General features: G+C 45.5%; 2 protein-coding genes across 8 annotated transcripts; both read right to left on the reverse strand.

Annotated features, from left to right (window-relative positions):
• Positions 1-255: 255 nt before the first annotated feature.
• Positions 256-65,354, reverse strand: LOC121291463 (acetyl-coenzyme A synthetase 2-like, mitochondrial). 7 transcript variants are annotated; one of them, XM_041212699.1, is made up of 15 exons: positions 64,808-65,354; positions 57,916-58,012; positions 56,699-56,898; positions 49,890-50,065; positions 45,199-45,351; positions 44,247-44,394; positions 28,684-28,821; positions 27,518-27,610; positions 22,460-22,572; positions 18,167-18,293; positions 16,611-16,738; positions 13,772-13,835; positions 10,682-10,773; positions 5,340-5,434; positions 1,702-1,840 (listed from the first exon to the last, which is right to left on the reverse strand). In XM_041212699.1, the coding sequence occupies exons 1-14, from the start codon at positions 65,181-65,183 to the stop codon at positions 5,369-5,371; spliced, it is 1,971 nt and encodes a 656-aa protein (XP_041068633.1). In that variant the 5' UTR covers positions 65,184-65,354; the 3' UTR covers positions 1,702-1,840; positions 5,340-5,368. The 7 variants fall into 7 exon arrangements, 4 of the variants coding, with proteins under 4 accessions (XP_041068624.1, XP_041068614.1, XP_041068633.1 ...); XR_005946010.1 differs by having other exon boundaries at positions 1,786-1,840; positions 5,340-5,461; XM_041212690.1 differs by lacking the exon at positions 10,682-10,773 and having other exon boundaries at positions 256-1,840; positions 64,808-65,353.
• Positions 65,355-113,861: 48,507 nt separating this feature from the next.
• Positions 113,862-122,700, reverse strand: LOC121288250 (visual system homeobox 1-like). Its single transcript, XM_041206741.1, has 5 exons — positions 122,325-122,700; positions 119,550-119,721; positions 117,277-117,400; positions 116,155-116,335; positions 113,862-114,127 (listed from the first exon to the last, which is right to left on the reverse strand). The coding sequence occupies exons 1-5, from the start codon at positions 122,698-122,700 to the stop codon at positions 113,862-113,864; spliced, it is 1,119 nt and encodes a 372-aa protein (XP_041062675.1).
• Between the last annotated feature and the right edge of the window lie 21,479 nt (positions 122,701-144,179).

The following is a 144,179-nucleotide window of genomic DNA, read 5'->3' on the forward strand; positions in this document are numbered from 1 at the left end:
TCTCATGCCCCTGTAAGCAACATCCCCTGTGACATATTAATTCTCATGGCACCAGCCCATAACGGTGGCTACGACATCCACATACCATTCAGAAACCGCTCTCTTTCTCGCCTGGTTTTACCAGGTTAGAACATGCAGGTACCTATATTGTTTTGCATTCTGAGTGCGCTGTAGCTCTACTGTTTGAGGGTCTGGCTAGAGAGAAATGGGGGAAGAAAATACATTATGATTTATATCTCGGGTTGCTCACAGCAGTGCCTGGGAGATTAATCTTTAATTCTCGGATGCTCCAGAACAATCCAGGATGGTTGGTAACTCTAAAAAGAACAAGGTCAGTCCTCTACACAGTAATGCAATAACAACAAGTTACATTTAAATAGCATCTTTAAGGTATTGAAACATTCCAAGATGCTTCAGAGGAGTGTGAGAAAACAAATTATGACACCAAACCACAGAAACAGGTATTAAGACAGATGAGCAAAAGTTAGTCAAAGAAGTATGTTTTAAGGAGTATCTTAAAAGAGGAAAGCAAGGTAGAGAAAGATGGCGAGATGTAGGAAGGGTATTTCAGAGCTTAGGGCCAGTCAACTGAAGGTTCAATCACCAATGGTGAGACAATTATAATTGGGAATGTACAAGAGGTGAGAATTAGAGGAGCACAGATATCTCAGAGGGTTGTGAGGCTGCAGGAGATTACCGAGATAGAGAGGGGCAAGATTATGGCGGGATTTGAAAACAAAGATGAGAATTTTAAAATCAAGACATTGCTTAACAAGCAGCCAATTTAGGTCAACGAGCAGAGGGGTGATAGTGGAATGGGACTTGCTGCAAATTAAGACACAGGCAATAGAGTTCAGGATGTCCAGTATGATCAAGACACCGGTTTAAACGAAACCTGCTGAAATACAATAATCTTGAGCATTAGTTAGGACTGACCACTTCTGCACTTGCCAGCCCATAATAAGCAGAAAACTGCTGACCTGAGAGAGAACAAGGGCAGAAAATCATTGCTGTTGTTCTTTGTAGAACAAATTCTTATGCAAGTTTGTTTTTTAAAAAGTAATCAGAAATTTATTCACAGGGTTTCTTTGAATTAAACAGAATTCAAGTGCTTTTCAACAGCTTAGATACTAAATGCAATATCTGGCATGGAAATAGACAGGGCCAGGAAAATCCCAAGTCTGATCCCTTATCCATCCCCTGGGAGGGAAATGGCACAGGTCTCATAAGTAGACTTAATATCTTGTGTTATAATGAGAATTAAAAAAAGAGAAACCAGCAAGGCTTCCTAATCATTATCCAGTGAATAATATCTGCTGGAATGTGCGAATGCAGACGGCCAGTTCAGAGCAAGGAATAGACTTGGCTGATGGAAATGGTCTGAACACTGATAACCGGAATCAGGGACCTGACAATAATAATAAAAATATAATAAAAGACACTATAATACAGTTGCAATTGTGTGTCTCCTGGAGAAGGGCCAAGGGGAAAAATTAGGGATGGGAAGGAGTCAGTTCTGCATTTAGAACAAATTCAAAAATACTATTAATCAAAGTTAGCGTTATTAGTTTGTAAATGCAATACAGGAACAATAAACGGCAACAGTATGCAACCAATTGGTGCTGTGTGTGTCAAATTATGGCCTGCTTTATGATTTAAGAGGTCCTAATATTGGTTATTGGTCTTTATATTTTTTGTAGGCTGCAATAATCTCTGCGATGACTTGAGGGTCGTCTAATGTGCTGAGGTCACCCAGATTAGAAGTTTCATTGGTGGCTATTTTCTTCAACACTCGCCTCAGGATCTTCCCGGATCGGGTTTTGGGAAGTCGCTTCACAACCTGAGAATTGGAAACAATAATTACACACAGTCTAAATATAAACAAGAAGCAGGGGGGAGGGGAGAGGCCTTTGGTGACCATAATTGCTTGTTCTGACTAGGTGCATGTGACAGTATGTAATATCAGCAGGCATTCCAGATACAGACAGAAATTAGTACATAGCCTCTCGTGTACCTGATGTGTCGTCATTTGGAAAATGAAGTACTTTCTATTTCCACTGCATTCCCGTTTCATGTAATCATATAGCCAAAAGGAAGCCATTCAGCCCATTGTGCCTGTGTTGGCTTTTTGAAGGAGCTATCCGATTAGTCCCATTCACCCCTGCTCTTTTTCCATAGCCTTGCAAATTTTTCCTTTTCAGGTACACAACCGATTCCCATTAGAAAGTTACTGTTTAATCTGCTTCCTTTTCAGGGTATTGGATTCCAGGTGGCAACAACTCACTTCCCCTTTTGGGGCAGATTTTCCAGGCTGATAGCTTTGGGACCACACTGTCACGATCCAATGGAGTCAGAAGCCCGCACTATGGGTGGAGTCTTCTGCTCTCCTGGTTGTGAGCTTGGAGATGGGAAGGGCATGTAATTAGCCAGATTGATGGTGTACCAGACACCACCACCTTCCTGCCCCGGTGCCTGTTGAGACCATTAAGTGGCCAATTAATGATCACTTAAGGGCATCATCCCACTGCCACTGGTATTAACCAAGCTGCAGGTAGGACTATCACCATGTGGCATGCATTCAGCTAAAACCATGCAGCCAGCTTTTCATCTCTGGGGTAGGGTTCCCTCAAACAAAGGCACTCAGTGCCTGATCAAGGGACTGGACATAAAGAAGCTGGGGAAACAGGGCCACTGAGACTCACCCCCCCCCGCACCCCTCTTCACCACCCACCCCCCCAATTATTACTTACCTGTGGCTTGATCCGCTCTGCAATCCTGGTACTCCAGGGGTGTCCTTCCGGCAGCAGGCACAATCTCTCCAGTGGTGCTGCTGAGCATCAGAGCTGCCGGCCCCTGTTTGGCGAGACATCCGCCCCCAGGATCTTGTTTCCAGGCCTGCCACTGCCTCACCACTGCCTGACTGGCTTGTGGTTTGGCTGGCCTTCCCAAAAAAAGGCACCATGGACCTCTTGCCAGCTTTCCAGTCGGCAGGCGAGAACCCCAACACCTCAACAAGATTCTGCCCCAGGTGATTTTTCCCTGAATTGGCTAATTAATGGCCAGAAGGTGGACGGACCATCTAACTAAGGATGCCAGGTGGGCTCTCCATCCTGGAGAGCCAATAGGAGGCCCTCCAGTACTGAAGTAGCAGCAGACTGCATTTTCAGATCAGTGAGAGAGAGGACACTCCAACTTTTTTAACTTTAAATTTTAAAAAATGGCCTCAGCAGCCAGACCAGAAAGGGGAACCTTCTGAGCATGCCTGGAGCATTAGTATCCCTCAGCCTGCGCTGTGAGGCCACCTTCAGGCAGCTACACTGTTCCCCAACCTCTGGGGGCTCAGAGGCCAACTGGAAAATTCCTGCCAGTGTCTGACAAAAGGCTCTGATAGGCTTTTAACAAAGCTAATTGGCTAACCACTACTTGAGAGTGGCTATCCTTTGCTGACACCCTCCGGCTCCACCCACCCCCAATCATCCCACCTCAACGAAAATGGCCCAGGAATGGGATAAAGGCCGTGCTCTTCCCCAATGGGGCCGAAAGGTTCAGCCCTTAATCTTGTGCCAATTACCTTAAATCTGTGTCCCTGGATTACCCACACACTCCCACCAATTGAAACAGTTTCTCCTTCCTTACTGCATTAAAACCCCTCACAATTTTGAAAGGAAATTTCTGAGGAATGGTGGACTGGGTCAGACACTTCCTGGGGCTATTTCAGCTACTACTGTGCTCCCAGGTAATCTACTACCAACAGACTGTTCAAAACTGATGGGAAATTTCTCCAGCTTCTTGGTATCTTATGTTAAGGGAGGGGTTGGGAAGATATTCAACTGCAGGTTGCCCATTTCTCAGCCAGCAGTTAAAATCGGTGGTGATTGGTGAGGGGAAGAAATTTAAGAAGATTAGAATGTGCTGTTGAGGTCACATTAACTTGCGGTGAACCAGCTCAAACTTTTAAAGTGTGCATCATTATTTCACAGCATGCTTATGGCTGATATATACGATATATTTTAAATTAAAAAGTAAGGGTTGTGCAAATATTGTCTTTGGTGGAATGGTATATGGGAGCTTAGCCCTATTGTTATGGATGACTAGGAACTAGGGTTACGGACCCTCCAGGATTGGCCTGGAGTCTCCAGGAATTGAAGATCAGTCTCCAGGACACTGCTGTGTGCAATCCTGGAGAAAATTCAAAGGGACATTGAAAAATATAGTTTTTTTAAAAATTTCTTTGAACATTTCTCTTTACCAGATATAAAATCATTGAAAATGGAGAAAAAAGGCTGTTTGCTGACAGTCAAGAATCATTCAATTGGGTAACGAGTCTTCTAGTTTTCCAAGTGGCATAGGAAGGCAGTGCATAACAAGGACGGATGTGTCAGCTGACAAGTAGCTGGAGCTTGGGGGCAAGTCATGTAATGAAACCTCTAGGAATGTATTTAATCATAGTTGGCAACCTATGAGGAATACTTCCACTTTTGCTTGTTTCAAATACAAATAATTGTGTATATACACAAGTATACTCCACAAATACTTCATAGATGACAACAGGACAAATGCAAAAGCAGAAAAAATAGATCTGTGACTTGTTGCAGAAAGAAACTGAAGATGAGGGAGTTCCCATGCACCTCCTACTTTTGCCTTTCTGGCGATAGAAGTTACAGATTTGGAAGGTGCTTCACCACACATACAGCAGACACACACTTGTTAAATACAAGTTTTGTGCCCCTCATATTCCCAAAGGAGATGCCAACAAGGAAGGGAGTATTAGCTCATGGTAGATGGTTGCAAAATGGGATATAACAGGTTTTGACTAGTGGAGTGTTGCAAGAATCAATGCTGGGGTCAGCTACTTACAATATATATTAATGACTTAGACAAAGGGACTGAGAATAACGTATCTAAGTTTGCTGATGATACAAAGCAAGGGCAGGGGGATGCTCCCAGCAGACCCCTCACTTATCCTGTGCTGGGTCCCTCGGTCAGGCATTGGGTGCTTTTGAACAAGTAATCAGCCGCCAGCCCTGCTCAGAAGCATACAGGGGAGTGCTGCCGCTGGGTTAATAATGATTCAATTGGCAGCGGGACATGAAGGTCATCCATGGGCTTTGCCATCACAGGATGGCAGAGGCAGGCTCAAAAGGCCATTCAGTCTACTCCTGCTCCTATTCCTTATGTTCTTAAGTTCGCAGAAACAAGAACAAAAACTAGCCTGGCATTGTAGCTCAAGTTCACTCCTTATTTTGCATCAATACTTCACTACTGGAGTCAATGTGTATACCTAGTGCAGTTGCTGTTCATTGACTTGAAAACTTGAAGGAGCAAGGGAAGCCACTCACCAGGATATGATCAGGAACAGCATATTTTGCTATTTTAGATGCAACAGTTGATTTGAGATCTTTAATGATGACCAGTTCAGAAATGATGCAAGTATCTTTCAAAACAACAAAGGCAAATGCAGCTAAAACAAAGCACAAAAAAAATGAGGAAATGCCACATTACATGAATTTGCATTCCAGCATCAAACTTGCATTTAGTTGAAACAACTCGTCATTAACATCGACAACTCAGAAGACATGCTGGCTCAGTCATCAAAAGATGAGGGCCCAGAGTGTGCGTTCAGTCAAGCAAGGGCACTCACCACTAAGCACAAAGTATGCCTCAGTGAATGACAGAGATCTCTCTGGTGAGAAATTCAGGTCAATCACGGAGCAGTGATACTGCAGCTGATTGCAGCATTCTTTACTGGGGTTTCCTAACTGTCCCAGCAGCCAATCATATTAAAGGTTTTTCACAGATACACAAACAAGAAACTAACAGTACTAAAATAAAATGACATTGCAAAATATTTTCATCGAACAAACTAAAGATTGGGGCATACACATGGGGTGAATGTGGAAGCTAAAATATTCTGAGAAAACATTTTTAAGAAATTATTTTTTAAAATTAGCTTTAAAAATCTACTAATTAATAACAACACCACTCCACGATTAAAAAATTATATTTTCTGGGCCAATTTTGTTGTTTATCAAATTTCATTGATCACATGATTTTTTCAATTTAATTAGCAAATACAAATCTCCGAAGCCAAGCGATAGCCTCCTTATTTGCTGAGTTTAAGATGATTAGTCCGCCACTTAGTCCGTAAAGGGGACACTCCTCTGTAATGTACAGCATTGCCTGTGTCTCTCCACACGTGCATAAGGAGTTTATACTGAGGCCCCAGCAGTGGAGGTTGGCTGCACAGGAGCCGTGGCCTGTCCTGAACCTATTTAACAAGGATCACCCTCACTCTGGTAGTTCAAAACCTGCCATTCAACAGATGGGGGTTTGTCACAAGGAATTTATTAGTGGCTTCCTATGTTTCCCATTCATTAATCCAAAGGATGTCTGCTGCTAGATCTTGCTCAGGAACGTTGTTCTATATGGGGCACCGGGATGGAAGGCAGGCAGTAGATGGGTTGAACAGATTATTATGGAGTGGTAAGTGAGGTGCAGCATGGATGGTTTCAACCGGCTTGTGGGCTTTCGTCAATTGGTGGATGTGTGGGGGACCAATGTTTGCGAGGATAGGATAGGTGGGGTATTGAGCGGAGAGTTCCAATTGTTATGTGCATTTTTGCATTCCATTGAATGTCCACAAGATGTGTGTGTGCTGGCTTTTGCCAGACAGTGCACAATAGTCTACTGTAGAGTATGATAGGGCAAGTGCCGTGGTCCAGAGTGTTGTTGGAGCAGCGCCCCATGTAGATCCAGCAAGTTTGATTCGTAGATTGTTTCTAGTTTTGACCTTTGTCTTCTTGGGACATCTGAAGAAAACAGCAACAAAGTCCTATCTAGAGTCACTCGCAAATATGTTGGGTTGGGATCATGCTTTAGTATTTGGCCATCCACGTAGATATGCCATTCTCTTTTGGCCCTGATATTGCGGAGGCAGATATGGTTTTAGAGGGATTCAGTGTGAGACGCCATGTGCTGCAGTAGTCTGTCAACTTTGTAAAGCCTTCATTAAGGGTCTGGTCCAGAGTGCAGAAGGATGGAGCTTGGGTGGCAGAACAGATGTCATCAGCATAGATGAACTTGCAGCATGTGATTGTTGACAGGTCATGAATTCTGAATCGTCTGTTGTGAAGGGGTTTTTCGACAATTACCATAGCCCAGGTTGGAAGCACCCTGGACAGCTTTAGGAGCAGGTCAGTGTGCCACACTGTATTGTAGGCAACTGTGAAGTCAAGTAGCACTATGCCTGTCTTCAGGTTCCTCTGGAAGCCATTTTCGACGTAGATGATGAGTGCCAGAACTTGATCACATGTGCTCCAGACCTTACAGAAACCAGTTTGGTTGACATTAAGGCATGGTCTCTGCTTCCAGAGATATGTATTGCAGGATAATACGGTCAAAAACCTTAAAGCACAGAGAAAGTAATGAAATTGGGCGATAGCCGGCTGCCAAGGTGAGAAAACCAAGTTTCACCTGATAGAAGAAGGTAGAGTTGTAGAGCACTGAGTGCCAGACTACAACTTCAAAATTTCTGCGTTAGCCAGCACATGCCCAACATCCAGAAGTTGGGGTCATTTGGAGAGGGGTAGTGACAGCAAACAGTGATGGTTTGTCATCAACTGTGCACCATCTCCTGCAGCAAAATCTGGACCTAGTAAATAGTTCTAATCATCTTTCCTGATCAGGAATTGTGTAATCAGGGTTTTTTTTTTAATGAGGTGACTATAGCCGTGTTTTAACACAGTAATTCTTTTTTATTCATTCTTAAGATATAGGTGTTGCTGTTAAGGCCTGTATTTTTATTGCCCATCTCTAGTTTCTCCTGAAAAGTAGTGCTGGTGGCCCTCCTTCTTGAACTGCTGCAGTCCTTGTGATTTGTGATGGTTTTGGTACAAATGAGTGGCTTGCTACATCACTTCAGGGGGCAGTTAAAGATCAGCCACATTGGTACGGGACTAGAATCACATATTATAGGCCAGACATGCTAAAGGTGATAAGTTCCCTTCCTTTAAGGACACTGGTGAACTAGACAGGGGGTTTGGGTACTTTACTGAACTCATAACCGACAGCACACTGTCTGTATTGTGGCTCAATCTTCAAGGATTTTAGTCAATCAAGGTATCGTCCAATAAAATAACTTTCAGAGGAACAACTACCTCATTCATAAAAAGCATTCAGGTTAAACGTAATTGAGGTAAGCAGCTTTTTCTCATGAATACAGTCCATGGATGATCCACCATCATCTGGTTTTCTAGATACCATTTTTTTTAAGAGGATAACAATATTGTTTCACTGTTTATCATTAGTTGTGGCTATGGAAGGTGACATGGGAGGGCAAATGATTTGTTTGAAGTCAAGAAATAAAAGCAAGCATCATGCCAGATTGCACAGAAGCACAATATAAATGGATGGGAAGATCCCCTGAAGCAGACTAAGTGTAATAGATACAGCATTAGTTCTCAAGCAGAGTGAAATTCCTCAATTGTGCCCCAACAATGTTCTTCAAACCTATCCTCAGAATTCACGCCATGTATGTTTACTACAACAAATTCAAATGTTGGGATTGACTTCCCAGAGTGTGGAAGGTGCCAGCTACTTGGAAGAAAGATAACTCAAAAATGGCAAAAATAACTCTGAGATAAAAACAAAAAACTGCGGATGCTGGAAATCCAAAACAAAAACAGAATTACCTGGAAAAACTCAGCAGGTCTGGCAGCATCGGCGAGAAGAAAAGAGTTGACGTTTCGAGTCCTCACGACCTGTGGAAGGGTCATGAAGTCTCTATGAAGCTGCTTGTGAACAGACACAAATAAGAAGACCTTACTATTGTTCTTAACCTTGTTCCTTCTGATAGCCTGAAAATGTAGGCACGGCTATCTTCAGGTGTTTTTCTCAGTACCAAGGATCACTTTTTACTCGCTATGATTGAAAAACATCTATCTGTCCATAATATCTGTATGTGGAATTCAACACTAACAAACCCCTACAATTCTAACTGCTTCAAACTTTTTCTTATTTTCTCAGCTCTAAAGCAGAGTCATACAGACTCAAAACATTAACTCTGTTTTTCTCTCTCCATGATGCTGTCAAACCGCTGAGTTTTTCCAGCATTTTCTGTTGTTATTCCTATTTTCCTAATTGGATAATGAAGGGAGGGGTGAATACTGTCAGAGACTGAGAGAGGGGGTGAGCACTGTCGGGGGTGAGGGAAGGGTGAACACTGTTGGGGGGTTGATGGAGGGCCTGAACACTGTCAGGGGGCTGAAGAAAGGGGTGAATACTGTCGGGAGGTTGAGGAAGAGGGCAAATACTGTTGGGGGGTGAGGAAGTGGGTGAATACTGTCAGGGGGAGGGAGGGGTTAAACACTATCAGGGGGTTGAGAGAGGAGCTGAAAACTGGGTGAGGGAGGGGCTGAACACTGTCAGGGGGGAGGGAGGTGGTGAACACTGTCAGGGTGTGAGGGATTGTGTGAACACTGTTGGCGGTTGAGAAAGGGACTGAATACTGTCAGGGGGTGAGGAAGGGGGTGAATACTGTCAAGGGGAGGGAGGGGTTAAACACTATCAGGGGGTTGAGAGAAGGGCTGAACACTGGGTGAGGGAGGGTCTGAACACTGTCAGGGGTGAGGGATTGGGGTGAACACTGTCGGGGGCTGAGAAAGGGGGTGAGGCAGGGGTGAACATTGTCGGGGGTGAATACTGTCAGTCAGTGAGGGTGAAGAGGGGTGAACACTCTTGAAGGGGCTGGACACTATCAGTGGGGAGGGCCAGGGTGAACCCTGTCATGGAGATGGGGTATGTGGTGATCACTGTCGGGGCTGAGGGAGGGGGTGAACACTGTCAGTCAGTGAGGGTGAAGAGGGGTGAATTCTCTTGGGCTGAACGCTGTCATGGGGGTGGGTCGGGGTGGGTTGGGTAGGGGTTGAACACAGTTGGGGGTGAGGGAGGAGTTGAAAACTATCAGGAGGTGAGAGAGGGGTTGAACATTATTTGGATTGGGGGATGGGGTGAAAACCCCCCCTAGACAGATCTTCACCCCATCCCCACCCCTCTGACGGTATCCAATCCCTCCCTCACTCCCCGGCAGTGTTCAACCCCCCACCCCAAACAGTGTTCACCCCCCCCATGACAGGGTTCACCCTGTCCCTCCCCACTGAATAGTGTTAGTGGGGATGAAGAGGGGCAAACACTCTCAGGGTGGCTGAACACTGTCAGTGGAGAGGGACAGGGTGAACACTGTCATGGGAGTGGGGTAGGGGGTGATCACTGTCAGTGGGTGAGGGAGGAATTGAACACTGTCAGGGGTCGAGGATGGGGGTGAATACTGTCGGGGGCTGGGGAGGGAGTGAACACTTAGGGGGTGAGGAAGGGGATGAACACTGTCAGGGGGTGAGGAAGGGGGTTAATACTGTCAGTGGGGGTGAAGAGGAGCGAACACTCTTCGGGGGGCTGAACACTGTCGGGGTGAGGGAGGGGTAAACACTCGGGGGTGAGAGAAGGGGTGAATACTGTCAGGGGGATGAGGGAGGGGGTGAACACTGTCAGGGGGGGTAAACACTGTCAGGGGTTGAACACTGTCAGGGGGGTGAGGGAGGGGTAGCACTGTCAGTGTGGGGAGATTGTGCAGTATCAGGGTTGACAAATACATTTAAAACACTGAGTCAGTGAACTGAAGACAGACCTTAAGGCAGTTAATGGCTGCACAGGAATCACATTCAACAATTGGCTGTCCGACCTCTCGCCCTGCATCCGTGCTGCAGCCAGCATTGAAAGCTGCAAATGATAAATGCGCGGATTAAATTTCAGTCAGCGTCAGGCACACTGACCGAAAGACCTGGGCTAAGATTTTAAACAATCATTTTCAGGACTCAGAGATTATAACATTAGACAGTGCAGAGCAATATGTCAGTGACCTACAATCAGTTCATGAAACAGGCATGGGAAATTTTGGAAGCAGATCGTATTGAGTCATTCAAATGCAAATGAGATTAATTTCTTTCAGGAAATGTCAATTTTTGATATAGTTTGTGTAATTTGCGACATGTGGTGAATGTAACAGGTCTGGGAGCAACTGGTGACCTTGGACCTTTGGCTCCCAAAGTTCTCCAATAGGGGTTTTCCTCACCTTACGTCATAGAGGTCTACAGCACAGAAAAAGGCCCTTCGGCTCATCGAGTCTGTGCCGGTCAAACAAGTACCTAACCTAATCCCATTTTGCAGCAGTAGGCTCATAGCCTTGTATGCCATGGCATCGCAAATGCACATCCAAATACTTCTTAAATGCCTCTACCACCCTTTCAGGTAGTGAGTTCCAGATTCCCACCACCCTCTGGGTGAAAAAATTCTTCCTCCCATCCCCTCCAAACCTCCTCCCCTTACCTTAAATCTATGCCCCCTGGTTATTGATCCCTCCACCAAGGGGAAAAGTTCCTTCCTGTCCACCCTATCTATGCCCTTCATGATTTTATACACCTCAATCTTGTCCCCCCTCAATCTCCTCTGCTCCAGGGAAAATAACCCCAGTCTATCCAATCTCTCTTCATAACTAAAACTCTCCAGCCCAGGCAACATTCTGGTAAATCTCCTCTGCACTCTCTCTAGTGCAATCACATCCTTCCTAAAATTGAAATTTCACCATCTGCCATGGTGGGATCCAAACCCAGGTCCCCAGAGCATTACCCTGGGTCTCTGGAATACCTGTACAGTGACAATGCCACTATGTCAACACCTCCCTGCTTATGTCTGGGTCTGTTATAGATTGCTGATAGAGATTGATTGCTATGATCAGTCAATGACACTACGTAGAACTTGTCTTTTTTCCTGCTAGTTTCTATGTTCTAGTCACTGGACCTGTTTCTGTAACATATGCAAATCACAGGTTATCTGAATAATATTGTACATAAAAGTTCTGCACTGTTATCCGATCTCCACAAACCCCACACTTTCCAAGCTCTTGGTATCAAATAGTCACGTACTGCAATGCTTGTCTCTTCTCTTGTGTATTAAGGAAATAATGTTCATGCCAACAGGTCCTAGTGAAGTTCCATAAGAGAGTTCATTAGGTCAATCTTGTAGTCGTGTCACAACATGTTGCTATTTTCTTTTGAAGCTCTGTCAAAGTTTTATTCCCAGGAATCACATGGATAAAAACCATCCATTCCCATGCTTTGGTTAGTAGATTGTTCATTTGAACAAAAGCCACATTCTTCACCAATTATTCAAGAAATTAGCCCCTTGATTGATTCCACCCAGCTCAGATATGTCATAAAGGCTCATGGTTAATGATGGACACTCTAATATATTTTATAGCAGAATATGGAAGAACATCTGATTTAAGAGTAGGAAGTATAAACATATTTGTTGCAATCCTCTGTGTTGAAAAATTGGTCCTGTTCCTCTTTCATATGCAGTGGATAGGCAGAGGCCATGTTTCAGGTTTGGTTGGATAGGCATTTCGGGGTTCTTAACATAGACAACTCCCTCCAAAAGACATTTTTAAAAATGTTATACAAGATAACAAAGGGAAGGGCTAAAGAACAATTTTGTAAAACACTTTCTGCACTCATTATTGCACCTTGGCAAGAAATAGCAAGAATTTGGGGAAATATTATTTTCTGTATGTAAATATATAATATATGGATAAATGTACTCCTTTACTTACAATATTCAACTGCACTCTTCAGAGAACAGGGACAACACTGTCATGCTGTAAAGAATGTCATTCACCAGAGTACCTAACATTAACACTCCTAATTGAACCAAGCAAAGAGAATGAATTGACTGGTTCTTTAGGACTGTGATTATAAATGTATCACATGAGTATTACCAACTGTTTTATTTAATAGTAGGACAAGTGGAAAAGTATAATTGTACCTCAATGCTAGCACTGTCATCTCTGAGTCAAAGGTTGTGGATTCAAGTCCCACTCCAGCGACACTCTTTAGTACATAATCTAAGCTTCACTTGAGTGCTGAGGGAGTGCTGTACTATCAAAGACTCTCTCTTTTTGATAGGGCTTTAAACTGAGTCCTTTCTGCCATTTCAGGTGGATGTAAAAGATTCCATGGCACTATTTGAAGAAGAGCAATGGAAGATCTCCCTGGTGGCCTGACCATCATTTATCACTCCATCAACATCAGTAAAAAGAGATTATCTGATGATTATCTTAAGTGATGTATGTAGGACTTTATTGAGCACAAATTTGTTGTTCTGTTTCCCACATTACAACAATGACCACACTTCAAAAGTATTTCATTGGCTATGAGTTGTCCTGAGGTTGAGAAAGGTTCTTAAGAAAAAAAGCAAGGCCTTTTTTTCTTTATTTCACAAAGAGGGATAGCAACATACCGTCAACATGCATTCCTTATGTTGCCTAAGGTTCACTGTAAGGCATTAAATGCTTCCAAATAATTAAGGATCCATTTATAAGCAACTAATTCCAGGATACTTTGGCATCGGAATTCTGGAAGGATATCAGGGAAGCAATGGCACCAGAAGCAAAAGTGTTCATATTTTGCACTGAGACCAAATATATTTCCATCACAAGACATAGTTGCAGTTTTCACTTTTGGTCCAAAACAAACTAATTAAAAACTTCCCCAATTTGAAAGTGAGGCAGAGGTAAAACTAAGGTGCTCAATTTAACCTCCTGAGAATTCCACATCACACTAAATAAAATAAAACACTTTACAAATTGTGGATTTTGTTAATTACATTTTGTGTGCCAGACCTGCATCAAGTCAGTTATGTGATTACTGTATATCTCACCTACCTTCCCCTTTCAGATCATGAGGAAAGCCAATCACTGCAGATTCTGGCACATCAGGGTGTTCAGCCTAAAGACCATTTGGACAGAGAAACACCATCTCAATCAATTAACAGGTTCCTTTCCGTCTCCAGTTATTTCTTCTCACAAAGGTGCTGAATAATACCAAGATAACGCTTTACAAGTGGAAATCTTGTGACTCAGTGGGTAGCGTCCCTGCCTCTAAGCCATAAGCTCCAGGACTTGGTTGCAAAGGAAGGTACATTTATCATGTGGCCAAATAGGTTGAGTATCAACCTGCAAATCCTTCCCACACACGCCAATGGCAAGTGGTGAGAGCAGGGAGAGATTCATGGTCAGCCATGTGATGGAAAGAAATTGGAGCCTCTACCATCAATATCCATAGCTCCAGATTACAACATGAATGTGAAAGTGTTGGCACAGAAACTCGGACTCCCTGAGTGAACTGTAACATACCACCACCTCCACTCTTTTATGAGTGCCCCATCCCACCTCATCCAAATTAGCAGATTTTATAGCTCTTTTGAAGCCAACCAAATTAACAAAATGAGGGATAAAGTAAACACAGCTCCTAAGTCAGGTTAGCTATAAAACCAAAGACAAAGTTTAAAGAAAACTTACAAACATCAAATCAAAATGTAATTAAGAGGTCAATAAAACGTCCCAGACCCCACGGTGCCCACCGGGCACGAAAGGCCTCAACGATGCCGGCAGACACCGTGTGCTCCCTTTCCAGGGACACCTGGCCGCGAACGTAGCCACGGAAGAGGGGAAAACAGTCGGATGGGACGACCCCCTCGATTGCCCGCTGCCTGGACCTGTTAATGGCTAACTTGGCCAGGCCCAGGAGCAGGTTCACGAGGAGGTCCTCCTCCTTCCCGGCCCCCCTCCACATCGGGTGCCCGTAAATCAGGAGGGTGAGACTGAAGCACAAACCAGCTTTTATACATGAACCAATACATAAACCTAGACGGTGAGTGTTATATACAGAGACTCTGCAGTACAGAAACAGGCCTTTCAGCCCAACTGATCAAACAACTCCACACAAACTCCCTTCCGCTTCCTTCCAATCCTGTCACAAAGCCCATCTATTCTGTCCTCCCTCACGTACAAATCAAGCCACACCTGAAATGCATCAATGCCATCTACTTCAACCAATCCATATGGCACATTTTCATCACTCTGTATGTAAAGAAATTCCTCCTAAATGTTTTATTTAACCTGTTAGCGGCTATCTTATATTTATATTCCTGGTTCCAGACCTGGTTTGTCCAACCCGTGGCCGCCCGGATTGATTGGTGAAAATGTTGGTAAGAAGGGTCAGTGAGTTTGAAGATTTCTGCAGGGGACTGCTCCTCCAATCACAGCCTGTTTCTCTCCTGCGTTTGCTCAACAGTGAGCCTATCAGCAACAGAAATGGGAGACAAACTGGCTGTGATTGGAGGAGCAGCGAACACCGGGAACTGCGAGTATGTGATGATAGAGAGACTTTGGAGCGCTTTGGGCCTCCATTCACCATGTTTTTCCCTGGCTCTGGCCGCTTCCCTCCCAGATCCCTCCCGGCTCCAGCACCATCCCGGGCAAGTTTGAGAGTACAGGCGGGAGGACAGGGGATGTGTGAATGCGGGCAAGGGAATGTGTGGTTGAGTGTATGTTTCTTTTCACATATCAGCTTTTTTTTTTTTGAAAATTCATGTTTAATATTGTTCCAGACCTTATCTTTCCGAAATTTGCCCATTCACCCCACTGCCCCCGACCCCAACCCCAGTGTGAGAAAAATTTGAAATCTGCTCCCCCATTCAAAAAGGTCGGACAGGCCTGTCCTAGATTTAGCTAAACGTGGAAACCATTTCTCCATATCCATATCCACCCTATTAAACTTTCATAATATTAAAAACCTCTATCAGGCCTGCTCTTTGTCTGCATTCACATTCGCCCAGTTAGTGGATAGCATCAGGAGCAGATAGCCAGAATAATTTTCTCCTACTTAACACTGGTGTCCTGAAGCCAACTGCAATATCCTAACTGTCGCAGTTGAGATCAGCAATGCTGAGAATGGATAGGGATCAAACCTGGGGCCTTATCAATATGTGTAGCCCTGCTACACTTTGTATAAATTAGTGGGTTATCATAGGAGCCCAAAGTTTCATTTTCAAATGTTGATGTTGCAAATCTGTTAGGTTTGAGCAAAGTGCTGTCTTCATTTGTGTGACGCTAATATGGTTCCATACACATGCTCAGGTCACATTTATTTTCCTAATTTTCTACCCTGTCCTGATGCTGGAGAACAGTATCATACCATCTGGAACATGGAAGTGCTTTGTCACAAATCGAGAAGCAGAGCCGATCCAGTACTGGATCCACGGGGACAGCCGATCCAGTACTGGATCCACGGGGACTGCCGATCCAGTACTGCGTGCATTGAGATAGGCCAGCAACTCCATGAATCCAGTGGTTAATCAGTTAGACCTGTATATCACATACCCAATCTACTCAGCCCATGAACTCATAACTTCATTAACTACACCAATAAAAGTAGATCATGACTGACTTGCACTTCAAGTTAATTTACCCCCTATTTGCTTATATTCTTTGATAACCTTGTCTTTCTTTGATAACCTTGCCTATTAAAAGTCTTTAGATATCATCAAGGCCTGACTGCAACTTTAGTCCAAGGCCCAAACAAGTGAGGAGGCTGACTTATTTCTAATGAATCTGTGCTGTACCATTTCTATCCAGAGGTTCAGTTCCCAACACATGGATATCCAAGTCAGTGATATATATTCTGTGCACTCACATTTGGTCATTTATGCCAGGTTCTTACCAGAGCATCCTCTATCTCAGCTGTACCCAGCCTGTGCCCGCTGATGTTAATTATGTCATCCATTCGGCCAGTGATCTGGTAATAGCCTTCCTCTGACCTGTATGCACCATCGCCAGTGAAGTAACAGCCTGAAAAGAGATGGATAATAGACATGTAAGGTGTATGTGCATTCAGTAATCTGCTGCTTGGAGCAGAGACTTCACAGTTGTGCTCCTTCTCAATGTGTCTCAAGGTCATTGCTATCTTCCAGGAATGTGGATATACAAAATGGATTGTGACAAAGATTTTTAAAGGAGTAGCATTGTATAGTTTTTTTCACAATATCATTGTGTTCAAAGTACTAACTTAATAGCAAGATCTACTGCTGTTTAGAAAGTACTGGAATTTTACTTGTGATTTATTGCATTACCAGAGCTATTGAACTCATGCTTTACAGCAGTAGGAGTGGCAAATTCATAAGAAGATCAATGTGGCCTCCAATCCTGCATGGTTCAAAGATCAGGAACAGGAACCTCTCCCAGATAGACTCAGTTTATTGACTTGGCCCAGATTTTTATACTTTATTGAAAACTAACCACCTGATTTACAACTTCTGCCAACAGAGATTTTGGATTAATAATGAGGCATGAATCTTTCAGTTAACCATTGTGTGAAAGTATAATTCAATTTGATATTTGATGAAAACAGCATATCTAGTACCAGTGTAAGGGGTGTAGGGTTTTAGCTTCTGAGTTTCTGATCTCAGCCGCAGGAGTGAGAGTTTTCTTACAAGGTAGATGTAATCTAGATGGCCTCATCCCTCCCCTTCTCTGTAATCTCCTCCAACCCTTCAATGTTTTGAAAACTCTGCATCCCTCCATTTCTTGCCGCCTGTGCATTGCAAACTTCCTTCACTTTTGCATTAATAGCCATGCCTTCAGCTATCTAGCTAAGCTCTGGAATTCTCTTCCTAAACCTCTCAATCTCTTTACCTCTCCTCCTTTATGTCGCTTCTTAAACTCTCCCTCTTTGACGAAGCTTTTGGTTGCTTGTCTCTGTTTCAATTTTTATTTGATGACACTTCTGTTTTTACTACGTTAATGATGCTACATAACTGCAAATAGTTGTAAGCTATAAAAAGATCACATTTTCCCTCTAGTTCTTTTGGCAAGTACCATAAATCTCTGGTTACTGAGTCTGCTGCCAGTGGAAACAGTTTTTCTTTATTTACTCTTTCAAAACCTCAGACAGTATTGAATGCCTCTGCTGAATCTCCCCTTATCCTTTTCTGCTCGAAGGAGAACAATCCTAGCTTCTCTACAAAACTGAATTCCCTCATCTCTGGTTTCACTCTGGTAAATCTCCTCTGCATCCTCTTAATGTTATACTTTTCCACCTGAAGATTTTGCTGAAATAGCCAATGAAAGAGGTAAAGGTTCCTTTCAAACCCAATAATGTGGAAAAGGGAGATTGGCAATCTATAGTGCATATCAGTTACCTTAGTGGCAAATAACTGAGAAGTGTATGTCTGTAAAAGTATATAAGGATGATTTTCTCCGAAAATATTGATGTCTTACCTGGATATTTTTTGAAATATGAATTCAAGAATCTTGGATGATCCCCATAGATAGTTCTGGCAATGCTAGGCCAAGGTTTTGTGATACAGAGGGCACCAGTAACATCCTTTCCCTCCAGACGATTACCCTGTATATAGGTACATAAGTATTCATTATTAATCAAGGATGATAGCAAAACTCAGAGGGCACATCAATCAGGAAAGATGGTACAGGTTGGAGCTCTTTTCTTTAGAAAACAGGAGTTTGAGAGGTGACCTGAAAGGGGTCTTTAAAATTATGACAGATTTACATAGAATTTTACAGCACAGAAACAGGCCATTCAGCCCAAATGATCAAAGTTGTATTTACACTCCACAAGAGCCTCCTCACACCATAATTCATTTAACTCTGTCATCACATTGTTTGATTGTTTTCTCCCTCAACTACTTACCTCTAGCTTCCCATTAAATGCATATATGCTATTCAGCTCAACCACTCTTTGTGGCAACGCGAACCACCTTCTAAACATGCTTTAGATAAAGAAGTTTCTACTGAACTCCTTATTAGATTTATTAGTGACTATCTTGCATTTACACCCCCTAGTTTTTGATTCCCCCCCACAAGTGAAAGCAACACAAAGGACATCTACTCTATCAAGCCTCCTTCATAATTCAAAAGACCTCTTAGGCAACTCCACAGTTTATTGTTTTCTAGTGAAATGTGCCACAGCTTTTTCAGCCTTTTCTGATAGTTAAAACCTCTTAGTTCTGGTTTCATCCTTGTAAATCTTTTTTGCGTTTTGCCCAGGGTTGACATAGAGAAGATGTTTCCACTTCTCAGTGATTGCAAAACTAGGGACAATCAATATAACTAGGTGCCATCGCTAATAAATCCAATCAAAATTAAGAAGAAACAAAGGGGTGAAAGGTTATCATGGTAGGCGGGAGGTTACAATCAGATCAGCCATGATCTCACTGAATGGCGGAGCAGGCTTGAGAGGCCAAATGGCCTATTCCTGCTCCTAATTCGTATGTACTTTATTCTGAGAGTGGTGAGAATGTGGAACTCACTACCAAAAGGTGTGGTTGAGTTGAATAGCATATATACTTTTAAGGGGAAGCTAGAGGTAAGCACTTGAGGGAGAAAGCAATCGAATGATGTGCTCATGGAATTAGATGAATTATGGTGGGAGGTGGCTCTTGTGGAGTATAAATACCAGCATAGATCAGTTGGGCCAAATGGCCTGTTCCTGTGCTGTAAAGTTGGATGTAATTCTATATTCAGAGCTTCTTTCAGGAAAGGGTCTGTGTACAGGCATAGAATTACACAATGTTTCTCTTGTGCCTTAAAGGAAAGAAAGGCTTGCATTTATATCGCACCTTTCACAACCTCAGGACATCCCAAACCACTTTACAGCTAAAGGAATACTTTTTAACTCTAATCATTTTTGTAAAGTGGGAAAAATGGAGCTAATTTGTGTACAGCAAGGAATTCACTCTGCTGTTCTTCAAAATAGTGCCGTGGGGTCTTTTACACCCACATGAGAGGCTGGGAGGGGGCTCTTGGTTTAACATTTTATCTGAAAGATGGCTCCTCTAATAGTGAAGAACACCCTCAGTACTGTACTGAGATGTCACCCTAGATCTTGTGCTCAAATCACTGGAGTGGGCTTGAACCCCAGCCTTCTGACTCAGGCGAAACTGCTGAGTCATGGCTGAGTTTAACCATGAGTATCTGAATTCCACTGGCCAAGGATTCCCTACTTCAAGAAACTTCAGTTCCCTTGTGGAATATCAGCCAGGTTTGCCATTCATGATTGTCATCCAATGACACTTGCTGAAAGTGTACAAGTGGTGTCAGGACTGGGCATTGCTGTCGATGCTGCTCGTTATCAAATAACCAACTAAAGCTTCATATCAAGGCCACATTATGAATGAATGTTTGGGGAAAGCAAGGCTCCCAGTAAATATAGTAATTACCCCAATAGAGATTCAGTTTTCTCCCATAATGCTGTTGGGGCAACTCACAAAGTTCATTTCGACAGCTTCTCCTAGCCCCGTAAACTCCTAACTTGAACCAATAACGCCTTGCCTTCACCATCTCTAGAATTCCCTACCTAATTTCATAATAAAAGCACCATCAGCAGATGGACTACAATGGTTTCACAAGAAGGTCCACCACTATCACTTTCTCAGAGCAACCAGGGATGGGCCTTTCCACCGATGTCCACATTCTGAGTATAGATTTTTTGAAAGTGCTTGACTGAAAGCTGCATGTCAACAATTATTTTCAGTCTAGGAACTTAGCTGAGAAGCTAGACCTTAACTAGCAGTATACATGTCTGACAGCATCTGTGGAGAGAGAAGAACAAAGAAGGGTCATATGGACTCAAAACATTAACTTTGTTTCTCTCTCTCCACAGATGCTGTCAGACCTGCTGAATTTTTCCAGCATTTTCTGTTTTTGTTTCAGATTTCCATCATCCACAGTATTTTGCTTTTAGCTATATAACATACCTGGTTGATGGGGGGTCAAATATTCGACTATTAATGCCTTGTGATGTAACATACAGGATCACAACATTAAAGAGTAAACTTTCATCTTCACCACCTGGTAACAGCATAGTGAAGTAGAACTCTCACCCACTGTAAAACAGGCTCAACTTTCATCCAATTGAAATCAGCACATATATGATAGTCCTAACAGAAATATAATTGGTAAAATAACAATGCGATAAGACATTGAGTACTTGATTATAAGTTGTTGAACACTGAGCTTATTCCTGTTATGACTGGGATCTGCACAACTCTCTCAGTCCCAGAGTGTCACAATGAGAAAGGGCTGCTTCTTCTAATAAAGTCACTACGATTTGCACTTGCAATATTTGTGCTTTATTTTACCCACATCTCGTTGTATAATTAAGCTGCATTCATCAGCCTGATGCTGGTCATCTTCTAACATGCATGCTCATAGGCAGTATATTTTTCTGCAGGCCTTTCTATATTAGTAGCCCACTCCCTCCATGTTCACATTATCCTCCTCAATTAGAGAAGGAGGTTTCTTCACTACCACAATCAATGCTATTCTTGCTTGCATTTCAAAGGGTGCTTTTTTTTTTACAACAAAGAATAGAATTTTACCCAGTCAACCTTCTCTCCCTTTGATCCAGCGAAGAATTGCTGACATTTCTACAGGGGAAAGCTTACTGGCACTGTGTGTTATGTTACAGACAGGAGAGGGGTTAATTTAGACAACACTAATTTCTCCTCTCATCTCCCACCCATAAACAGAAAGGTGTTTTGATTTACATCCACCTTTATAAGCAGTGGCGTATTTTTGGTGTGATCCAATTTCTATTAACAACCCCACAGCAAACTCAAGATAGGATGAACTCAAAGGGTTAGTTTATTTGCACACACTCAAATGCGGGGTGGGAGGGGGTCGCAATGTTTCCCCTTTTGTAGTCCTAGAATAAAAGAGGAATAGATAAAAGAAAGATTTACAGTGCAGGGACCACAGAGAAAAGAAATGGTGTTTCACATGAATTCCAGAGTCCAGAATCAAATGAGGTATTCCTTCACAGAGATTGGCAGGTTGAAACCCGATGCTGTATAATTCACTTTACCAGTGGTGTTGACTTCACATGATGAGATGGGCATGCAGGGATGAATCAGTCTTGTAGGTGATAGTACAGAATTCCAAGTAATAGCAGTGTAGATGGGTGCCAAGTATCCAAATCTGGGCAGAGCCCTTTTTCTGTGAGGCTGCTTGTAGGATGGTAAATTGCAGCCTGAGATTTTGCAGTACAGCATGACAAAATACTGGTTACACAAGCTAGCGGTCCATGTCACATGACTCCCTCTCCATGCTATCTTTGACAAGGGATGTGTATTCCTTGTCTGGGTCCCCAAGATTGTTAAATGTCCTAGCCATTAAGAATTGAAAGGAAAGTTGCGGAGGTCTTTATCCTAGCAGACAAGTAGACTCCGGTTGGCTAGTCTGGGTTCTGAAATGCAGATAGCCTTTGTATAGTTCTCTTTGAATGTGGTCTGTGCAGCCCACTGTCAGGTGGCTCCTTTTGTTCGAGGGTCACAGATAGACCTGGCTCCAGCCATTTTAAAAAGGCCTTTGTCCAGTTTTTAAGTTTTTAGAAATATAGCCATGAGGTTATTTCTGAATCAGTCTTGTAGGCAATGGTACAGAATTTCCAGTAGTAGCAGTGTAGATTAGGGGTGAGATCTTAGTCCCCTCACAGTAAATTTCCTGCATTACACTAGAATCACTCATGTTATTAAACTTTAACTGAAGACTTACCTTCTCATCCATTAGAGCAAGTTGGATCCCAAACAATGGTCTCATAGCCATAGAAGGCAAAATCTCTGCTCCTTCCTCTGAAGGCCGTGGAGAGATACATACTCCACCTGTTTCTGTTCATAAATGAAAGGAAATATATTGAGATTCAAACCTAAATGATCTCAATATGCCAGATCACTGAAACATGATAGAAAGTGATGACAATATTCAATCTCCTTGACAAGAGCTGTCAGCTTTTTGGACCAGATTTTACTATAAAATTTAGTTTACTGATGATCTCTTTAACCAACTAATAAAACATTGGCCTGGATTTTTACAGAGTCATGGAGATTCAGGGGACTTCCAAAATGGCAGGCAGGACCAGGATCCAGAAATCCCTTCCCAATTTCTGACAGACTCTATTTTTGCCAGAGGTGGGGTATGGAGCAGGGGCAGAATGTGACCCCATGTGGGAATCCCGACTTAGCAGAGCCATTTGAGCTTAGTACTAAGTTCCAAATGTGAAAGTTATGAATCTTTAGAGAAATCATAAATGCTCCTGAAGGGTGAATATGGTCTGTAGAGCTATCAAGTTATTTGAATCCCTAGCCCTTTAAGAATTAAAATAAAGTACTGCCTGCTTGTGTTTGACAGTGTTAAAAAATCTGTTCTATCTGTTTCAATGCTATTTGTTGACATAACCTTATAGCTATCATTACAGAATTATTAATGTTTGGCAGATTTCCACAAACTATCATTATCACAGTTGGGGTGGGCGTTGCAAGTTGACAGTTTGATTGACAGCTCAAAGAAGTTATTAAATGATTAGTTGTTTTTGATGTGGGATTGTGCATACAAGTTTGTTTGTTTTGATAAGGTAAGTCTTTAGTTAAAGTTCAATAACATGAGTAATTCTAGTGTAATGCAGGAACTATATTGTGAGGGGACTAAGACCTCACCCCCATCTACACTGTTACTACTGGGAATTCTGTACCAGCAACTACAAGACTGATTCAGAAATAGCCTCATGGCTTTTTCTAAAATTTTAAAAACTGGACAAAGACCTTTCAAAATGGCTGAACCTATGTCTGTCTGTGACCCTAAAAAAAAAGAGACACCTGACAGCATCAAAGAAACTAACACCTCATTATCTTTGAAGAGATACTAACGACCTCTCTGTGGGCTGCACAGACCAAATCCAAAGAGAACTATATAAAGGCCATCTACATTTCACAATCCAGGCTGGCCAACTGGAGTCTACTTGTCTGCTAGGATACAGGGCCCCACAATCTTCCTTTCATTTCTTAATGGCTGGGACATTTAACAAGTACTTGAGGGGATTTAAATGTTTTGAATGGGCTTTCATGAATGGGAGTATTTTTTATGTACCTAGCTCTGTAATAGATATTTTAAACTTTATTTTATTTCATCTCAGCATGGCTCCTGAGGTTTGCCCATGGCGCATACTAGATAAGTTGGCATGGAGTATGTCAAGGCAAAGGTTGGTGGGTGTCACTTGGCACTAAGTCAGCATGGAGCAATAAAGGAATATGGAGTGGGTGGGGGCATGGGTTGGCATGGAGGGCATGGGTTGGCATGGAGGACATGGTTTGGCAGGAGTTGGCAGGTATGGGCATGGGGAGTGCATGGGGCGGCTGAGGGATTATGAGCAGTGAGGACTGGAGGTCCCAGAGAACCAAGGCAGGCCTTTTAAACAGCCCGCACCAGCACTTAGCAGCCCCCATAACCGCCTTCAATCCCTGACTCTATCTGCATCTGCTTTCCCCTGGAAAGAAGATTCTGCCTTTAAGGACATTTTTTCCTGAGGCATGTGCAGAGAGCCAGGAAATTTCCCCAAGTCCCACTACCCAACTTGGGAGCAAAAATCCAGGCCATTGAACTCTCCTTAGCTTTCTCTGCTCAGTGAAAATAGTTCCAATCTCTCAAGCTTCTCTTCATGACAATAGTTTAAAACTTCCATCATACTTCTTTTTCTTTGCTGAATTATCTGGGGATAGTTGGAGCACTACAAGTAGCATAAGCACTTATAAGTTAAGGAAGGGAAAATCCGTCTCCTATTTCATATCCCTGCTCATAGTGCACAAATACAGAATCATTGCATAGTAAGCACAAAAGGAGACTATTCAACCCATCTAATCTGTGCCAGCTCCTTTGAAGAGTGATCCAGTTCGTCTCATGCCTCACAATTTTTCCATATCTCTAAGTTTTCCCTCCATCAAGTGTTTATTAAATTTCCTTCTGAAGGTTGCTATTGAATCTGCAACCACCACCCTATCAGGTAATGCAATCCAAATCTTAATGGCTTATTACACAGAAAAATAAACTCTTCCTCATGTCAACTCTGGTTCTTTTGCCAATCACCTTGAATCCATGTCTTCTGGTTATTGACCCTCCAACCAATAGAAACAGTTTCTCTTTATTTACTGTATTTAAAAACTTTATGATTTGAAACTCCAATATCAAATCTCCTCTTAGCATTCTCCGTTCTAAGGAGAAAAAGCCAACTCTAGTAAATCTCTTCTGTGGTATTTTATCCAACCCCTTTTGAAAACCCCATTAATTTTCTCCGGGAGTATTGTTTCTAAATGTTTCCCCAGCACTGGTGTTGAACTGACTGCCATGTAATTGCCAATGTATCCTTCTCTCCTTTTTGAATAAGGGTGTAAAATTTGCAAATTGCCAGTTCTTTGGCACTAGCCCTGTAGCTAAGGAGAATTGGAATAGAGTAAATAAAGAGAAACTATTTCTATTGGCTAGAGGGTCAATAACCAGGAGACATGGATTCAAGGTGATTGGCAAAAGAACCAGAATTGACATGAGGAAAAGTTTTTTTTGATGTAATGAGCGGTTAAGATTTGGATTGCATTGTTGTTGCCAACACCTCAACATTTTCCACCCTTTCATCAGCAACTTAGGATGCATCCAATCTGGATCTGGTGACTTATCTACTATAAATACTGCCAGCCTCCCTAGTACCTCCTCTTTATCTAATTTTATCTCACCCAGTATCCCGGCATCCTCCTCATTTACTATAACTTTGCAAATCTTCTCTTCCTTGGTAAACATTGATGCAAAGTACTCATTTAGTACTTCAACCACGCCTCTGCTTCCACCAATAGCTCTCCATTTTGGTCCATAATTAGCCCACTATTCCTCTGATAGTCTTTTTACTATTAATACGCCTATAGAATACCTTTGGATTCCTTTCAGGTTATCTGCCAACCTATTCTCATTCTGTTTCTTTGCCCTTCGCTTGTCCTCTGTACTCCTTATAATCCACCTGGTTCTCCCTTGTGTTCCTTGGACAGAACTAGGCTCAACTATCATTCTTGGCTGTCCTAAAACTTGGCAAACACTCACCCGTCAAGATCCAGAGGGTGACTGACATTTGTGGAATATATCCCTGGCAAAGAGTCACATTTTTTCAGGAGTGCAGGAGGGCAAATGGATGAGAAGAGTAAAGAACAAAAAAATCCATTTACATTATAATGAAACAATTAATTCACCTAGAAGAGGGACCAAAGCCTATAACACAGGACACAACAGAGTTGAAAAGAATAAGCAGCTGAGAGGTAAATCAAGAAACAGTGAAAAGATACCACCAAGCTTGTCTTTTAAAGGCCAGTAGCAGAAAGAGAGAGCTAAGGGAGTTAGGAGTTCCGCAGTTCCATGATCCTGGGAATGAAAAAGCTAAAGTTAGATTAGGTTACTCATTTTGTACTATCAAAACCATCACAGTGATACATGTTTACTGGGCTTTGTGAATACCACATTATTTAGGTAACCCACAGAATCTCCTACCCTCAGACTACAAGGATAATTATAAAGCATTCTGTCAGTTTAACCCTCTTAGTAGTAATCTCTGAATCAGAGGACATGCTTCATGTTTCAGTTCAGCAGCACTGTCCCCAGGCACCATATTTACATATGTAATCTGTGCAAAGGGTCACATTTTTCAAGGCAGCAGTGCAGGAGGGCAAATGAATTGGAATAGAGTAAATAAAGAGAAACTATTTCTGTAGGCTGGACGGTCAATAACCAGAAGACATGGATTCAAGGTGATTGGCAAAAGAACCAGAGTTGACATGAGGAAAGTTTTTTTTAATGTAATGAGCAGTTAAGATTTGGATTGCATTGTTGTTGCCAACACCTCAACATTTTCCACCCTTTCATCAGCAATTTAGGATGCATCCAATCTGGATCTGGAGTAGAAAAAAGAACTATTTACATCAGAATGAAACAATTAATTAAGAACACAGAAGAGGGACCAAAGCCCATAGTACAGGACACTATCGGAATTAAAAGGCTAGGCAACTGAGAGGTAAAATAACCCTGATTTCCATATTCAAATAGTCCTTTAACCTGAATCAGATGGGTGCTTTAGACACCCAGGGCAGTAGGCCCCTTTCTGCATCGGCAGTGTTAACTTGAAGACATTACTGTCCTTCTAAAACCAGGCGAAGGCAGTCAAAATCAACTCCTTTCATGGTTTGAATGTTCAGCAACCGTTCTAACCAAATCAGAACTGAAATCCTCTTACAACAACAAAGTGCATTTATTCGGCACCTGGACTATCATAAAAAATAGGATAAAGACATTTCACAGGACAAAATCTGACAAACATTTGCACAAAGGGTGGGGTTTTCTGGCCCCACCCACTGCCGAGATCAACTGGTCCCACCAAAAGTGAATGGACTTTTGGCTGGGCTGCTGCATCCTGCATGGAGGGTCCTGCCATGGCGGGCCGGAAAATCCTGGTCCAAACTAAGGAGGAGATACTAGAATCGGTGTCCAAAAGCTTGGTCAACGATATAGATTTTAAGAAGTGTATTAAAGGAGAGGTGGAGAGGACAGGGATTTACACAGGAATTCTAGAGTTTCAAGCTCGAACAACTGCCCAGCAGTAATCAGTGATATATGAAGGAAATGTGGCATGCACAGGAAGCCAGATTTGGAGGTGTGCTTAGAACTAATTTTGGCGCCAGATGCTTTGGTGGACAATATTCTTAGCATACTTCGCTGAGTGTCCGAATATTCACACATCCGAGTAGTGCTCACCTGTCTGCCACCAAGTATCTACAAGGGTACAACGGCCTTCTCCAACAACCTTCCAGAACCAATGCCAGGCCTCATGGTTAATAGGTTCCCCTACTGCAAGAGAAAAATGAGCAGCTAAACAATACAATGTAGATCGAGGGAGCTACTTCACAAAATTGCAGTTGGGGTGTTAATCCCAGTGAAGACTCATCCTAGAATCCATGAACTGAATGCATACCACACAGTCGTTTTAGTTAATCAGTCCTGCTTATTTTCACCATTCCACTCTTAGAATATCCACCCCTTGTGTTCCCCCATCCCCCCACAGCAGTGCTAATATACTGAATTAGGAGGAAGGGAAGTTTGCTTAATTCAATGGCTTATTGCTATATTTGTTTAATATAACAGAAAATGCTGGAAAAACTCAGCAGGTCTGGCAGCATCTGTGGCGAGAGAAACAGAGTTAATGTTTCGAGACGGTATGACTTCTTCTGAAGTAGAGTCATACGGACTTGAAACATTAACTCCACTCCTCTCTCCATAGATGCTGCCAGACCTGTTGAGTTTTTTCAGCAGTTTCTGTTTTTATTTCAGATTTCCAGCATCCTCAGTATTTTGTTTTTATGCTATATTTGTTTGACCTACCAAGCAGGAACTTTTCCCTCCCTGTCCTGAAAATTTGGTCAAAAGTGACCTCTGCTAAAGGGCAGAGTACAAGTGTCAGTCAAGACGAGGTCTAGGTTTAACCTTGAAACTCGGAATTGGAACTCTAGAGTGCTAGTGACCAGTTTCTCTGAGCCCATGTAAAAGAGAGGGAAACTGTATGGGTAAGCACTTAATGGGAGATCATTCCCATAAGGAAGAAAATATCTTAAAATATTTGTACAAGTATTTGCTAAAATATAGAAGGGTTCCAACAGGCCTTCACTGAGACCAATTTCACCCCAAGAAATTAAGGCATTATGGCACTATCAGAGCACTCACATGGAAATTCCACTCAGTAGTTTACCACAAACTAATGGCGCGTAATAAAAACACAAAATGCTGGAAATACTCAGCAGATCAGACATTATTAGTGGAGAGAAACTAGTGGTCTATAGTTCCCCAGCTTATCTCAGTCTCCTTTATTGAATTGGAGAGTGACATGCTGGCCTCTCTCCAAAGTGAATTGTTAATCTGAGGTTTACCTGTGCCTAGTGTTTTCAAAGATGATCGATCATACTTGGACACCCAGCTATCTCCATATTTCAGCAGCAGGCGAATGGCTGTTGGAGCCCCATAAAACTGATTGATACGTAATCGCTGCACAGTTTCCCAGTATCTTCCTGATAAACAAAGCACAGTGAGAGTTAATAATCACACAATTTAGCTTCCCTGAACTGGGAACAAAATGCATCTAAACTAATCAAATTGACTACCTGAAATTGTTCGGTGTCAATATATTGGAGAATTAGATGTTCTACTTCATTAATTAATGAATTTGAACTAATTTGAGTTTAGTAGCATAGTTTCAGATCAACTTATGTCATTCTTTCACATTGAGGTCAAGAGTAATATACTTAAATCCAAGCTTGGAATACCCAACTTAAATAAAACCAATTAAGTTTGAGAGGGTGAGTTGGCTAAGGTAGATTGGAAAATTAGGTTAAAAGGTATGATGGCAGATAAGCAATGGAAAACTCTTGAAGAAATATTTCATAATTTCAATGAATATACATTCCATAAACAAATAAAAACTCCATGAAAAAACATATCCATCTGTGGCTAAATAAAGAGGTTAAGAATTGTTAGATTAAAAGTACAGGCTTATGATATTGCCAAGAAGAGCAGCAAGCTTGAGGATTGGGAGAGCTTTAGAAAGCAAAGAATGACCAAATAATTGATAAAGAGGGAGATATTAGAATATGATGATAAACTAGCAAGAAATATAAAAAACAGATTCTGTTTTGCAATACAATTGATGGGGCATCACAGGCTCAAAGAGGGCACTGGGTCCAGTGCCTGGACTGGTCAGGTAATGCTTTGCAAAACCCTCCTGCAATGATCACTGTGATTGTGATAGCCTGCTGCGCTCTCCATAATATGGCCCTCCAGAGAGGTGTAGACCTTAAGAACTGTGAGGCCCTGGAAGGAGACAGCTCAGTGCAGAGGAGCAGGAGGTGTGAGAGGAGGAGGAATTAGAGGGAGAGGACACCAAATATGCAGAGAAGTGCCCTGCTACATCTTCCTGTCACCCACCAGGAAGAGGACCTCCCTTTTCTCTTTCTTATGGGGTCAGGCGTACAGCTCCCCTGTGACATCTTCCTTCCCTATGATGTAGTGGAAGCTTTGACACAAACTCTGTCCCTCAGGACAACCAGCAACTTCAGTCATGACTGCCTTGGGTGCCTGAAAGCCGCCTTCATTCCTGCTCCCACTAGCTTTAATTGGACAGGAAACTGTCTCTGTATCGATGAAGGACTCACGCCCACAAGAATCTGAACTTCAGTCAGTTTCGCAATGGAGTCAAGTTTCTGATATAAAAACAGACCCAGTTTCTGTTTCCTGTATCCATGGTGAAACTCTGGCCCAAATGACAGAATTTAATTCCTTGCCCTGCAGCAAGTTTGATGGCGAGAGGCATTTAATCAGGTGGGAGGGTGCGGACACCTTCCTGCCTCTGCCCCAATTAAGTCTGTGGTGAAAAAGCTCATGGACAGCCTACCCTTCCCACTCCCAGCCAACTGAGGCCCTTAAAACAAAGACCAATATCACTTCAATTCAATCAACTTTGTCTGTTCTCTGCTCCCATATGATCTATCATAACCTGATAGTTCCTTTACTAATTCTCCATCCTGTTTAATCTATTTTATTATATTTGCTCTCTTCCACTCTTCATTTTTTTGGCTGGCTTCCATTCTGTTACGTGATCCTCATTTCTTTGAGTCATCAAAGTTTCTCACACTTCACTGTACCAGTTTTCACAGTTGAGCTTCTGCTTAGCAGAAATCTCTTTCCCATTATCCCCTTTGATCATTCATCTCATGGTCTGTTTCCGGCTAACTCTCATTTGACAATGGCTGCTTCCTTACTTTACCACAGTGGCCCAACCACAATGAAATTTGAGATATAAGGTGGATGCCTTGGTATAAATAGTCTCATTATTTCACTGACTATTCCACAGAATGCTGCACCATCTGTCTCTCTGGTTTATTTGCAGCTTAATAAAAAGAGTGAAATATTTCTCTGAATGAAAGACTTGATTATGGACAGAATTTTCCCATTGGCATGCGGGGGTGGGCCCCGCACGTCCACACATAAAATTACGTGCGGTGATGTCAGGCGAGCGTCCCGATGCCATTTCGATATTTCATTGGGTGGGCGCACGATGATATCCGCTGCGTGCCCATCATTAGTTAACAGGCCACTTAAGGCCTTTGACTCACCAAACAACAACGATTTTTCGGCACCCGTATAATCTTTGGGTCAACGCAACGGGCAGGTGGGTAGGACATATTTAATTGAACCTCATCCACGGGTGGGATAAGAGGGCTCAATGTGGTCGCGAGCGTGTTCTTTCAAGTATTGATTTTTCAAAGTTATTGAAACTTGCCTGTGTGATCTGCAATACTTCAAAACACATACCAGCTGCTTTGTCTGGACTCTTAACCTTCAGGTCAGCACTCTGCAGTGAAGAATCTTTCTTGGGCCTGCAGGTTTCAGGAAGCCTTCCCATAGCCTGGGAATGGGAGCTGAACTGTCCACTGGAGGTATCTCCTCTGAGGAGGAAGGGAGGGGGAGAAGGCCAGGAGTGCACATTCAGCCTCCAGGGGAGCCACCTTTGGGAAGACAGGCACAGGCACAAGGGGCGCAGGGCCAAGAGGTAGACCAAGGTGGAAGGGGCCACAGAAGACGCCACTATCCTGCTGCCAGGGTATACAGACGGCGAAGCAGCTACCTCAATATGTCTGAGGTGCAGTGCCGAAGGAGGCTCCGTCTCTCAAGGGAGACAGTCAACTATGTCTGGCAGATGATTGGGCCTGAGATCTCCGCTAACTGTGAGAGTGGACACCCCATGCCAGTGGCTCTGAAGGTCACAGCTGCCTTCAACTTCTATGCCCCTGGCTGCTTCCAGGGGTCGGTGGGTGATCTTTGCGGTGTCTCCCAATCAGCTGTCCACACTTGTGTCAAGCAGATTACAGACACTCTGTTTAGGCATTCATTGACCTTCATCCACTACCTTCGGGACCAGGCAAGTCAGACAGAGCGAGCCAGAGGCTTTGCGGCCATTGCTGTGTTCCCCCACGTTCAGGGTGCAATAGGCTGTCCACATGGCCATCAAGGTGCCAGTAGGTGAGCCCGTCAACAGGAATGGCTTCCACTCGATGGACGTGCAGATAGTGTGTGATCACAGGATGTGGATTTTACAAGTCTGTGCAAGGTACCCAGGCAGCTCATAGGATGCCTACACCCTCAGACACTCCCAGATGCTGCGGCTCTTCAGTGCTCCAGCCCAGTTTGATGGATGACTGCTGGGTGACAAGTGCTATCCCCTCATAAGGTGGCTCATGACGCCTCTCCGCCATCCAAGAACAGAAGCTGAGCAGCGGTACAATAGGAGCCATGCCTCAACAAGGGCTGTGGTGGAGAGAACCATCGGTCTTCTCAAGATGCACTTCCGATACCTGGATCGCTCAGGGGGTGCACTCCAGTACCCCCCAGATCGTTTGACAGTGGTTGCATGCTGCGCTTTCTACAATCTACACTGGAAAGAGGAGACACAGTGGATGATGAAGACATCAACGCAGTGGCTGTGGCTGCACATGATGAGTCCAGCAGTGAGTCTGAGAATGAGCATGCACAGGGAAATGCTGAGGGGGTAGGCGCTGACCCGGGCATACTCCAGGGAGGCAGGGACACCCGGGAGGCTTTAATCCAACGAAACTTCAGCTAGCAAACCACAGATGGACCTCCAGGACAAGCCTGGCTGTAGGCTCCAAACTCGATACCTAAGTGCCAAATCTTCCAGTTTAGGAACAGTAACAAAGGACCTTGTTAATAAAGCTGAATGTCCCACAAAGCACTCCTAACATTTTTGGAAACCATTCACATGTAAAAGAAAAGAGGCACCTTCAGCCATGGTCACATATCTGAATTTAATATCACAGGCAAAGAAACTTAATGAAACAAAATGACAAGGGTGTTCCAAATCAAAGCAAATCATAAAGACCTCATCTCGGGCCAACACAAAAGCACCAGTGATAAACACACAGTGTGTCTAAGGTGCCTTATGTTTACGTTTCTGGGTGCTACGTCTTGGTGCTGCCCCAGCACTGGGAGTGGCATCTGAGACAGCCTGCTGACTCTGCTGTCCTGTTGGCCTCGATGACTTTGGTGGCCATCCTCTGGGCCGTGAAGCCAGTGCTGGGCCCGCCTGGGATGGAGCTGTCAGTTCCACAGCTGGCATCTCCCCAGTCGTCGCAGCCTCACCAGATGCGACGGTCACAGGGAGAGGGGCAGAGGAGCTGCCGTCCTCATCCGGAGCGCTCTGAGAGATGCCCGCGGAGATGACAGGCAGCTGCTGCGCCAACATAAGGTCGCTTCGAACCTCCCTGCTCACCGTGGATGGATGGGCACCAAGCTGGGAAACTTGGTTCCCACACCATCTCCCACACTGGCACTAACCAGCTGAGGTCAATGCTGATGTGAGGGCTTGCTGGGCAGAGCGCATCCCCAGGAAGCCCTAAAGGGTCTCCCTGGAGGAGGCTCTCCACGAGAGTCGCCATTCTCTCCATGGAGGACGCACGGTGTTCGGACATGTGGCTCATTGCTTCGGCAATCATCTGCATAGACTCCTCCACCACAGAGACCAAACCAAGCATAGCCTCATGTATCTCCCCCAGATGCTTCCACACACCCAGCCGCTTTCCTGCATCTGCTGTGTTGTGGACGACTCCAGAGACACATCGTCAGGCACCGACTGAGCATGTGCCTGGTCCCCTGCAGTCCTCCAACTGCCGGCACCCTGGGCACTCTCTGTCTCTGCCAGCTCCTCCAGTGCCTGTGAAATGCCCTCACCATTGTGCCCTGGGACACTAGTCGATGATCTAATTCCCATCGAGGTGCTAGTATCTGCGCTGATGCCTGCCTGGCAGAGATGGTGTGACACTGGTGAGACTTCAGAGCCCTCAGGTGTGAGAGGGGCCTCAGCTGCTCCTCCTCCCGGCCCTGCTCCGCTGATGCTGAAAGGAAGAACAAGGACATTGGCTCAGTTAACATGGAGACAATCACAATGTGCATCCCTGTCTCCCGGATCATTATGCACTCATCTTTCCATGAGCAATGGTCAAGCCATGTTTCAAAATTAAATCACTTAACAGTCAGCATAGCTATGGCTGTCGGGAGAACAATGCTGACCTCACTGCTGGGCATACATACCTGGCCGTGGCACCCCAGCCTCACCGACACCAGTGGACCTGGGAAATGGCGCCTCTCCAAATCCAGGGCCTCCTGCTCAAACTGGCTGAGAATGGCTAACTGCGCCTGGCCACCGCCAATCCTCACATGCCCTGCAGCATTATGAACACTCTTCTCCTGAAAATGAGAGAAGAGCATTGATTTGTGCAAATTGTACATGGACTCTCTTCACGCACGGCCCACCCCAACCAAAGTGGGACATATCAGTCCACCAGTGCCTCCTCAACCCCCTGCTGCCGAACACTCTCATAAGGATGTTAGGCCTGTTCCCCAACCCCACCCCCCGTCATGGCCACATGCTGCCTACATAACATTAGGCACCACACGGTATATCCTTCCATAGCAAGGAGGCACAAGCATATGGAGCACAGAGGGCAGAAGATGGTTCGTTGCCACACCACCTTGAAGCTCCCCTCCCAGCATGTCATCACCCTGACTTGGACATGTCCTGCAGTTCAAGCACAGTGCCTAGGTGCAGCTCCTCCAGGTTGTCCCCAAAACAGTCATGTGGGTCTCTCATGCTGCAGGCGCAGAACCCATCTCTTCACCACCCTCTCAGGCTGACCTTGGCATGGGGAATATCTGCTGGCCCACCCAGCAAAGGACACATGTCATCAATGATTCAATGCAGTCACTACACTCAGACTTGGGCAGGGGGTGCAGCAGGGGGGGAAAGCCAACCTGTTGGGTTAAGTGACCAATGCCAACACTGTCCTCACCCTTCCAGAGCGCAACAAGTCGTTAAAGCGCTTGCAACACTAGATCCAGGTGCTCCGCGCCACATCGAGGGAGCTCACCACCTCTGCCACTTCCTCCCAGGCATGTTTCATCATGTGGGGGAGGGGCCTCCTCCTGCCCAGGGGAACCAGCACTCCTGCCATGCTGCCACCCCTCGAGGATGACAGCAAGGCAGTCATCAAAAAAACGAGGGGCACACTGGCCTGCTGCCATACCCTATGGTCTGGCCTGCCCCGATGGCCTACCCTCTGGACTTGCATAACCTCCATTGCCCTTCTGCAGAGCCCTTTGCCCAGCCATTGTGAGCAGCCTTTCCAAGGCTGTCAGGCCTTCCTTAATACAGGCCGCCGGGTCGCCACTGAACCAGCAGCTGAGTGTGTCCGCTGCCGCCTGCCCATTCCCACTATGCACGGGAGTCGTGAAGTACACTGGGCGAGCCTTAATTGGCCCGCCCGCGTAAAATGGCGGTGCTCCCACTCTGCCATCCCACTATGAGAAAATTCTGCCCTACGTGGAGAGACTAGGGTAGCCAGGATTGTTCTCCTTATAGCAGAGAAGGTGAGGTGAAGATTTCATATAAGTGTTCAAAATTATGAAGCATTTGGATGGAATAAATAGAGACGACATGAAAACATTTTATGCAGCAAGTTGTTGTGAACTACAATGCATCAGCTTAAATTTTTAATAATAACTTTTGAAAGGGAATTGGATAAATACTTGAAAGGCAAAAAAAAACTACAGGGCTGTGGGGATAGAGTTAAGGAGTGGAACAAATGGATAGCTCTTTCCAAAGAGCCAGGCACATTGGAGCAAAGGGCCTCCTTATGTGTTGTGTCATTCCATGAAACTGTTTCTCCTGGTAAATGAGTCAGTAACAAATGGATACATTTAAGATAAATGGAAAAAGAACCAGAGGTGAGCAGATGAAGAGAATGGGCAGGATCTTAGGCTTGGTGAGCAGGGGCAGGGCCCGCTTGCCGAAGCGTAAAATGACACGTGGTGACATCGGGCATGCATTCCGACATCACCGTGCGTCGTTCAGATTTTCAGTTCGGCGGGTGTGCAATTGAGTCAGCCTATTAAGATCTGTTAACTACCAATTGAATCAATTTACTGAGCTTATCCACGGCCGGATGAGGTTTCATGAAGGGTTTTAAAGTCTTGTAAAAAATTTTAATAAAATTAATAGACATGTCCCAGCTCATGTGACAGTTTCACATGAGGGGACAGGTCTTAAAAATTTTTTTTTTCCTTTATTAAATTGTTTTGAACTTAAACTAATCTCCCCAAGGCAGCTTTATGCCTCGGAGATTTCTGAGCTCTTTCATGCACAAGCTTGAAAGAGCACAGGCCCCGACTCAGGCAACAACCCTCCCCCGCACAGGGAGCGCTCAGTGCTTCCGGGTGCGCACCATGCCGAGCAGGCCTTAATTAATCAGCTGCATGCACGCCCACACCCACTCCCGCCCAAGCCCGCCGATGGGGAGAAAATCCCAAATGTTTTTAACGCAGCAAGTCCTTACGATCTGGAATGCACTGCCTGAAAGAGTGCTGGAAGCAGATTCAATAGTAGCTTTCTAAAGGGAACTGGGTATATGTTTGCAAAGAAAAAAAATTTGCACAGCTGTGGAAAGAGAGCCAGGGGAGTGGAACTAATTGGATGGCTCTTTTAAAAGCTGACACAGGCACAATGGACCAAATGGCCTCCTTTTGTGCCGCAAGATGCTAGATTTTATTGAGCAGTTGTGTATTGGTTATAATACTAGTAATCGAAGGCCACAGCAAATGAATTCCAACTCCCATCAAGACAGTGTGAGAAGTTGAATTCAGTTTAAAATAATTTGCATAATTTGCAGATAAAATGCTGAAATCGTTCCTACCACTTATGGCAGGTGTACTGTGCTAATGGGATTTGCCTGTTATACACAGTAGATAGTTTACCTCCTCCATCTGCAACACTTGTGACATTCAGTAGACATTACTGAAATATCAATGAAATGTCGACAGTTACGTAGAAAAATGCATTATTCGAGATTAAGCCGTTGCTTTTTAGAAGACTGTAATGCCTTTGGGTATTTTAGATCATCTTTTAATTAGAAAGGTGTCTTTCTGCCACAGTGCACCAAGGGACTGGGAACTGTTTAAATCCCCTCGGACTGTACAGCTCAAAATGAATGTCTGCTAATGATTGTAATATTCATTGTTTGTACTGATGCACCTTGTGACACATGTTGTAAAAGTTGATCCTGATTGTATTTTTGTGATGGTGATTTTGAAATGGTTTAAAATGTTGTTGAAGATTTTTTATGAATAAAGTATATTTTTGCAAAAAAAAAGGTGTCATCAGAAAGCTGAAAGCTAAACAGTGTTAAGAGGGGTACAATTGTAATATGGCTGTTGTATTACACAGAGAAAAGAATAAAGAACTTGCCTTTTATATAGCACCTCTCATTATCTCAAGTCCCAAAGTACTTTACAGCCAATGTAGTACTTTTTGAAGGGTAGACACTGTTGTAGTGAAAGAAATGAGGCAGCTAATTTACGAACAGAAAGGTCCCACAAACGGCAATGAGATAATGACCAGATAATCTGTTTTAAATTGTTTAGGGGATAAATGTGAGACAGGAGAGAGTTAGTCATTAGAGAGAACATCCCAGCACTTCTTCAAAATAGCACCTTGGAATCTTTTATGCTCAACTGAGAGGGCAGATGGGGCCTTGGTTTAACGCCTCCTCTGAAAGATATCAATTCTGACAATGAAGTACTCCCTCAGTACTGCACTGGAGCATCAGTCGAGATTTTGTGCTGGTCTCTGGAGTGAGTTTTGACCCCACAACCTTCTAGCTCAGAGGCAAGAGTGCTACCACTGAGCTTGCCACTTAAGTATACAAGAGAATTGCACCTTAATGAAGTGTGCGTGTGCACTGTAATGATCTCTCTGAATACCTGTCTCTCCCAAGTAGCCAGCATGTTTATCAGACTGTAAACAGGAACTTTGTAATTGACTATAATGGAAAATGTTTTGCTCTATGACAAATAGATGCTTGACTTAAATGTGGGCATTTTAAGCGCTGGAGATTTTATCAGTAAATGTGACCATAAAGCTGTCAGGTTGTCAGTAAAATCCCAGCTGGTTTTGCTAATGTCTGTTCAGAAGAAAGCTACCGCCTTCTCGGAGCAACTGGGGATGGGTGGATAATTAATGTCAGCTTTGCCAACGATTCATGCATCCCAAGCATGAATTTTTAAAAATGTAGACTATCCAAAGAGCAAAAACAAAAAAACTTAAATGTAAATATGAAAAATCAATAGGATGACCTGATGTCCCGGTTTGGCTGGGATAGTCCGGGCTTCTCGGTGAACATCCCAGTATCCCAACAGTTTTTTCCAGAATGCTCAAACGTTTGGGTTTTCAACTCCACTGAGGGCCCTCCCCTTTAATCTGCTCCTTGCATTCCATTTACTATCAGCAAACCCAAAAAACCCCTCATCTTCCTATTTGGCACTTTACAGCCTCCCAGACGTAACAGAGTTCAACAACTTCAGACTATGAACTCTCTTCTCTATCTCTACTCCTTTTTTAATTTTAATTTTTATTCTTACTTATTTTCATTTTCTTCATTTGTTTTTTATCCTCTTTCCGCAACCCCCTCCCCCAACCCCACAGGGCCATTGTCACTTATTTCTATGTTGTGCTTTCATAGACCGCTCACCCTTGTTCTGCTATTAACACATTCAGCACCTCCTTTAGTCCTTACCGCTACCATTAACACTTCCTTTGTCCTGTGTCCATGACCACCTTTGTCAAATTTCTCCTTAACTCCCATCTATCCCTGATCTTTCTATTTTGCTTCACCTGCTCCACCCCGCTTAAACAGTATAAAATCCATCACATTTCTACTTCTCTTTAGCTCTGAAGAAGAGTCATACGGACTTGCAAAGTTGGCCAGGATTTTCCCCTCGGCGATTTGGGGGCGGGGCCCGCTCGCCGAAGGGTAAATTTCCTGAAAAACGCAAAGGCCACTTGGGCTCTTCGCCTGCCCACCAACCTTAAGGTCGGATGGGCAGCCCAGTCAATTACCTAAATTAGTTAATTAATTTCCTTTAACAGGCCTTTGACAGTTTGGCAGGTGTGCAGCCATCTCCAGCATGCACCCACCAAGAGAAAAATCGGAATGATATGTGGTGACATCGGGAGCATGCCTCACGTCACCGCGCATCATTTTATACATCAGCGAGCGGGGGCGGTAAAAATTCTCCCCACTGAGTCACAAAATGGCCCTGTAACTATAGCCAGCACCTCAGACTCTGCACCAGCTTGCTGTTCCTCTCCAGAATCTGGCTCTGGGTTATATCCAGCTGGGCTGGATGGATCTGAAATTGCGCTGAGAGGAACCCAGCTCAACCATGCCTTGTCCTACCATCTCGGCTCATTCCTCCTGGGATATCAGAGATCTGAGTAGAAACAGCCCATTGGATACAAAGCCCGCTAACAGAGTTCCCTCAGGCTTATTCCCAAGCCTGTACAGTCCAGAATTAAAAGCACCTCTTCGTAAAATGCAGCCTCAAGGCTCAATAGCTACAATTATAGTGATTGGGAAGGTAACAGCCGCAAATTGCATTGCTGCCTTCCTGAATATCTCTGTGCATAGAACTGCCACTCCCTCCATATGTGTCGCAGTTTTCCAAATGCCCCAAGTATTGCTGAGGCCATGTCTGAGCTGCACTTTTGCAGAGTTTTTAGCGTATCATATAGTCTACTCTCAAAAGACCTGGTCATTAATGAGTTCCCCTTCTGTAGGGTAAGAACACAGAACCCATCAACTGCTGACTCCTCTGCTACTTCCTCAAGACAATTGGTACATGTACTGTTCAACCACATATGCATTGCTGGCAATAATTCAGCTTTAGCCGTCTTGATTTGATTCTCTCAGAGGTTATCAAACTCATCACATACTGCAGCTGTGGAAGAGTCTATTGGTTTTATAAATACAAGATATCATTCATCTGAAAGTCTGAAGTCTTGCATCAGGCGGATGGGCATAGGGCAAAAAGTATGTTCTAAATAAGAACTTTGTAGCATTTCCAGTATATTAGAATCTATCATGAACATAAGACCATAAGATCATAAGACACAGAAGCAGAAATTAGGCCATTCGGCCCATCAAGTCAGCTCCACCATGCAATCATGGCTGATAAGTTTGTCAACCCCATTCTCCCGCCTTCTCCCCGTAACCTTTAATCCCCTTATCAATCAAGCACCTATCTATCTCGGTCTTAAATACACTCAATGACCTGGCCTCCACAGCCTTCTGTGGCAATGAATTCCATAGATTCACCATTCTCTGGCTAAAGAAGTTTCTCCTCATCTCTGTTCTAAAAGGTCTTCCATTTACTCTGAGGCTGTGCCCTCAGGTCCTAGTCTCTCCTATTAATGGAAACATCTTCCCCACGTCCACTCTATCCAGGCCTTTCAGTATTCTGTAAGTTTCAATCAAATCCCCCCTCATCCTTCTAAACTCCATCGAGTATAGGCCAGAGTCCTCAAACATTCCTCATATGTTAAGCCTTTCATTCCTGGGATCGTTCTCGTGAACCTCCTCTGGACCCTCTCCAGGGCCAGCATATCCTTCCTGAGATACGGGGCCCAAAATTGCTCACAATATTCTAAATGTGGTCTGACCAGACCCTTATAAAGCTTCAGCAGCACATCCCTGTTTTTATATTCTAGTCCTCCAACATTGCATTTGCCTTCCTAATTACCAACTCAACCTGCAAGTTAACCTTAAGAGAATCCTAGACTAGGACTGCCAAGTCCCTTTGCACTCCAGATTTCTGAATTCTCTCCCCATTTATAAAATAGTCTATGCCTCTATTCTTCCTACCAAAGTGCATGACCTCACACGCCCCCACATTGTATTCCATCTGCTACTTCTTTGACCATTCTCCTAACCTGTCCAAATCCTTCTGCAGCCTCCCCGCCACCTCAATACTACCTGTTCCTCCACCTATCTTTGTATCATCTGCAAATGTAGCCAGGATGCCCTCAGTTCCTTCATCTAGATCGCTAATGTATAAAGTGAAAAGTTGCGGTCCCAACACTGACCCCTGCAGAACTCTACTAGTCACCAGCCGCCATCCTGAGAAGGACCCCCTTATCCCCACTCTCTGCCTTCTGCCAGACAGCCAATCTTGTATCCATGCTAGTACCTTGCCTCTAACACCATGGGCTCTTATCTTACTGAGCAGCCTCCTGTGTGGCACCTTGTCAAAAGGCCTTCTGGAAGTCCAAGTAGACAACATCCATTGGCTCTCCTTTGTCTAACCTACTCATTGCCTCCTCAAAGATTTGTCAAGCATGACCTCCCCTTGATGAAATAATGCTGACTTTGCCCTATTTTACCATGCACTTCCAAGTATTCTGAAATCTAATCCTTAATAATGGACTCTAAAATCTTACCAATGACCGAGGTCAAGCTAATTGGCCTGTAATTTCCCATCTTTTGCCTCACTCCCTTCATAAACAGGGGGGTTACATTAGCAATTTTCCAGTCCTCTAGGACCCTGCCTGACTCCAGTGATTCCTGAAAGATCATCACTAACGCCTCCACTATCTCCTCAGCTATCTCCTTCAGAACTCTGGGGTGTAATCCATCTGGTCCAGGTGATTTATCCACCTTCAGACCTTTCAGTTTTCCTAGCACCTTCTCCTTGTTAATGGCCACCATTCTCACCTCTGCCCCCCAACTCTCTTGAACTTTGGGGATGTTATTCATGTTTTCCACCGTGAAGACTGACGCAAAGTACCTATTCAGTTCCTCCGCCATTTCTTTGTTCCCCACTACTATTTCTCCAGCGTTATTTTCCAGTGGCCCAATGTCCACTTTTGCCTCTCTCTTACCCTTTATATATCTAAAAAAAACTCTTGCAATCTTCTTTTATATTACTGGCTAGTTTACCCTCATATTTAATCTTCTCCCTCCTTATTTCTTTTGTAGTTATCCTCTGTTGGTCTTTGTAGGCTTCCCAATCCCCTGGCTTCCCACTGCTCTTCACCACATTGTATGCTTTCTCTTTAGCTTTTACGCTGTCCCTGACTTCCCCTATCAGCCATGGTTGCCTCATCCTCCCTTTAGTATGCTTCTTCTTCCTAGGGATGAATTTTTGCTGTGTTTCCCAAATTACTCCCAGAAACTCCTGCCATTGCTGTTCCACTGTCTTTCCTGCTAGGCTCATCTCCCAGTCAATTCTGGCCAGCTCCTCCCTCATGCCTCTGTAGTTGCCTTTATTCAGCTGTAATACTGTTACAAAACATAGGCTTAAATGCTTTGGTTTTACCAAAACACATTGTTTTCACTTTGTTTTTGGATGGCAACTGTTCACTATTTTGCCATTCAACCTCCCCTAGACACATCTTTTGTTTCCATTACTACTCGCTTTGGCTTTGCTCCAACAACTCTTTTCTCATTTAATCTCTCCTGTCTTATACCTGATCACAGACATTCCCTTTTGTTCCTTTTTCAACCCTTCTCCCCTTTCACTTGCTTAAGACCTATTACATCTCTAATTTTTCCTAGTTCTGATGAAAGGTCACCACTCTGAAATGTTAACTCTGTTTCTCGCCCCACTTTGCTGCCTGACGTGATGAGTATTTCTAGCGTTTTCATTTTTTCCTTCAGATTTCCAGCATCCACAGTATTTTGCTTTTGTATTCGTGTTTAATTCACAGCCACTTCTCTTCCAGGAATGCCCAGCTTGAAGCAGTTCTACCCTTCTCTCCAAAAGGATTTCTGTTTGCCTCTTCTACCTTGTTCACCTTCATTGCTTTCTATTCCCCTTTTCATGTTTGATAGGGTATCTATCAAAACTCAGTTTCACAGCCACATCTCCTTCTTCAGCAAATGTCTCTGGCTCTGACATATTTCACATGGATTCTAGCCTTTGTGTCTTGGATCCGCCCACATTTGCAGATATCTCCTAGATATTTGGTGCTCCTCAAACCATTGATCTTGCTGCATCCTAAGATCCACAATCAATGCCGTGCACCACCACAAGCATGCTGCCAATCTCTCTCTCTCTTCAGCAGTACAAGCTCACTATCTCAAAGCTGTTCTAGTCCACAGTTTCCTGTCATCCTTCATCTTGTCTGATGCTTTAACAAAAATCTTTTTTTCTACCTTTCAGGACTTAAGAATTGTAAGCTTCAACAATTCCTGGGTCCCAACACCCCTCTGATCTTCCTTCCCCTAAACTTCCCTCTGACCCCATCTCTTCTTCCAATTTCACCCCTGAGTATTTACAAGCCCTCAGATTTCCAGCATTTTGCTTTTGTATAAACATAATTGAGCATGTGATATATATTTATATACATATGTATATATACCTGAAGAAGATTGCCATCTTGGATTTTTCAGAATCCACTGAAATTGAGCCATCCTTGGAATCTCTTTCTGCCACTTTCCCCTGCACCCCTTTCTCCCCGCCCCAGCCTGCACTCTCCCTCAGTCCATGAGATTGGATTCTGTACGCTGTGGCCATTGATTCCTGGTCCCGCCGTTGTATTTGTTGCCACAGGAAGACCCAGCCTACAGAGTCCATTGCAGCATTTGTTTCCTCTGGAGCTGCATTACTGTCGGGTAGAAGCCAGCAGGAGTGGTGAAGCAGGGAGGTGGGAGCAGGAGGAGAGAGAGTGGCAGCGCCAGGTGAACTGGGAGGGCATGGGAGAATGGCATGAACTGGGGTGAACTGGAATAAGGGGAGAAAAGGTCTCTAATGAACTGGAGATGGGGCAATGGTGCTAGTGTGAACTGGAAGATGTGTTTAAGCAATCCAGTAGGAACTGGGGAGTGTAAGTGATTCAGAAATAATATTAAACAGTTTAACAATCAGATGTAGTAAGAGAACAAATATATATCCACAATACCCCCCATTTTTTCTGCAATAGATGAGGGAAAATCTCTGCATTGATTGACACAATCTTCCACAATATCCCATAAACTCCTAAATGTATCTGAAACATTGAACAGTCACTCCCTGAGAAGGCAGGAGTGTGGTCTAATCTCACAGCTTTAGGCCATTGAACATTTTAGAGGTGGGTGTTTAGAGATGGTGTCCAAGAAGCACCGTAGGGTTCATTTTAACTCAACCTGCCCAGTAGAAATCAGCAAGGCAGAGTGAGCATGTAAATCAATCAGGTGACTTGCCTGCCAATGCCTAGCCTGGATCCTGCTGTTTTCCATTTAAATCTGCTGCTTGAAACAGGCAACAAAGGCGCCCGCCTGGTGAGGGCGAGGTCCTATTTTAAATAATCAGATCAGGGTTTTATGCGGTTATCAGACCCTGAATATTTTAACTCCAAACTGAATGGCAAAGTTGCAAGAATCCAACTGAAACCTAGCTTCTTGGCAGACACCAGTTGGCAGTTAAAATCACCACCGCCTCTTGCCCCCACCACCCCAAGTTCCCTTTTATTTCCCTTCAGTGTACCACCAATCATATGGAGCGCTAACAGGCTTATGAAATGTAATTTTTTGATGATAGTCATTGACATGCTTACCTGGGTTTGGGTAGGTAGGTGTGCTCTCAAACAGCACAGTAGTGGCACCATTGCAGAGTGGGCCATAGACCACATAACTGTGCCCTGTAATCCAGCCAATATCTGCCATACAGCCGTGAATATCACCTTCTTGATAATCAAAGACGCACTAAAAGATAACATTTGTATGTTATATATTACACATTAGAACCTCGAACAGCAACAACATTACAGTACTTAAAAATTCACTTTACAAATAACAAATAACAGCAAGGCCTTGAAAATACACCCTGGGGTACTGACTTACAAACAGTTAATACATATGCCTGAAACCTTCCCTCTGCTGAATGGGTAACAACATCTATTAAATGAATTGAGCAAGAAAGTTCATTGAATGAGGAAGAGTTACTTGGGTTTTGGTTGCAGAAATCCCGAAAAAAAATGCGAGCACATCAGGAAACTGGCTCCAACCTGCCAACTTCTGCATTTAACTGCAATGCATTAGGCCACATGCGAGCAACAACCTCAGGAGAGGGGAAAGGGGAGGGGGGGAGTTCAATTCCAATGGGCTGAATCTTACCTATGTCAGTCAGGCTGGGCAGGAGCAGGTGGGGCAGGCAGGGAGCCCTGCGATCAGCTGCATGCCGCCATAATACGCATTCCGTAGCACTCAGCACTACCTGTGCTGGCGAGGGGGGTGGAGTGAGAGTTGGGGCCTGCGCTCTTTCGCATGCAGCAATCTCCCTGAGGCATGGAGCTGCCTTAGGGAGATTAAGTACATAATGAAAGTTTTTTATAAATAAATTGGAAAAATTATTTAGACATGTCCCCTCATTTGACACTGATAAATATTATCTGCGAGATTAGCTTTTATGCCAGTTATACATCTACAGAAATTTCTCTCTAAGTTAATATTAGTCGATAGAAGGTACTAGCGGAAAACAATGAGCTTACTCTCCTATTCTACTCATACCTTGTGGGTGAGAGATGTATACAGCAGATAACCAGCCTGTGTATGGACTAGGCCCTTGGGTTTTCCTGTACTTCCAGAGGTATACAACAAGAAGAGAAAGTCCTCACTGTCCATGGACTCAGGATCACACACTGGTTCCTCTTTCTCCATCTCCTAAAGAAAAAAAAGGTCAGATCTTCCTTCTCAGCTGATGCATTATTCTAGGGCAAAATGTTTTAACAACCATTTAGTGTCATCAATATATTTAAGCATGACAAATATGTGAAACACACTTATATTCTGAGGGTAGATACACAAATCTCTTACTTCTGTAATTGCTCAGTTCTTTAATCTCACTAAGGGAGAGGGGAAGGGGTAAGAACTATAAATGGAAATGATGCAAACTACAGGAAATTAAACATTTTATGTTAATTAATTCTGGGAAAGTGGGTATCACTGGCAAGGTCACCATCCCGAGTTATCCTGGGAAGATGGTGGTGGGCTGCCTTTTTGAAACCTCTGGTGAATGATTTGATATAACTGAGTTGTTTACTAGACAACTTCAGAGGGAAGTTAGGAGTCAATTGGGTTTCATTCCCAAAAGGACATGAGGGAACCAGCTGGATTTTTTAACAACTGCTCAGTGTCACTTTTACTTTTCTCCTGGCTCATTCATGAAATGTGGGTATCCCTGGCAAGGCCAGAATTTATTGCCCATTCTTAATTATCGTTGAGAAAGTGGTGGTGAGCCACCTTCTTAAACCACAGCACTCCCTGTGATGTAGGAACACCCTCAGTGCTATTAGGGAAGGGATTCGCGATTTTGGCCCAGTGAGTTAGGAATGGCAATATAGTCCTAAGTCAGAATGGTGTGTGACTTGGAGGGGAACTTGCAGGCGGTGATGTTTCCTTGCCTATGCTGACCTTGTTCTTGCTGACTTTGTGGTAGAGGCCGCAGGTTTGGAAGGGACTGTCAAAACAGCCTTGGAGAGATGCTGCAGTACATCTTGTAAACTGCTGCCACTGTGTGTCAGTGGTGAAGGAAATGAGTGTTTAAGGTGGTGCATAGGATGTCAATCAAGCAAACTGGATTGTCCTGGATAGTGTCAAACTCCATGGGTGTTAGAGCTGCACTCATCCCAGCAAGTATGGACAATGTGAAAACCTTCAACCTGGAAGCAGTGCAGGAAGGAAAATTTGTAATTTCTTTAAAAGGTCTGTGGAATCTGTAATTGTTTTCAAGAATGTTTGTAAAGGACTTTTAAGAGTTTGCATCAATTGTAAAAGTGATCAATTTAATTTTCTCGGATAATAAGAAATACTGGTCCATTTGACCTAGCCACCCTTGACTGGAAACAGTACCAACAGGAATGAAATTAAGAAAGAAGTCACGTGACTGGCAGACACAAAGGAGGGCTATAAGCAGAGGAGCTAGAAGATGAAAGCACAGATACAGGCACAAAGAGAAAGCAGACAAGAGACAGAAAGAGGAACTCACCAAATTCTTGTGAGGAAAAGAAGCAAATCTCTCTCAGGCCAGGCTGTTTGGCAGAAAAGGAGACAAGAATTCTTGGAGGCACTATGTGAGCTGGCTAAAAAGTTGTAAAAACTGGAAAGTTGAGTGAATGGCTTGGAGAATATAAAGAGCTGGGTGTTTTTCTCAGAACCATGAATGGGGGTGTTATTAGTTGGTCGGTTGAAAAGGAACTCTAGAGAGCTACACCATCAGGGCTGTTGTGACCTGAGGGAGAGATTAATAGAAGTGTGTCTTGCTGATAATAATTGTACCCCTGAAACTTGAAAGTGAAAGCAGTAGTCAGATAGGGCTCTGACCTACTTTGTGTAGAGCAGTAGCTACGTGGGGCCACATTTGTGAATGCTTGTGGTTGGTAAGCCATTCCTTCATTGGATCGACTATTGAAGGAGAAATTTACCTTTTTATTTGAAGTATCATTTGCCTGTTAATTCGTGCATAATTTGCATTGGTTCTGATTCATGTTAAGGTAAAAGCTACGAAAAGTGGAATCTTGTTGGTAAATTATTATTTGGGGGTCATTCAGTAAATTTAGTTATTTTCCTCAATCATAAGGTCAGAAGTGCAGATGTTCGCTGATGATTATACAATGTCTAGCACTATTCGTGACTCCTCAGATGCTGAAGCAATACATGTCCATATGCAGCAAAACCTGGACAACATTCAGGCTTGGGCTGATAAGTGACAAGTAACATTTGTGCCACGCAATGACCATCTCCAACAAGTGAGAATCTAACCATCTCCCCCTGACATGCAATGGCATTACTTCTGCAGAATCCGCCACTATCAACATCATAGGGACTACCATTGACCAGAAACCAAAATGGACTAGCCATATAAATATTCTGGCTACAAGAGCAGGTCAGCGGCTGGGAATTCTGCGCCAAGTAACTCACCTCCTGACTCCCCAAAGCCTGTTGACTATCTACAAGGAACAAGTCAGGAGTGTGATGGAATACGCTGCTCTTGCCTGGATGAGTGCAGCTGCAACAACACTCAAGAAGCAGGACAATGCAGCCCTCTTAACTGGCACCTCATCCACCACCTTAAAAATTCACTACCTCCACCATCAATGCACAGTGGCAGCAGCGTGTATCATCTACAAGATGCACTGCTGCAACTCACCAAGACTCCTTCAACAGCATCTTCCAAACCCGCAATCACTACCACCTTGAAGGACAAGGGCATCAGATACATGGGAACACCATCACCTGCAAGTTCCCCTCCAGGCCACATACAATCCTGACTTGGAACTACATCACCATTCCTTCAATGTGGCTGTGTCAAAATCCTGGACATCCCTCCCTAACAGCATTGTAGATGTACCTACACCACAAGGACTGCAAGAGGTTCAGGAAGGCAGCTCACCACCACCTTCTCAAGGGCAATTAAGGATGGGCAATAAATGCTGGCCTAGCCAGCAATGCTCACATCCCATGAACTAATATTTTAAAAATGTGGGAGACCTCAGGAGGAGATGTTGCATACGTTTCATCCTTGGCCAGCATTTTCTGGCCCCGCCGCAGTGGATTTCCCCAAGACAGATGTGGTGGGCCATTCAAATCCCCTTTGACTTCGGTGGGACTGAAAGGTCCCTCCAGCAGGAGGGGCCGGAAAATCCCGCCCCTTGTCTTTTGCATTGACATGCTGGGCTCTGTCACCATTGATGATAGGGATGTCTGTGGAGCCCATTCCTCCAGTTGTTTAATTGTCCACCACTGTTCATGACTGGATGTAGCTGGATTGCAGAGCTTAGATCTGCTCCGTTGGTCATGGAATCATTTAGCTTTGTCTGTAGTATGCTGCTTTCTAGTATACGCATGGTCTTGTGTTGTAGTTCCACCAGTTATGGGGGTGGCTGCTGCGAGAGCTGTGGGGAGTAGGGTGGGGGGAAGCTACCAGAGCTCTTCAGGCTGCCGGAGAGAAGATCGAAGAAGTGTGTACTGCACATGCACAAAGCTCTGACATCTCAAATATGTGAAAAGCAGCATCCCAACCTCAAGCAACACAGGACAACCGGCCCAACTACGGGACAATCCCATAAAATCTGGGATGATTGGTTACCCTGTCTCCTACATTCCTCATTGAACCAGGGTTAGGCCTCTGGGTTAATGATAATGGAAGAGCGATGGCTATGCTGGGCCATGAGGTTATAGATTGCATTTGAATAATTAATAATTCTGCTGTTGTTGATGCCCCACAACAATTCATGGATGCCTAGTTTGTAGCTGCTGGATCTGGTCTGAATCTATCCCAGTTAGCACAGCGGTAGTGCCACACAACACGATGGAGGGTGCCCTCAGTGGGAAGATAGGATTTTGTCTCCACAAGGACGGGTACTGACTTTTTATTGCCACTGGTCTGGCAAGATTTGAGCTTACATTTTCAGGATTGTTAATCAAGTTTTCTGGATTACCGGTTTCTGAGATATGATATGTGGTACAGATAGCATGCTCTGGGAGGGCCAGGTGAATTTGGAGCAACACTTTCCACCACTGGGGTTTTCCTCACCCCATGGTCTAGTTCTGCTTGAAACTAATTAATAGGCACTGTTTGCCATGATTCATGCCTGTCACTCATTTTTATTTACTAAGCAGAAATGCAATTAGCCACATTGGGCCACATTCGCTGACAATAATGTGATACTGAGTGAACACCATCAGAAGTGCCTTTTTTTGGATGTGGCATTAAACTGAGACCCCATCTACCCTTTCGTGCATGTAAAAGATCCCATGGTATTATTTGAAGAGCAGGAAAGTTTTCCCCACCGTCCTGCTCAATATTTATCATTCAAAGCACTTCACTCAAACAGATGATCATGACAAGGTTGTTTGAAGGACCTTGCTGTGAGCAGATTGGCTGTTGTGCTATCAGCAACAGTGGCTACACTTCAAAGTACTTGATTGACTATAAAGTGCTTTGGGATGTTCTGAGGTCATAAAAGGCACTGTATAAATACAAGAGCTTCTTTCTAAGTATTACTGTGCTTTTCTGCTTTGATTGGATTTTATAGTGGACATCTGTACTGTTCCTCTAATAACAGTTGATATTACACGTAACAGATTTTACAAAGTAGCAACTTTTACTCATCTCAACTTTACATATAACAAAGGTAAACCTTTCAAGTACCAAAAGAGGCTCATTTAAGTTCAAACGCATTGCTTTCATGATGACTTACTTCTTCAAGTGGTATGTCGATGTTACTCATAGCAACCTTATTGTCCGTTCTCTGTGTTACAAAGACATGCTTTACGGTGGGACATGTCTTTACTGCCTCGTCCACCATCTTCTTCAGCTCAATAACACAACCACCACGGACTCCTTGATTGCAGGTGATGACGACTTTGCATTGGGCTAGTTAGTGAAAGACAAACACCCTCATGAGGCACTGTTTCTTTTAAATGATGCTAATGATATGCAATTATACAATGTGACACATCCCAAGGTCAACTGTAATACAGCTGACACCATTGTGGCCTTAAATAACATTCAGTATCTCCAGGCAGCCACCCAAACCAGGTACTAGGCCCCTTGTGTTTGTTAACACTCCTTCCAGCTATTGGGCAACAGCGAGTGGAGTCAGTGTCGGACCTACCTCAGGCTTTCTAGAGTTTGCTATGGCCTCTCTTTTCTCCACTCGAGATGAATTTTTAGCCCAAAATCTTGTTATCAGAACATGTTTCTTACGTTGTCCAGTAATCTGGAAGACTTTCCGCAAGCCTCTCGCAGAGTTTAGAATATAATGTTTGTAGGTGGATTCAGCAGTATTCTTGCTGATTGCACTGGTAGCCATATCCCAGTTACATAAAACACTACCTGCTACTGTCAGTCCAGCCTTCTCATCCCCTCATACTTATGCCAGCATCCCATCCGGCTTCTATTCTCGAGGTCAAAGCGTGGCAATCTGCATCTGGAGGCCCCTTTTAGTGTCCACAGCTTGCTTGCCCCAAATTCAAATGAGGCCAGGACAAACAAATCACAGGGGCTTCTTTGTCATCTCGAACAGTTACTGATCAGCACATCTTTCGACTAGTCCACGTGAACATTCCAAAGAAGGATCTGCTACAGAATAAACTTGCTCTCATTATTCATGTAACAGTCGCTATTCAGAAATTAGTGGAAGACAAGTGATCCTTTGGAAACAGTGTTGAACAGTGTTGTGTATTAGCTACTTCCCTGGCCTAGAGATAATGGAGGCAATTCAAAGCCAAATATAATTCAAGATGACTACGTAACATAATATAAGTTGTATTAGCAAAATGTTCCTTACTTCCCCTGTGTAAACTCTATTTTCATCACACAAAAAAGCATATACATTTCCTTAAATAAAAACAGAAAATGCTGGAAATACTCAGCAGTGATCATGAACCGAAATGTTAACTCCGTTCTTCTCTCCCCAGAGCTGCCAGACCTGTTCATTATTTCCAGCATTTTTTGTTTTTATTTCCAATTTCCAGCAGCCATAATATTTTGCTTTTGAATGTATATTCCTCAATGGGCCTATACATTCTTTCCATTACTTTGGTTGTCCATTATATCACAGACAGAATGGGACATTCTTGTAACTCTTTCAAGTACAAACACGTTTCCATCTGTTCCTATTCAGATGAAGTTACATTGTTTCATAGTTTGCCATTGTGAGATTTGAACTCTTGATCTTGGGGTTACAAGCCCAGTACCATAACCACTTGGCTATTAAGGCCAAGCCCTGGGACATTCTTGTACATTAATTAAATATGTTGATCGGATAAACTGATGTTAATTAAGCAAATACCAATCAGATGGTCTCATGTGGATGGCCCAGGTACATGACTTTTTAATATTCTTTCATGGGATATGGGCATCGCAGGCAAGTGTTGACCCTTGACAACTCAGCGGCTTGCTAGGCTATTTCAGAATGACAGTTCAGAGTCAATCACATTACTGTGGATCTAGAGTGACATGTAGACCAGATTGGGTAAAACGGCAGATTGCCTTCCCTAAAGGACACTTGTGAACCAGATGGGTTTTATGACAATCAATGAGAGTTTCATCATTACCACTGCAGAGACGAGCTTTCAATTCCAGAGCTTTTATTAATTAATTCAATTTAAATTCTACCAGCTGCCATGGTGGGATTTGAACCCATGACACCAGAGCAGTAGACTGGGTCTCTGCATTACTTAACAAAAACAGAATTACCTGGAAAAACTCAGCAGGTCTGGCAGCATCGGCGGAGAAGAAAAGATCTGACGTTTCAAGTCCTCATGACCCTTCGACCGAACTGAGTGAATCCAAGAAAGGGGTGAAATATAAGCTGGTTTAAGGGGGGTTTGGGTGGGGGGGAGAAGTGGAGGGGGTTGGTGTGGTTGTAGGGACAAGCAAGCATTGGTAGAAGCAGATCATCAAAAGATGTCACAGACAACAGAACAAAAGAACACATAGGTGTTAAAGTTGGTGATATTATCTAAACGAATGTGCTAATTAAGAATGGATGGTAGGGCACTCAAGGTATAGCTCTAGTGGGGGTGGGGGGAGCATAAAAGATTTAAAAATATTTAAAAATAATGGAAATAAGTGGGAAAAGAAAAATCTATATAATTTATTGGAAAAAACAAAAGGAAGGGGGAAGAAACAGAAAGGGGGTGGGGATGGAGGAGGGAGCTCAAGACCTAAAGTTGTTGAATTCAATATTCAGTCCGGAAGGCTGTTAAGTGCCTAGTCGGAAGATGAGGTGTTGTTCCTCCAGTTTGCGTTGGGCTTCACTGGAACAATGCAACCAGCCAAGGACAGACATGTGGGCAAGAGAGCAGGGTGGAGTGTTAAAATGGCAAGCGACAGGGAGGTTTGGGTCATTCTTGCGGACAGACCACAGGTGTTCTGCAAAGCGGTCGCCCAGTTTACGTTTGGTCTCTCCAATGTAGAGGAGACCACATTGGGAGCAACGAATGCAGTAGACTAAGTTGGGGGAAATGCAAGTGAAATGCTGCTTCACTTGAAAGGAGTGTTTGGGCCCTTGGACAGTGAGGAGAGAGGAAGTGAAGGGGCAGGTATTACATCTTTTGCGTGGGCATGGGGTGGTGCCATAGGAGGGGGTTGAGGAGTAGGGGGTGATGGAGGAGTGGACCAGGGTGTCCCGGAGGAAACGATCCCTACGGAATGCCAATAGGGGGGGAGGTGAAGGGAAGATGTGTTTGGTGGTGGCATCATGCTGGAATTGGCGGAAATGGCAGAGGATGATCCTTTGAATGCGGAGGCTGGTGGGGTGATAAGTGAGGACAAGGGGGACTCTATCATGTTTCTGGGAGGGAGGAGAAGGCGTGAGGGCGGATGTGCGGGAGATGGGCTGGACACGGTTGAGGGCCCTGTCAACGACCGTGGGTGGAAAACCTCGGTTAAGGAAGAAGGAGGACATGTCAGAGGAACGGTTTTTGAAGGTAGCATCATCGGAACAGATGCGACGGAGGCGAAGGAACTGAGAGAATAGGATGGAGTTCTTACAGGAAGCGGGGGTGTGAGGAGCTGTAGTCGAAATAGCTGTGGGAGTCAGTAGGTTTGTAATGGATATTGGTGGACAGTCTATCACCAGAGATTGAGACAGAGAGGTCAAGGAAGGGAAGGGACGTGTCAGAGATGGACCACGTGAAAATGATGGAGGGGTGGAGATTGGAAGCCTTGCTCACCTTCATTGCTTTCCATTTCTCTCCTGGTGTTTGACAAGGTGTTTACTAAAACCCGCTTTCATAGTCATATCTCCTTTCTCAATGACTGTCTCCGTCTCAGACTTACCCCACGTGGATTTCAACTGAAATTCCAGCGCTCATGTTTCGAACCCACCCAGGATTACAGGTATCTCCGGAACATAAAACATTTCTCGGACTGCTGTTCCTGTCACATTCTGAGATCCACACTCAGTGCCATGCACCGCCATATGAACACACTCGACCTCTCCCTCCAGCAGCACCGCTGTACACTTTTTCAAAGCTGCGCGTGCCCCCAGTTTCATTTTATTCTTCGTCTCATCCGACGCCTCAACAAGAAACTTTTTCTCTTTCTCTCAAGTGCTAAGGAACGCAAGCTCCAACAACTCATCGACACCAACACCCATCTAGGACCCTCCACCCCTGCCTGTCCCTCCGTCCACACCCCATCTTCCAATCCCAGCCCCAGCCGTGTATTCACTATACCCCCTGACCTTCCCCTCTCCGATGCTGAACGTTCAGTGCTCAGCAAAGGACTTAGTTTCATAGCCTTACACCCTCACCTCAATGAATTTCGGGCTCGGCATGATGCTGAACTCTTCTTTCGCCGTCTTCGTCTCCGGGCTCACTTCTTTGGGCAGGAGTCCTCTCCCCGTTCAATGGATCCTTTCACCCACCTCCAATATTCTCCCTCCACCTGGACCCCTCCCTCTGGATTCTTACCTTCTCTTGATCTTTTCATTGAGAACTGTCGGCGCGACATTAGTCGTCTCAATTTCTCTGCTCTTCTCACCCATTCTAATCTCTCTCTCTCTGAACTTACTGCACTCCATTCTCTCAGGTCCAACCCTGACATTGTCATCAAACCCGCTGACAAGGGTGGTACTGTTGTTGTCTGGCGCACTGACCTCTACCTCGCGGAGGCTGAGCGTCAACTCGCAGACACTTCCTCTTACCTCTCCCTGGACCATGACCCCACCACTGAACATCAAGCCATTGTTCCCAGGACTGTCACTGACCTCATCTCCTCTGGGGATCTTCCTCCCACAGCTTCCAACCTGATAGTCGCTCAACCTCGGACGGCCCGCTTCTATCTCCTACCCAAAATCCACAAACAGAACTGTCCCGGTAGACCGATCATGTCAGCTTGCTCCTGCCCCACAGAACTCATTTCTCGTTATCTTGACTCCCTTCTCTCTCCCCTTGTCCAGTCCCTTCCCACCTACATCCGTGATTCCTCTGACACCTTACATCACATCAACAATTTCCAGTTCCCTGGCCCCAACCGCTTCCTCTTCACCATAGACCTCTACACCTCCATCCCCCACCAGGATGGTCTGAGGGCCCTTAGCTTCTTCCTCGAACAGAGGCCCGAACAATCCCCATCCACCACAACTCTCCTCCGTCTGGCTGAACTTGTTCTCACACTGAACAATTTCTCCTTCAACTCCTCTCACTTCCAAATAAAAGGTGTGGTTATGGGTACCCGCATGGGCCCCAGCTATGCCTGTCTCTTTATGGGGTATGTGGAACATTCCTTGTTCCAGTCCTACTCCGGCCCCCTTCCACAACTCTTTCTCCAGTACATCGATGATTATTTCGGTGCTGCTTCATGCTCTCGTCGGGACTTGGAAAAATTTATTAATTTTGCTTCCAATCTCCACCCCTCCATCATTTTCACGTGGTCCATCTCTGACACTTCCCTTCCCTTCCTTGACATCTCTGTCACAATCTCTGGTGATAGACTGTCCACCAATATCCATTACAAACCTACCGACTCCCACAGCTATCTCGACTACAGCTCCTCACACCCCGCTTCCTGTAAGGACTCCATCCCATTCTCTCAGTTCCTTTGCCTCCGTCGCATTTGTTCTGATGATGCTACCTTCAAAAACAGTTCCTCTGACATGTCCTCCTTCTTCCTTAACCGAGGTTTTCCACCCACGGTCGTTGACAGGGCCCTCAACCGTGTCCGGCCCATCTCACGCACATCCGCCCTCACGCCTTCTCCTCCCTCCCAGAAACATGATAGGGTCCCCCTTGTCCTCACTTATCACCCCACCAGCCTCCGCATTCAAAGGATCATCCTCCGCCATTTCTGCCAACTCCAGCATGATGCCACCACCAAACACATCTTCCCTTCACCCCCCACTATCGGCATTCCGTAGGGATCGTTCCCTCCGGGACACCCTGGTCCACTCCTCCATCACCCCCTACTCCTCAACCCCCTCCTATGGCATCACCCCATGCCCACGCAAAAGATGTAACACCTGCCCCTTCACTTCCTCTCTCCTCACCGTCCAAGGGCCCAAACACTCCTTTCAAGTGAAGCAGCATTTCACTTGCATTTCCCCCAACTTAGTCTACTGCATTCGTTGCTCCCAATGCGGTCTCCTCTACACTGGAGAGACCAAATGTAAACTGGGCGACCGCTTTGCAGAACACCTGTGGTCTGTCCACAAGAATGACCCAAACCTCCCTGTCGCTTGCCATTTTAACACTCCACCCTGCTCTCTTGCCCACATGTCTGTCCTTGGCTTGCTGCATTGTTCCAGTGAAGCCCAACGCAAACTGGAGGAACAATACCTCATCTTCCGACTAGGCACTTTACAGCCTTCCGGACTGAATATTGAATTCAACAACTTTAGGTCTTGAGCTCCCTCCTCCATCCCCACCCCCTTTCTGTTTCTTCCCCCTTCCTTTTGTTTTTTCCAATAAATTATATAGATTTTTCTTTTCCCACCTATTTCCATTATTTTTAAATATTTTTAAATCTTTTATGCTCCCCCACCCCTACTAGAGCTATACCTTGAGTGCCCTACCATCCATTCTTAATTAGCACATTCGTTTAGATAATATCACCAACTTTAACACCTATGTGTTCTTTTGTTCTGTTGTCTGTGACATCTTTTGATGATCTGCTTCTATCACTGCTTATTTGTCCCTACAACCACACCAACCCCCTCCACTTCTTCCCACACACCCCCCCCCCCCCCCAAAAAACCTTAAACCAGCTTATATTTCACCTCTTTCTTGGATTCACTCAGTTCGGTCGAAGGGTCATGAGAACTCGAAACATCAACTCTTTTCTTCTCTGCCGATGCTGCCAGACCTGCTGAGTTTTTCCAGGCAATTCTGTTTTTGTTTTGGATTTCCAGCATCCGCAGTTTTTTTGTTTTTATCTCTGGATTACTTGTCCAGTGGCATTACCACTACACCACTATCTCCCTGCTTGTATTGAAAACTAATGTAACTCTTAAACAAATTAATAAACAGCAAAAGATGTGAAAGATCTTTGTTCACCTACCATCACGGATCCTTCCACTCAGTGCTTGACTACTGAACCCTGCAAAGACCACAGTGTGCACAGCACCAATCCTCGCACAAGCCAACATTGCAGCTATGCCTATGGGAGATACTGGCAGATAGATGGCAACTCTGTCCCCTTTCTGCACCCCATGACGCTTTAAAGTGTTGGCCAGCTTGCATGTCATCTCCAAAAGTTCCCTGTAACATAAAATATCCATTTACTAATTAGTGTGTTGGGGAGGGTGGTGGGGGAGAGGGAGACGGCGGGGGTGGGGGGGGGGGGGTGGGGGGGGTGCAGTGGGAGAAGGGGGTGAGAGGATGGGGGGGGAGGGAGGAGTGAGGGGTGAGAGGGAGGGACGGGGTGGGGGGGGAGGGGGAGGGGGGAGGTGGGGTGGGAGGGGGGGGTGGAAATTTGGGAGGGTGGGGTGGGGGTGATTGTCGGCAATCACCCAGCTTCCACCAGGGAGCAGGGTGGCAATTAAAATGGAGTGGGTTAACAACCTAAACAACCGCTCTGTTCCAATTTAAAAATAGCTCATTTTACAGGCATATGAGGCATCTGCCTGGATCAGACAGGGGACTCATATACTTATGCACGTTGGGGTTCCGTTATGTCACTTAATCCAGTAAAGAGCTGCCCTGGCACTAATAAGCAGGATTGGAGTTTGGGAAGGCCTTTCCAGCTAAGTGTAAAATTTTGCTTTGTTTTAAATTTTCCTGGAAGTAAGTTTATTTATTTCCAGGAATGCACTTCTCGGCCCCACAAGGGAAATGTAGGCCTTCCCTGTCCTGGACTCTAACTTCCCTACTGAAGCATAGAAAGTAGTAAACAATTTTTAAAATTTCTTATGAAGATTCCATATTCAGTCATAATGTGAAGCTAACGCTTTAAACCAGATGGATATTGTTAGTTTCCATTTTGTTTTATTTGTTTGTGGGAAACGCTGGCAAGGTCATATTTATTACTCATTTTTATATGCCCTGAGAGGATTAGTAATCAGGAGCGTGGGATTGGACTCACATGTAGGCCTGACAATTTCAGGTTCTCTTTGTGGAAGAACATTAACAAAACATTTTTTTTGTCTTGATAATCCAGCAGGCCCAAATTAATGAATGAATTAACTAATTCAATTTCACAACTTTCTACAAACATGACCACATTTAAGATTGTCCATTAAACTGCTTTAAAGAACTATTGTGTACTAAAGGTTGTACCTGTATGTAATCCTTAATTCAGTGCCTGGCTCATCCCTCTCCCAGATCAAAGCCACCTTGTTGGGGGAATGCTTGGCATGGCGATCTAAACAATTCACTGAGAATAAATCAAAATTATTAATGTAAGCTAAATGATAACTTAGAGGTGACAATTTAATGCAAAGTACCAACAACCACAAGTTGTATTTATATAGTGTGTTTAACAAAAACCATCAACACTGCAAAATATCCCAAGATGCTTCACAGGAATATTGCCAAACAAAAGCTTGGTCAAAGTGGTAGGTTTTAAAGAGGGTATTAAAAGAGGCAAGAGGGTAGAGTGGCAGAGATGTTTTGGGTTATACCACTGCATACTACAAGAAATGTTGTTAACAAGAAATGTGAATAACATTCAGAGCTCTCTCCTTGGAGGGTTGTAGAAACGATTATAGATTCATGATAAACATAGAGGGGGTCATATAAATATTAAAAATTCCTTTCCAAAAATCCTGCAGAAGCACTAAACATGTTAATGTATTTGCTTGACACAGATTATGCTGGTGCTTATCTTAGAATCTTACATCACAGGATGAGGCCATTTGGCCCTTCATTCACGTGTTAGCTTTTGAAAGAGCTACCCAACTAATTCTACGCCCTCGTTCTTTCCCCCCTAGCCCTGAAAATATTTCCTTTTCATGTATATATCCTTTTCCTTTTGAAATTCACTATTCAATCTAATTTCACCATCCATTCAGGCACTGTCACTATCGATCTCCTGTGCAAAAAAAGTATGTGCTGCATTGAAATTTGGGCATGGCACCTTGGAGAAGATATATTAGCTTTGGTGGTGGGACCGCTTATTCACCAGAATGATACTGATTTTAAAGGGTTAGATCATGAGGGCAGTTGCATAAATTTGGCTTGTATTCCCTTAGGGGAGAATTTTACAGCACACAACTGGCATATTCGCTGGTGGGGGGGCACATAAAATAAAACAGGTGGCCAGCCTACCACCTTCCCACCCACCCCCAAGCTGCTCCCCACATTACGGTAGGCATGCAAAGGCATCAGCCAGCCTGACTTCCCTTCAGCATATTGAGGTCCTTACCTGGCCAATTAATAGCCAGTTCATGAACTTGTTCCGCCTCAGCCACAATAATACTTGTGACTGGGGAAGATGGAATGAAGGAGGCCAGGCCCTTACTATTGCAATAATAAAAACAAAAAAACTGCGGATGCTGGAAATCCAAAACAAAAACAGAATTACCTGGAAAAACTCAGCAGGTCTGGCAGCATCGGCGGAGAAGAAAAGAGTTGACGTTTCGAGTCCTCATGACCCTTCGACAGAACTTACTATTGCAACTCTGGTTAAAAGGCGAAAAGAAGAAGGGCGGGGGTTGGGTGGGTGGGTGGAGTGGGGGGGGGTGGGTGGAGGGGGGGGGTTGGTGTACCTCCTTTGGGGTTCCTCTGTGCCCATCTGAAGCACCTCCAAGATTATACCCCTGCCCTCCCTTTGTGCCTCCTCCACCTGGCCTCCAAAACCCAATCCCCACCCCGCAAGAACCTAACCCCCTGTGTCCCCAAGCCCTCCCTGACCAAAATCCCCAGACTTACCTGTAAGTCCAGTATCCACGGATCTTCTTCTTGGGACTGCTTGTAATCCCAGCAGCAGCCACTGCTGTATTTTAGTACTGCTGGGACTACTGAGCTGATTGGCCAGCAGCTCTTCAGGGTGGTACTTCCTTTCCCTGAGAGGTAGAAGTCCCACTCTTGCCTTGTTAAGGTAGCCCCCAGCCTATCCTTACTGCAGGGCAGCTCTTTTGACCATCAGCAGACTCAAGACTTTTCTATCCCCTAAAATTCGCCCCTTTGAGTTTAGCAAATTGAGGGTTGATCATATAGGGTGTTTAAAATGATCAAATAATTTGATAGGATGGGTATGGGGAAACTATTTCCTTGAGTGGGGAAATCTGAACATTATCTTAAAATTCAAGCAAGGTTATTCAGGAGTGAAATCAGGAAGCAGATTTTCACACAAAGTATAAAGGCTGTGGATGCTGGGGCAATTTAAAATTTCAAGAATGAGATTAATAGTTTTTTTTTAGATAAGGGCATCACTCATGGTGTCATGAAGCTATTAATGTATTTAACATTATTGGAATTTTTTTTAAAATAGAGGGTTAGTCTGTGGGTGCATCTTAATTGGATTAAAGCCAGTTAGTCTGGATGCTTTGATGTATATTATTAGTTTTGAGATGTAAGAGAGGTAGAATGCATTTGCATTTTGTTGAATAGAGCATTCAAGAAGGGGAGTGAAATCTGGCACCTAGCTGGCAGAGACCAAGCAATGTTTATATTACTAATAAAATTGGTACTATGAATAGGGTTTTATTGTTAGAAGAGGTAGAGTTCAAAGAGGCCGGTGATACAATGAGAATTTACATTCAATGAGATGTGCTAGGTATAACAGATATCAGTTTTGTGTGTTGGGCAGAGGCAATGTAAAACCAAAGCCTGTAAGCCTACCACTGTGCCCGCAAAGGAACCAATGTAAAAGGAACCTCATTTGGAATTTGTAAGGTGAAAATGCTTTGCCTGGTGTCCACTTCAAATCTATAGGTTGCTGTTGCCTTAATGGAGATTAGTTTGGGAATTTGTTAAAAGTTATGATAGTAGTAATTTGTAGCCATATTTAACTTGTGTAAATTAATAAATGTCTCACGTAGTTTGATATAAAACCTCTGGAGAACTGGTGGTCTGGTTCCTGAATTTAGAGCTGCATCTCAAACATACCACTTAAAATATAGGTTATGACAGTTGTTTAAAGTTTCGGTCTGGAATTTTTAAATAACTCAGCTTTACCAACTGTGTCATAACACATGGCAGAGAAAGAACTTGCATTTATATAGCATCTTTCGCAACCTCAGGACATCCCAAAGCACATTACAGTCAATTAAGTAATTAAGAAGCGTAGTCACTGTTGAAATGTAAGAAATTCAGCAGGTGATTTTGCATCACAGGATTCCCACAAACAGCAATGAGAAAAGACCAATTTGTTTTTAACGATGTTGGTCGAAGAATATATGTTGGCCAGGATACAGGGAGAACATCCCTGTTCTTCTTTGAAATTGTGCCATGGGATCTTTTACACCCACCTGAGAGGGCCGAAGGGGTCTTGATTTAACATCTCATCTGAAACATGACAACTCACACATTGCCACAATCCCTCAGTGCTACATTGGAGTATCAGCCAGGATTTTCTGCTCTTGTCTCTGGAGCGAGACTTGAACCCTCAGCCTTCTGATTCTGAGGCAAGAGTGCTATCAGCTGAGCCAAGGCTAACATAATAAACCAATTTAGAATGCAAATGGGAGTTGGTCCAATTACATGCATAAAAAGCTGATTACTATTCCAAAAAACAGTTATGGCAGAATCCTCTGCTCTCACTGGTGGTGAGCTTGGAAACAAGAAGGGCATGCACTAAGGTAGGATGATAGTGTACCGGAAGCCCACTGCCTTCCCACCTCCACTCAAATTAACTCCTAGGCAGGAACGCCCATGTTTGACTTTCCCACCCCACCACCAATTGAGGCCCATAAGTGACCAATTAATGACCATTCAAGATGACAGGTGAAATCCCTGATGCCTCAACAAGACTCCTCCCCTAGATTTACTGGGTGCTCCAGCAAGAAATGCCCAAAATGGTAATGTTTAAAATACTTTTCTGTGGCGACTTGAGAACGTGAGTAGCAGTAACACTCCATGGCCTCACATGCATAATATGAGCTGCTGCCACCCTGAGCACTTCCTTCCAATCCATGATCCCCTCCATTCCCCACCAAGGTCCTACCTTCTTATGGCCATGTTTGCCTTTAGTCCACCCACCTGGCCCATAGGTGGTGAGCTGCAGCAGGATGGCCATTTTATGCTCACTAGTAGCACAGTACTGAGGTCAGGCAAATAGAGTCATCAGGGTAGCTTAAACCTTAGGATGGGTATGACAATAGAGGCGGTTGTTAAAAATTCAAAAATTGGTAACTTGACCTCAATTCCTCCCCCTCAAAAGGTTCCACTTCCATTTTTAACCTGCTGTCCAGAGGCGAGTCAACTATTTAAATATACTGAAAAGACCATATGCTTCAAATTTAAGCAGAGTTTTACTTTTAACATCCAGGGCGTAGGAAATCCAGCAGCTGAAGGAAAGCAGGAAAAACTGGATTCAACTGGTAACTTTACAGCACTGCTTGTGGGCCAGGGGGAGAAAAAGTGCTAACCCCAGCCCCTTAAGCTAACCTGCTTCCCTCGCGTGATTGAACCTCCCCCTCTAATCTACTGACAATCCACCCGCAATGTCCTCTCCAGCCCTCCTGATCTAACCATGACTTCTCCTCCTGCCCCATGATGTCCTTTCTGGCTCCCCAACATAATCAAAGCCCCTCTGATATACCCTCAAGCTCCCCCAAGCTAATTACAGCCACTCTAATGATGTAGCCTTTGGCCCAACCCAATCTAATCACAGCCCCAATGTCCTCTCCAGTCCCCCAATCTACTCACAGCCTCTCTGACATCCTCACTGGCCCCTCCCCACTCTCTTCCAACCTACTCACATGCCTGATGAGAGCTGACAGGAAATGTAGGAAAATATGAAGAAGAGCAAGAACCTTCTAGCAACCTTGATTAAACCTGGGTTGCACATTGGACAGTCCGCGAACACTTCCCAGAATGTTAAGGGCTTTGTAAAGATCTGTTGGACTCTAAAATTGAACCATAAGAATTCACAGTTTTCATTCAGATCTCCCAATGTCCTCCCTAGCCCCGACACAGATTAATCACAGATTAAGCCACTCCAATTGTCCTCTCTGCTCCCTCCAAACTAACAACGGACCCCGCAATGCACTCCCTGACCTCCCTAATCTAGTTACGGACCCCATCCATGTCCTTTCAGGACTCCTCCAATCCAATTATGGGCCCCACCAATGTCCTGTCCAGCCTCCCTTATCCAACCACAGCCTCTCCAATATTTAACAAATGATGAGCTTCAGTGGGCTAAATGGTTCTTTTTTTGTACCACAGGCTGTCCTTTCATGCCTGCCCCCTTTCCTCACCCCCACTTATGACCCTTTGGGGTTATCAATAGAGCAGCAGTTTGGTTAGGTTGCAGTTACAACACTGTCAGTTTTGAGAAAGATTTCAAGGTCATAGGGAGAGTGCAGGAATGGATCACGAAGATGATGCCCAGGCAAGAGGCTTCAAATATGAGACAAGATTAAAGAGAATAAACCTGCATTGGTATACTGCATTCATGACCACAGGACATCTCAGAGTGCTTTGGAGCTAATTAAGTACTGTGAAGTGTAGTCACTGTTGTAATGAAAGAAATGCAGCAGCTTATTTGCACACAGTAAGACCCCACAAACTGCAATGAGGTAATAGCCAGGTCGCATGGCTGGGAAATAGTAACTGACTAGGACTGCAATGTCAGCTTAGATTTCACTGTGCATGATAGATTAGCTACCGCGTTTCCGACATTGCAACAATGACTACCATTCAAAAGTGCTGGATTGTCTGTAAAATACCATAGGGAATCCTGCGGTTGGTAAAAGGCGCTAATTAAAAGTTATTTTTCCTGTTCATCGGTTGAACTGTTATGGATCCTGAAATCTTAAAATACTGCAGTTTACTATTTTAAAGTTGTAATTTAAACATAGATGAGATTGGCCTGAATCTTTCAAGCAGGGGGCAGTGCTGAGTCCATTGCCCCTGCGTGCAAATATTTTCCCAATGCTGCTGCTGCTGCGCATTCCTTCTAGGAGCTTACAATCTCGGCTATCACAGGAATATGCAGTTTCCTTCTGGTAATTCAATCAGAGCGGAGTTTAAAGGTCCAGTCTTGTGACGAATACTAGAGTGAGGGAGTGAATGGGTAGGTAGATGGGTAGTTGGAAGAGGTGAGATGGGTGAAAGGGGTAGGCGGGAGAATGGGTGAATACATGGCAAGTCGGGTCGGGAGATAGTGGATGGTCAGGGAGAGTAGTCAGGCAGCTGACCGGAGAGCAGTCAAGTCAATTCAAGGCCAAGTCTTGTCGGGGTGGTGTTAGTCAGGTGCTGGGGGAGTGGTCGGTAGGGTAGTTGGGGGCAATCTCAGATGGGTGGGGGGGTAGTCAGGTCTGGAGGGTAGTTTGGTCGGGTCGGGGGAGTCGGGTCAGGGGAGTCGGGTGGGTGGTTGTGGCGGGGGCAGTAGTCAAGGGGCGGGGATTTGGGGTTGGGTTACCCAGGTGATAGACCAGGTTTTAATCTGTCTAACATTTCCTGGGTAACTGTCCAGGTAAGTACCGGGGAACTGTCCCAAGTGTCCGACTCGAGCTCAGAGAATGTCGGAGACATTCGCTCAGGATCCTGGGGAGCAGGGGTATTGGCTGTCGAAATTTTAAACTTCCCGGGCAATTCCCACGGAGGGTCCTGATGTGGTATCTTGGGTCGTCGGTCCGGCCTCTGACCACCTGAACGGAGTGTAACAAAATCATCTGGACATCTCTTAACAAATGAAAAAGTGTGATAACCCACTTTCATTTCCCACTTTCATAACACCCAAAAGATCTGGTTTACAAAACGTTTCTATTTCCTGAAACAAAGCGGTTTGCTTATCTTGATTTTTTTCTGCCTTTAGTTTATGAAACTTCGTACGCACTAAATACAAAGATCCGTGTCTTGTTTATAGCTAAATCATTGGAGTCACCATTTTGAAGGGGGGAGAATATTCCTTCATCTGTTTTTTTTTAAACTCAACTCCTTTTTCTAAACCAATCTGGGATTGACGCCCCCACTATTTTTTTTCGGGTGTCTATTGGGAATATGCAATATCCATAAAGTACAGAGCAAATTAGCTCCTTGCATTGCTGAAAGGTTTTTGTACCTGACACGTTGAGTCGCCCTCCCAGGAACCAGGCGATTGAGCCTCTGCTGAAGTCACAGTCGTGGACGCAGTGGAAGAGCTGGTCCCACACCAGCCTCTCCTTGGCCAGAGTCCCCCAGAACTTCTCGGGATTGCTGTTGGAGAAGTCCAACAGATCAGCGTACGACTTTACCCCGGGGAAGGAGCTGGCCTCCGGCAGGAAGGAGCTGATGTTGGCGGCTGAAGAGGTGGCGTGGAAGGGTCGGGTCCCAGAGTCCAAGCCGCGGGCAGAAACCCTCGTCTTCGCTGCCTTCCTTTCGCTGACAGAGGCGCAGGGAGGGAGGTAGCGTTTGAAGGGAGCCTGCAGCAGGCGGCTGACCCCCATGATCGTTGCCATGCCCCCAGTCTCTCAAGAGTGTCAAAGAGTTTGCCCGGACACTCTCGGCTGGGAAGGAGTTAACCAGCGGCGGGAGGAGAGGAGAGGAGATTACTCAGGAAGATTCCCTGTAAAGTGAACCTCCCTTCGAGCGGAGGCGGAGGCGCCGAATTTGAGTAGAGTCCAGCCCAAAATAGGAAACTGCAGGAGGAAGAGGGTTGAGCTAAACGGGGCCCCCTTGAGGTAAGGATATCGAGGGATCTACAAGACATAAGCGAGTGCGGGAGAAAAGTGTGAGGTAAATTCAAGGATTACCTCTACCTGCCTGACATCACAAAAGTAGGGTGATATCACAAAGCAACTTTTAGTAGATTTCCCCGTCTTCAAAATCAATAAATATAAAATTATAGCAACTCCCTCCACTTATTATAACATGTGTGCTGATGTTTGGTTGTCACCTCTTTCATAAATGTTCAACAATTATAATGGGGTTGCGGTCGGGTGCTGGTTATTTTACTGGACCCGTAATCCAGAGAGAGTACCAGTTCAAATTCCATCGCGGCCATGTTCAGTAAATAAAACACACCGCAGATAAAAAGCTGGCACCCCTCAACCTCATACATGATCCATCATTTACAATGTCTACCATTTACACAGTCCACCCTCGCACTGTCTAGACTGATACTGTCCATGCTCACACGGTCCAGACTGACACTGCCCACGCTCACACTGTCCAGAATGACACTGTCCACCCTCACACTGTCCACACTTGACACAGCCCACCTTCACACTGTCCACACTGACACAGCCCACCCTCACACCGTCCACACTGACACAGTCCACCTTCACACTGTCCACACTGACACAGTCTTCCCTCACACTGTCCACACTGACACAGTCTTCCCTCACACTGTCCACACTGACACAGTCTTCCCTCACACTGTCCACACTGACACAGCCCACCCTCATACAGTCCACACTGACACAGCCCACCCTCATACTGTCCACACTGACACAGTCCACGCTCCCACTGTCCAAACTAACACGGTCCACGCTCCCACTGTCCAAACTAACACGGTCCACGCTCCCACGGTCCAGACTGACACTGCCCACGCTCACATGGTCCAGACTGACACTGCCCATCCTCACACTGTCCACTGACACAGTCCACCCTCACACTGTCCACACTGACACTGCCCACGCTCACACTGTCCAGAATGACACTGTCCACCCTCACACTGTCCACACTGACACTGTCTATGCTCACACTGTCCACACTGACACAGCCCACCCTCACACTGTCCACACTGATACAGCCCACCCTCACACTGTCCACACTGATACAGCCCACCCTCACACTGTCCACACTGACAGTCCATGCTCCCACTGTCCAGACTGACACTGCCCATGCTCACACTGTCCAGACTGACACTGCCCACGCTCACACTGTCCAGAATGACACTGTCCACCCTCACACTGTCCAGACTGACACAGTCCACCCTCACACTGTCCAGACTGACACAGTCCATGCTCACACGGTCCAGAATGACACTGCCCACACTCTCACTGTCCAGAATGACACTGTCCACCCTCACACTGTCCAGACTGACACTGCCCACCCTCATACTGTCCAGACTGACACAGTACACCATCACACTGTCCAAACTGACACTGTCCACGCTCACACTGTCCACACTGACACTGTCCACACTCACACTGTCTACATTCACACTGTCCTCATGCATACTGTCCAGACTGAAAGTGTCCAAAATCACTCCATCTGACGGTCACTGTCCAGACTGTCACTGCAACCACCCACACTATTGAGACTGACACTGTCCACATTCCCACTATCCATGCTCACACTGTCTGGACTGACACTGTCCACGTTCACACTGTCCACGGTCACTCTGTCCATGCTCGCATTGTCCACGCTCACACTGTCCATGCTCACACTGTCCACACTCATGCTGTCCACACTCACACTGTCCACACTCACGTTCTACTCACTCACACTGTCCACGCTCACATTGTCTAGACTGTCACTGTCCACGCTCACACTATCCACACTCACGTTGTGCTTGCTCACACCATCCATGCTTACACTGCCCACGCTCATGTTGTATTCACTCACACTTTCTACTTTCACACTGTCCATGCTCACACTGTCCTCAATCACACTGTCCTCGATCACACTGTCCTCAATCACACTGTCCTCGATCACACTGTCCTCGATCAAACTGTCCTCGATCACACTTTCCTCGATCATACTGTCCACGCTCTCGTACTATTCACGCACACTTTCTACACTCACGTGTCCATGCTCACACTGTCCTCGATACCCTATACAAGCTCACACTATCCTCAATCACACTGTCTTCAATCACACTGTCCTCGATCACGCCGTCCATGCTCACACTGTCTATGCTCACACTGTCCACGCTCACACTGTCCAGACTAACACTGTCCAGACTGACACAGGCCACGCTCACACTGTCCACACTCACGCTGTGTATGCTCACGCTGTCCACGCTCACGCTGTCCACACTCACGCTGTCCACGCTCACACTATCCACACTCACGTTGTGCTTGCTCACACCATCGATGCTCACACTGTCCACACTCATGTTGTATTCACTCACACTTTCTACTTTCACGCTGTCCATGCTCACACTGTCCTCAATCACACTGTCCTCGATCACACTGTCCTCAATCAAACTGTCCTCGATCACACTTTCCTCGATCATACTGTCCACGCTCACGCTGTCAATGCTCACAATGTATACATTCATGCTGTCCACGCTCACACGATCCTCAATCACACTGTTTTCGATTAATGTCCTCAATCACACTGTCCACGCTCACACTGTCCATGCTCACAATGTCCTCGATCACACTGTCCTCAATCACACTGTCCTCGATCACACTTTCCTCGATCATACTGTTCACGCTTAAACTGTCCATGCTCACACTTTATACATTCATGCTGTCCATGCTCACACTATCGTCAATCACACTATCGTCAATCACACTATCGTCAATCCCACTGTCCTCGATCACACTGTCCTCGATCACACTGTCAATAATCACGCTGCTCACACTCACACTGTCCTCGATCACACTGTCCTCAATCACACTGTCTGCGAACACACTGTCCACAATCACGCTGTCCACACTCACACTGTCCTCGATCACACTGTCCGCGATCACGCTGTCCACAATCACACTGTCCACACTCACGTTATGCTCACTCACACTGTCCACAATCATGCTGTCCACACTCACACTGTCCTCGATCACACTGTCCACAACCACGCTGTCCTCGATCACACTGACCTCGATCACACTGTCCTTGAACGCACTGTCCACAATCACGCTGTCCTCGATCACACTGTCCTCGATCACACTGTCCGCGATCACACTGTCCACAATCACGCTGTCTACAATCACGCTGTCCACACTCACACTGTCCTCGATCACATTGTCCAAAATCACACTGTCCACGCTCATGTTGTATTCACCCACACTTTCTACACTCACGCTGTCCTCGATCACACTGTCCACGCTCAAACTATCCGGACTGACATTGCCCATGCTCCCTGAATTCACACTCACACTGTCCAGGCTGACATTCTACGTGCTCACACTGTCCCGAATCACATTGTTCTCACTCACACTAAATTCGCGCACACTGTCCACACCCACACTGTCCATGCTCATATTGTCCAGACTGATACTGTCTACAACGACACTGTCCACACCCACAGTGTCCTCGTTCACATTGTCCTGACTGACACTGACCACAGTGACACTGTCCACATGCACACTGACCATGCTCACATTGTCCAGACTGACACTGACCACAGTGACACTGTCCACACCCACACTGTCCTCGCTCACATTGTCCTGACTGACACTATCCAGACACACAATCCATACTCACACTGTCCAGGCTCACAGTGTACAGACTGACACTGCGCACACCCACATGGTGCACACCCACAATGTACATATTCATATTGTCCAGACTCTCACTGTCCATGCTCACAGAATCCATACTGACACTGTTCACGTTCAAATTAACCAGGCTGACACTGTCCATGCTCACACTATCCAGACTGACATGGTCCACCCTCACACTGTCCAGACCTACACTGTACATGCTCACACTGTCCACACTCATGTTGTACTCACTCACACTGTCTACACTCACGCTGTCCATGCTCACACTATCCTCGATCACACTATCCTCAATGACATTGACTTCGATCACACAGCCCTCGGTCACGCTGTCCACAATCACACTGTCCACAATCCACGTTCACGCTGTCCTCGATCACACTGTCCTCGATCATACTGTCCATGCACAAACTGTCCACGCTCCTGTTGTGTCCATTCATGCTGTCAATGCTCACACCATCCTCGATCACACCATCCTCGATCACACTATCTTCGATCACGCTGTTGTCAATCACACTGTCGACAATCACGCTGTCCACACTCACACTATCCACCTTCACACTGTCCACGCTCACACTGTCCACAATCACGCTGTCCACAATCACACTGTCCACACTCACACTGTCCTCGATCACACCATCCATGCTCACACTGTCCACACTCACGGTGTATTCACTCACACTTTCTACACTCACGCTGTCCTCGATCACACTGTCCTCGATCACACTGTCCACGCTCAAACTATCCGGACTGACACTGCCCATGCTCCCTGAATTCACACTCACACTGTCCAGGCTGACATTCTATGTGCTCACACTGTCCCGAATCACACTGTTCTCACTCACACTGTATTCGCACACACTGTCCACACCCACACTCACATTGCCCAGACTGACACTGTCCACACCCTATCTGTCCATGCTCACATTGTCCAGACTGACACTATCGAAACTCATACTGTCCAGGCTCACACTGTACAAACTGACACTGCCCACACCCACAATGTCCACACCCACAATGTCCATGTTCACATTGTCCAGACTCACACTGTCCATGCTCACACTATCCATACTGACACTGTTAACGCTCAAATTATCCAGGCTGACATTGTCCAGGCTCACACTTTCCAGACTGACATGGTCCACCCTCACACTGTCCAGACTGACACTGTAGACGCTCACAATGGCCACACTCATGTTGTACTCACTCACACTGTCTACACTTACGCTGTCCATGCTCACACTATCATCGATCACACTGACTTCGGTCACGCTGTCCACAATCACACTGTCCACGCTCACACTGTCCACGCTCACACTGTCCAGACTGACACAGGCCACACCCACACTGTCCACACTCACGCAGTCCACACTCACACTGTCCACACTCACGCAGTCCACACTCACACTGTCCACATTCACATTGTGCTCGCTCACACCGTCCATGCTCACACTGTCCACGATCACGTTGTATTCACTCACACTTTCTACATTCACGCTGTCCAGGCACACACTTTCCTCGATCACACTTTCCTCGATCACACTGTCCACGTTCACACTGCCCTTGATCACACTGTCCTCCATCATACTGTCCACGCTCACACTGTCCACGCTCTTGTTTTATACATTCATGCTGTCCATGCTCACACTATCCTCAATCACACTGTCCTCGATCACACTGTCCACACTCACACTGTCCACACTCACGTTATGCTCGCTCACACCGTCCATGCTCACATTGTCCAAGCTCACATACTATTCACGCACACTTTCTACACTCACGTGTCCATGCTCACACTGTCCTCAATACCCTGTCCAAGCTCACACTATGCTCAATCACACTGTCTTCGATCACATTGTCTTCGATCACACTGTCCTCGATCACGCCGTCCATGCTCGCGCTGTCCACGCTCACACTATCCGCACTCACGTTGTGCTTGCTCACACCATCCATGCTTACACTGCCCACGCTCATGTTGTATTCACTCACACTTTCTACTTTCACGCTGTCCATGCTCACACTGTCCTCAATCACACTGTCCTCGACCAAACTGTCCTCGAACACACTTTCCTCGATCATGCTGTCCATGCTCACAATGTATACATTAATGCTGTCCACGCTCACACTATCCTCAATCACACTGTCTTCGATTAATGTCCTCAATCACACTGTCCACGCTCACACTGTTCACGCTCACACTGTCCACAATCACACTGTCCACAATCATACTGTCCACACTCACGTTATGCTCGCTCACACCGTCCATGCTCACATTGTCCACGCTCACATACTATTCACGCACACTTTCTACACTCACGTGTCCACGCTCACACTGTCCTCGATACCCTGTCCAAGCTCACACTATCCTCGATCACACTGTCCTCAATCACACTGGCCTCGATCACACTTTCCTCGATCATACTGTTCACGCTCACACTGTCAATAATCACGCTGTTCACACTCACACTGTCCTCGATCACACTGTCCTCAATCACACTGTCTGCGATCACACTGTCCACAATCATGCTGTCCTCGATCACACTGTCCACAATCATGCTGTCCATACTCACACTGTCCTCGATCACGCTGTCCTTGATCACGCTGTCCTTGATCACGCTGTCCTCGATCACGCTGTCCTTGATCACGCTGTCCTCGATCACACTGTCCACAATCACGCTGTCCACAATCACGCTGTCCATACTCACACTGTCCTCGATCACATTGTCCACAATCACACTGTCCACGCTCATGTTGTATTCACTCATACTTTCTACACTCACGCTGTCCTCGATCACACTGTCCTCGATCACACTGTCCACGTTCAAACTATCCGGACTGACTCTGCCCATGCTCCCTGAATTCACACTCACACTGTCCAGGCTGACATTCTACGCGCTCACACTGTCCCGAATCACACTGTTCTCACTCACACTAAATTCGCGCACACTGTCCACACCCACACTGTCCATGCTCATATTGTCCAGACTGATACTGTCCACAACGACACTGTCCACACCCACACTGTCCTCGCTCACATTGTCCTGACTGGCACTGACCACAGTGACACTGTCCACACCCACACTGACCATGCTCACATTGTCCAGACTGACACTGACCACAATGACACTGTCCACACCCACACTGTCCTCGCTCACATTGTCCTGACTGGCACTGACCACAGTGACACTGTCCACACCCACACTGACCATGCTCACATTGTCCAGACTGACACTGACCACAATGACACTGTCCACACCCACACTGTCCTCGCTCACATTGTCCTGACTGACACTATCCAGACTCACAATCCATACTCACACTGTCCAGGCTCACACTGTACAGACTGACACTGCGCACACCCACATGGTCCACACCCACAATGTACATATTCACATTGTCCAGACTCTCACTGTCCATGCTCACACTATCCATACCTACACCGTTCACGCTCAAATTAACCAGGCTGACACTGTCCATACTCACACTATCCAGCCTGACATGGTCCACCCTCACACTGTCCAGACCTACACTGTACACGCTCACACTGTCCACACTCATGTTGTACTCACTCACACTGTCTACACTCACGCTGTCCATGCTCACACTATCCTCGATCACACTATCCTCAATGACATTGACTTCGATCACACTGCCCTCGGTCACGCTGTCCACAATCACACTGTCCAGACTGACACAGGCCATGCTCACACTGTCCACACTCACGCAGTCCACAATCACACTGTCTACAATCACACTGTCCACAATCACACTGTCCACAATCACACTGTCCACAATCACACTATCCACATTCACATTGTGCTCGCTCACACCGTCCATGCTCAAACCGTCCATGCTCACACTGTTCACGATCACGTTGTATTCACTCACACTTTCTACATTCACGCTGTGCAGGCACACACTGTCCACGTTCACACTGCCCTTGATCACACTGTCCTCGATCATACTGTCTACATGCTCACACTGTCCACACTCACGTTGTATTCACTCACACTTTCTACACTCACACTGTCCACGCTCACACTGTCCTCAATCACACTGTCCTCGATCACGCTGTCCTCGATTACACTGTCCTCGCTCACACTGTCCGCCCTCAAACGATCCAGACTGACACTGCCCATGCCACCAGAATTCACACTCACACTGTCCAGGCTGACACAGTCCACACTCATACTGTCCAGACTGATACTGTCCAGACTGATACTGTCCAGACTGACACTTTACACGCTCAAACATGTCCACGCTCACACTGTCCATGCTTACACTGTCCACGCTCACACTGTCCACGCTCACACTGTCCACGCTCACATTGTCCATGCTCAAACTATCCTCGATCACACTGTCCTCGATCACACTATCCACGCTCACACTGTCCACGCTCACACTGTCCACGCTCACATTGTCCACGCTCACATTGTCCATGCTCAAACTATCCTCGCTCACACTGTCCACGCTCACACTGTCCACGCTCACACTGTCCAAGCTCACACTGTCCAAGCTCACACTGTCCAAGCTCACACTGTCCTCGATCACACTGTCCTCGATCACACTGTCCTTGATCACATTGTCCTCGCTGACACTATCCACGCTCACGTTGTACTCGCTCACACTGTCCACGTTCACACTGTCCACGTTCACACTGTCCATGCTCACACTGTCCACGCTCACAGTATCCTCGATCACACTGTCCTCGCTCACAATGTCCTCGATCACTGTCCTCGCTCACACTGCCAATGCTTACGTTGTACTCGCTCACGCTGTCCTCGCTCACCCTGTCCTCGCTCACGCTGTCCTCGATTGCACTGCCCTCGCTCACACTGTCCACGCTCAAACAATCCAGACTGACACTGCCCATGCCTCCAGAATTCACACTCACACTGTCCAGGCTGACACTGTCCACACTCGTACTGTCCAGACTGATACTGTCCAGACTCACACTGTCCTCGCTCACACTGTCCACGCTCACACTATCCACACTCACACTATCCACACTCATTTTGTGCTCACTCACACCGTCCATGCTCACACCGTCCACGCTCACGTTGTACTCACTTAAACTGTCCACACTCACACTGTCCACACACACTATCCACACTCACACTATCCTCGCTCACACTATCCTCACTCACACTATCTACGCTCACGCTGTACTCGCTCACACTATCCTTGATCATACTGTCCATGCTCACACTGTCCTCGATCACACTGTCCACCCTCACATTGACCGCGCTCACACTGTCCTTGCTCACGCTGTCCACACTCACATTGTACTCACTCACACTGTCCTTGATCACACTGTCCTTGATCACACCGTCCTTGATCACACTGTCCATGCTCACAATGTCCTCGATCACACTGTCCAGCTTCACGCTGACCACGCTCACACTGACCACGCTCACACTGTCTATGCTCACACTGTCCACATTCACATTGTACTTGCTCACACTGTCCTCGATCACACTGTCCTCGATCACACTGTCCACGCTCACACTGTCCACCCTCACACTGTCCAGACTGACACTGGCCATGTTCATTGTGTCCAGGCTGACACTGTACATGCTCTAACTGTCCACACTCACACTGTCCACCCCCACACTGTCCACACACACTATCCACACTCACACTATCCTCGCTCACACTATCCTCACTCACACTATCTACGCTCACGCTGTACTCGCTCACACTATCCTTGATCATACTGTCCATGCTCACACTGTCCTCGATCACACTGTCCACCCTCACATTGACCGCGCTCACACTGTCCACGCTCACACTGTCCACGCTCACACTGTCCATGCTCACACTATCCACACTCACGTTGTGCTCGCTCACACCATCCATGCTCACACTGTCCACGCTCACGTTGTTTTCACTCACACTTTCTACACTCACACTGTCCACGCTCACAGTGTCCACGCTCACACTGCCCACACGGTCCATACTCACATTGTCCAGACTCTCCTTGTCCGTGCTTACTCTGTCCAGACTGACATGGTCCACCCTCACACTGTCCAGCCTGACACAGGCCACGCTCACACTGTCCACGCTCACACTATCCACACTCATTTTGTGCTCACTCACACCGTCCATGTTCACACCGTCCACTCTCACGTTGTACTCACTCATACTATCCACACTCACGCTGTCCACATTCACACTGTCCACACTCACACTGTCCACGCTCACACTATCCTCACTCAAGTTATCCTCGATCACGCTGTCCTCGCTCACGTTGTACTCGCTCACGTTGTACTCGCTCACATTGTACTCGCTCACATTGTACTCGCTCACGTTGTACTTGCTCACACTATCCTTGATTATACTGTCCATGCTCACACTGTCCTCAATCACACTGTCCACCCTCACATTGACCGTGCTCACACTGTCCTTGCTCACGCTGTCCACGCTCACAGTGTACTCACTCACACTGTCCTTGATCACACTGTCCTTGATCACACTGTCCACCCTCACACTGACCACGCTCACACTGTCTATGCTCACATTGTCCACATTCACGTTCTACTTGCTCACACTGTCCTCGATCACACTGTCCACCCTCACACTGTCCAGACTGACACTGGCCATGTTCATTGTGTCCAGGCTGACACTGTATATGCTCCAACTGTCCACACTCACACTGTCCACGCTCACACTGTCCACCCCCACACTGTCCTCGATCACTCTGTCCTCGCTGACACTATCCACGCTCACACTGTCCTCGCTCACACTGTGCTCGCTCACACTGTGCTCGCTCACACTGTGCTCGCTCACACTGTGCTCGCTCACACTGTCCTCGCTCACATTGTCCTCACTCACACTATCCACACTTACACTGTCCACACTCACGCTGTCCACACTCACGCTGTCCACACTCACGCTGTCCACATTCACGCTGTCCACATTCACACTGTCCACACTCACACTATCCACGCTCACGTCGTGCTCGCTCACACCATCCACGCTCACACCGTCCACGCTCACACTGTCCAGACTGACACTGGCCATGTTCATTATGTCCAGGCTGGCACTGTCCACGCTCTCACTGTCCACGCTCACACTGTCCTCGCTGACACTATCCACGCTCACATTGTACTCGCTCACACTGTCCTCGATCACACTGTCCTTGCTCACACTATCCACACTCACGTTGTACTCGCTCACACTGTCCTCGCTCACACTGTCCTCGCTCACACTGTCCTCGCTCACACTGTGCTCGCTCACACTGTCCACACTTACACTGTCCACGCTCACGCTGTCCACGCTTACGCTGTCCACACTCACGCTGTCCACATTCACGCTGTCCACATTCACACTGTCCACACTCACGTTGTGCTCGCTCACACCATCCACGCTCACACTGTCCATGCTCAAACTATCCAGACTGACACTGCCCATGCTCCCTGAATTCACACTCACACTGTCCAGGCTGACATTCTACGTGCTCACACTGTCCAGAATCACACTGTTCTCACTCACACTGTATTCGCGCACACTGTCCACACTTACACTGTCCAGGTTCACGCTGTCCAGGCTCACACTGTACAGACTCACACTGTCCACACTCACACTGCCCACACTCACACTGCCCACACTCACACTGCCCACACCCACACGGTCCATACTCACACTGTCCAGACTCTCCCTGTCCGTGCTCACTCTGTCCAGACTGACACTGTCCACGCTCACACTGTCCACGCTCACACTGTCCACGCTCACACTGTCCACGCTCACACTGTCCACGCTCACACTGTCCACGCTCACACTGTCCACGCTCACACTGTCCTCGATCACACTGTCCTCGCTCACATTGTCCTGACTGACATTATCCAGACTCACACTATCCAGACTTACACTATCCAGACTCACACTGTCCAGGCTCACACTGTCCAGGCTCACACTGTCCAGGCTCACACTGTCCAGGCTCACACTGTCCAGGCTCACACCGTACAGACTCACACTGTCCACACTCACACTGTCCACACTCACGCTGTCCATTCTCACATTGTCCAGACTCACACTGTCCATCCTCACACTGTCCAGACTCTCACTCTCCGCACTCACACTGTCCAGACTGACACAGGTCATGTTCATTCTGTCCAGACTGACACTGTCCACGCTCACACTGTCCTCGATCACTCTGTCCTCGCTCACACTATACATGCTCACATTGTATTCGCTTACACTGTCCTCGCTCACACTGTCCTCGCTCACACTATCCACACTCATGTTGCCCACACTCACACTGTCCACGATCACGCTGTCCACGCTCACGCTGTCCACACTCACACTGTCCACAGTCATACTGTCCACATTCACACTGTCCATGCTCACACTATCCACACTCACATTGTGCTCGCTCACACCATCTATGCTCACACTGTCCAGGCTCACATTGTTTTCATTCACAATTTCTACACTCACACTGCCCTCGCTCACACTGTCCAGGCTCACATTGTCCAGGCTCACACTGTACAGACTCGCACTGTCCACACTCACACTGCCAACACCCACACGGTCCATACTCACATTATCCAGACTCACACTGTCCACACTCACACTGTCCAGACTCACACTGTCCACGCTCACACTGTCCACGCTCGCACTGTCCACGCTCACACTGTCCTCGATCACATTATCCACGCTCACATTGTATTCGCTCACACTGTCCTCGATCACACCGTCCTCGCTGACACTATCCACGCTCACGTTGTACTCGCTCACACTGTCCTTGATCATACTGTCCACGCTCACACTGTCCATGCTCACATTGTATACATTCATGCTGTCCACGCTCACAACGTCCTCGATCACACTGTCCTCGCTCACACTGCCCATGCTTACGTTGTACTCGCTCACACTGTCCACGCTCACACCGTCCTTAATCACAATGTTCTCGCTCACAATGTCCTCGATCACACTGTCCTCGCTCACACTATCCACGCTCATGTTGTACTCGCTCACACTGTCCTCGCTCACACTGTCCAGGCTCACATTGTCCAGGCTCACACTGTCCACACTCACACTGTCCACACTCACACTGCCAACACCCACACGGTCCATACTCACATTATCCAGACTCACACTGTCCACACTCACACTGTCCAGACTCACACTGTCCAGACTCACACTGTCCACACTCACACTGTCCAGACTCACACTGTCCAGACTCACACTGTCCTTGATCATACTGTCCACGCTCACACTGTCCATGCTCACATTGTATACATTCATGCTGTCCACGCTCACAACGTCCTCGATCACACTGTCCTCGCTCACACTGCCCATGCTTACGTTGTACTCGCTCACACTGTCCACGCTCACACCGTCCTTAATCACAATGTTCTCGCTCACAATGTCCTCGATCACACTGTCCTCGCTCACACTATCCACGCTCATGTTGTACTCGCTCACACTGTCCTCGATCACACTATCCACGCTCACGTTGTACATGCTCAAACTGTCCACCCTCACACTGTCCAGTCTGACACTCACTCTTCACCATGGACGTCCAATCCCTCTACACCTCCATCCCCCACCAGGATGGTCTGAGGGCCCTTAGCTTCTTCCTCGAACAGAGGCCCGAACAATCCCCATCCACCACTACTCTCCTCCGTCTGGCTGAACTTGTTCTCACGCTGAACAATGTCTCCTTCAACTCCTCTCAGTCCCTCCAAATAAAAGGTGTGGCTATGGGTACCCGCATGGGCCCCAGCTATGCCTGTCTCTTTATGGGGTATGTGGAACATTCCTTGATCCAGTCCTACTCCGGCCCCCTTCCACAACTCTTTCTCCAGTACATCGATGATTACTTCGGTGCTGCGTCATGCTCTCGTCGGGACTTGGAAAATTTTATTAATTTTGCTTCCAATCTCCACCCCTCCATCATTTGCACTTGGTCCATCTCTGACACTTCCCTTCCCTTCCTTGACCTCTCTGTCTCAATCTCTGGTGATAGACTGTCCACCAATATCCATTACAAACCCACAGCTACCTCGACTACAGCTCCTCACACCCCGCTTCCTGTAAGGACTCCATCCCATTCTCTCAGTTCCTTCGCCTCCGTCACATCTGTTCCGATGATGCTACCTTCAAAAACAGTTCCTCTGACATGTCCTCCTTCTTCCTTAACCAAGGTTTGCCACCCACGGTCGTTGACAGGGCCCTCAACCGTGTCCGGCCCATCTCCCATGCATCCGCCCTCACGCCTTCTCCTCCCTCCCAGAAACATGATAGGGTCCCCCTTGTCCTCACTTATCACCCCACCAGCCTCTGCATTCAAAGGATCATCCTCCGCCATTTCCGCCAACTCCAGCATGATGCCACCACTAAACGCATCTTCCCTTCACCCCCCCCTATCGGCATTCCGTAGGGATCGCTCCCTCTGGGACACCCTGGTCCACTCCTCCATCACCCTCTACTCCTCAACCCCCCCCTATGGCACCACCCCATGCCCACGCAAAAGATGCAACACCTGCCCCTTCATTTCCTCTCTCCTCACCGTCCAAGGGCCCAAACACTCCTTTCAAGTGAAGCAGCATTTCACTTGCATTTCCCCCAACTTAGTCTACTGCATTCGTTGCTCCCAATGTGGTCTCCTCTACATTGGAGAGACCAAACATAAACTGGGCGACCGCTTTGCAGACCACCTGCAGTCTGTCCGCAAGAATGACCCAAACCTCCCTGTCGCTTGCCATTTTAACACTCTACCCTGCTCTCTTGCCCACATGTCTGTCCTTGGCTTGCTGCATTGTTCCAGTGAAGCACAACGCAAACTGGAGGAACAACACCTCATTTTCCGACTAGGCACTTTACAGCCTTCCGGACTGAATATTGAATTCAACAACTTTAGCTCTTGAGCTCCCTCCCCCCATCCCCACCCCCTTTCTGTTTCCCCCTTCCTTTTGTTTTTTTCCAATAAATTATATAGATTTTTCTTTTCCCATCTATTTCCATTATTTGTAAATATTTTTAAATCTTTTAATTCTCCCGACCCCCACTAGAGCTATGCCTTGAGTGCCCTACCATCCATTCTTAATTAGCACATTCGTTTAGATAATATCTCCAACTTTAACACCTATGTGTTCTTTTGTTCTATTGTTGGTGACGTCTTTTGATGATCTGCTTCTATCACTGCTTGTTTGTCCCTACAACCATACCAACCCCCTCCACCTCTCTGTCTCTCTATCTCTCTGCCCCCCCCACACACCTTAAACCAGCTTATATTTCAACTCTTTCTTGGACTCGAACTCAAGTTCTGTCGAAGGGTCATGAGGACTCGAAACGTCAATTCTTTTCTTCTCCGCCGATGCTGCCAGACCTGCTGAGTTTTTCCAGGTAATTCTGTTTTTGTTTTGGATTTCCAGCATCCGCAGTTTTTTTGTTTTTATCTCTGACACTGGCCATGTTCATTCTATCCAGGCTGACACTGTACATGCTCACATTGTCCACGCTCACACCGTCCACGCTCACACTGTCCACATCCACACTGTCCATGCTCATATTATCCAGACTCACAATGTCCACCCTCACACTGTCCTGGCCTTGTTCATTCTGTCCAAGCTGACACTGTCCACACTCTAACTGTCCACACTCTAACTGTCCACGCTCTAACTGTCCACGCTCTAACTGTCCACGCTCTAACTGTCCACGCTCTAACTGTCCACGCTCTAACTGTCCACGCTCTAACTGTCCACGCTCTAACTGTCCACGCTCACTCTGTCCTCGCTCACACTATCCACGCTCACATTGTATTCGCTCACACTGTCCACGCTCACACTGTCCTCGCTCACACTGTCCACACTCACACTGTCCACGCTTACGCTGTCCACACTCACGCTGTCCACGCTCACACTGTCCACAATCATAATGTCCACACTCACGTTGTGCTCGCTCACACCATCCACGCTCACACTGTCCACGCTCACGTTGTATTCACCCACACTTTGTACACTCACGCTGTCCACGCTCACACTGTCCTCGATCACACTGTCCACGCTCAAACTATCCAGACTGACACTGCCCATGCTCCCTGAATTCACACTCACACTGTCCAGGCTGACATTCTACGTGCTCACACTGTCCAGAATCACACTGTTCTCACTCACACTGTATTCACGCACACTGTCCACACTCACACTGTCCATGCTCATATTGTCCACCTGACACTGTCCACAATGACACTGTCCACCCCACACTGTCCTCGCTCACATTGTCCAGAATCATACTGTTCTCACTCACACTGTATTCGCGCACACTGTCCAGATTCACAATGTCCAGGCTCACACTGTACAGACTCACACTGTCCACACTCACACTGCCCACACCCACACGGTCCATGTTCACACGGTCCATGTTCACACTGTCCACACTCACACTGTCCACGCTCACACTGTCCACGCTCACACTATCCTCGATCACACTGTCCTCACTGACACTATCCACGCTCATGTTGTACTCGCTCACACTGTCCTTGATCATACTGTCCACGCTCACACTGTCAATGCTCACATTGTATACATTCATGCTGTCCACCCTCACACTATCCTCAATCACACTGTCCTTGATCACGCAATCCTCGCTCACACTATCTGTGCTCACATTGTACTCGCTCACAATGTTCTCGATCACACTGTCCTCGCTCACACTGCCCATGCTTATGTTGTACTCGCTCACACTGTCCACGCTCACACCGTCCTTAATCATACTGTCCTCGATCACAATGTCCTCGATCACACTGTCCTCGCTCACACTGTCCTCGCTCACACTATCCACGCTCACGTTGTACTCGCTCACAATGTTCTCGATCACACTGTCCTCGCTCACACTGCCCATGCTTATGTTGTACTCGCTCACACTATCCACGCTCACGCTGTACTCGCTCACACTGTACTCGATCACACTATCCACGCTCACGTCGTACACGCTCAAACTGTCCACATTCACACTGTCCACACTCACACCGTCCACGCTCACACCGTCCACGCTCACACCGTCCACGTTCACACTGTCCTCGATCACACTGTCCTCGCTGACACTATCCACACTCAAGTTGTACTCGTTCACACTGACCTTGATCAGACTGTCCACACTCACACTGTCCACGCTCACACTGTCCACACTCACACTGTCCATGTTCGCATTGTCCTCGATCACACTGTCCTCGCTTACACTATCCACGCTCACATTGTACTCGCTCACACTGTCGTTGATCAGACTGTCCACGCTCACACTGTCCGTGCTCACATTGTATAAATTAATGCTGTCCATGCTCACACTGTCCATGCTCACACTGTCCATGCTCACGCCGTCCACGCTCTTATTGACCGCGCTCACACTGTCCTCACTCACACTGTCGACACTCACGTTGTACTCAATCACACAGTCCTTGATCACACTGTCCACGCTCACACTGTCCACGATCACACTGTCCACACTCACACTGTCCACGCTCATAATGTCCTCGATCGCACTGTCCATTCTCGCACTGTCCACATTGAGGCTGTCCACAGACACACTGTCCAGACTGATACTGTCCACACTCACATTGTACTCGATCATACTATCCACGCTCACACTGTCCAGATTGACACTGTCCACGCTCACACTGTCCAGATTGACACTGTCCACGCTCACACTGTCCACGCTCATGCTGTCCACATTCACACTGTCCTCGCTCACACTATCCTCGCTCACACTGTCCTCGATCACACTGTCCTCGATCACACTGTCCTCGATCACACTATCCTCACTCACACTATCCACGCTCAGGTTGTACTCGCTCACACTGTCCTTGATCATACTGTCCACGCTCACACTGTTCTTGATCACACTGTCCACCCGCACATTGACCGCGCTCACACTGTCCTTGCTCACGCTGTCCACACTCACATTGTACTCACTCACACTGTCCTTGATCACACTGTCCTTGATCACACCGTCCTTGATCACACTGTCCATGCTAACAATGTCCTCGATCACACTGTCCACATTCACACTGTCCATGCTCACACTGTCCACATTCACATTGTACTTGCTCACGCTGTCCTTCCTCACGCTGTCCACGCTCATGCTGTCCTCGATTTCACTGTCCACGCTCACACTGTCCATGCTCAAACGATCCAGACTGACACTGCCCATGCCTCCAGAATTCACACTCATACTGTCCAGGCTGACACTCTACATGCTCACACTGTCCAGGCTGACACTGTCCATGCTCATACTGTGCAGACTGATACTGTCCAGACTCACACTGTCCACGCTCACACTGTCCACACTCACACTATCCACAGTCATGTTATGCCCGCTCACACCCTTCACGCTCACACTGTCCACGCTCACACTGTCCACACTCACACTATCCACAGTCATGTTGTGCCCGCTCACACCCTTCACGCTCACGCTGTTCACACTCACGCTGTCCACACTCACACTGTCCACACTCACGCTATCCTCGCTCACACTGTCCACACTCACACTATCCTCGCTCACACTATCCTCACTCACACTATCCTCGCTCACACTATCCTTGCTCACACTATCCTCACTCATGTTATCCTCGATCACACTGTACTCGATCACCCTGTACTCGATCACACTGACCACGCTCACACTGTCCTTGCTCACACTGTCCACATTCACACCGTCCACACTCACATTGTACTCACTCACACTGTCCTTGATCACTCTGTCCATGCTCACAATGTCCTTGATCACACTGTCCACCCTCTCACTGACCACGCTCACACTGTCCATGCTCACAATGACCTCGATCACACTGTCCACACTCACACTGTCCACGCTCACACCGTCCACGCTCACACCGTCCACGCTCACACCGTCCACGCTCACACTGTCCACGCTCACACTGTCCACGCTCACACTGTCCACGCTCACACTGTCCACGCTCACACTGTCCACGCTCACACTGTCCTCGCACACACTGTCCTCGATCACACTGTCCTGGATCACACTGTCAACACTCATATTGACAGCGCTCATGCTGTCCACACTCATGCTGTCTTCGCTCACACTGTCCAGATTGACACTGTCCACGCTCACACTGTCCACGCTCACGCTGTCCACGCTCACACTGTCCACGCTCACACTGTCCACGCTCACACTGTCCACGCTCACACTATCCACACTCACATTGTACTCACTCACACTGTCCTTGATCACACTGTCCTTGATCACACTGTCCTTGATCACACTGTCCATGCTAACAATGTCCTCGATCATACTGTCCACATTCACACTGTCCATGCTCACACTGTCCACATTCACATTGTACTTGCTCACGCTGTCCTTCCTCACGCTGTCCTTCCTCACGCTGTCCACGCTCATGCTGTCCTCAATTTCACTGTCCACACTCACACTGTCCATGCTCAAACGATCCAGACTGACACTGCCCATGCCTCCAGAATTCACACTCATACTGTCCAGGCTGACACTCTACATGCTCACACTGTCCAGGCTGACACTGTCCATGCTCATACTGTGCAGACTGATACTGTCCAGACTCACACTGTCCACGCTCACACTGTCCACACTCACACTATCCACAGTCATGTTGTGCCCGCTCACACCCTTCACACTCACGCTGTTCACACTCACGCTGTCCACACTCACACTGTCCACACTCACACTATCCTCGCTCACACTATCCTCGCTCACACTATCCTCGCTCACACTATCCTCGCTCACACTATCCTCACTCACACTATCCTCGCTCACACTATCCTTGCTCACACTATCCTCACTCATGTTATCCTCGATCACACTGTACTCGATCACCCTGTACTCGATCACACTGACCACGCTCACACTGTCCTTGCTCACACTGTCCACATTCACACCGTCCACACTCACATTGTACTCACTCACACTGTCCTTGATCACTCTGTCCATGCTCACAATGTCCTTGATCACACTGTCCACCCTCTCACTGACCACGCTCACACTGTCCATGCTCACAATGACCTCGATCACACTGTCCACGCTCACACTGTCCACACTCACACCGTCCACGCTCACACCGTCCACGCTCACACCGTCCACGCTCACACCGTCCACGCTCACACCGTCCACGCTCACACCGTCCACGCTCACACTGTCCACGCTCACACTGTCCTCGCACACACTGTCCTCGATCACACTGTCCTGGATCACACTGTCAACACTCATATTGACAGTGCTCATGCTGTCCACACTCATGCTGTCTTCGCTCACACTGTCCACGCTCACGTTGTACTCACTCGCACTGTCCACGCTCGCACTGTCCACGCTCGCACCGTCCACGCTCGCACTGTCCACATTCACGTTGTACTAGCTCACACTGTCCTCGATCACACTGTCCACACTCACACTGTCCAGATTGATGCTGTCCACGCTCACATTGTACTCGATCATACTGTCCACACCCACACTGCCCAGATTGACACTGTCCATGCTCACTCTGTCCACACACACTCTGTCCACACACACTCTGTCCACACACACTCTGTCCACGCTCACTTTGTCCATGCTCAGGCTGTCCACGCTCACTCTGTCCACGCTCAGGCTGTCCACACCCACACTGTCCACACCCACACTGTCCACGCTCAGGCTGACCACACCCACACTGTCCTCATTCACATTGTCTTGACTGACACTGTCCCGACTCACTCTGTCCGCGCTCACACTGTCCACACTCACACTATCCACACTCATGTTGTGCTCGCTCACACCGTCCATGATCATACTGACCACGCTCATGTTGTACTCACTCACACTGTCCACACTCACGCTGTCCTCGATCACACTATCCTCGCTCACACTATCATCACTCACGTTATCCTCGATCACACTGTCCTCGATCATTCTGTCCACGCTCACTCTGTCCACGCTCACTCTGTCCACGCTCACTCTGTCCACGCTCACTCTGTCCACGCTCACTCTGTCCACGCTCAGGCTGTCCACGCTCAGGCTGTCCACGCTCACTCTGTCCACGCTCACTCTGTCCACGCTCACTCTGTCCACGCTCAGGCTGTCCACGCTCACTCTGTCCACGCTCACTCTGTCCACGCTCACTCTGTCCACGCTCACTCTGTCCACGCTCAGGCTGTCCACGCTCAGGCTGTCCACGGTCACTCTGTCCACGCTCAGGCTGTCCACGCTCAGGCTGTCCACGCTCACTCTGTCCACGCTCACTCTGTCCACGCTCACTCTGTCCACGCTCACTCTGTCCACGCTCACTCTGTCCACGCTCACTCTGTCCACGCTCACTCTGTCCACGCTCACTCTGTCCACGCTCAGGCTGTCCACGCTCACTCTGTCCACGTTCACGCTGTCCACGCTCAAACCGTCCTCACTCACACTATCGACGCTCACACTGTCCTCGCTCACACTGCTCTCACTCACACTGTCCGGACTCAAACTGTCTACGCTCACACCGTCCACGCTCACACCGTCCACGCTCACACTGACCATGCTCACACTGTCCACGCTCACACTGACCATGCTCACACTGTCCACGTTCACTGTCCACGCTCACACTGTCCAGACTGATACTGTCCACGCCCACGCCCACGCTGTCCTCGCTGAAACTATCCAGACTCACACTGCCCATGCTTCCAGAATTCACACTCACACTGTCCAGGCTGACACTGTCCACGATCACACTGTCCAGACTGACATTGTCCTTGCTCACACTGTCCACGCTCAAACTATTCAGACTGACACTGCCGATGCTCCCAAAATTCACATTCACACTCACAAAGTCCAGGCTGACACTCTACATGCTCACACTGTCCTCACTCACACTGTCCTCAATCATGCTGTCCAAGCTCACACTGTCCAGGCTGACGCTGTCCAAGCTCACACTATCCAGACTGATACTGTCCAGACTGACATTTTCCTTGCTCACACTGACCACGCTCAAACTATTCAGACTGACACTGCCGATGCTCCCAAAATTCACACTCACACTGTCCAGGCTGACACTCTACATGCTCACACTGTCCTCACTCACACTGTCCTCAATCACGCTGTCCAAGCTCACACTGTCCAGACTGATACAGTCCAGACTCTCATTGTCCTCTCTCACACTGTCAATACCCACACTGTCCAGGCTCACATTGTCCAGACTGACATTATCCACACTGACACTGTCCACACCCACACTGTCTACACTCATGCTGTCCACGCTCACACCGTCCATGCTCACACTGTCTACGCTTACGTTGTACTCACTCACACTGTCTACGCTCACGCTGTCCACGCTCACACTGTCTACATTCACGCTGTCCACGCTCACACTGTCTACAATCACGCTGTCCATGCTCACACTGTCTACACTCACGCTGTCCACGATCACACTGTCCACGATCACACTGTCCACGCTCACACTGTCCTCGATCATACTGTCCATGCTCACACTGTCCGCAATCACACTGTCCACCCTCACATTGACCACGCTCATGCTGACTTTGCTCACACTGTCCACACTCACGTTGTACTCACTCACACTGTCCTTGATCACACTGTCCACGCTCACACTGTCCACACTCACACTGTCCACACTCACACTGTCTAGACATCAACTGTCCACGCTCGCACTGTCCACATTCACGTTGTACTCGCTCACACTGTCCTCGATCGCACTGTCCACGCTCGCACTGTCCACGCTCGCACTGTCCACGCTCGCACTGTCCACGCTCACACTGTCCACGCTCACACTGTCCACACTCGCATTGTCCACATTCACGTTGTACTAGCTCACACTGTCCTCGATCACACTGTCCAGACTGACACTGTCCACGCTCACAATGTCCAGACTGATACTGTCCACGCTCACGCTGAACTCGCTCACACTGTCCACGCTCAAACTATCCAGACTGACACTGCGCATGCCTCCAGAATTCACACTCACACTGTCCAGACTGATACTATCCAGACTGACATTGTCCTTGCTCACACTGTCCACGCTCAAACTATTCAGACTGACACTGCCCATGCCCAAAATTCACACTCACACTGTCCAGGCTGACACTCTACATGCTCACACTGTCCTCACTCACACTGTCCAAACTCACATTGTCCAGACAGACATTATTCACATTGACACTGTCCGCACCCACACTGTCTATACTCATGCTGTCCACGCTCACACCGTCCATGCTCACACTGTCCACTCTCACGTTGTACTCACTCATACTGTCTACACTCACGCTGTCCACGCTCACACTGTCTACACTCACGCTGTCCACGCTCACACTGTCTACACTCACGCTGTCCATGCTCACACTGTCCACACTCACGCTGTCCATGCTCACACTGTCCACGATCACACTGTCCACGATCACACTGTCCTCGATCACACTGTCTCGATCACACTATCCACGCTCACGTTGTACTCGCTCATGTTGTACTCGGTCACACTGTCCTTGATTATACTGTCCCCGCTCACACTGTCCGAGATCACACTGTCCACCCTCACATTGACCACGCTCACGCTGACCTTGCTCACACTGTCCACATTCACGTTGTACTCACTCACCCTGTCCTCGATCACACTGTCCACGCTCACACTGTCCACACTCACACTGTCCACGCTCGCACTGTCCATGCTCGTACTGTCCACGCTCGCACTGTCCACACTCGCATTATCCACATTCACGTTGTACTAGCTCACACTGTCCTCGATCACACTGTCCAGATTGACGCTGTCCACTCTCACACTGTCCAGACTGACACTGTCCACACTCACACTGTCCAGACTGATACTGTCCACGCTCACACTGTACTCGCTCACACTGTCCACGCTCAAACTATCCAGACTGACACTGCGCATGCCTCCAGAATTCACACTCACACTGTCCAGACTGATACTATCCAGACTGACATTTTCCTTGCTCACACTGTCCACGCTCAAACTATTCAGACTGACACTGCCCATGCCCAAAATTCACACTCACACTGTCCAGGCTGACACTCTACATGCTCACACTGTCCTCACTCACACTGTCCTCACTCACACTGTCCAGATTGACACTGTCAACGCTCACGCTGTCCACGCTCACACTGTCCTCAATCACGCTATCCAATCTCACACTGTCCAGACTGATACTGTCCAGACTTTCATTGTCCTCTCTCACACTGTCCACACCCACACTGTCCATGCTCACATTGTCCACGCTCATGTTGTACTCACTCACACTGTCTACACTCACGCTGTCCACGCTCACGCTGTCCACGCTCACGCTGTCGACGCTCACACTGTCGACGATCACATTATCCACGCTCACGTTGTACTCGCTCACGTTGTACTTGCTCACACTGTCCTTGCTCACACTGTCCTTGCTCACACTGTCCTTGCTTGTACTGTCCACGCTTACACTGTCCGCGATCACACCGTCCGCGATCACACTGTCTGCGATCACACTGTCTGCGATCACACTGTCTGCGATCACACTGTCCGCGCTCACACTGTCTGCGCTCAGACTGTCCACGCTCACACTGTCCACGCTCACACTGTCCACGCTCACACTGTCCACGCTTACACGGTCCATGCTCACACTGTCCACATTCACGTTGTACTCGCTTGCACTGTCCACGCTCGCACTATCCACGCTCGCACTGTCCACATTCACGTTGTACTAGCTCACACTGTCCTCGATCACACTGTCCACAATCACACTGTCCAGATTGATGCTGTCCACGCTCACACTGTCCAGTGTGATACTGTCCACGTTCACATTGTACTCGATCATACTGTCCCTGCTCATGCTGTCCACGCTCAAACTATCCAGACTGACACTGCGCATGCCTCCAGAATTCACACTCACACTGTCCAGACTGACATTGTCCTTGCTCACACTGACCACGCTCAAACTATTCAGACTGACACTGCCGATGCTCCCAAAATTCACACTCATACTGTCCAGGCTGACACTCTACATGCTCACACTGTCCTCAGTCACGCTGTCCAAGCTCACACTGTCCAGGCTGATACAGTCCAGACTCTCATTGTCCTCTCTCACACTGTCAATACCCACACTGTCCAGGCTCACATTGTCCAGACTGACATTATCCACACTGACACTGTCCACACCCACACTGTCTACACTCATGCTGTCCACGCTCACACCGTCCATGCTCACACTGTCCACGCTCACATTGTACTCACTCACACTGTCCTCGATCACACTGTCCTCGATCACACTATCCACGCTCACATTGTACTCACTCACACTGTCCTCGATCACACTGTCCCCCCCTCACGTTGAGCACGTTCACACTGTCCTTGCTCACACTGTCCACACTCACGTTGTACTCACTCACACTGTCCACGCTCACACTGTCCACGCTCACACTGTCCACCCTCACAATGACCGCGCTCACACTGTCCTTGCTCACACTGTCCACAGTCACGTTGTACTCACTGACACTGTCCTCGATCACACTGTCCTCGATCACATTGTCCACGCTCGCCCTGTCCACGCTCGCCCTGTCCACGCTCACACTGTCCACGCTCACACTGTCCACGCTCACACTGTCCACGCTCACACTGTCGAGACTGATACTGTCCAGACTCACAGTGTCCACACCCACACTGTCCTCACTCGCATTGTCTTGACTGACACTGTCCACAGCCACACTGTCCATGCTCACATTGTCCAGACTCACACTGCCCAAGCTCACACTGTCCAGACTGACACTGTCCACACTCACACTATCCAGGCTTATACTGTCCATGCTCACACTGTTCTCGCACACACGGTCCTCGCTCACACTGTCCATGCTCACACTGTCGACGCTCACTCTGTCCAGACTCTCTCACTGTCCAGCCTGACATTGTCCACACTCATACTGTCCATGCTCACACTGTCCAGACTGACCTGGTCCAGATGACACTGTCCTTTTTCACGTTGTACATGTCCACACTGTCCTCACTCACACTGTCTTCTCTAATACTGTCTTCGCTAATACTGTCTTCGCTAACACTGTCCATGCTAACACTGTCCATGCTCACACTGTCCACACTCACACTGGTCCATGCTCACACCGTCCTCGCTCACACCGTCCACGCTCACACTGTCCTCGCTCACACTGTCCACGCTCACACTGCTCTCACTCACACTGTCCGGACTCAAACTGTCCACACTCACACTATCCAGACTGACACTGTCCACAGTGATATTGTCCACACTCATCCTGTTCCCCCCTCACACTATCCCCCACTCTGTCTCTGCCTCTATAATTGCTCAATACCTGTTACATCTCAAACTTTTTTTCAGTTCTATTTAGAATGGCAGGACCAATGGAGATGATATTCAATGCCAAAATATGTAATATCATGTGCATGTGCATCACCAAGAAAAAGGATCCATCAACAGATATCTTTCAGTTCTGTAATCAAATTCTCCAACAGGTAAATACACAACCATGCCTAGGCATTCATCTTAAAAACCACCTTCAATGGGAATTCCACACTCAGCAGATAACATCCAAAGCAAACTGACTTCTTGGATTTCTGAGGAGGAATCTTTGGTATTGCAACAAAAATATCAGTTGTAGCTCATCAGACATTTATTCATTCAAGTTGTGTGTGGGATCCTTATGTGATGAGAAATATAAATAAGATTGAAGCAATCCAAAGATGTGCTGCACGATTCTGCATGAATCAGTATGGGAAATACTCCAGTGTCACGTCCTTGATCAAAGATTTGGAATGGGAATCACTACAGCAAAGGAGGGAGAAAAGGAGACTGACCGTCTTCTATAAAATATGGAATGGACTCCTGGAAATTGACAAAATCAAGTACATGTTGCCCCTCGGCAATGACAAAACATGAGGTAGCCATCCATACAAACTACAAAGACCACTTGTTTCTAAGATAGTGCATCAACAATCTTTCTTCCCAAAGACAATCCCACAATGGAACAAGCTGCCAAAGGAAATAGCCACAGCCCCATCACTTGAAATCTTCATGATCTTTAAATTTGTTTCATTTATAAGATTTCATTATCAGGGCTACCATACCAGCACCTAATACCTGGCTAAGCCAGCGCTAACTATATAAATATTGACAGAATATGGATATTAGTCTATGATGTTGACATGACCAAAGCAGAAGAAACAGAAGGTCATGTACCTGAAAAGTTAACTGTTTCTCTCGTCACAGATGCTGCCTGACCTGATGAGTATTCCTCGGCTTTTCCCATTTTTGTTTGAAGATTGTATGGCTCTACCCACAAGCCAAGGAGTGAATGTTTTCCTGTGTAGCCACAGAAATTCAGCACAGCAAAAAACAGAAATGGGGAAACATTATAATGGTGGTATTCTACTTTTAAAATCTTCTCTGTGTTGTAGCTAGTTATTACTCAGTCAATTTATAAGGAATTCATTTTTTTTTAAATCACCAGCCACATGGCTCCTGGGTTAGAAACTTCATGTGAGCTGAGAGAGGATGAGCCGGGATTAAGGGCAAGTTGACACACTCCTGTGCTTTTCAAACTCTGACTGAAGTTTCTGTTTCCAGCAGCACAGGATGAGTTAATGCAGAATTACTGAGGCCTTTCATGGGAGTGGAATTTAGCACCCTCTGGTGTGCTGCTTCAGGATAGCAGGTTCAACAAACAAATGGCTCCTATACCTTATACAGAATTTTTATTATTTCAACAGCAAATCCTTATTATTCCAACTATATTGTTTAAAAACATTTTAATGAAGTTTATGGTTATTTCTTTATACTCATTACCTGAAAAACAAAGCCAGGATATTGGTACGAAAACAAAAAAATGCTGGAAAAACTCAGCAGGTCTGACAGCATAGGTGGAGAGAGAGACAGAGATAACATTTCGAGCCCGTATGAGTCTTCCGATCTAAAGGGAGGTAGAGATGTGGTGAAATATATCTTGATTTAAGCGGATTGGAACTGATGTAGCTGGATAGAAGGCCAGCGATAGGTGGAGGCAAAGGAGAGGTGGCAAAAGATGTCATGAACAAAAGGTCAAAGAGTTGTTAATGGTGGTTGTGCTGGCTAAAGGAGGTGCTAATGGTGACACTAAGGAAGCAAAATATGATAATGGCCGGACCAGGGTAATCACTCTGGAAAGTGACAGACGGCCCTTGTGGGATTGGGGTGGGGGAAGAAAGATCAAAAATAAGCTAAAAGCTGGGGGTAAGACAATGAATGAAAATGGAAATAAATATAAAAAATAATAATTATGAAAATAAGCAGGGGGAAAAGATTAATGAAAATAAATAGATAAATAAATAAACAAAATAAGAATGAATGTGGAAAAAAGGGGGGTGGGGATGGAGAAGAGAGTTCATGGTCTGAAGTTATTGAACTCAATGTTAAGTCCGGGAGGCTGTAAAGTGCCTAATCGGAAGATAAGGTGCTGGTCCTCCAGTTTGCGTTGAGCTTCACTGGAACATTGCAGCAGGCCAAGGACAGACATGTGGGCATGAGAGCAGGGTGGTGTGTTGAAATGGCAAGCGACAGGGAGGTCTGGGTCATGCTTGCGGACAGACTGAAGGTGTTCTGCAAAGCAGTCACCCAGTTGGCGTTTGATCTCTCCAATGTAGAGGAGACCGCATGGCGAGCAGCGAATGCAGTAGACCAAATTGAGGGGAGTGCAAGTGAATCACTACTTCATTTGAAAGGAGTGTTTGGGCCCTTGGACAGTGAGGAGGAGGGAAGTAAAGGAGCAGGTGTTGCATCTTCTGCGATTTGTGTAGGAAGGTGCCATGGGAAGGGGTTGAGGTATAGGGGGCAATGGAGGAGTGGACCAGGGTGTCTCGGAGGGACAGGAGGTTGAAGGGAAGATGTGTTTGGTGGTGGCATCATGCTGGATTTGGCGGAAGTGGCGGAGGATGATCCTTTGAGAGGCTATTGGGGTGAAAAGTGAGGACAAGGGGGACCCTACCATGCCTCTGGGAGGGAGAGGAAGATGTGAGGGCAGAGGTGCGGGAGATAGGTCAGACATGGTTGAGGGCCCTTTCAAGCACTGACGGTGGGAAACCTCGGTTAAGGAAAAAGGAAGACATGTCAGAAGCACTGTTTTGGAAAGTGGCAGCATTGGAACAGATGCAACGGAGGCGAAGGAACTGAGAGAATGGATGCAGTCCTTACAGGAAACAGGGTGTGAGGAGCTCTAGTTAAGGTAGCTGTGGGAGTCAGAGGGCTTGTAATGAATATTGGTGGACAGTCTATCACCAGAAATTGAGACAGAGAAGTCAAGGAAGGGAAGGGAAGTGTCAGTGATGAACCATGTGAAAGTGATGGAGGGGTGGAAATTGGAAGCAAAATTGATAAATTTTTCTAGGTCCAGGTGAGAGCTACCTTGACTACAGCTCCCTACACCCTGACTCCTGTAAGACTCCAAACCATTCTGTCAGTTCCTTCGCCTCTGTCGCATCTGTTCCAAAACAGCGCTTCTGACCTATCTTCCTTCTTCCTTAACTGAGGTTTCCCACCCACGGTGGCTGACAAGGCCCTCAATCGTGTCCAACCTATCTCCCACACCTCTGCCCTCACACATTCCTCTCCCTCCCAGAACCATGATAGGGTCCCCCTTGTCCTCACTTATCACCCCACCAGCCTATGCGTTCAAAAGGATCATCCTCCTTGTCCACTCCTCCATCACTCCCTGCACCTCAACCCCTCCCACGGCACCTCCCCATGCAATCGCAGAAGATATAACACCTGCCTCTTTACTTCCCCTTCCTCACCATCCAAGGGCCCAAACACTCCTTTCAAGTGAAGCAGTGATTCACTTGCACTTCTCTCAATTTGGTCTACTGCATTCGCTGCTCCCAATGTGGTCTCCTCTACATTGGAGAGACCCAACGCAGTCTGGGTGACTGCTTTGCAGAACACCTTCGGTCTGTCTGCAAGCATGACCCAGACTTCCCTGTCGCTTGGCATTTCAACACAGCTGAGTTTTCCCAGCATTTTTTTGCATCCACAGTATTTTGCCAGGATATTGGTACACAGTATTCAAAATAGTTTCAAAATACATCATTTTTACATGTTTAAGTGATTTTGAAAATAGGTATGAGTAATAAATCCTTACCCATGTTTCATAATGTGATTACTTCAGTCATATATTCTCACCCCTGTTTCAATGGGGTTATTGCTGCAAACAGAGACTTTTACCAAAGAATTATTATTGCAGTCAGTGATTCTTACTCATGTTTCTAATGGTATTATTACTGCAGTCAGAGATTCATTCTCCTCATTCCATCACATTATTAATGCAGTAAGGGATATGTACTTCTATTGTTATACAATTAATATTTCAGTCCCAGATTCTTACCATTGTTTCTATGAAGTATAACTGCAGTCTGTTCATAATTCCATTTTTATATGATAATTCCTTCAGACAGAGCGTCATACTTTTATTCTTTCATGGGATGTGGGTGGCTAGACCAGCATTTATTGCCCATCCCTAGTTGCCCTTGAGAAGGTGGCTGTGTATTGCCTTCTTGAACCGCTGCAGTCCATGTGTCGTAGGAACACCCGCAGTGCTGTTAGGAAGGGAGTTCCAAGACTTTGACCCAGCGGCAGTATAGTTCTAAATCAGGATGGTGTGTGACTTGGAGGGGAACTTGCAGGTCATGTTGTTCCCATGCATCTGCTGCCCTTGACCTTCTAGGCAGTAGAGGTTGTGGGTTTGGAAGGTGCTGTTGAAGGAGTCTTGGTGAGTTGCTGTTTCTGTCACATTATTACTACAGCCATAGGTCCATACTCTTTGTTTCTTTAGAGTTATTACTGCAGTCAGGGAGTCTTACTGCTGTTTGTATTGAGTTATTACAGCAGTCAGACCTTATATGTGTTCCTATAGTGTTGTTACTGCAGTCAAAGGTTCTATCCCAAATTTCTTTAGGGTTATTGCTGCGACCAGAGATCTTACTGCTGTGTCTATAGAGTTTTTGCAGCCAGAGATTCTTATTTCTGTGTCCACTGTGTTATGACTATAATCAGAAATACACCTTTTTCTACAGGGTTAATTCTGCAGCCAAAGATTCTAGCCTCCATTTTATAGAGTTATTGCTGCATTCAGAGTTCTTTCCCCTGTTTTACAGTCATGCTGCAATCAACGATCCTTACTCCCTTATTCCTGTTTTTCTAGCGTTATTACTGAAATCAGAAATTCTTACTCCTGTTCCTATAGAGTGGTTACTGCAGTCAGAGATTCATACTCCTGTTTCGACGGAACTATTACTGCAGTCAGAAATTCTTACACCAGTTTCTATACAATTATTACTGGAGTCAGAAATGTTATTCCTGTTTTTATAGGATTATTACTGCAGTCAGAAATTCTTACACTAGGTTCTATAGGATTATTAATGCAATCAAAAATTCTTACTTCTGCTCCTATGGGTGGTTACTTCACTCAGAGATTCATACCCCTGTTTCAATGGAATTATTAATAGAGTCAGAGATAGTTCTGTTTTTATAGGATATTACTGCAGTCAGGTTCTTACTCCTCTTCCTATCACTTTATTACTGCAGTCAGGGATTCATACCCCTGTTTTTATATGGTTAAAACTACAGTCTGAGATTCCCACCACGATATCTATTAAGCATTAATCCTGTTTTATTGGGTTATTCCTGCAGTCAGAGATTGTCATGAGTGTGTAGTTGTGATACTGGGCCTGAACTTCCGTAGAGTGGAAGAATCTCTGCTCATAGTTTCTTACCTCAAAATCCAGCCAATCCTTTTTCGCCTGATGTTCCGACTCAGGACAGGCGAGAACTGTGCAAGGCAGCACGTTCCTGAAGCCTTTAGTCGAGGGCTGCAGAGTCATAAGAACATAATAAATAGGAGCAGGAGTAGGCCATTCAGCCCCTCAAGTCTGTCACGTCATTCAACAAAATCATGGCTGATCTGCTCCAGTCTTCAACTCCTCTTTCGTGCCAGCTCCTCATAACCCTCACCTCCCCGATCTTTCAAAAATCTATCTACCTCCTCTTTAAATATTTTCAGTGATCTAGCCTCCACAACTCTCTGGGGTAGAGAATTCCAGATGTTCACTACCCTCTGAGAGAAGAAATTCCTTCGCATCTCAGTTTTAAATGAGTGAACCCTTATTCTGTAACTATGTCCCCTAGTTCGAGATTCCCCCACGAGTGGAAACATCTTCTCAACACCTACCCTGTCAAGCACCCTCAGAATCTTCTACGTTTCAATAAGATCACCCCTCATTCTTCTAAACTGTAATGAATAAAGGCCTAACCTGTTTAGCCGTTCTTTATAAGTCAACCCTTTCATCCCAGGAATCAGCCTTGGGAATCTCTTTTGAACTGCTTCCAATGCCAGTATATCCTTTCTTAAATATGGGGACCAAAACTATACACAGTATTCCAGGTACAACCTCACCAACACCCTGTACAGCTGTAACAAGACTTCCCTATTTTTAAACTCTAACCCCCTACCAACCCCCAAACAGGCCAAAATTCCATTTGTCTTCTTAATTACTTGCTGCACCTGTACACTAACTTTTTGTGTTTCATGCACAAGAACACTCAGGTCCCTCTGTGCTGCACTTTTTTGGAGTCTCTCTCCATTTAAATAATAATCTACCTTTTAATTCTTCCTACCAAAGTGCATGATCTCACACTTTCCTACATTAACCTCCATCTGCCAAGTTTTTGCTCACTCACTCAACCTATCTATATCCCCTTGCAGATTCCTTATGTCCTCATCACAACATGCCTTTCCACCTATTGACCCCCCCCCAACCCACTGGGGGGTTGGGGGGGTCATGTGGTTAGTAGGGTGGTCAGTCGGAGGGGAGGTCAGTTTAGGGGGGTTGGTCAGGGGGACTTTGTCTGGGGGGATGGGGGTTGGGTGGTCAGTGGAGGTTCAGTCGGGGGGGGATAAGGTGGTCAGTGGAGAGGTGGAGTTCAGGTGGTCAGTGGAGGAGGGTGGGTGGTCAGTGAAGGGTATCAGCTGGGGGCAGTAGGGTTGTAGCAGAGTGGTCAGTGGAAGGGTGGTTGGGTGGGGTTGGTCAGTAGGAGGTTCCGCAGGGGTTCAGGTGGTCAGTGGGGAGGGTCAGTTGAGGGTTTGGTCAGTTGGGAGGGTCAAGTGGTCAGTCAGGGGGCCAGTGGTCAGTTGGGGGTAAGATGGTCAGGATAGTGGTCAGTGGCTAGTGGTCAGTAGCGTAGTCAGGTGTTCATGGCCATTATAAATTTTGTTTAAAAAACTAATCTTGATTTTAAATTGACACAACAAGCTTTGAAGATGGCCAACAAAAGTCACCTGACCTTTTACAAATGCAATGTGATTAAGCTTCTAGAAGACTCCAAGTGGATTGCAAGTAGACATATCCATGACTCGTGAAGACATTTGTAATTCAATGTGCATCTCCATGAGGGTAAGCAGAAAATCATTGACAATGGCTTCCGTGGAGGTGTGAATAGCTCTTTCCTATCTCCCAAACCTGGGAGAATGGGAACCATTGAAGTTAATGGCTGAAACATTTAAAAGATTAATTACCTCAGCTAAAAAAACAATGGATTGGACCATGGCCCCCAGACAAGGGCTAACCCAATATTTAATATGGAAGTATGATTTGACAATTTGGGATAGCAACTATTTTGTGTTTTTGGATTAAATAAAAGAGGCTGCAAGAAGCTATTTTGTGTTGCAGTGTGAGAGACAATAGCAGCACACAACTCTCAGCTGAAACAGTCATGAACCAAATCTAAGAACTCAGGTTTCCTGCCATCAGGGGTTTCGGAGTAAAGCTTCCAGTAAAAATATCTCAGGGCTACTGAGAAGAAACCAGGTAATCCACTGTCAGTACCTGCAGTCTCCAGAAAGGAAAGGAGCCTTTACTCTCTGCCAGAATCTGCTCTACCTACCAAGCCCACCTATGGAAGGAAACTTCAAATCTTCAGCTTCACAAGCCTTCGCAGCTGCTAAACAGAACCACAAGTTTCAACCCCTTCACTTTGGAAAGAAGGAATTCAACGATATCTCACAGAGATTGATTTGAAATTTCATCTTTAGATATCCTTTTTCCTTTGACTTCATTTCCACATTTGAATTTGTATTTTAGTTAATAACTTTATCACCTTTACTTAAGTGACTTACAACGGTAGTTTTGTAATGAACTAACCTTTATCTTGTTTAAGACGAAATTTTTGCCGCAGGTAATTTTTATAATTGAATCACATGCAAAATAAACACACACATGTGCGCGCGTGCGCACACACACACACATATACACACACACACATATACACACACACACACATGCACACACACACACATATACACACACATATACACACACACATATACACACAAACACACATATACATACACACACACACACTTACACACACATACACACACACATACACACACACACACACATATACACACACACACGTATACACACACACACATATACACATACACGCACACACACATATACGCACACGCACATATACACACACACACACACACGTATACACACACACACATATACACATACACGCACACACACATATACGCACACGCACATATACACACACACACACACGTATACACACACACGCGCACACACGTATACACACACACACACACACACACACACACGCACACACACACTCACACTCACCGCTTTGAAGAAATGGTTTTTACGTGACAGTAACAATCAGGTCTCTTGTCTGGAATATTACCCATTGCAAACGGAGCCAAAGCCAAATTTCTTCAGAAAGCCGAGGTTTAATCCATTCTGAAAGGAGTCAAATCTTGAACTGCAATGAAGTGGAAGGGAAGTAACAGGAGTCCAGATTGATTGAAACCAAACCAGAAGCTAGAGCAGCAAGCTTTGTTTTATAAATAGTACTAAGAAAAATCAAGATGGCAACTTGTGATGCTCAAGAGTTTATCGGTCAGGAGGGTTTAAATTGGCAAAAGTTAGCATCCTTAGACATGGAGCAGCTAAAAACCACTGCAAAGCAGATAGGACTGAAGACAACCAAGGCAAAAAGACAGGGATTCCTGAAAATGTTGGCTGAGCATTTTGGATTCAGTCCAGAGACTGAACAGGCAGCAGAAGCTGAATCGGAACCAGACCAGGTTACTTTATTTTTTTTTTCATTCATGGGATGTGGGCTTCACTAGCTGGGACAGCATTTATTGCCCATTCCTAATTTCCCTTGAGAAGGTGGCAGTGAGCTGTCTTCTTGAACCGCTGCAGCATGTGTGGTGTAGGTGCATCCACGGTGCTATTAGGGAGGGAGTTCCAGGATTTTGACCCAGCGACAGGAATATATTTCCAAGTCAGGATGGTGAGTGACTTGGAGAGGAACTTCCAGGTGGTGGTGTTCCCATCTATCTGCTGCCCTTGTCCTTCTAGATGGTAGTGGTTGTGGGTTTGGAAGGTGCTGTCGAAGGAGTCTTGGTGAATTGCTGCAGTGCAACTTGTAAATGGTACACACTGCTGCTGCTGTGCGTCGGTGGTGGAGGGAGTGAATGTTTCTGGATGTGGTGCCAGTCAAGTGGGCTGCTTTGTCCTGGATGGTGTCAAGCTTCTTGAGTGTTGCGGGAGCTGCACTCATCCAGGCAAGTGGGGAATATTCTATCACATCCCTGACTTGTGCCTTGTAGATGGTGTACAGGCCTTGGGGAGTCAGGAGGCAACCCCCAGGATGTTGACAGTGAGAGATTCAGTGATGGTAATGCCATTGAACATCAGGGGGTGATGGTTGGATTCTCTCTTGTTGAAGATGGTCATTGTTTGACACTTGTGTGGTGCAAATGTTACTTGCCACTTGTCAGCCCAAGTCTGGATATTGTCCAGGTCTTGCTGCATTTGGACATGGACTGCTTCAGTATCTGAGGAGTCACGAATGGTGCTGAACATTGTGCAATCACCGCGAACAACCCACTTCTGACCTTATGATGGAAGGAAGGTCATTGATGAAGCAGCTGAAGATGGTTGGGCCAAGCACACTACCCTGTGGAACTCCTGTCGTGAAGTCCTGGAACTGAGGTAACTGACCTCCAACAACCATAACCATCTTCCTTTGTGCTAGGTATGACTCCAACCAATGGAAAGTTTTCTCCCGATTCCCATTGCTCGGGCTCCTTGATGCCACAGTCGGTCAAATGCGGCCTTGATGCCAAGGGCAATCGCTCTCACCTCACCTGGGGAGTTCAGCTCTTTTGTCCATGTTTGAACCAAGGCTGCAATGAGGTCTGGAGCTGAGTGGCCCTGGCGGAACCCAAAGTGAGTGTCAGCGAGCAGGTGATTACTAAGCAAGTGCCGCTTGATAGCACTTTACTGATGAAGGAGAGCAAACTGATGACCATTTAGCCACAATAGAACTGGAAATGTTGGAAATTGAACTGGAGTTTAAAGCCCAAGGGAAAAAACAGAGCTAGAGTTTAAAGCCTGAGAAAAGGAGCTAAAACTTCAAGCCCAGAAAAAATGGGAGGAAAGAGAAACTCAGAAAGAAACAGAGAGAGGAGAAAGAGAAAGGAATTTCCAGCTACAGAAGTTGGAATAAGAGCGGCAAGTACAGAGAGATAGAGACCTAAGGCAACTCGAAGCTGCTAGGAGAAATCTTATTCTGCCTAATGACAGCCTAAATCCCCAAAATTCCAAAACAGACCTCAAAGCCCTAAAATTCTCCAAATTTGTTCCTAAATTAAAAGAGGGAGATGTAGAATCCTTCTTTGCTGCTTTTGAAAAAGTTGCAGATCAGCTGCATTAATCCCAAGAGGCATGGGCACAGATGATCCAGGGCCAGTTAACAGGAAAAGCCCAAGAAATCCTCTCTACACTGGCCCCTGAAGAGACTGCTGATTACAAACAGACTACGGATGCAACCCTGAGTGCCAATGAACTTGTGCCAGAGCCATTTCATCAGTAATTCCAAAATTCCCATAAAAAGCCCATGCAAATGAATCTGGAATTTAAAGTATCAAACAGATTGCGTTTGACTGATGGGTGTGTGTTTTAAAGATAGAGCATACTTATGATGGATTAAGAGAATTGGTGTTGTTAGAGGAGTTTACAAATTGTCTCCCTTACTATGTTAAAATGTACCTTGAACAAAATGTTACTTCAGCAAGGACAGCTGGCATGAAGGCTGAGGATTGGGAATTGACTCATAGCCTCTGAATCACAACAGACATGAGCCAAATAGTTCATATCAACAGGGGAAAGATAAGCAGAAGACAGATGGAAAAGAAATTGATCCTAACAGAAAAGAAAATGGAGGAAAATGGGGAAACCAATCCCCAACTTTGAAAAGAAGGAATGAAGAAGACAGAGCTGCAGGACCAGGCCCTGCCTACTTTAATTGTGGTAAACCAGGCCATATAAAAGAACACTGCTGACATGTGAAGAAAGCCACAGGCAGTATTCTAATGCAGTCCTTATCTGTAGTAACTATAATCATAATCCTTTTATGCAAATACAAAGGAAGGCACAGAATCCTATCAGGATTCATATGTAAAGGGGAAGTGCCCCCTAGTGGTTCCAGAGAACCGGGAAGAAAGAGTAACATTCTCTCAAATATTGGTTGTTCACAGACACTCCTAACGGGGAGAATTGAAGATTTCCCACACAGAAGCAGGACAAATTCCAAAGTGATAATCAAAGGACTAGCTGGAGAAAGTGCTGAGGTACCATTAGTGACAATTCACTTAAAGAGTGAACTTGTTATCAGGTTGGTAACAGTGGGTGTAATTTCAAGCTTGCCCATGCAAGGGGTCAACTTGCTGCAAAATGACATCGCAAGCTGGAAGGTGGTGCCCCACAAAACTTAAAAACAGTCCGGAGAAGTTGAGCAAACTGAGCAATTTCAGCACACTGACTTCCAGTGCCTTTTGAGGAAGAGAGTTTCAAGGACTCACAACCCTCTGAGAGAAAAAAAATCTCTCCTCATCCCTGTCTTAAATGGGCGACCCCTTATTTTTAAACAGTGACCCCTGGTTTGAGATTCTCCCACAAGAGAAAGCATCCTTCCCATATCCACCCTGTCAAGACCCCTCAGGATCTTATATGTTTCAATCAAGCCGCCTCTTACTCTTCTAAATTCCAGCAGAAGCAAGCTTGGCCTGTCCAACCTTTCCTCATAAGACAACCCTCCCATTCCAGCTATTATTCTAGTAAACCTCCTCTGAACTGCTTCTAATACATTTACATCCTTCCTTAAATAAGGACGCCAATACTGTACAGAATAATCCAGATGTGACCTCCCTATGTTTATATTTCATTCCCCTCCCAAAAACAGTAACATTCTATTAGCTTTCCTAATTACTTGCTATAACTGCATACTAACCTTTTATGATTCATGCACTAGGTTACCCAGATCTCTCTGCATCTCAGAGCTCTGCAATCGCTCACCGTTTAAATAATATGCTTCTTTTTTATTCTTTCTGCCAAAATGGGCTATTTTACATTTTCCCACATTATAATCCTTTGACAGGTCTTTGCCCACTCAAATAGCCTATTTATATCCCTTTGTAGCCTCCATATGTGTTCTTCACAGCTTACTTTCCTACCTATCTTTGTATCATCTGCAAGTTTAGCAACCATACCTTCAGCCCCTTCACCCAAGTCATTTATATAAATTGTAAAAAGTTGAGTCCTCAGCACTGATCCCCCTGGCACACCGCTAGTTACATCTTCACAACCGGAAAATGACCCATTTGTGCCTACTCTCTGTTTCCTGCAGCAAGCCAATTTTCCATTATGTTGCCCCCTACACCCGTGAGCTTTTATTTTCCACAATAACATTTGATGTGGCACCTTATCAAATGCCTTCTGTAAATCTAAGTATAGTACATCCACGGGTTGCCCTTTATCCACAGCACATGTTACTTCTTCAAAGAACTCCAATAAATTGGTTAAACATGATTTCCCTTTCACAAAACCATGTTGGCTCTGCCTGATTAGCTTGAGTTTATCTAAATGCTCTGCCATAACGTCTTTAATAATAGCATCTAACATTTTCCCTATGACTGATGTTAAGCTAACTGGCCCATAGTTTCCTGACCTCTGTCTCCCTCCCTTTTTGCATAAGGGAGTTACATTCGCTATTTTCCAATCTAATGGAACTTACCCCAAATCTAGGGAATTTTCGAAAATTAAAACCAACACATCAACTATCTCACTGGCCATTTCTTTTAAGACCCTAGGATGATGTCCTAGGGGTCAGATCCAGGGGGCTTGTCAGCCTGCAGCTGCAAATATTTGCTCAGCACCACTTGCCTACTGAATTGAATTTTCCTGAGTTCCAATTCCTGATTTACAGCTATCTCTGGAATGACACTTGTATCCTCTATAGTGAAGACCGATGCAACCATGGGAAGCAGAAATGCCTTACTTTCAGGTAGAGTGAAGGCCTGTGACTCTGAACCTTTCTCTCTTTAACCTCCCATCCCCACTCTTTGCAAAATGAGTTTTCGGCTTAAAACTGTGCATGCAACACAGCCAAAATGAAGTTGAGAGTTAGCATGCAAATGGCACCCCTGTTGCTAGTTCCACTCAAACATGTGAGCCACAGATTACCTTGCATCCAGACCAGGAATGGTTATCTTCAGCATCTCGGGACTTCTTGAACTCGGAGAGTTCTGTGCTATCTAGACTGTCTTCATTGACCTCGAGTAGCTCGATGCATGCTCTAGTTCCCTTTTACCGGCACTGGTTCCCCAGTCACTGACATAGGCCTTTGGCTGGGCTGCTCTCTCAGGCTCCTTCCCCTCCTGCCCACTCTTCAGCCGCAGCTAATGGCCTCCAGCTCTGACACACAAGCCCACCAAAGAAACTGTGCCGTCCCCCAAAGGGACCCCCCACCCCCACCCCCAGGCACCAAAAACTCCCCAAACTGGTGCTCTCCACTGCCACTGCCACCTGACGGCAGGGACTCAGCTGACAGCCACCATGGCAACTGTGAGGCCCAGTGCATGTCAGGGAGACAGTGCAACTTCCCTGCTACAATATTTTGGGGCTGTAGCTCTAAATATAGGGCAGATAAAAGGGGTCATGTCACCATCCAGGACAAAGTAGCCCACTTGATTGCCACTCCATCCAGCACCAGCTTCAGCAGGCACTCCCTCCACCACCAACACACAGTGGTAGCAGTATGTACCATCTACGAGTTGCACTGCAGCTAATTGACAACGTTCCTTCAACAGCACCTTCCAAACCCTTTATCATCTAGAAGGACAAGAGCAACAGATGCATTGGAATACCACCATCTGTAATTTCCTCTCAAAATCCTGGATCCTCCCTTCCTAACAGCATTGTAGGTGTTCCTATAACACATGGTTCAAGAAGGTGGCTCACCACAACTTTGAACTTTGTCGAGGCATATAGGGTTGGGCAATAAACGCTAATCTAGCCAGTGATGCCTGCATCCCATGAACAAATAAATAAATCTGTGCTGGAGTCTGCCTGATAGTAAGCTTGGGTGGTTTAATTGTTAGAGATCTGAATAAAACTCAGATTGCTTTATTGAGCGAGAGGTGCAAGATGTTTATGCTTGTGGCCATTTTGAGATCAGGTTACAGGCTTCCCTTTAAACCCAGAAATATCACATACTGACAGCAGTTGCAGTTTTGTATTGGGTAGTCTGCAGCCATCTGAGAGATAGAGAGAGCAAAAGATAAAAGCAGCCAGGCCTCCCTTTTAAGCAGAGAAAACGCTGACTCTATTGTTCACCGCACAGAATGCGGGTGGGAGCCCAAGCTCAGATTGTAGACTGAGTTTGTGAAGAGTTAAAGAAGGCAGAAAGATTTTCCTAGCTGGAGCTAGAGGAATAAATCTACAGAGTAACCCTCGTAGGGAGAGAGAGTTCTGGAATTAGGCATTAACCAGCTGGGAAAGTCAAATGGAAGCAACCCATTGAAAGCTGGGAACACCTATGAACTGTTTGCAATAAAAACTGTAATTCCATGGAAAGTGCAATGTGTGATAAGTAAAAAGGAATTTATTTTTATAGTTTAGAGAATAAGTTGCCTAAAAAGAAAATAGTATTTAGTTAACAGACTGTTTAGTCATTCGATACAGCAAAAGTTTTAAAACAAGAAGCCTTTATTCTTTCATGAGATGTGGGCCTCACTGGCAAGGCCAGAATTTCTTGCCCCATCCCTAAATACCCTTGAACTGAGGGGCTTGCTGAACCATTTTAGAGGGCAGTTAAGAGTCAACTACATTGAACAAGATGTTCTTTTAATGATGGTTTCGGTCAGTATTACTGAAACTAGATTTATAATACAGATCTATTAAAATGATTTTAAATTCCACCATGGCAGCTGGTGGGAATTGAACCCATGTCCCCAGAGAATTAGCTTGAGCCCCTGGATTGCTAGTCCAGTCACATTAGCACTATGTCACCATCTCCCCATGTGTTATTCTTTCAGCTGTTAACTGGAAGTTCAAATTTCTCTGAAATATTATTGGTCTTTAAGGAGATTGTAATATTATCCTAATTTATTTTATGTACAGCTCCTACCCCAGTCCTACCCTCCTAAAGGTTCTGACTGTGGTATAGCTCAATAGCCAACAGTTGCTCTTGACTCCCTATTGTAAATGAGCATTCTTTGTGGGTGAACCAGGATGAATTATTTCCAGGTGTGGGGGAAGAATATCAGAATCACACGTGACATTCACACAATCATTCTTTGCCTTTGGACAATGATTATGAAAACATGGTAATTTTGTCCCTTGACCCAGTTCAAAACATTTAGATCCACAGTGGTGCTCTTAGTACCATCACAACTGAGATCACATACTTAGTACACACCAGAGAACCAAACCAGGACCTTCTAAGGGAATCTATTTTATCTCCTCAGAATTAATTAAGTGGGGGAGTAGAATTCCCCTATGACTCCAACTATATCTTTCCAATTTGGAGAGGGTGCAGAGGAGATTTATCAGAATGGCAACAAGTTTGTGGGACTTCAGTAATGCAGAGAGACACAAAGGGCAGAATTTTCTGCCTGTCAGGCGGGCAGGCCCAACCCAATCTCCGGCAGGCGCGGAGCCAATTAAGGCCCGCCCATCGTGACGTCTGGCAGGAAGCACTATCCGCTCCCTGTGTGGGCGGGGAGGAATCCCTGAAATCGAGAGTGCGCTCTCTCGTGCATGCATACGAAAGAGCGCAGGTCTCAGGAAGATTGCCTGGACTTTGTAAAATATTAAAAATAGAAAAAATAAATTCCCTTACATGTCCGCCTCATGTGACAATGTCACATGATTTGGGACATATTCATAATTTACAGAATAACTTCATTAAAATTTTTAAAACCCCACATGAAACCACATCCTGCCGCTCGATGAGGTTTCTTGTTTTCTCTATTTGCCGCCGGGGCACCTGGCCTGCCCACCAACCTTAATGTTGGACGGGTAGGTCCTTTAATTGGTTAAATGATCCTGTCAATGGCCTCAATTGGCCATTGACAGGTCGGTGGGCCCGTAGCTGATTTTGCTGTGCCCCTGCCTTGCTGAAAATTTAAATAGGGCGGGGAGACGTTGGGGGTTCTGCCCGATGTCATCCCGCGTCATTTTACACATCGGCAAGTGGGCCTCGCCCCCTGCTTGCTGACGGCAAAATTCTGCCCAAAGAATGGGGATTGCTTTCCTTAGAACATAGAATGTTAAGGGAAGATTTAATATAAGTTTTCCAAATTATATGGGTTTTAATAAGGGTAAGCAAGAAGAAATTTTCTCCGCTAGTAGGAAAGTTGGCAACCAATAATTGAAAAAACAACCAAGGGAGAGAGCAGAAGATTTTTGTTTTTGCACAATGCATTATAATCTGGAATGCACTGCCTAAAAATCAGTGGAAGCAGATTCAGTAATAACTTGCAAGATGAAATTGGACAGATACTTGAAAAGGAAACATTTGCAGGACAATAGCAAAAGAGCAGTGGACTGGGGCTAATTGGATAACTCCTTCAAAGAGCCAGCACAAATGTGATAGGCTGAATGGCCTCCTGTGCTATATGATCCTAATTTTGTTTTAATTCCTGCATTTCTTATAGTGTTGATATCTCCATAATTACAATCAATAGCATTCTGCAATTACTGAGGATAACTCATGTCCACAATTACCAAGTAAAAAAGTGCAAAGGTGCAATGAAAAAGCAAAGCATGTTAAATTGAAAGTTTATTCTGCATCAAACATCAACATTTAAAACATTTGAATAATAACAGATGGAAAATAGATTACATATAAAGTTTTATATAGCTATACAGCAAAAGTGCTTTCTGACAAACATGACAGGACTAAGATTATTGGTCTAAAATCATGCCAGATTTCTTTATGTTTGCCGTAGAATAATTTATATTTTCTACACTTAACAATGTCCATTCTGAAGCCAATGTCATTCCCACAGTCATACATTATCTTAAAGAAATCATTATGGCTTATTAAACATTTTGTTTAGATACAAGATAGGCTGTATTCTGGCCACCAATGGACAATTAGGCATAAAGTAGACACAACTGTACAAAACCACAACTAGGCAAGAAACTCTAGATTTCAACTGTTCAAATGCTGCTTGTGTATTGTAACTCGGCATAGCCAAATGCTCATCCAAGCCACTCCAAGATTTGTGATGCTTGCATCAAAAAATTTATATTGGGCAGTATTGGATACAGTTAGTTATAACCAAAGGCCCTCAGCCTGCCTTGAATGGCACTGAATTGTAATTATACCTATTCTTACCATTATAATCTGAGTAGAATGCCCCTAAATCCTACCCCCATCCAATTTCTTTAAGGTATGTTCTTGATCAACCAAATGTGGAATCATAGAATCTTACAGCACAGAAGAGGCCTTTCAGCCCATCATGCCTGTGTTGGCTCTATCTTATTAAGCCCACTATCCCCATTCTTTCCTATAGAACCTGTAGAAAAACAATAGGCCACTGCAACAGGGTATCAGTCCGCTGCGGCATGTTTACTGGATATTTCATTGATTTATAATGCTGGTTTTCATACCAAGGACCACTAGTGTCCATTCACGTGTTAACTTCAGCCAGCATGCTCTCCATATGCCCCTGTGTTTTTTTTCCATTGTCCCAGGTTATGGGATGTCAGCCTGGCATGAAGCAACCCCACCTCTCCAGCTATTAGGAGGCAAGAATTCCTCCTACTTCCATCAGCAGCTCATCAGCTGATGTAAATGAATCTCACTGCCAACTGCAGTTGGATGTATTCCTGGATGTTTTGTTGTATGACCTCCTACATACAAGCACGCTGCCACATACTCCTGTCACTGCTCATTTAACACATCTATCCTCATTGGAAAGCGAACAAAGTCTTCACTACTTACTTGAATTATTCTTGACTGTCAGTCTTTTTTCTTTATTTGTTTATGGGATATTTTCAAGCAAGGCCAGCATTTATTGCCCATCCCTAATAGCTCTTGAGAAGGTGGTAGTGAGCCACCTTCTTAAACCACTGCAGTCCATGTGGTGTAGGTACACCCACAGTGCTGTTAGGGAGGGAGTTCTAGGATTTTGACCTAGCAGCAGTGAAGGAATGGTGATATATTTCCAAGTCAGGATGATGTGTGACTTGAAGATGAAATTGCTGCCAGTGGCATTCCCTTGTATCTGCTGCCCTTGTCTTTCCAAGTGGCAGAGCTCATGGCCAGAATTTTTCCACCCCATTTAAATATTCAGGAAGGCGGGCGGACAGCGAAAACAGCTGTCCGCCCACCGACCTGTCAATGGCCAATTGAGGCCATTGACAGGGTAGTTAACCCAATTAAAGGCCCTGCCCATCCAACTTTAAGGCTGGCGAGCAGGCCAGAAGCCCCAGCGGACTTCTGAAAGAACATGAAACCTCATCCACTGGCAGTTTAATAAAGTTTTAGTCATATTTATTAACATGTCCCATCTCGTGTGATATTGTCACATGAGGAGGACATTTTAATAATTTTTTTATTTTTCTATTTTTGATGTTTATAAAGCTTTCACCGATCTCCCCGAAGCAGCACTTAATCTCAGGGAGGTGTGTGCTCTCCCGCGCGCATGCGCAAATGAGCGCACTTTGACAGTTGGGGAATCCCTCCCCACCCCGCACAGGAAGCCTTAATTGGCCCACCCACTCAAAATGGCGGCGGGGCCCACTTCAGCGGCGGTGATCGGCTGCCCGCCCACCACCGAGCCGGTCGGGCCTGCCCACCTATCTAGGGCAAAATTCTGCCCCATGGGATTGGTGAGTTGCTGCAGTGCATCTTATAGGTAGTACACATTGCTGCCACTGAGCACTGGCAGTGGAAGGATGAATGTTTAAAGTGGTGGATCGGGTGCTAATTATGGCAGCTGCTTTGTTCTGGCTGATGTCGAACTTCTTGAGGACTTTTAGAGCTGCACTCATCCAGAGAGGTGGAGTATTCCATCACGCTTCTAATTTGTGTCTTGTAGAGGGTGGACAGGCTTTGGGGAGTCTAGATGTATTACCCGTTGCAGAATTCCTAGCCTCTGACCTCTCACCTCCAACAGTTTTATCACTGAAGCAAACTGTTCAAAAGAAAATACACATTTAAAACAAAATGTCTCTACGATCTTTCTCCTGGATGTAGCGATATCTGGGAGATTAATCTTCAATTCCTGGTGACTCCAGAATAATCATGAAGGATTAGCCATCCATCTCATCTAGAATTATTAGACTTGTTATGGCTGAGAATGGCACACACACATACACAACATTTTTTTTAACCTGTTTCTGGAATATTCCATGCACAAAACTGCAACTCAGAGCCAAAAGACCAGTTACAAAAGTTTGCATTTGTTTGTGATATTTTTAACCCTTTTAAGTTTCTCCTCAGGGCAACAGGTGCTCTGTTCTTACAATGAGTTCATTGCCACAGTGACAAACTGTCTTGGTTACGGAATTTGCTTCATCTGCCCAAAGGAGCACCAGCTGCCACTGTCATTTGGTAAGTGCACTAGATCCCTTAAAATTGAATTATTAGTCCAATAACCGTATTTCCCCCTCTCCCCCTCTTGGCCTGGCCAGGGTACACTGCAGCATCTTGCCAAGGCTTCTTCAGCAACACTTTCCAAGCCTGTGAACTTGACCATCTAACAGAGGGCAGTCAGTGCTTGGGAACACCCTTGCCTCCAACCTGCCCTCCCAAGTCATACACCAGCTTGGACATATATCTCCATTCCTTCATCGTCACTTAGTCAAAGTCCTTGATCTCCCTGCCGTCAGCATTGTGGGAGCTCCTTTACCACATGGACTGCAGTGGTTCAAAAAGGAGACACACCACCATCTTCTAAAGGACAACTAGTGATGGACAATAAATGCCAGCCTTGTGAATGATGCTACATCCAGAGAATGAATTTTTTTTTAAATACTGCCACTAATGGGCTATACTGGGAAAATCAGAAGCTGACCATGTGAGGGAGGTCTCTCACAGGCCTATTGTCTACCCATCTCTTGAAAATACCCAAAGGGCAAAACAATCCTAAGAATTACAGCTATCAACAAAACTTTAGCAGCGAACACTTATCTAGAACACACACTATGCAAATATTCTTTTTTGTCAAAACAAAATGTGAGGTAGCAAAACATTTAAAATAGATGGGATTTATCAAGTCTTTAGCATAACACAAGTATTCAGTTCATAACTGAACCTAAAAGTAGTTTATAATTGTAAAAATATTAACAAATATCTTTAAAAAAAACATCAGCAATATATAATGTCTGACTCCTAATCTTTTTGCTGCTTGCTCGTAGGTTGGTTTGTGAAATAGGTTTATGGCATTGAACTTTGAAACAGGAATAACTGGATAAGATTTTGGGATTAGATCAGAGATAGTGTTTATTTGGAACTTAGTGCACTCCATACAATTGAAGTGAACTGAATTTTTTTTTGGTATATGTAAAAATAATATCTGGCTGGAAGTACGCTGTAAAACTAACCCAGTTTAAATATGCCCAAAATTATTTTGCGTTTTATAGAGCATCAAAACACAGAAATTGTGTTATATCCCAGCCCATGCATTACCCACTGCAGGACACATGTGCCCATTGTATTACCCATTGCACAACACAACCCAGCCATACATCATCAGCTGCATAACACATCCCATCACCATGCATTACCTACTGCGCAACACAAGAATCCATGCATTACAAAGAAACAGAAGTAAACAACTCAGCCTCTCAAACCTGATCCACCATTCAATTAAAGCATGGCCAATTTGTATCTTAAATTTCACCTTTGCACTTTTTTCCATAACTCTCAATATCTCTGCCCAGCAAAAATCTATCTACCTCAGTTTTGATTTTTTAATTAACCTAGTCTCAATACGTTTTTGAGGGAGAGAGTTCCAGATTTCCACTACCCATTGTGTAAAAAGGTGCTTTCTGACATAGCTGTTGAATGGTCTAGATCCTAATTTTAAGGATATGCCCTTTGTTCTGGACTGAGAGGAGATGGTTTCTCTCTATCCACCCTTTCAAATTCTCTAAGAATCTTAAACATTTTAAATGCATTACCCATGGTGTAACATACTCCAGCAACCATGTATTAGCTACTGCACAACACCCAGTACCCATGCATTACAACTTCATAACACACCCCAGCCCATACAATTCTCTCTGCATAACATATTACAGCCTGTGCATTAACTTCTGTATAACACATCCTAGCCTACATACCACCCTCTGTATATAATTCCCAACTTTATGTTACCCTGCATAATGCACACCAGCCCAAGTGGCAACCTTTGCTAAACATACCCCAGCCTGTGCATTGCCCTTGGTATAATGCATACCAGTCTATTGCCTACTCTGAGAAACATGCTTCAGCCTATTTATTACTCTCTTCGTAATGCTCCCCAGCCTATGTGCTGCTCTCTGTGTGGGCTACATTAAGTTGCAAATTCATTCTGTATTTTACCCTCAGTGCAATACACTTGAAGGAAACTATTTATTTCTAATGCCTCATTTTTTTGAGATTGTTTTTCTCTATTTCTCACCCTTTCTCTCTCAGCAAGTTGTTCAACAACGAAGAGGGCAGAGAGACAACATGCTTCCAGGCTTCTGCCAATGCAATGTTTCAGTCAACAGAAAGAAGATACCCAAAAGAAACTTGAAGTGATGCTATCTTCCTTGGTAAGTGATTTGCATTTTACTTCCTTATTCCTCCCATCCATCAGAGATTTGGATCTTATTACATAGGGGACTGGCTACATTTCCTACTGCCGTAATAGACAATCCATTCATGCACTAATGTGTGCTCTCACTGGGCTGCCTTACCTATTACTCTTAATGCATACAATCTTTCATTTGGGTTTACCATGTTACTGTAGTTGTCAGCTACCATTCACATTTGTGCCATATATTTCCATATGGATTAGGATCTTCCCTCTCCATTCACAGGGGGCAGAGTTATTCAGCAGTAAGAGAAGGTGGGACAGATATGATGCAGGGTTTAGTCATGTTATTTTCAATCCTGCATACATTTCCATTGGAATGCCCTGATTTACATCATTTTTTATTCAGAGTAAACTACAATGCTATTTGTAGGTCACTGATTTAATAACCAATAAACCATTAGCAGTTCAACGACAGAGGTAAATTAGACATCCTCCTCTTTTGCTGTGGTCACCCATGTATTTTCACCACCATAGGAACCTGATTTAAAATGAGATGAGTGCAGTTCCTCAGTGGGGAGACTGTTCCCTCACCCTGGGCCCATCTGGTTAGACAGTAGCATTGTGACAATATTAATTTTTCTTCGGTGCTCTTTGTCTAATCTCCACATTGGACTGCCTAGAAATGTATTGCTTTGGACTATTGTCCTTGCTCGATGGTTTTTCTGTGCTGGAGAGGTCCAAGGCCATATTGTCTTCTTCAGCTGTGGTGCCACGGTTGGTTATGGGCACCCGGTCTGTGCTGACCTCTGTATGTGATGAATCAATGCTGCTCGCCACATAATCCTCTCCTTCACTTTTAGTTTTCAGTGTTGGGTCAACAGATTTTTTATGCATTCCTAGATTTTAATTAAAGGCTGGTTAGTGACGGCCAACTCCCCCAGACCTCTCAATTTATACCCCTTTTTATTTTATTTTCTGCATATTTCAGTTTTTACTAAATCATTCTGGTAGATATTATAACAATTCACACAGTAAGCCTTTTTCTTACTGGCTGTAGAATTGTAGAATCTTACAGTCCAGAATGAGGCTATTTGGCCTTTGAAAGAGCATTCTGAAAGAGTTATCCAATTAGTCCCAATTTCCCTTTCAATAAGGTTCCACACAAGAGGTTAGTAAACAAAGTTAGAGCGCATGAGATTGGGGGCAATACACTGGTATGGATTGAAAATTGGTTAACGGACAGAAAAGAGAGTAGGAATAAATGGGTCATTCTTAGGTTGGCAGGCTGTGACTAGTGGGGTACCATAAGGATCAGTGCATGGGCCCCAGTTAGTCACAATCTATATCAATGATTTGGATGTGGGGACCAAATGTAACATTTCCAAGTTTGCTAATGACACAAAACTAGGTAGGAATGGGATTATGAGGAGGATGCAAAGAGGTTTCAAGAGGTTTTGGCTGATTAAGTGAGTGGGCAAGAACAGAGCCAATGGAATCTAGTGTGGAAAATGTGAAGTTAACCACTTTGGTAGGAAAAACAGAAACGCAGAGCATTTTTTAAATGGTGGAAGATTGGGAATTGTTGATGTCAAAAAGGACCTGGGTGTCCTTGTTAATGAGTCATTGAAAGCTAACATGCAGGCATAGCAAGCAATTAGGAAGGCAAATGGTATATTGGTCTTTATTACATGAGGATTTGAGTAAAGATGTCCTGCTGCAGTTGTATAGAACATTGGTGAGACCACACCTGGAGTATTGCATACAGTTTTGGTCTCCTTACCTAAGGAAGGATATACTGGCCATAGAGGGAGTGCAACAAAGGTTCACCAAACTGAATCCTGGGATGGCGGATTGTCCTATGAGGAGAGATTGAGGAGACTGGGCCTGTATTCTCCAGAGTTTAGAAGAATGAAATGTGATCTCATTGAAACATACAAAATTCTTACAGGGCTTAATAAGGAAGGTGCAGGATGTTTCCCATTGCTGGGGGATCTAGAATCAGGGAACACAGTCTCAGAATAAGAGGTAGGCCATTTAGATGAGGAGGTATTTCTTCATAGGGTGGTGAATCTTTGGAATTCTCTTTCCCAGAGGCTGTGAAAGCTCAATCCTTGGGTATATTCAAGACAGAGACCGATAGATTTCTAGAGATTAAAGGATATGCGGATAGTGTGGGAAAATGGCATTGAGGTAGAAGATCAGGCATGATCTGATTGAATGGTGGAGCAGGCTCGAGAATGACCTACTCCTGCACCTATTTCCTATGCTCCTATATTCTCTCTTCATTCCTCACAGCTCTGCAAAACTGTATATTTAATTAAATCCTGAAAACCATACAGAGGAAGTTCAGAGGTTTCTACAAACTGTTTAAAATGAGCACACAATCAGGAGGACCGTGTAATGGTGTTTCATCACTTTACTGATTAACATGGCTCAGGAACTTCCCTATTTACTAAATGTCTAGTGTTCAGGACAAAGAATTCGGATTGCAACAACATAATCATATAAATTGTAACCCATAGTTTTAAAAAGGACCAGAACCTCCAGTTCACTTGGGTTGGGGTAGGGTAAGGGACTGCTGAAGCAATTTATTACCACCCTTCATGCATTCATGACAATAAACTTCAGCGAGGAATATGCAATTGACAATTGTAAGGAGCTTGTACAGTGTCCAGCAAATTGTATTGGCTTTTTGCTGCCATTTAAAAAAGATAACTGAATCATAAGGTGGAGTGAGTTAGTCTTGGGTGGTAGCACCAGACAGGCACTAGTAAATCAGCAGACCATTTTGCACCACACTCCATTTTCTTTTCCAGGGTGTGAAACAGGCTGATGTTTCATTTTAACCCATTGGTGCTACAGCCTGATTTTATGTGCCCACCTCTCCCACTTTCCCATCCCCCAATAATCTTCAATTGCTTACCAAGCAGCCATGGGGCACAAGATCCTACCAAACCATTTTTGCCAGAGTTGAGTATGGATTCGGGCAGTGGGATGGAGTGCCTGACCATGGCACCGTACAGTCCATACTCGGCCATCACACTGCTCCTGCCCCAGCATTTCTCTCGCTTCCTCCACTTTGCTCTTCTGTTCTGAAACCACACCTGAGGGGACATGGGATGGGCAAACTTTATCTAGAAACTTTAAATATCCATTGCGATTGCATCTCATTATTGGCTCTCCATGGAGCAAGAATCTTCAGTCAATCATGCCAAGTGGACAACCCTACTTGGCCTCCTATTGAGATCCTCCCACCATGATAGATGCTAGTGTCAAGTTATTTCAGTTCAGTCCATGTAGCATAAAGTAGCTGAGTCCATTGGACACAGCAAAGAAATCAGCCATAGCTCAGTGGTGATGACCTAGGGTATCCGAAAGTGCTTCATAGCCAATGAGGTGTAGTTGTTGCTGTACCGTAAGAAAGGGGTTTTTTTTATTGTTTCATGGGAAGTGCATGTTGCTGGCAAGGCCAACATTTCTTGTCCATCCCTAAGTGCCCTTGAGAAGGTGGTGGTGAGCCACCTTCTTGAGTAGCAAACTTGTACGCAGCCAGATTTCACAAACAGCAATGTAATAATAATCAGATAATCTGTTCCACGTGTTTGTCAATGGATAAATTTGGCCAGGACACTGAGCAAACTCCCTGCTCTTCTTTGAAACATTGCAGTGGGATCTTTTACATCCACCTGAGAGGGGCAGATGGGGCCTCGATTTAAAGTCTCATCTGAAAAATGGCCCCTCCAACAAGGCAGCACTCCTTCAAGCTCCAGGCTAGAAAACTAGATTTTGTGGTCAAGTCCATGGAGTAGGGCTTGAACTTACAACTTTCAGACTCAAAGGCGGGAGACCCTCAAACACAGCTAATAGGCTCATTAAGGAGGAAGAGAATGTTCTCATTATCATTTTAATTTCGTTGTTGGACCTCAAGTGATTAGCATTAAGCAATTGCATCCAATTGGATCATGACTGAGATTTTACATGTATCTGGGAAGTCCCAGGAACCCCCATTTCTTCATGGTTGGTGATGACCTGCAAGTGAAATTACCTGTATTCGGTCCTCAGCGAGCTCTGTCTTCATTGCTAACATTTCTCTGGCATAAACGTCTGGATAATGAGCCTCGTTGAAAGATTTCTCCAGTTCCTCCAGCTGGTGAGCTGTGAACACAGTCCTGTGGCGTTCAAAGGTCAGACATATTGGTCACACACAAGTAAAGAATAACAGAAAGGAAGAAATCTTGCCTTTGTACAGCGCCTTACCCAATAAGAATACCTACACACATATTCTGCACCACAACTCGGGGATTTCCAAGGCACTTAACAGCTAACTAAATACTTTTGAAGTGTCACCACTATAGTAGTGTAGTCGCAGGAATAGGCCATTCAGTCCCTCGATTCTGCCCTACTATTTAACTAGATCATGGCTGATCTGCATTTCAACTCCATTCCTTTGCTCCATATCCCTTGATCTTCTTATCCAATAAGAATGCATACACACATATTCTGCATCACAACTCTTTCAAAGCACATTTATGTAAGAGATAAAATTGCCCTTGGGTGATAACGCGAAACGGGTGATAGCGGAACCTGCCCTGCCCGGGTTGCTATCTGCCCCAGTGAAATCAACGGAAGGATATTGAATGCTGCGTAAAACGCCAACGCCCGTTTTGCACTCTCCTCCAAGACTGATTCCACCTCCCTTTCAAATACCTGCGAAAAATCAGTATATCCCGGGAATGGGATGTACAGCATGTCATACAGTTGTTAAATAGCAGCAGAGTGGCATTGCCTTTATCTGCCACTGGGACTGGGCATGTTATCCTAACCACAAAGCACTATCATGTTAGCCCTCATGATTGTCTTTTACATGAACAGTCACGTTAAACTGCTCTGCTGCAGCCTTTTTGTTTCAAGTTGCTATATATATATGTAGATAATCAAAATGGCAGCATTCTCCAATACCTTTAAATATTCATACTGTCCATTTCAAATTGCTTCAGTATATTTGTAAAAACATAGCATCTCAACATAGGGAGACTTCCAAACCTTCAAATCATCCAACTCCCAAAAGCAGCTAAGAGAGGAGAGCAGAGCTTTAACTTTAACTCATACTAACAGTCTAAACCTAAAAGGCACAACCAGCAGCAAGTTAATTATAAATTGCCAACGGATTAAAACTATTCAAAGCTCTCAAACTATGGGAAACCCGCTCCAATTATCTTCCATTTCTAACTGATACTAACTCTTCCACCTCCCCCTGTCGGCTCCCGTCCAACCTTGCTCCCCAGTTAGCACCGACTCTGAATGGGATATAGCTCCACCAGATATGACTGGAACCAATGCACAGCACTGGCACCGTGTCGATAACGTGTTATGCATTGGTGGTTCATACAGCTATCGTGGAGGTCGTGTAACGTCACACTGAAGGTAGGTACCTGAACCTTGGAATAAAAACCAAAAATGCTGAAAATACTCCTACTGTGCAAAGGGAAACAGAGTTAACATTTCTGGTTAGTGGCTTTTTTTGTCTCAGACTGCTTTCCGACCTGAACCCTGGAGCTGTGTTGTGGACTGCCCACGGTTGCTGCTTCACTGATATATTCTGTCCTGCAGCCAGTGTACCCCTTTGCAGGCTGCGGGACACTGTTGGCCAAGCCAATAATCTGCCTTTTGACAGCACTTCCTCCATCGAGGGTCCGACTCCCTCCTCCAGCCGCCTGACTCCTTCTGGAGGTGGGCAGGCTCGTGCCTGATACTCAGTGCTGACCAGTGGCGGGTGGCATCGGCAATGGTCATTATTGCCAGTAGGTTATATTAGTTGACCTCGCACACATGGATGCCAATACAACTGAATCATCGACCATAATCAGTGTGCGTTTTACGCCCAGGGTCACTGGTAGGCTCGCAGTGTTACAGCGTCTAGTTAGGTCCAATTGTTTTTAAATTACTGTATATAAGATTACATGATTTTAAAACTGTTTGAGATCACATTCCATGATTGTTCACTGAGCAGCAAACAGAAGGAACTGGATTCAATAGTATCAGTCCCAGAGATTAGCAGAGACCAGGGAATCTAACCTGGCACCTCTTGGGTTTGTGTGGCATTTTGATCTCATCATTAAACCAGAATCAAGAAACTTCAATCAGAGGATTATATATCACACAAGGAGGCCATTCGGCCCAACCTGCCTGTGCCAGCACTTTGACCCCAATTCCAGGCAAACTGCAATTTTTAAAAAGGCGCCAACTCCAGCACCCTTCTGCAGTGCACCTCGACCCCATCTCCATTTAGTCAGGATTTTCAACCGAGCTCACACCTACCTGTGTCGCCTCTTCTTCCTTTTCAACTGCAACGCTGCTGGATTCTTCGGGTCATTGTGATCGCACGACGTGTTCTCGTCATCTGGTGCCAGGGAAGGGATTAAACCAGGGTCACTGTTAAATCCATCAAAGTCAAAAATGCCCAGCAAGAACAAAATCCCCAGCGTTGGAGCTCGGAGTCACCAAAGCTGATTTAGCAGGATACAGTAGTAAAGAGGTTACGTTACTGAAGGCTTCCCGTATCTAGAGGCACGCAAGGCAGACGAAGAACATGCTTACACCTGTTCCCAGAGCTTGCTCTTTCCCTGGATAGGTCACCACAGCCTGAAGCTTTGAGGGACACCACTCCACACCACCTGGCCATGTTGAAAGGATTTGCAGGCTGATTATCAGCCTGTTTGACCACATTATGGCCGCACCTGCCCTGGTCATCAAGGCCTGGAGTGGGACTCGAACCCGGAGCTACCCATTGCAACATAAAACCTCCCTGTTACTGATTAGTAATCCAAAAATCATTCATTCGAATCCTGCCCTGGCAGCCAGAGAAGTTGAATGGAGTTTAAGATGAGAAATCTGGTATCAGTAAAAGTGACTATGAAGTTGTCCACTTGTTGCAGAGACCCAACTGGCTCACTACTGTCCTTTAGAGAGGGAAACCTGCTGTTTTTACTCCTTCTGGCCCTAAATGGAACCCCAGTCCCATGCCAGGGTGTTGACTTTTAACTGCACTCTGGAGGTGGCGAACAAGCCACTCAAGGCAAATAGGGATGGGCAATAAGTTGCCTTGCCTACATCCCAAAAATTAATTAAGATGAAATATGTTAAATATCAATACATTTCTATAAAAACTTTGTGTACCTGCATACTTCATTTGATCAGATGAATACTTTTAATAAACCTTTTGCTCCGGACGATTCTTTCGCCTTAGTTAGCTTTCAAACCACAACCAGGTGTGCAGTATGCTGCACCGTTTAGAGAGCAGGTCGAACTCTCTCCCAGAGAAGGCACATCAGGTGCGTGTGCAGCTTCCAGGCTTCAATCAGGTACGGGCGGATGTACAAACCGGGATATTACCTAGGGTAATTAGCCCTATAACCTCCACTCAAATAAACGGCGGAGCGTTCGCAGTTTAAACAGTAGGTCTCATTTCATTTGCAGTGCAGAAGGAAGTCATTCGGCCCATCGAGTCTGCACTGGCTCTCTGAAAGAGCATTCCACCTAGTCCCACTCACCTGCCTTATCCCCGTAAATTTATAAATAAAATTTCACAGATACTGATTTGAAGCTCCCCAAATCCCCTTTATTTATACTTTCATCAACATTTTAAAATCACGGTTTGCATTTTAAAGATTTCATTGCCTGAAAATGAATCTAGTTTGCCAACGTCTGATTACAAAACCTAACAGCAAATTCCAAATCTTCAGTTGAGTAGGAAATGTAATATAGATACTTAAAATATTGATTTTAATATAAAAATATATCATTATTATAATTTTAATATAAAAAATACGGTGGTATCCATACTGTAGTCTGATATTTATCTCTCTGAAGTAACTAGAAATACCAACCTAATGTACACACCCCTAAACTAGCCTTAATCTATATTAACTATCATCCCGTCTAATTTCTCTTTCCATTCAAAGTCCGTTTGGTTTCTAGAGCCGCCTGCTCCACAGTTTTTATTATCAATGATAGAATAAAATCCAACAATAATTCGTTTGTTGGAAGTGGTAAACTGACTGTCTCAATACCAATCTGAAAATTATCCCCACCGGTTGCCAACTGCACAGGACTGCAGAATTCCCCCAGAAGTAAAGGGAAGGAAGGAGGGTGTGAAGAGAGGGAGCAGGACAGCTCAAAACTACAGAGTGATTGGGCAACTGCAGACCAAGTGAGCAAGTGTTGGAGATAGAAATGAGTTCAGGATTGGGGTCCAGAGCTTTTATCAAAGATGACTAAACCTCATGTTCTCTGTCCAACTTCCTCTGTATTTCCAACCTTTGTTTCCAATGTTTTCCGCCTTAAAGAACACTACAGGTATGCATTCCATATATGGAGAGAATTTGGCTCCACATGTGTCACAAACGTTATAAACTAATTAGGACACGGCTGTTTGGAAAGGTACAGAACATGTTAGATAAAAAGAATAGTGTTTATATACCTGGCTCTCACTACCTCAGGACATCCCAAAGCGCTTTACAGCCAATGAAATACTTTAGAAATGTTGTACTAATGCAGGTAACGGGTACAGCAAGACCCCGCAAGCAGCAATGATATTTTTTTAAAAGCCAGATCATGTTATAGTGATGTTAGTTGAAGGCTAAGTATTGACCAGAACTGGGAGAACTCTTCTTCCAAATAATGTGTGGCATCTTTCACATCCATCCCAGAGAGCAGACGAGGTTAACGTTTCAGCTCAAAGGTGGCAGCCTCACCTGGGAAAGTGCAGCACTCCCTCAGTATTGCACGAGAGGCTCGACTGTGAAGCAAGACGGGAATCGACAACCTTCTGACTTTTGAGTTGAGGACGCTGCCCACTGAGCCCCTGTCTTCTACTTACACCTTTACATGAAGAGATTGCTACCTGTGGCTGGAGTTACAGGTAGGATAAGGAGACTCGCAACTATACACAGAGAAGAAGGTAATGGGCGGGGGGCGGGGGGCGGTGGGAATAGAGAGAGAAGGTGTGAGGGAAATGGGGACGGTTGGGTAGAGTGTGGGCTGCTGGATGAGGTTCTGGATGGGGTGTACAGACTGAGTGCTGCTCGCTTTTACCGGAGTTGTTGTGTAGCGCCTGGTAGTTGTCGAGCAAGGTGACCCTCCGAAGCAGTGGCATGCGGCTGTGCAGGGCGGCCGGGCGACCATGCAGCTCGGACAGCACGTCCAGGAAAGCGGGTCCGGGCGGGTGGAAGGCGCTGAGCGAGCGGCTGCAGAGCAGCCCCAGCCCCGCGCTGAGCAGAGGCTGCCCTTCCCTCGGGGGCGCCCCTGGCGGCTGCGGGGGACCGGGTTCGGCGCTGCTTTCCAGTCCCAGCAGGTCTGTGATGGCGAAGCCCCTGGACCGGCTGCTCTTCTCCGACTCCTTGGCTGCAGATAGAAAATCCCCTAAAAGCGGCTTGCATTCAGCCTCACAGCTCCCCTCTCTCCCGGTCATGACGCTGAGTTTTCCTGACTCTCTCTTTCTCTCTTCCCCCACCCCCAGCCCCTTTAAGGATCCTGGTCAGATCAGGAGTCCGGGTGCCAATTGCAGGGGGTTTTTCTATCTGCCTCCCAGCCCAGCAGGACGCTGTCCAGATCCAATCAGCGGCCAGCCAGCCCCCCCCCCCCCACTGGCCAAGCTGCACCCCCTCCCCCTCCCCTGCGGGCTGACATGACAGCACTGTGCCCAACACGTTTTACAAATCGGATCAAGGGAGCCTAACAAATTTCCCTTAACTTCTTTTTAAACATCTGTCAAAGAGGCTGCGTCCTTTTTTTAATAAAAAAAAACGTGGCCCTTAATATTGCCAGTATTTACGAAGTAATTTTGAACAATGTCGCTTTGGTCCAGCTCGTCTTCCCTAGTTATCCCTGGCTTTCATTCTCCCTCGCCTTCCCTCATCTCACTTCCTCCTCTCACTTACTCAATTTTTCAACGGACAGTCTGACCTGCCAAGCAAGGGATTGGGAGTAAATTAAACTTGATGGGACTATATGATTTGCTTTAATATAAATACGGGGATCAGAGTAGAGAAGGATATTTACATTTCTTCACTTCGTAATTGGTCTGATCAGGGGGCTGTGGACTTAAACTCATTCTTTACGTTAGAAATTCCGCTTGGCCGAATTCAACGGAATTTATTTTTTTTGCACTTTAAACTTTATTTAGGAGGGACCTTTTTTTCGAATACTGGGATCTACATCCCCTCTCTCTGCAAGTCAGCCCGAAAAAAAGGCGTTTAAACTCCAGCCTCAAGTTTAAAATAAAATGACCAATCCGAAAACTTCTGGCTAAATTTCGCCAAGTGTTTTACTGCCAAAGAGTGGTTGGGTTAGATGTTCTGCCCGTCAATCTCTTTGAGCAGAGGGTCTGGAGGAATTAGAAATTGCTGCGGGGGAATGTTGAAACTCGCCCAGCGCCCGGACAAGAGCCTCCCCAGCATCTTTCCTTTTCATTTCAGGCTCCGGTGCCATTATTCGAAAACCCGTGTTGCAAATCTTTTGCGGGACGGTATCTGACTCACCTTGTCTGGCAGCATCTGCGGAGAGGAGCACAGTTAACGTTTCGAGTCCGAATGAAATATAAGCTGATTTAAAGGGGGCCTTAAACCAGCTTATATTTCACCTCTCTTCTATTTTTACTTAGTTCTGTGGAAGGGTCATTCGGACTCGAAACGTTAACTGTGTTCCTCTCTGCAGATGCTGCCAGACCTGCTGAGTTTTTCCAGGTATTTTTGTTTTTGTTTTGGATTTCCAACATCCGCAGTTTTTTACTTTTATCTGACTCACCTTAACCCCCTCGGCCAAATCAAGAAGTCCCGGCAAATGTGAAGAAAAGCATGTGTAATATCGCATCGTGTGACTGAAGTGTGCTAACTCGGGGCAGGGGCATTCCCTCCGTAGGCCTTTACCAACGCACTTTAAGCCCTTTTGTGCTCCACCGCCTCTTTTGCCGACCTGTTACAGAGTCCTACTCAATTTTACTCAGATAAATGGAAACATGTCTCTTTGTATAATGGGGGAGTAACGGCCGCCCCAGTCATGTGGGTAAATGAATTATTTGCATTTCGATCGACATCACAAACAACATCAAACACTCCCTCTATAGATCAGTCCCAGGAACAGGTAAATGCGGCAGAGATTACCTGGGGACGTGGATAATATCTGTTTAACACCCCCAAGTAAGTAAATTATACTTTCTACTTAATTATTCCAGGTTTGCGTATAAATCCCAAAGAATTCAAATAATCTCTATACTGGTGCATTGCAGGCTATTTTATGCCCGGTGTTGTTAACCTGAGTCGGTTATAAACTGGTCAATATGATCTCATTCACAAAACTCCAGATCTGTTATTATTGGGCCTTGGAGGCGGTGCTTTCACTTTTCTATTCCAAGAAGCAAGAGGATTTTAGTATTTAAATCAATCCAAAACAAAAGGTCAACAGGAGCCTGGCAATTTGCGCTAGAATAATTGTTAAACTAATCATTCCAGAGAGAGAAGAAGAATTCTGGAAAAGTCCGGAAACAGAAAGGACCACTAGGGTGTTTTGAGAAAATGTTTGGTTTTTTTCCCCCTGGACAATGCAAGGACTGAGAGCGGTTTTTCTTTGGTCATCATCACTAATAAGCAACAGTACTGAACATGTTTGGCCTAACAATTCAGACCCAGGTCTTTGCTCGCTTTGCATTATTTTATATAATTGGGGAACACATTTTAGCGCTGCCGCTGTCTTCATTAGTGATTAGGCGGTTCAAGGTGAAAACTTGGAATCACTTTCCGCCCCCACCCCCCACTCCCCCCTCAACACACACACACACACACACACACAAAGATAGGGGAAATCTGTAATGCTGTGCCCCCAAAAGTCCACATGAGGGACAAGCGTTCAAGACTGATAGTCATAGGTATTTGTTATGTATAAGGGAATCAAGACATGGAGAGCAAAAGCGAGAGAATAAAATCAGAAACAGCTAGAAATGCTCAGTAAGTCTGGCAGTATCTGTGAAGAGAGAGTCGAAGTTAATATTTCCAGTATATTACTCGGGTGTAAGATTTACAGCATTCGCGGTATTTTGCTTGTGTTCGGGTCTTTGACCTCTGGTCGGAGCAGGAAAATGGAGTTAAAATGCAGGTCAGCGATGGTCTAAATTGGATGGTGAAGCGGTCTGAACGGCTGTGCCTGATGTAAATGTGCTGGTAGAGAAGGTGCGAGAGGGGAGCGCTGTTCACTCGGGGCTGCTTCCTGCTGCTACGGTTTTGACAGCCTGGCCCGTTCAGCTGACCAGGCGGATGATAGCAGCTTATATACAAACTGCTGCCAGCGGATCTCCTTTGCTTTGGTGCACTTCTGCTAAACATGCAGATTAAAAAGAAGGTTCCTCAGATAAAGATTACCACAAGAGGAGCGCGCATCGACCTCCCATTATTAAAAGAAATACCCAAATCTCTCTTTACAAGCTGTTCGCCGGGATTAACGAAATAATAACTTTCATTTAGGATAATTGTCATTTTGAATGTCCGGAGTATTTGCGGTTTGTTATCGATGATTACGCTTCATCCATCCTCCAAGTCATTGAGGGCAAATCTAACCAGATCAGATTGTCACAAAATTGTTCCTGCCCATTAAAACAGTTAATTCGTTAATAAATGTGCCAGTACTAAAACTGCTTTTTGTCTGTCTTTGCATTCACCAAAAAGCACAATAACATTGGGTAACTTCAAGATGTGTTTGCAGTCTGTTTATAAAAGCGACTTCAGTCTCTTGCTGATAAAGTGTAAAGTGAAAGTCAGTTCTGGAGTTAGTGCTCCATAAACCATGGTTTGCGCCACGATATACGCAAATGTTCAACAGATTCAAAAGCGTTCATATGCGCGTTGTTCATTTCCACAGTGACCCCGTTTAATTATCGTTTCGATCTCAAGCTCTTGCACCTCTCTCTGCTATTGCAGCCAATACAAAGACTGTAGCAGACCTGAGAGGGATAAGTACAATGCTGTATATTAAACTCACTGAAAAGAGAATTGAACGGACTTTCACCCCGGACCTCGATGGACGGTAAAATCGTCCCGCAGTAATTGCAGTTGGTAATCCCACTAAATTTCCTGCCGGGCACAATATTAGTGGACCAGCGCCTAATTTTTGACGTTTCCATGAAAATCAGCTTAATTCCAGCAGTTTATGTCTCAGGCTGGCTTTCGGGAGCTGATGTATGTATAACCGTAATTAAAGATCTAAGTCCGGTGCAAAAAAAGGCTTAAATTCAGAAGCAACTGATCCGAAACATATACCCAAAAAAAAAGCATCTATTTCAATTCAAACGTTTTAACATTTCCATAAAATCTGTTAATGGCGATAGCGGAGTCAACTTATTTTAAACACAAGCTGGTCTTCTCAATTCGGCCTTTTTGACTGTAACTGATTGAGAGGCTATCCTGGTACACGGTTCATCTGATTAAGATTTTCTAGGATTAATCTAGTCAGTGAATGTTTCTCCGCTCATTGCCCTAAGGAAGATTGCATGCCATTCTCAACCGCAAAATTGTTAATCTCTTAAAGAAGCATAACGCCAAAAAAAAAATCGCTGCTCGTTCTAATTTCCTTCAACTATCCCTCCCTCACGTGTACAGTAGCTAGCTTCACTCATGTGATGATTCCCCTACCTGGAGAGTTTATATATTTTTTTGTTTTTGGCTGCATACTTTAGAATGAAACGTATTAGAAGATTGGCTGGCTGGCAGAAAACAAAGAGTATGCAGAAAACAGAGAGTATCTTTTTCCGATTGTCCGGGTGTGAAGGGTGGAGGCAAGCAGGGGCCTCAAGCTTTTTATAATTTACATCAATTACTTAGATGAGGGGAGTGAAGGCATGGTAGCTAAATTCACAGATGACACAAAGATAGGTAGGAAAGTATGTTGTGAAGAGGACATAAGGAGGTTGCAGACAAATATAGATAGGTTGAGTGAGTGGGCAAAAATCTGGAAGATGGGATATAATGTGGGAAAATGTGAAGTTGTTCACTTTGGCAGGAAGAATAAAAAAGCAGATTATTACTTAAACAGGGAACTACTGCAGAATTCCAAGATGCAGAGGGATCTAGATGTTCCCGTGCATGAGTCACAAAAAGTTAGTATGCAGGTACAGCAAGTAACTAAGAAGACTAATGGAATGTTATCCTTAATTACACAAGGAATTGAACATAAAAGTAAAGATGTTATGCTTCAGTGATACAGGGCGTTAGTAAGACCACATCTCAAATACCATGTGCAGTTTTAGTCTCCTTATTTAAAGAAGGATGTAAATGTGTTGGAGGCAGTTCAATGGATATTTACTAGACTGATACCTGGAATGAGTGGGTTGTCTTATGAGGATAGATTGGACAGGCTGGTCTTGTTTCCACTGGAGTTTACAAGAGTGAGGGGTGACTTGATTGAAGTATATAAGATCCTGAATGGCATTGATAAGGTGGATATGGATATGGATAAGACTCTTGTGGGTGAGTCCAGAATGAGAGGACACTGTTTTAAAATTAGGGGTTGCCCGTTTCAGACAGAGATGAGGAGACATTTCTTTCTCTGAAGGCTTTGCAACATTGGAACTCTCTGCCTCAGGAGGTGGTGGAGGCGGGGCCATTGAATATTTTTAAGGTAGAGGTAGATAGATTCTTGTTAGGCAAGGGGATCAAAGATTATCGAGGGTAGATGGGAATGTGGAATTCAAAACACAATCAGATCAGCCATGATCTTATTGAATGGTGGAGCAGGCTCAAGGGGCTGAATGGCCTACTTCTGCTCCTATTTCATATGCTCGTATAAGATCATGCAACGTCAGTCCCCCAACACAAGGAAGGTGAAAATAAGATGAAGCTATTCAGTCCTTGGAACCTGTTCTGCCATTCAGTTAGATCGTGCTTCTCTGTACCTTAATTCCATCTACCCAAATGGTTCCTTAACCCTTGTCTGACAAAAATCTGTCAATCTCAGTGTTGACATTTTCTATTGATCTAGCCTCAATTTGGCAGATGGGATTCTAGATTTCCACTACCCTCTGTATGAAGAAATGCTCTCTAACATCACCACTTGAACAGCCTATCTCTAATTTTCTGTTCACTCATCTGGAGTCCCATGTTATGAAGACAGACTTGTCCAGGCACTCAAGGTGTGAGGGATAATTAAATTCACAAGGGATTTACAAGACCACTTTATTACCCAACTCCCTCCCTCCCAACTCCATGCTGTGGGTTATGCCACCTGGTGTGTATTCTGTTGGTACACTAGACACCAGTCAACTAAGAAATAGTGCCTAGGTATACTTAAATATTTTTCTGTTTTCTGCCTCCCTCCCTTCTTGAATAGAGGGGTCATACTTGCTGCTTTCCTGTCTGATGGAACCTTTCCAGAATCTAGGGAAATTTGGAAAATTAGCACTAAAGCATCTACTACCTCCTTAGCCACCTCTTTTAAGACCCAAGGATGAAGTCCATCTGGACCCTTGTCAGCCCACAACTCCACCAGTTTGCTCAATACTACTTCTCTAGTGATTATAATTTCACACAGTTCCCCTCTCCCTTCCACCTCTTGATTTACAGCTATTACTGGAATGTTTTTTATATCCTCTATACTGAAGACAGAAGCAAAATTTTCATTCATTTCACCTGCCATTTTCCTATTATCTACTATTAACTCCCCATTGTCACTCTCTAGAAGACCAACACTCATTTTGCTTACTCTTTCCTTTTTAAATACTTGTAGACACTCTTGCTATCCATTTTTACATCTCTAGCTAGCTTCCTGTCATACTCTAATTCTTCTTTCCTGATTAACACTTTAGTCATTCTCTGCTGTTCTTTATGTTCCGACCAATCGTCTGACCTGCCAATCACCTTTGCACAGTTATATGTTTTTTCCCTAAGTTTGATGCTTTCCTTAACTTCTTTAGTTAACCACGGATGATGGGTCCTCCCCTTGGGATTTTTCTTTATAGTAGAAATATACTTATCATGAGTATTCTGAAATATCCCCTTAAACGTCTGGCACTGCTTCTCAATTGATCTATCCTCCAGCCTAATATCCCAGTTCAGCTTTCATGCCCACATAGTTGCCCTTATTTAAATTCAAAATACTAGTCTTAGACCCACTCTTCTCCCTTTCAAACTGAATGTAAAATTCAATCATATTATGGCTGCTGCTACATAGGGGTGCCTTTACTCTGAGGTCATTAATTAATCCTGTCACATTACACAATACCAATAAAACCTGCTGCTCTTAAAAAAAACTATCTCAAAAGCATTCTATGAACTCCTCATACAGGCTACTACTGCCAATATGATTTTTCCAGTTTATATGTAGATTAAAACCCATGATTATTGCTGTTCCTTTATCACATGCATACAATATTTCTTCTTGTATTCTTTGTTCTACGTTGTGGTTACTGTTAAGGGGCCTGTAGACCACTCCTACCAGTGACTTCTTTCCTCTACTATTCCTCATCTCCACCCAAATTGGTTCTACATCCTGATCTCCTGATCCAAGGTCGTCTCTAACGATTGCACCAATGCCATCCTTGATCAACTGTGGTACCCCTCCACTTTCACTTAGCTTCCTATTCTTCTTGAATGTCATAAACTTCTCAGCATTCAGGACCCAACTTTTGTCATTTTGCAGCCATGTCTCCATAATGGCTATCAGATCATATTTATTAACTTCAATGTGTGCTGTAAGTCATTTATTTTGTTGTGAATGCTACGCACATCCGGATACAGAGCCTTTAGTTTTGTCTTTTTGTTATCTTTATAACATCTAGTCTTGACTATTTGTGTATTCTTAGGCTTTTTATCTCTGTTCCTTCCTGCTATTTTATGACCCTCATTTCTCATATTACTATTATGGATTCCTGCCTTGAATCTACCCCTTTATTTGCCAAATCTACCTAACCTTGATCCCTCAGCTGCCTTGTTTAGTTTGAAGACCCCTCTACTTCCCTAGTTATGCAATCCACAAGGACACTCATCCCAGCAAGGTTAGGCCATCCCAATATTATAGCCCCCACTTTCCCCAGTACTGGTGCCAGTGCCCCATGAATCAGAACACACTTCTCCCACACCAGTCTTTGAATCACACATTCATCCCCCAAATCTTATTTGCCCTATGCCAATTTACACATGGTCCAGGTATTAATCCAGAGGTGATCACCTTTGCAGTTCTGTTTCTTAATTTGGTACCTAGCTTCTCATACTGACTACGCGGAACCTTTTTCCTTATCTTGCCTATGTCATTGGTACCTACATGGGCCACAGCAACTGGATCCACCTCCTCCCACTGCAAGTTCCTCTCCAGTCCTGAGCAGATGTCCATAACCCTGGCACTGGGCAGGCAATGCAGCCTTCTGGACTCTCGCTCTTTGCTGCAGAGAACAGTGCCAATCCCCCTCACTATACTGTCCCCTACTAACACCACATTCCTGTTTGCTCTCCTCCACTTGAATGACTTCCGGTACCATGGTGCCATGACCAGCCTGCTCATCCACCTTGCAGGCCTTGCTTCCATCCACACAGGTTGTGAGCATCTCAAACCAGTTTGACAATTGCAAAGTCTGAGGCTCCTCCACTGCTGTTCACCCAGTCCCTTTACCTGCCTCACTCATGGTCACATCCTCCTGTCCCTCACTGCTGACCAAAACAGATGACCCTATTCTAAGAGGTGTGACCGTCTTCTGGAACAAAGTGCACAGGTATTTCTCCGCCTCCCTTATGTTGCGCAGTGTCTGCAGTTCGGCTTCCAGATCAATAATCCTGATCCGGAATTCCTCTAGTTGCTTGCACTATATGCAGACGTGTTTGTCATGGATCGCTTTGGCATCCATAAGCTCCCATATTTGACAACTGTAACATAACACCTATCCTGCCATTGTTACTTATGTTATTTAATTAACTTAAGTTAATTACTCACTTAATTAACTTAAAATAATTCCTATGTATATTACACCTCTTTCCCTCATACACCAAATTCCCTAACATGAGCCTAATTCACTACAGTTTCGGTCTCAGTCTCGGTCTCAGTCTCAGACTGGCATAGTCGCCTGTCTCCTCATGCAGTTATTGATCATGTGGTTTGGAAAACCTATCTCTTTTATAGACCCTCTGATGAGTCACTAGTTAGTTTAACTTCCCGCTACAGTAATTAACACCACTCGAACCAACTGCTGTCACTCCAGGCAGTTCTCTAGTTAACAAGCTAGCCTAACTTATTTGAAGGTTAGTGCTATGTCAGATCTTGATTTTTTATCTATAGTTAAACCTGAAAAGCCTTACCAGAACTTACAATGTGAACCTAATTCATTACTCACTCAGTCTCCATCTCATTCCAGAGTAGTCACCTATCTCCTCACGTGCCCCTTACTGATCTTACAAGTCTTATTGACTCTTAGAATTATTTACAAATATACAGTAAAAGGTCCAATCTAGAAGCTGTCTCCATGCTCGCTTGTATACATGTCTCTGTATAGACTGACCCTGAGTGCAGGGCATGTGCTCTCTTACATCATTGGGTGGGGAGTACTGTACTCAGTTCCACATTAACCATATATGTGTCCTACCCTTATATACAGTATCTCTAAACTAATGTTGTACATGTGTTAAATTAAAATTTGATTCTAGGGATGAATAAGTTCTGGCTTGAAACACCTTGTCATCAGCTTGCAGCATCACTTGGGTATGCACAAATCCTTGAAAGTGTGGCAGGCAGTTGGTGTGGTCCTCGCTTCCCTCTGGATCCCTTGAACCTGAGGCTTGTGGTTCAGATTCACTCAGGCTAGTGAAAGGGAACAGTCATTTTTTTAAAACTGGCTCTTCCTGGCTGTAGGAAATCCAGCAGTGGTAATTCTCACCTTCACTGCTGGTGTGGTAAATGGGTGAGTAGATCAGCACATCACAATTTGACTTTCGATTGATGTCAACCATCTCCTCAAATAAGTTCTCATCGCTGAAATTTCTGTGCCTTATTGTCCTTTTTCCAACAGCCAAACTCTGTACTGTACTCTAATAGCAGCTGAACCTGTGGTTTATATACATTCATTATTACTTCTTTATCCTTTTATTCATGCCTTTATTTATAAACCCAAAATTCTTACAGCCTTTGTTATGGTTTTATCAAGCAGCTCTCAGACCTTCAGGGCATTACGTATTTGAAGGTCTGGGTCTTTCTATTCTTCCACACCCTCTTTGTTGTGACAGCTTTGGGTCAGTTGAGTCAAAAAGTTGTGAGTTCAAATCCCACTCCAGGGACTGGAAGACAATACCTGGGCTATTCTATATTACAGTACCAAGGGAGTGCTGCACTGTCAAAGCTGCCATCTCTTGGATAAAATGTTAAACTGAGGCCCCATCTGCCCTCTCAGGTGGATGTAAATGATCCCATGGCACGATTCTGAGAAACAGCAGGGTCATTCTTCCTGGTGTCCTGGAATACTCATCCCTCAACAAAATCATTAAAACCACTTTGTTGGCCGGTATTACATTGCCAATAAAGACAAAAAATGCTGGAATTTTTTTTTCAGCAAATTTCTCATGTCAAAGGTCATTGACCACAAAGTTAACTCTGTTTCCCTGCACAGTTGCTGCCTGGCTTCTGTGTGTTTCCAGGATTTTCTGCTTTTATTTCAGATTTCCAGCTTCGGCAGCATTTTGATTTCTGCATTACGTTGCTGCTTGTGGGAGTTTGCTGTGTGCAAATTGGCTGCCACTTTGCCAAGATTACCACAGCAACTCCACTTCAAAAGTATTTAATTTTCTGAGAGTTATTTTGGGATGTCCTGAGGTTCTGAAAAATGTTACATAAATGCAAGTCTTTCTTTCTCTGTAGGTCTTGAGCAGCTAGTCACAGCCAAAATGCTAAGTTGTCAGCTTGGCTAAGGCAGTTGACCAGAAAACCAGTACAAGGCAAATCTGCTCAGCCATTCGACTTGGTAAATCTAATATTGTATTCATATGGCAGATGCCAGTGGTATTAGCATATCACTTAATCCAATATAAAGGAACCCCCTTATCGTTCTGTATAAGAAACAGAAAAGAAGGAAGTTTCTGCCTTTGGATAAAGAGGCACTTTGATCAATCTGAATTACGCAGTCATCGACATATCCTGTTCCTAAACTATTTCTAATATAAAGATTGCACCATTATAATCTGAGCAATTAATAACAAGTGCACTACCGAGCACTCAAAATAACACTTTTCTCATTGTGAAATTGTGAAATTCAGCCACAAGTTCAAAAGAATGTTCTGCTTGCTGGGGAGCTATTATGGATATTTATTGATTATGGTTGCAGACACAATACTATACAGACACATGCACATACAAATGGCGCAAGACATCATGGATGTGAATCTGTCCAGGCCTCGCTAACAGAACAGCCATTGTGTGCATTGTTCTCAAACTCATCACTCTGTTATCTGCATGACTAATGTTTAATGGTTGGTAATGAGACTAACAATTGACAGCTAATTCAGAAATTACTACGAACTGTATTCCTGGAAACCCCTGCAGGTCCACTTGTCAAACTATTTCACATCATAGACACATTATTGCAGGCCCATGAGCTGAAAATCAGAAAAGAGTTATCACGATTATTAGAACCATTTTATACCATCAAGAATAATTAGAACATTTTTGACTACAAAACCTGAATTCAGAAAAGCATTTTAATAGGCATCTCAGTTGCAACTCAATTTACTAATGTTCTCCTACAGTAATGTTTACAGCCTTCTAGATTTAGATAGTTCTAAGGAAATGTGCATAGAGCATGTATATTATCATTTTAAAGGATGGTGGGATGCTTCATAAGTAGCTTCATTGACCTCTAGTGTTGATAACACACTATCTGCGTCACTTCAGAGTTGCAATATTCAATACAATGTTTTACTAAATTTACATTTGTACGTCTTTGCTCTCCAAAGCATTTTGTCAATGTGGCATACATGAAATGTGTTAATTAAAGTACTGTAATGGACAACACAGTCACTCCTTAAAGGGCACTGTAATGGACAGTGCTGTAACTCATTAAAGAATGCTGTAATGGACAGTTCGTTAACTCATTTGAGAGCTATAATGGACATTCCAATTACTCATTAAATGCCACTGTAATGAACAGCCCAATAACTCCTAAAAGGGTGCTGTAATGGACAGTTTCCTAACTCATAAAAAGTACAGTAATGGGCAGTCCAATAGCTCCTTAATGGACAATGTAATGGACCACCCAGTAACTCATTAAAGGGGTCTAAAATGGACAATGCTGTAACTCATTAAATGGTGCTGCAATGCACAGTCCAGTAGCTCCTTAAAGGGTGCTGTAATGGACAGTTCAGCAATCATTAAAGGACTTGTAACAACTCTTAGCTCTCCTTTACACTCAATTGTAATGTCTTGATAAATATTCAAATTGTAGGTAACTAGCTGTTTTTAGTTCCAGACCCTCTGGAACATTCCCATTATAGAATAAAAGCATTAGAATAAAGTGCTTTACTATGACACTGATGCTTTTGGTAAATAACCTTTTAGTTGCACTCTCTGGGGTGCAGTAAGGGGCCTTCTGACTTACCAGCAGAGATTCTTAGTACTACACCTAAGCTAACCCACACGTCTCTCTCTTTCATCCTGCAGGAGTACATCAGGAGCATGGAGTCTGGTGAACTAGCTATATACCTCATGGCTTACAGAGAGCACGGACAAAGGAGAAGAAAGTGATGGAGGGGACTGGCTGGGCAGAGGGAGGAGCAGCACCCTCAAGAAGAAGGGGCAACATGGTCTCCCGCATACACCGCTGAAGAGCCATAGCGACCATTTCTGGTCAGCACCTAGCTAGATCCGGGGTCTATAGACACTGCCTTTCATTCCTGCAGATGACCAAGAATGAGGGTCGCCAAAGACTGTGCATGTCCAGGGAACTGGGGTCAGTCACATCTGCCGATAGCTGCGAGTTTTGGCTCCATAAGGACATGGAAGGCATCCACTGCCAATGGCTGTGAAAGTGACAGAGGCACTCAATTTTTACGCCAGTGGCTCCTTCCAGGGCTCCAGAGGTAACCTCCAAGGGATCTCACAAGCCTCCATGCACAAATTCATCTATGAGGTCATGGATGCCATATTCATGAAGACACACAATTTTGTACATTTTGCCCAGGATCAAGAAAACCAGGATACAAGAGTGCTGGGATGTGCCCAGATTTCAGGTTTACACAGGCACATTGACTGCACTCACATGGTGTTCAGATCTCCATGACAACAAGCAGTCAACTATGTCAACAGCAAGGGCTTCCATTCGCTGAATGTACTACTGGTATGCGACCACTATAAATGCATCCTGCAGGTCTGCGCATGATTTCCAGGGAGTGTCTACCATTCCTACATTCTCAGTCGGTCTCAGATCCCTAACGACTTCCAGGGTCCACAGAAGCTGCAGGCTTGCAGGGATGGCTCATCGGGGACAAGGGCTACCTGCAGAGGATGTGGCTGATGACACCCGTGCGGTGGCCTCAGACTGCAGCAGTGAGAAAGTACAATGAGGCCCCGGCCTGCTTTCAGGGTCCTGCTATGTGGCGGTGGCAACCTCCTCAGCCTGTGGAGCTGGATTTGCTGGAGTCACAGGAAGAGGGGATTCAGATGGGGCAGAGACTCCCGGAGTCACCTGAGTGGATGGCCCCAGGCTGTGCACCAGCTGATCCTTCTCCCTATGCTGCCTAAGGGCCCCTGGCTGACTCCTTGAGGAGAAGGAGAAACCGGATTGAGATCGAGCTTCCCCACACTCCTCGCGCATTGACACTGTTGGAGGCCAACTGTGGTGTCGGAGATGGAGTTCAGCCCATGCAGCAGTGCAGGACTAATGTCCTGGACCAAGGTCTCCATGGCAGCCGCCATCCTACCAGTGTTAACCTCTGTGCATTGGCATGTTGGTGCTATCACCTTAGCCTGAAGGTGGTTGGACTCCTCCACCATGCCTTGCAATCTGAGGAGTGCAGCAGACATCCCTCCCTGATTTTCCCGGGTTTGCCTTTGAAGCTCCAACAACTGAGGTATGACCGAGTCCAGAGGCTCCTCAACTGGCTAAGTCTCAGCAAATTTCTGGCCTCCAGCAGTCCTCCGAGTGCCAGACACCAGTGAATTCCCTGCCTCCCACTGTGGATCAGAAAGTGCAATGTGCCCAACAGATCGTGATCCCAAGGCTACTCTAAAGCTAGGTCCCACAGAGGTGTGTGTCTGCACTGGTGGAGGGTGTGGATGAACACTGATGAGTTTGTGATGTGTGATGTGCTGTGATGTCAATGAGGGTTTCAGCAGATTCCTCTTCTGAGATGTCTTTGGAGCTTGAGTCAAGGACCTGGGTCGTGGACTTCCTCGACTGTTTCCCAGATGTGCCTGCGAAAGCAAGGGGAGATAATTAGTGCATAGCAGTGGCCTGTGAAACAGGACACATCACTCACATCATGGTTGTCTGATGAATGTTGCACTGCTTGATCCTCACTTGGTAGAGCACCGCTGACCTTACCGTCAGCACAGGACCAGTCTAGATCCTCACTGGCCAGCTGCATAATCCTATTTTCAAAGTCCATGAGGACCTTGATTTCGGGCATTCCTCCACCTCTCCCTGTTGTTGTGTGCCAGCTTATCCTGCATGAATACAGATGGAGAGTGTGTAAGCAGGATGCCAGCCAGGCCAGATGATAAGTATAAAATTAAAACAGAAAATGCTGGAAAAACTCAGCAGGTCTGGCAGCACCTGTGGAGAGAGAAACAGAGTTAACAAAATGCTAACAAAATAATCCGTGCTCCTATGTCCTTTCAGGAGAAGACAACCCATAACAACACTGAAAGGTCACGGACAGATGGAGGCCCCCAAATCTCCTAATCCTATCCAGATTCGAGCAGGACACCTTGGAACTGGAGAGGCATCACGCACCTCAGTCAACCGGCCGTGGAGAGGCTGGGGTGTCAGACGAAGGTAAGAGTGCAGCGCACTGAGGCGAGAGTTTAAGATGGCACAAACATTCTTGTGTAGTCTCATAATTGATGGGAGCCTCAAAACTGGACTCCCCATTAATCATTGAAAGACGATGGCACCATGATGTAGATCTCCATTGTCTCACCAGGTGCCTGGCATGCACAGTGACAGCGTGATGACTTTAACTAATGACATGTTGTTTATCTCCCTTAGATTCACCAGCACGCACCCAATCACAGGACCCCAAAGCTCCACCCCTGATGCCAGAGGACCACCAGCCTTCACATGCACCTGCGTCACAACCAGGACCAGTGCAGATACCAGCACCTCGGTGGACATTAGATCCTTGGCTAGAATGTCAGAGCACAGCAGTGAGGGCACTTCACACTCACTTGAGGAGCAGGTGGAAACAGAGAGTTCCCAGGGCACCAGCAGAATGATGCTCAGTCGAAGGCAGGTGATGAACCTCTGGAGCTGTACATTAGACAGTGGTCCATTAGGGGGTCCAGTGGGATGTGGGGGAGGATCAGGTGGAGATCCATGAGGGTCTGCACGCCATGGCCTCTGTTATGGAGGAGTCCATGCTGAGCATCAGCACTGCGTTGACCCTCATGGCCGAGCGCACTGCCTCCTCCATTAAGAGAGTGGCGACTCTCATGGAGAGGCAGCTCTAGGAACAGATTCGGGGGTTCCTGGGGTTACACTCAGACCTCCAAGCAGGGTACACCTGTATGTAATGCTGGATGTGAGTGGCTCTGAACTTTATTGCACAGACACTGAATGGACTTTGGGTTCAAATGAAAGGGCCATTTCAGATATCTGGGATGGAGGCGGCAGACCTGGCATGAGGTGGAAGCAGATCTTTGGCAGCCTAGCTGAAGTAGCGTTGGATTAAGGTGTCTCTGGTGTCCCTGCCTCCCTGAAGGATACAGAGCTCCATGCCCTCAGCATTCTCCTCACCGTGCTCCTCCTCTGACTCAATACTGGATTCATCCTCTGTGGCCTGTGGAGCTGAGTCAAGATCCTCTTCCTCCAGTGGGTCCCCCTTGCCAGTGCCAGATTGTGGAGAGCGCAGCATGTAACCACTATCAGTGACACCCACTCTGGGGAGTATTGTAGTGCTCTCACTTGATGGTCCAGGCATCGGAAGCACATCTTCAAAAGACCTATGGTCATCTCTATCACTGCCCTCATGGAGGCGTGGCTCCTGTTGTTCTGCTGCTCTGCCTCTGTTCTTGGATGGTGGAGAGGCGTCATAAGCCACCTTTTCAACACTCAGTCCCTGTCACCCAGCAGCCATCCATCCAGCCGGGCTGGCTCACTGAAAAGCCTCAGCACCTGGGAGTGTCTGAGGATATAAGCATAATCGGAGCTGTCAGGGTAATGTGCACAGACTTGCAGAATCTGTATTCTTTGGTCGCATGCTATCGGGATGCTTATGGAGTGGAATTGCTGCAAAGCTTCTGGCTTGCTCAACCTGGCTGGCCTCGCCCGTACAGAAATGAATAAATGTCATTACCTCGCTGAACAGAGCTTCTGTCACCAGCTTGACGCAACTGTATACAGCTGATTGGTAGATTCTACACAGATCCCCTACTGACCCCTGGAAAGAGCCGGAGGCATAGAAGTGGAGGGCCACTGTGACCATCAGAGCCACTGGCTTTCCACTCGTGGAGTTGGAGGTGATCTCAGGCCCAATGTTATAGAGTTGATTTACCAGGCAACTTTTCTTGGTGGAAACATTGAACTTTATTTACAAGACAGCAAAAGCAGCTACATGTGTACATCTAACTCTATAACTAAAGAAGAATTCTCTCTAGAGGTTCCCTGCGCTGCAAACTCATTGGCTTTCACAGATCATGTTTATCAAAACTATAATTACTATGGCCCTCACCCTTTAACTTTTCTGTACAAAGATATTTATCGCATGACCTTACAATATTTACGCAGGTCATGAAATTACAAGTTCAGCCTTTCAGGTGGTTTTCTGATCTGTGTGGCACGTCACAGCTCCATGACTTCCGATTCTCTGTTTCGATTCCAATGGAACCACATTAACATCAGGTACCTCATTAGGCACAGGCAGTTCTGTTTCTTCCAATCCGACAGAGACATTGGGCAAGTCTATCCTTGGTTGAGCAACTTCAACAGGAACCACAGGTTCAGTAATGGTTACAGGTAGAACATCAGTTTGTTGGGGTATCTCACTTCTTCTTAAATGATCCACATGCTTATGGGTGATGCGGCCCTCCAGTTCCAAATGGTCCAGTCATACAGCTTACTTTTAAAGTTTTAAATATTTTTAAATCTTTTATGCTCTCCCCACCCCCACTAGAGCTATACCTTGAGTGCCCTACCATCCATTCTTAATTAGCACGTTCGTTTAGATAATATCACCAACTTTAACACCTATGTGTTCTTTTGTCCTGTTGTTTGTGACATCTTTTGATGATCTGCTTCTACCACTGCTTGCTTGTCCCTACAACCACACCAACCCCCTCCACTTCTCTCTCTCTCTCTCTCTCTCCTCCTCCTCCTCCTCCTCCTCCTCCTCCTCCACCCCCCCCCCCCCCCCCCACCCCCCCACCCCCAACCTTAAACCAGCTTATATTTCAACTCTTTCTTGGACTCGAACTCAAGTTCTGTCGAAGGGTCATGAGGACATGAGGACTCGAAACGTCAACTCTTTTCTTCTCCGCCGATGCTGCCAGACCTGCTGAGTTTTTCCAGGTAATTCTGTTTTTGTTTTGGATTTCCAGTAGTTTTTTTGTTTTTAACTCCATCTTTTTAAATTGCCAGTTGTTAGGAGTACAATTGTTTCCACATCGATAAAAATTACTTTTCAAATTTGCTGCTAAGCTGTTCCCTCTAATTTTTCAGTTAACAGGGGCTGTTTCCTGCTTCACCCTGGCTTTTTGTGCCACTTTCAGCTGACTGTTCCCGCCCAACTAGGAAAATGGTGCCATTTTGTGCACCTTGAATTGCTTTTGAATGCCTTACAGCATTTCCATCACCAGCGCTATTTCTAACGCTTTCTTAAAATCAAGATCCATTTCAGCCAGCAATCTTCACTGAATAGCATCCTCTTGCATGCCACAGACCACAAGGTTCCCTGGGCATGTCACTCATGGTTTCATCTAAATCACAATATTACGTTAGTTGTTTTAATTTTGCCACATAGGCAGCAATGATCTCCCCTGGGGCTCTATTCCGTGAATTGAACTTGAACCTCTGCATTGTGACTGAGGGCTTGGATTGAAAATGTCACTTAACGAGGTCTACTAATTCACTGAAGGTCTTCGAATCTGGGGCACTGGGGGCTATCAAGCTTTGAATTAAACTGCAGGTCTTGCTCCCACAAATACTCAAGAGATTCACTCTCCTCTTTTCCTCCCCCATGATTTTGTTGTCTTGAAAGTAGGACGCAAGGTGTTCTATATATTGAAACTAGTCATCTGTGGCTGGTTCAAAGGGATCTATTCTGCCAATCTGTGGCATCTCAGATGAGTACATCTTCCTTTCTTTTTAATTATCTTAGGTACTCATAATCGCTGGGCGAGGGACAGCACTGGATCTGATTTATCCTCATCACCAGTTTGTTATAGAGTTGATTTTCTGGGCAACATTCCTTGGTGAAAACATCAAACTTTATTTATAAGACAACAGCAACAGCTACACGTGTGCATCTAGCTTTATCACTAAAGAAGAGCTCTCTCTAGAGGTTCCCCGTGCTGCTAACTCATTGGTTTGCACAGATCATGTGATCTTACAACACAGGATTATTCTTAAAGCTACAGTCCTACGTTTATCAGAACTATAATTACTACACCCAATCATCTGACAAAGAGACGTCACGGTCTCCCTGGAGAGGCGGAGCCTCCTTCAGCTTGGAGACACCAATGAGTCCTGAAATGAAGGCTAGAAATGCAAAGAATGAAGGTCAGAACAGGGATGAAGCTGTCAAGTTCAAATAAGAAACCAACAGCAAACTTATCTCCTAAACTCTTCATTACTCACACTGATAATGCTGCTGAACCTTTTTATCCCACACTTGGATGAGGTTTTGCAAAATGCAGGCTGCCTGCCCGCCCGTTTTGCCCATGCAACAAGTGCAAAATCGCACGGGCAATGTAAAATCGGGTTTAATGGCATTAAGTGGCCTCTTAATTGATGGCGGGCACGGCTCCAACTCCCACGTGCACCAGCTGACCTGAAGATTGCACGTCTGCGGGATGATGTAGGGACACTCGCCCGACATCTTCTCGCGCTATTTTATGCCCAATCGGGTCAGGCGCGCGCCCACCTGCAAGGCGTAAAATTCTGCCCCATAATTCTGCCTGCTCCTAGGTTACCTTCTACCAGACTTCGGTGGAATAAATCTTCAACAAAGGAAAACTGAGAGACCAGTAACAGTGTAGATATCTCTCTGTAGGATTATAGGAGGATTTAATGACCTATATGTTTTTTCACCTGTGTTTGGGCATTTTCCAACACAGTGTATTCTGGAAAAACTCAGCAGGTCTGGCAGCATCGGCGGAGAAGAAAAGAGTTGATGTTTCGAGTCCTCATGACCCTTGGAGGACTCGAAACGTCAATTCTTTTCTTCTCCGCCGATGCTGCCAGACCTGCTGAGTTTTTCCAAGTTATTCTGTTTTTGTTTTGGATTTCCAGCATCCGCAGTTTTTTTGTTTTGATCACAGTGCATTCTGCCCTGGCAGCTGGAAAGGTGGTAAAAGGTGGTAAAAGTGGCATTTATATAGCACCTTTTGTGACTGCAGGGCACACTATATTAAAGATACTATATAAGTGCAAGTTATTGTTCCAAAGTGCATTCCAGCCAATGAAGTAGTTTTGAAAGGTTGCCACTGTTGTAATGTAAGAAACGATACTGCCAATTTACACACAGGAAGGCCCCACCAACAGCATTGAGATAAATGACCAAATAATTTGTTTTAGTGATGGTGAAGGATAAATATTGGGTGAGACATTTAGGAGACTTCCCCTACTCTTCGTCGAAATTATCCTGTGGAATCCTTTACATTCACCTGAGAAGGCAAACGGAGCTTTAGTTTAATGTCTCATCCGAAAGTCTAGAATGCCCTCCAAGTCTGACTCTGAAGTGTGATTGCCACCATCGAGCTACAGCCGATACCTAAGCAGACCTCACGGCTTTACCACGACCGAGTAAGTCTGATTCCGTTTTAATTATGGATGACTGTGGGATGTTTACTTGTGATTTGGGGATTGCGCTCCATAATTCCTTAATTTCCATGAAAACTATAAACTAGCCACATGGCTGCTAAGGCGTTTTGGGCAGTAAATGTGGGTTAATCATCTATACTTAGCCTTCCAATTTAATGCACTTATAAATGTTAATTTTTTCATAGGCAAATGAGGGCACATTAACAGTAATTGCTTTAAACTGCTTAATGAGCAATAAATTAGGCCGCCAGCACGTATAATTACTGCAGGACATACTGCCTGTGTTTATGTTGTACGCATTGACATCTCCAACTAAAATAATAATACAAAACCACCACGAGATTTACAAAGTAGGATGTCAAACTGATTGTGAATGGAATACTGGGGAATAGGATTCCACCTGAAGTGCAATGGTGAATCCACTAAATCTTTGAATGCACAGAAATAGGCGAAAACAGACACAGGACAACCAGAAGGTCCATCAGAATCCATATTTATCCTTCAGCCAACCACTAAAAAAACCCAAATGATCAGGTCACAAGAACACAAGAAATAGGAGCAGGAGTAGACCATATGGCCCACTGAGCCTGCTCTGCCATTTAATACGATCATGGCTGGACTTGGGCTTCAACTGCACTTTCCTGCCTCCTCTCCATATCCCTTGATTCCCTGAGAGACCAAATATCTGTCAATCCCAGCCTGCAATATATTCAACGATGGAGGATCCACAATCCTATTCGGTGGAGAATTCCAAAGATTCACAGCCTTTTGAGTGAAGTAATTCCTCCTCATCTCGGTCCTAAAGGATCGGCCATTTATCCTGAGATTGTGCCCCATGCTTTAGATTCCCCAACCAGCAGAAACATTCTCTGAGCATCTGCCCTATCAAACCCATTCAGAGTTTTGTAGATTTCAATGAGGTCGCCTCTCATTCTTCTAAACTCCAGAGAATATAAGCCCAATTTACTTAGCCTCTCATCAAAGGAGAACCCCTCATCCCAGGGACCAATTTAGTGAACCTTTGCTGTACTGCCTCCAAAGTCTTAAATGTAGAGACCAAAACTGCACACAATATTCCAGATGTGGTCTCACCAAAACCCTGTGCAATTATAGCCAAACTTCTATATTCCTGCACTCCAATGCCCTTGCAATAAAGACCAACATGCCGTTTGCCTTCCTAATTGCTTGCTGCACCTGCATGTTAACTTTCTGCACTCCTTGTACAAGCACACACAAGTCTTTTTGCACATCAACGCTTACAAGTTTCACACTTTTTAAAAAAGATTCTGCTTCCCTATTCTTAAGACCAAACTGAATAATTTCACACATCCCTACATTATAAACCATCTGCCATCTTGTTGCCTATTCGCTTACGGTCATTACCTCATTGCTGTTTGCAGTTTATGGGACATTGCTGTTCAGAAATTGGTTGCCATGCTTCAAACATTATAGCAGTGCTGACATAAGTGAACATCTCCCAGTATTTGAAATAGTTTAATTCATTCCCAATAATAAGACCATAAGACATAGGAGCAGAAATTAGGCCATTTGGCCCATCGAATCCGCTCTGCCATTCAATCATGGCTGATAAGTTTCTCAACCCCATTCTCCCGCCTTCTCCCCGCAACCTATGATCCCCTTACCAATCAAGAACCTATCTATCTCGGTCTTAAATACACTCAATGACCTGGCCTCCACAGCCTTCTGTGGCAATGAATTCCATTGATTCACCACTCTCTGGCTAA

The sequence above is a fragment of the Carcharodon carcharias genome, chromosome 2 (assembly GCF_017639515.1).
Source record: "Carcharodon carcharias isolate sCarCar2 chromosome 2, sCarCar2.pri, whole genome shotgun sequence".
Taxonomy (NCBI): domain Eukaryota; kingdom Metazoa; phylum Chordata; class Chondrichthyes; order Lamniformes; family Lamnidae; genus Carcharodon; species Carcharodon carcharias.

Excerpts from the sequence above, each read along its gene's own strand:
- LOC121291463 (XM_041212680.1), bottom strand. The coding sequence starts at position 65,183 with ATGGCAACGATCATGGGGGTCAGCCGCCTGCTGCAGGCTCCCTTCAAA. Across the intron at positions 58,013-64,807 it reads AGGGCGACTCAACGTGTCAG|TGAATTGTTTAGATCGCCAT; the intron begins GTACAAAAACCT and ends ATTTATTCTCAG. Across the intron at positions 13,836-16,610 it reads CTGAGATAGAGGATGCTCTG|GCTGAACACCCTGATGTGCC; the intron begins GTAAGAACCTGG and ends AATGGTCTTTAG.
- LOC121288250 (XM_041206741.1), bottom strand. The coding sequence starts at position 122,700 with ATGACCGGGAGAGAGGGGAGCTGTGAGGCTGAATGCAAGCCGCTTTTA. Across the intron at positions 117,401-119,549 it reads AGGAAGAAGAGGCGACACAG|GACTGTGTTCACAGCTCACC; the intron begins GTAGGTGTGAGC and ends TGAACGCCACAG. Across the intron at positions 116,336-117,276 it reads TCGCTGAGGACCGAATACAG|GTGTGGTTTCAGAACAGAAG; the intron begins GTAATTTCACTT and ends ATGTCCCCTCAG.